Source organism: Hyperolius riggenbachi, chromosome 3, assembly GCF_040937935.1.
Source record: "Hyperolius riggenbachi isolate aHypRig1 chromosome 3, aHypRig1.pri, whole genome shotgun sequence".
In the NCBI taxonomy this organism is placed as follows: Eukaryota; Metazoa; Chordata; class Amphibia; order Anura; family Hyperoliidae; genus Hyperolius; species Hyperolius riggenbachi.
Genome location: NC_090648.1, coordinates 316,020,892 through 316,165,070, shown reverse-complemented (window position 1 = coordinate 316,165,070; position 144,179 = coordinate 316,020,892). Strand labels below are relative to the sequence as shown.

General features: G+C 43.9%; 2 protein-coding genes across 4 annotated transcripts in view; both read right to left on the bottom strand.

The window, feature by feature from the left end:
* RASSF3 (Ras association domain family member 3) overlaps nucleotides 1-49,390 on the bottom strand; it is a 218,750-nt gene extending 169,360 nt beyond the window's left edge. The window contains exon 1 of one of the 2 annotated variants that reach the window (XM_068276744.1): nucleotides 48,991-49,390. In XM_068276744.1, the coding sequence (XP_068132845.1) occupies nucleotides 48,991-49,273 (283 nt within the window). In that variant the 5' untranslated portion in view covers nucleotides 49,274-49,390. Of the gene's footprint in view, nucleotides 1-14,943; nucleotides 15,080-48,990 lie in introns of those variants that run through there. The other variant, XM_068276745.1, reaches the window with a different exon arrangement.
* Nucleotides 49,391-58,406: 9,016 nt separating this feature from the next.
* TBK1 (TANK binding kinase 1) lies at nucleotides 58,407-137,991 on the bottom strand. 2 transcript variants are annotated; one of them, XM_068276742.1, is made up of 21 exons: nucleotides 137,891-137,991; nucleotides 130,997-131,111; nucleotides 117,125-117,265; nucleotides 116,285-116,414; nucleotides 112,790-112,971; nucleotides 108,508-108,668; nucleotides 107,199-107,309; nucleotides 102,587-102,766; nucleotides 100,620-100,816; nucleotides 95,380-95,438; nucleotides 88,750-88,841; nucleotides 83,792-83,893; nucleotides 80,746-80,812; nucleotides 75,458-75,579; nucleotides 75,304-75,380; nucleotides 74,043-74,082; nucleotides 71,759-71,864; nucleotides 71,588-71,680; nucleotides 71,374-71,480; nucleotides 66,889-66,960; nucleotides 58,407-58,777 (listed from the first exon to the last, which is right to left on the bottom strand). In XM_068276742.1, the coding sequence occupies exons 2-21, from the start codon at nucleotides 131,081-131,083 to the stop codon at nucleotides 58,726-58,728; spliced, it is 2,178 nt and encodes a 725-aa protein (XP_068132843.1). In that variant the 5' UTR covers nucleotides 131,084-131,111; nucleotides 137,891-137,991; the 3' UTR covers nucleotides 58,407-58,725. The 2 variants fall into 2 exon arrangements, with proteins under 2 accessions (XP_068132843.1, XP_068132842.1); XM_068276741.1 differs by lacking the exons at nucleotides 58,407-58,777; nucleotides 66,889-66,960; nucleotides 71,374-71,480; nucleotides 71,588-71,680; nucleotides 137,891-137,991 and adding an exon at nucleotides 137,639-137,772 and having other exon boundaries at nucleotides 71,688-71,864.
* Nucleotides 137,992-144,179: the final 6,188 nt, after the last annotated feature.

The following is a 144,179-nucleotide window of genomic DNA, read 5'->3' as shown; positions in this document are numbered from 1 at the left end:
CAAATAAGGCAGTTGAATGCAACCGCAACTCTCCTGAAAAGCACACAGAAGTCAAAACACTTATCTAGATGAGAAAACAATCCTTATAACACTGGAGTGCTGAAAAACATACTCAAAGCTGATTACAGCCAGACCCTTACTTACAAATGATTCAAGTTACAATGTTTCAGAGATACAAGCAAACATGGTTTTCATTTACAAAATATAATGTTTCTTTATTACATATTTTTATTGTTAAATGTTACAGTATTTTATAGATTGTTAAATAGTTTAAAACACTTCAAAACAACCAAAAAAAAATTGGTAAACTACATTTTCAAATGCAGAGTTGTCCGAAAGTACATCATTTATCCATGCTTCACCATGTTTAACACAGGACTTAACTTACAAACAGGTTCTGTTCCTGGAGATTGTTTGTAAGTTGAATCTGTTTGTAAGTAGGGGACGGCCTGTACTTCTTTGTGTTGGAAGCAAACAGAGCCACTGATATGGTTGCTTTGCACACTTCAGAGATCATGTGTAATCCCTAAAAGTGAAAAGAACAATATAAAACACCAGGCAATCTCCACGTACCATCGTTACTACACATAACAATAATTACCTCAAGTTTATTTTCAGTTCAAGTTTGCTTTAAACCTTCTGTCACTTCTTGCTCTGTGCTCAAGTTAGGGAAGATGTCACATAATTTTGTTCTTCGGTAATAACCACAGCATTAGTGTCAGCAAGGGAGAATTCTCCCTAACAAACAAGAATAATAATATGTTTCCATGGGAACATGTGGAAAATTATAGCAAAGAGGGAAGTCATAACATCCATCTATAATGAGTGTACAGGAACATGAAGAAATTGAAGACAAGGCTATAGAAAATGGAAGGCTTAAAATCAGATCTATAACTAAATATTACACTTCAATGAAATCCAATGAAAACAAAAATGTCCTGTTAGAGATTAGAGAAAGCTGCAGGGACCTTATGTTCATATAACAGGTATGCAGCTGTAGTCTAAACCACAACTGGGGTGGAACTGTGAAAACAAAAACAAAAGAACAGTAGCACTCCCTGTGTAGTATCCTCAGAGCTGGAGCAGCAGGTGTAAGCTTTAAAGAGGAACTCCAGTAAAATAATGTGACAAAAAAGAGCTTAATTTTTACAATAATTATGTATAAATGATTTAATCAGTGTTTGCTCATTGTAAAATCTTTTAAATCCCTGATTCACATTCTGACATTTATCACATAGTGACATTTTTACTGTTGGCAGGTGATGTAGCTGCTGCATGCTTTTTTTTGGCAGTTGGAAACAGCTGTAAACAGCTATTTCCCACAATGCAACAAGGTTCAAAGACAGGAAACTGCCAGAAGTACCACGGTACTCAGAGCTTCTTATGGGAGGGGTTTCACCACAATATCAATCATATAGCGCCCCCTGATGGTCTGTTTGTGAAAAGGAATAGATTTCTCATGTAAAAGTGGGGTATCATCTACTGATTGGGATAAAGTTCAATTCTCGGTCGGAGTTTCTCTTTAAAGAAAACCTGTACTGAAAATAAAAGTGAAAATAAGCATACACAAGTCATACTTACCTTCCATGTAGTCTACTCCTCAGTGTCTTTCTCCTGTCCCGCGTCCTATTTGTTCACTATGATCAAGGGAATTTTCCGTCCTCCATTTTGAAAATAGCCATTACCCCATAACAGCTTTCTGGTCAGCACACAGTTAAACTGTAACATCGCCCACTTGAGCCATAGGGAAACATGGACATTACCTGGTACATCCGTTTTCCTCTCAGCTATAACTGACAGCAACTGATATTTTACCGACAGCAACTGACCTATTTCAGATGTGACAAAATATTGTCAGAACTGGATGGGATTATTGTCAGAAGAAAATGGTGAGCTTCTGAGAGGAACTGATGGCAAGGTAACTCTGTAATGTTCATTAGAAGTTACCTCATGTGTTTATTTTAAATATTTTTACTCAGTACAGGTTCTCTTTAAGTCACTCGCCTGATTATCAAGCTGAGATGCAGAACAGTTGGGGACAGGGGTGGAGGGGAAGGATAATGAGAGGAACACTCAAGCTAATGGCTGAAGTGGTTCAATCTTAGTCCAACATCCATACTGATCTATGGCCATAGTTTTTAAAGCAGACCTGAACCCAGAACTTCATCTCTGCTCTAAAAGTAACTCAACAGCATAATGACCTTTAAAGAAAAACATTTCTTTGTTACAGCTGATACAGTGCAGATTTATTGCAGGATTTGTATCTACTCCCTGCTTTAACCTGCTGGGCGGTCTGGACGAGCTCAGCTCGTCCAGTACCGCCGGAGCCTGCCGCTCAGGCCCTGCTGGGCCGATTTGGCTCAAATAAAAAGCAGCACACGCAGCCGGCACTTTGCCAGCCGCGTGTGCTGCCTGATCGCCGCCGCTCTGCGGCGATCCGCCGCGAGCAGCGGCGAAAGAGGGTCCTCCCAGCCGCCTGAAAAGTTCCGGCCAGCGCTAAGGGCTGGATCGGAGGCGGCTGACGTCAGGACGTCGGCTGACGTCGATGACGTCACTCCGCTCGTCGCTATGGCGACGATGTAAGCAAAACAAGGAAGGCTGCTCATTGCGGCCTTCCTTGTTTATTCTGGGCGCCGGAGGCGATCGGAAGAACGCCTCCGGAGCGCCCTATAGTGGGCTTTCATGCAGCCAACTTTCAGTTGGCTGCATGAAATAGTTTTTTTTTTTATTAAAAAAAAACCCTCCCGCAGCCTCCCTGGCGATCTTAATAGAACGCCAGGCAGGTTAATGGAAGCAGACATATTGTTAACATCCTGTATTTTCAAATTAGTCTCTCTGCTGTGATAGTCAGCTGACACAGCTAGGGATTTAATTACTGCTGTTATTAGTCACAGATGAGGGGGAATTAAACAGGCTAAACTCATTAAATACATACAGGGTTAATTTCTCTCTGTTTTCCTTCTGTCCTCTGCAAGAGTTCAGGTCCACTTTAAGATCAAAGCTAACCAACATCTATATTAACAATGTGAAAGCATAAATGCCTCTCATACATAACAGGTAGTACCAACTTTAGCTGCAATGGGTTCCCGACTAATGACTGTTTATATCCCTACCTACTGCCTGATGAAGCGGGTTATACCTGCAAAACGCGCTGCATCTTTTTTGGTTAGGCCTTCCTGCCAAGCAAGCCTATCCTGGCCTGATAGCTCAACGGTCTGCTCTGCTCTAAACCCCTCCTTATCCTGTCAGGTACCCTCTGTTCTTCCTGTCACTGGTGCGGTAGTCCTAGGGATTGTAACCTGGCAAGCACCGGGCAGCAAAAGTAGTTCGCCACCCACTAGGGGTGACGGTCCATCATTCCTTGCGGTGTGCACTGGTGAAGACCCGTGTGTGCTTAGATTCCGCGCCCTGGGGCTGCTCGCCCCTCGATACCAGTGATAGAATCAGAACCCAGCCAGTTCGCAAGAACGCTGACATGAGGCTTTGGATGTTCAAGTTTCTGCACTAGGTTTGTGGATGACCTATGGGTCAAAATCAAAACATAGATAGATCTATCTATAGATATATAGATCTATCTCTATCTATGTAACACACAATACTTGCTATAGTCTGTTATCAGTCTTTTAAATTGTGCTAAACTGTATGGGATCTTTGCACTAGATAACCTGTCAGGCAGCGATGGAAAAAGGTGAATATACTCAAACAACTCTAGTAGTAAAAAACAGAGGCGCCAGCAGGATAAAACTAGTCTAAAAACTTTAAAATGCTTGGGAGGCAGTGATGGACAGTCCGTAGTTGGGAACAAATGAAGCGCCTCTGGGAGACAGAGGCGCTTCATTTGTTCCCGACTAATGACTGTTTATATCCCTACCTACTGCCTGATGAAGCGGGTTTTACCTGCAAAACGCGTTGCATCTTTTTTGGGGAATATTGTAACGATTGGTGTAACACAGAGAGGATCTGATCATCGGTGATCTGCAGTATCACCGAAAATACAGATATATACCCGATTATTGATGATCTGCAGTATTACCGATAATCAGATATATTTCTAACCTCTGGACACCTGAGTAATATGAGTGTTTGGTGCAACAGTAATACTTTGATGAGAGCACCCGTATAGAGGGTGCAAGGCAGTAGGAGATACTGCTCAGAGAACAGGTTCTTTCCAATGGCCTGATGCTCCCCAAGGGGCGGAGCCAGGCTGAGAGTGGGAAGGACCAGAGAAATGACCAGCACCCAGTATATATACACAAGCGCTCTCCGGCACCACCCCTAAGTGCTGGACCAATGAAACCTGATAGAATTGTCAGCTGATCGGCTGGATCAGTTGACTCCCTTCGGACTGTCATAAAGGCTCTGCCTCTCAGCGCGCACGCGCGTCCTTCTGAACCTTTGTGGACTATCAGTCTCAGCCACACCAGACATGTGTTGTAATGTATCTGCTGGTTTGAACGCGGGGCCAGCCGCACCGCTGTCAGAGCATGCGGCGGTTTCCCCGCGTTCAGCCATACTGCTAGTGGTAGGCCCATGCGTGCAAACCGCCGCGTCGGACGCGGAATCCGCCGCCTTGTTCACTGGGCATGCGGCGGTTTCTCCGCGCTCCGTCAGACTAGTGGATGCAGGCCCATGCGCGCAAGCTGCCATGTTGGACGCGGAATTAGCCGCCTTACTCTGAGTACTCGCGATGGCTTTTCCGCGTTTTCTCACAAATATACAATAAATTTGTTTGTAGAAATTTACAGTTAATGTGTCTGCTCCTTGGCAGTAAGTCCATCACTGCCTCCCAAGCATTTTAAAGTTTTTAGACTAGTTTTATCCTGCTGGCGCCTCTGTTTTCTACTACTAGCATTGTGTCCACCCCTGGTGGAGGGGTGACCTACCCCCTTTTCCGATCTACAGAGAGCGACTTCTTAAACCATGAGTGAGGACAGGTCTAATCTCCTTACCTGCATATACAGTGGTTTGTGAGTATCTTATTCTTACATTTAACTTATCTCCCTTATTTAAGTACATACTACACTATATTGGGCTCTTGGTGTTGTTCTTTTTATTATCAAACAACTATTCAACACCACAGCTTAATTTAGCTGTTTGGATTTCTGCTTTAAATGCTAAAAATTCTGGTGAATTTATTTTTCTGAAATGGTTCAGGATACTTGCGCCCAGATGAATATTTGAATCAGCAGCAGTTCAAAAGAGTTGAGGGTGGCCCCTCCATCAACTAATAATATAACAAATGGGGAATAATACCTGACCGGCGCAGGTCAGGTATTATTCCTCATAATTTATTTTTAGATCTCATTATTAAATACCTGCTAAGGTTAAAAGTTAACCAGAAGGTTCTCCTTCTCCTGGGTCAGCTGGATAGCATTCTGGTAAGTCGGTTGATGTAGGATTTGAGCCCTTGACCAGGGATCAAATCCCGGCTCAAGCCAGTACATAAAACAGTAAGGAGTCTTTAGGCAAGGCTCCCCAATGATCCTGGTCATCCGCGGAGCGCGCCCCAAGTGGCTATAGTTCTTGCGCTTTAAGTCCGCCAGGAGAAAACCTTGATATAAATGTTGTGTGTCTTGTCTTCTCTTGAAAATATGCATTATCCAAAAGCAAGTCTGGCTTATGTTCTACAGAGTCAGCACATGTGTGTAAATTGGCAGTGACCACATGAATAATAATCACGTCCATTGTTTAAAATATTATGGAGTGCCATACCTGAGGAATAATTAAACAGCCTTCATATTCAATCATTATAGTAAAGTGAGATGACTGCTCAGTTACCGCTAAGGGCTATTGCATTGTACTCATTGATCTCAGCTTCAAAGAATAAAATGTGTAATGATGCCATGCCATATACTTTACAACAAAGGTTACACAAGATACCAGACATTTCAGTTCTGTCCCATTTAGTGGTGGAATGAGTAATAATTTATGAAGACTCTATTAAGTCCTGTGAGTGAGCTGCCCTATCTCACCAGCGTCCTTCTGGGCAGAGACAGCCAGCATGACCGTACAGTATGCACTTATTGGCCTGTCTGTTAACAGTCCTGTCTATTTGTAATTAATGCACCTGCATCATCTGTATATTAGTTCACATTTCAGGAGAAAAAACAGGTAATTTCTGTTGAAAAATCCAGTCTATTTAATTGAAAGATGCACACGTTTGACCTAAATGGTTAAAATTCAGTGATTTGAAGGAGCCCATTTTCGTAGACCTGTAACACAGCCCACTCAGCCTACACATTCCTGCAACCTTACAGATATCTGAATTTTACCTTCCCCACACTACAGAAAATTACATTTAGTATACATTTGATAAAGCTTTAGAATTATATTTAATAGGAAATACAAATGGAGTGCCAGATGAGTCACTGAAAGAAGAAAAGGTTCAGGGCAAGGAGTGGGAGAATAAGCAAACGACCCAAGAGATGGAGTGAAAGAGATATTGAGAGACCCAAGAGATGGAGTGAGAGTGGATGAGGGGCCCAAGAGATGGAGTAAGAGAGTAAGTGAGACACCCAAGAGATGGAGTAAGAGAGTGAGGGACCCAAGAGATGGAGGCGCACCAGGCAAAAGCCTGCTCTGCCCGAAACCCCTCCTATCCTGTCAGGTACCCTCTGTTCTTCCAATCACTGGTGCGGTAGTCCTGGGGGTCGTGACCCTCCTGGGATCCCCCTAGTCTACTCCTTTCTCTGCTTTTCCCTGCATGTCCGTTCCCCTCCTGGGAACTCCTCCTGTCAGTACCCTTCCTGGGATTCCTATAGGTTATGCCTTGATGCCAAGCAAGCCTATCCTGGCCTGATAGCTCAACGGTCTGCTCTGCTCTAAACCCCTCCTTATCCTATCAGGTACCCTCTGTTCTTCCTGTCACTGGTGCGGTAGTCCTAGGGATCGTTACCTGGCAAGCACCGGGCAGCAAAAGTAGTTCGCCACCCACTAGGGGCGACGGCCCATCATTCCTTGCGGTGTGCACTGGTGAAGACCCGTGTGTGCTTAGATTCTGCGCCCTGGGGCTGCTCACCCCTCAATACCAGTGACAGAATCAGAACCCAGTCTGACATGAGGCTTTGGATGTTCAAGTTTCTGCACTAGGCTTGTGGATGACCTATGGGATCGAAATCAAAACATGCCTTTTACGAACAACATAAGCACAGTATGTGTGTATATATATATATATATATATATATATATATATATATATATATATATATATATATATATTCTCTATGTGAAGTCCAGTTAAGAAGATACATAAATCAATAACAAAGCCTTTCTATACTGTAAGATACATGTCTAAGAGGAGATACACATGGACAGAAAAGTCTACGGATAAACCACCCAAACAAATGAGTAACTACTGACTCACACTACATACTTAAAGTTATTAAAATTCCCTTATATCAGGCTGGGGTAATAATTATTTCCACAAAAGTGAAGAATATGGTCACGATTTAGGAGTCTAAGCATCCATATGCAAAGCACATGACAGCAGCAATAGCTGTACCTGACAAACAGGATGTCCAGAAAGTGGTTACACAACAGTGGCCCGAGATTTCAACAACAGATGAGCAACAAGTGCCAACTAATTAAACAGAAGTCCCAAAAGTCCAAGAATAGTTACCATTTTCTGCAGCACTCCAGGAGGCTACTGTATGAACAACCAATCCCAGCAACAAACTTGCAAGTCGCCACAATAAAACAGACATTCTCCTCAGCACAGAAGGCAAGCTACAAGTACTAATAGAAGTTACGGCCTCACCAGGATGTTGGATGAACATGTTCCAGCAGTCCTATAAAAAGCTTTAAAGCCTTCACAACCAGCTGGTAGAAGAGTAGAGAGTTGAGCAGTCAGACCAAGGAACTTGGACTTTTTTAGTCTTTAGCAGGTTAAATAGACACTCTTTAAGACTGTGGTTACCTGGCCTGAACAGAGTAGTTCCCAAATGCTCTCTGGTCTATAGGGCAGGGTACCTGGACTAATCTTAGGACTGCCCAAATACTCTTACGGGTAGCTACTTGCAGATTTCCCCAGAACACAAACTTTTTTAACACTTTATACTCCTCTTGATAAGCATGTAATAAATTTAGTAAACAGGCAATCCTTTTTTCCAAGCGAACAGGTAACTTCACACCATCTCACCCTGCTGAATGGGTTATTTTTTTGGGGAAAGAAATAAACACTTAGCTGAACATTTTTTTTTACTACTCTCCATTCCTCTTCATAACAGACAGGTGGCTCTGCTAGATCTGTCCCTCTGACTAGGTATCACATACCATATATACACTGAAGAGGAGAGCTAAAGAGGACTTAGTTGTTAAAATTGCAGAAAACACACTTATTGGCTATCCTATTGAAATTTTAATTGTGAGCGGCTAAAAGGTGTAAATGTTTGTGGTTACTAAAGTAAACACAAGATCAGGAGCAAGGTCAAGAGAAAACACCAGAAGTATCTTTAACAATATAATCCTTAGTTCCTCATACCCAGCAGCACAATGAGATCTATAGAGAGGGGAGAACAAGCAACCCCTATGGCAGGACATAGGAGGCCAAACCTCTGCCGTCTACATAAACCTGAAGGGAAAAGGACCCTCTTGGGCATAATGAAGTGCACATAATAGACAGAGAAGATAACCATTTGTAAGAGTAGTGAAAGAGACCATCTGCATCAATCTGTAACAACCACCTGTAGATGAGAGAAGCTTTGGCCCCATTAGTCAATAACACAATTGTGTTTTATCATGCCTGCCTACACAGTGTAGAGTAAGTTCACAGCTTCAGCCAGCCAGGCACTGCTGGGTAATACAAGTGGTTTACCTGTACATATAAAATACTTGGAAACCACCTTCATTCCCTATAACTTAAAAGTCACTCTAAAGAAGTGATAAAAGGTCTTCTACAGCAGAAAAGGTGAAGCTTTATTTTTCTCCAAATGTACCAAAACCCGGAAAAATACACACACACACACACACACACACACACACACACACACACACACACACACACACACACACACGGTTGCAAAAGTATTCGGCCCCCTTGAAGTTTTCCACATTTTGTCATATTACTGCCACAAACATAAATCAATTTTATTGGAATTCCACATGAAAGACCAATACAAAGTGCTGTACACACGAGAAGTGGAACGAAAATCATACATCACTCCAAATTTTTTTTACAAATAAATAACTGCAAAGTGGTGTGTGCATAATTATTCGGCCCCCTTTGATCTGAGTGCAGTCAGTTGCCTATAGACATTGCCTGATGATGCTAATGACTAAATAGAGTGCACCTGTGTGTAATATAATGTCAGTACAAATACAGCTGCTCTGTGAGGGCCTCAGAGGTTGTCTAAGAGAATATTGGGAGCAACAACACCATGAAGTCCAAAGAACACACAAGACAGGTCAGGGATCAAGTTATTGAGAAATTTAAAGCAGGCTTAGGCTACAAAAAGATTTCCAAAGCCTTGAACATCCCACGGAGCACTGTTCAAGCAATCATTCAGAAATGGAAGGAGTATGCCACAACTGTAAACCTACCAAGACAAGGCCATCCACCTAAACTCACAGGCCGAAGAAGGAGAGCACTGATCAGAAATGCAGTCAAGAGGCCCATGGTGACTCTGGACGAGCTGCAGAGATCTACAGCAGGTGGGAGACTCTGTCCATAGGACAACTATTAGTCATGCACTGTACAAAGTTAACCTTTATGGAAGAGTGGCAAGAAGGAAGGCATTGTTAACAGAAAGCATAAGAAGTCCCGTTTGCAGTTTGCCACAAGCCTTGTGGGGGACACAGCAACCATGTGGAAGAAGGTGCTCTGGTCAGATGAGACCAAAATGGAACTTTTTGGCCAAAATGCAAAACGCTATGTGTGGCGGAAAACTAACACTGCACATCACTCTGAACACACCATCCTCACTGTCAAATATGGGGGTGGCAGCATCATGCTCGGTGGGTGCATCTCTTCAGCAGGGACAGGGAAGCTGGTCAGAGTTGATGGGAAAATGGATGGAGCCAAATACAGGGCAAACTTGGAAGAAAACCTCTTGGAGTCTGCAAAAGACTTGACTGGGGCGGAGGTTCACCTTCCAGCAGGACAATGACCCTAAACATAAAGCTAGGGCACCAATGGAATGGTTTAAAACACAACATATCTATGTGTTAGAATGGCCCAGTCAAAGTCCAGATCTAAATCCAATCGAGAATCTGGGGCAAGATCTGAAAACTGCTGTTCACAAACGCTGTCCATCTAATCTGACTGAGGTTGACCTGTTTTGCAAAGAAGAATGGGCAAGAATTTCAGTCTCTAGATGTGCAAAGCTGGTAGAGACATACCCTAAAAGACTGTAGCTGTAATTGTAGCAAAAGGTGGTTCTACAAAGTATTGACTCAGGGGGCCAAATAATTACGCACACCCCACTTTGCAGTTATTTGTAAAAAATGTTTGGAATGATATATGATTTTCGATTCACTTCTCACCTGTACACCACTCTGTATTGGTCTTTCACGTGGAATTCCAATAAAATTGATGCATGTTTGTGGCAGTAATGTGACAAAATGTGGAAAACTTCAAGGGGGCCAAATAATTTTGCAACACACTGTATGTATGTATGTATGTATGTATGTATGTATGTATGTATGTATGTATGTATGTGTATATATATATATATATATATATATATATATATATATATATATATATTTACAATACCTTCTGATGCTGATAGACACTTCAAATTATTATTATTTTATTATTTATATAGCACCGACATCTTCCACAGCCCTGTACAGAGTATATTGTCTTGTCACTTAACTGTCCCTCTGAGGGGCTCACAATCTAATCCCTACCATAGTCCTATGTCTATGTATTTGTTGTGTAGTGTATGTATTGTGTAGTGTATGTATTGTAGGGGAAGCCAATTAACTTATCTGTATGTTTTTTGTATGTGGGAGGAAACCGGAGTGCCCGGAGGAAACCCATGCAGACACAGGGAGAACATACAAACTCCTTGAAGATGTTGACCTGGCTGCGATTCAAACCGGCGACCCAGCATTGCAAGGCGAGAGCACTAACCACTACGCCACCGTGCTGCCCATATCTGCATGGATGCTATAATGCCCCACAAGCAATGCATGGAGCAGTCTGAGTCCCCTTTATTACTGGCACGTTTTTACTGTGTTGCAATACCCATTTTTAGCGCTGGCTGACACTAAAGTAATGAAAGTCTATGGGTCATTTCCAATCGGATACGATGCCCCGGAAGCATCCTATCTGATGCTAGGTCATCAGCGCGTTATGGCACAGCATCTGTGGTAACTCACACTGACCAAAAGTTATGCAAGTCAACGGTGCCACAGATATTTTAAACTGTTTCACGTTAGCGTTGCACATGCATGGAAGCAAATTCTTTCAATACACTTGCTTGCAATGCATATTTCCACCACAGAAAGTGAGCGCTAGAGAGCCCCATTTATGGTGTGTTTCGGAGCAAAGATTTACCTCAATGCTGATTACCGCAGGTAACTACAAAGCTTTTTTTGTGGTGCGGTGCAATGCGATCATCCGATTGCACAGCACTGAAAAGGCTGGTTGCCGATGTGAAACAAGCCTTAGGGCAACACTGTCAGTACACTAACATGTTGCAGCCTCCGGCTGTAGGCTGCGCATCAGAGAACTTGGCTTTACGTTAAAAAAAACATAAAACACAAACAAAAGTTGTAGAGAGCCCTTTAATCTGAAGTAATTTTTTTTTTACTATTGCAGAGGTTTTTTTTGAGTACTGGGAATGCTTGCAGACTGTAGCTTCCTGTACATAATTATTATTATTATTATTATTATTTTTGACCAAGTAATGGTTTCTCCTTTTTTTTTTTTTTTAAAGGCTAAGAGGTTTGGTAAAACCTCATTTTAGTCACCCGGACACTGAATGCCACATCACATCTCATGGATTGACTGCCTGAGCACATACTGTATAACAATCGATGATATCCTGGCTGATTCATAGCTATGATACATTGTCATGCATAAGAGATTACATTTACAATTCTTAAGTTGATATTAATTTACTACCTAGTAAAATTCACTTCTACTTATTTAAAGTCGCCTATGTGTTTATACGCTAGTTACTAATCTAAAATTGCCTTCCTAAGACCTTCCAATCTTTGTTACCCTATAATCCTCTTCCTTTGCAATAAAGATCATTAAGAATACAGGAGCAATTTTCAGTAGGGCTTAGTCATGGAATCACACTACTAAAAGAGTATGGTCGTGAATGATTGCGGAAAGATGAAACAGTTGGCTTTCTGTAGTGTGAGGGACTCAGTAGCATGTTCCTGTATGTATTGTCGCATGATTGCACAATTCCCCAATTGTGTGGAAATAATTACAGCTACATTTTGCTCTAAGCCTTTCTCCATAGGGATCTCACTCTTCCATTGTGATTAATAACATGGTGCAGTAATGTGAATAAGCAATTCAATGCCACTGCAATTCACCCACTTATTTTAGGCCTAACAGCTGGAGAGGAGACTATAGGAAACTTGCATAAAAATTTACCTCAAACTAATGAAATGGCCCAGGAGGGAAAAATGGTTGATAAGCCAGAGCCATCTACACCCAAAACCAATTCTTTGTGGATGTCAGTCTATGTAATCACTATAACCAAGTTATTAACTGGTGGTGAGATCTCCGTTATATTCAACTCAAGCAGACCACTGAAGTTCCAGAGGGGAGGTCAACCTGGGTCTTCCATCTGGATCATCATTCGTTTCTGGAGGTGGACGCCAAGGTCATCACAGTGGCCTGGTCTCTCACTTCTGGGAGGAAGCAATCTCCCTATTTATGTCTCCACTTTCAGTTAAAGGGAGTGCGGCACTTATAGCCATTAACCTCCCTCTCCTAGTTTATTGATTGGCTGGGGGTCTGACTACCTGTGGAGGATTGTAGACATTGGGGCAGTGCAGTCAGTAGTGGAGTGGTCAGAAGGATCCAGGATCTCCAACTGGAGGGTGGGGTGATGTGTGTTAAACTGGGACTCTTCTCACCAATGTATTTTAGTCCACATTTTTAATACTGGCATGTCACCTGACCTACATTGCGTACAGTTCCAGCTATGCCTATATTAAACTAGTTACAGTGTACTGTATGCTGGTATCTGTATATAACACAAAAAAAGTGCCTCTTCTACCTTTCAGCCCTGAAATGTTTCCTCCTCTTTTGCTGTAACTCCTTATCATCCTCATGCAGATTTTATCAGTGAATAAAGTCAGTAACATGTTGCTATTTTATATTAGAGCTCAAATCAGAGAGTCAAGTATATACTGCATTATTAGTGGAGATCCCATTTAAAGCCATTTTAACCATGCTTATATAAGAGTACACTGACACTTTAAAGATCGCTGTGCAGAGGCTTACATAGGAACTGGGGAAAGGTAATCTTCCATCTACTCATATCGACATTACATGTAAAGTGCATTTGGTATATTTAAAGCAGAGCTATACAGAGCAACATCTATTAAACTGCAAAGAAAGTGTAAATAAATAGACAAGGCACTGTGGCTAAGTGGCTAGCATTCTCTCCTTGTACTACTAAAGTTGCAGGTCCTGCCAGTGACACTATGTGCATAGAGGTAGTATGTCCTCCCCATTTGTGTGTGGGCTTTCTCTGGGCACCCCAGTTTCCTCCATAATCCTAAAAACATACTGTTAAGTGGTTTTCCATCATACTAGGACTATGGTAGGCATTAGACACTTAGTTCCTCTGAGGGACAGTTAGTGACATGACTTGATCAGTGTACGGTGTCGCAGAAAATATCAGCACTATATAAAATGTATAATAACATAATAGAAATGCATCTCGGCAAACACATGCGATTGCAAGCTAAACACATGCATTAAAACGAGACACAGAATTTAACAGTTCTGCCCTGATTAAGATGGCATTTTACAAGAATAATAAGTTATAGTAAGGGGATAGCAATCTATAGTGGTAACAGACAGTATGTGTCTTGTCACATTATGGAAGGCAAGCAGTGCCAGCACTGTCATTACAGTAAATATAGGAGGCCAGATCTCTGCTTCCCTGAAGAGGAGAGCTCTGCACAGCAACACAAAATGCAGCTATAAAAAGAACACATTACATTATGCCAATCAATACAGCATTTATTTCACAAGGAAGCCCATGCAAATGGAGAAAGGATGTGGGGATAAAATAACAGGAAAAAGACTGATTCTGTAACAGATCATTCCAATCATGAGAACGCTGAGCACCCAGCAACCGACAACATGGATTTCATTTTTACATACCTCTTCACCTGCCCTTTGCCCAAACAGCATGGAACACTCCATTCAAAGATATCTGTATTCAGTGTATAGCAAGAAGGTGCAATGAATGACATGAATGCTTGATCTAGCCCTGCTGAAGCCTGCTGTATATTTTATAGCCTACAATGTCTAATCCAGGCTACAGGCAGAAGGGAGAATGCAGCATCTGGGAGAAAAGCATGGCTCTGTGAAATAAATGCTGAGTGTGCTGCCCATCGGTGTTCTAGCATGCATTATGGCAGGCAATCACCTTTCCTGTTCAGAGTGCTGCACAGTGTGTTGCAGACATGATTCTGACCATCATCAGCAGTGATAGGCTGAAAAGAATCCATTCCAGCTCTAGCAGTCACACAGCCAGTGCAGAAATATCTTCTCTCCATTGTGTGTGCATGTCTCTGCAATGCACTGTGCTGCAGACCCACATCACACTACAGGCAGGATAACCCTTTCACTGCCTATAGCATTACATAGGCAAGCATGGAAGAACAGCTACATATAGAAAAGCTTCATAGGTAGAACACCCAAAATGCTTAAGAAAATCTAGTCATCTGAAAATAGCTAAATGGTTTGTGAAAAAATACAATAATGAAAGGATGGCTAATGTGATCAAATAAACCTACCGGCAGCTCTCCAGAGAAGCTTTAATTTCCTACCCCTGGCGATTCTTAGAGATTTGGGAAACCAGAAGAAGAGACTGGCTATCCTCCGGATTGTTTTGCCAAGCTCATGCCGGACAGCCATGACTGGTCATCGCTATGGGCGCACAATGCTGGTGTCAAAGATCAGCTGAACATGTACACAACTGGAGCAAGTGCACCCCTGCACAGTGACATGTTTTCTGGGAGCAGTGTCTCGGTCAGCATGTCTCAAGACCACCTGTTGCCCGACATCCTCATCTCTATCTCTGCCAGTCAGCTGGTTCCTCCCAGACCTCCCCTCTTTTGTAGCAGTGAGATGTATTAATAGAGCACCAAAGAACCGCAGACAGGCTTCTGTAATCCTAGTCTGGGATCATTGGCTCTCATGTCACATAAAAAGAACACGCATAAAAATGCACTATGCCACTTACTATTGGGTTTCCCAATCCTATATAGCAGTAAAAACAATAAGCAAATACTAATGAATACCTATTGTTTTAAAAAGACCAGTAACATTAAAAAATATTCACCTGACAGAATTGTGACTACAGAACATCTGCCTAACAGCTGATGGATGGCATTGCTTAATGCATGTGGTCTCATGTACTTGCTAAGGACTTGTAATTCCAGTCAACCAGTTTTTGCGATTCACACAGCCTTGCAGCACTGCTTAGAATTTACAGCAAGTGATTGAATGCTGAACTAGGAAATGGTCATCTCCTGTCAGTGGTGTCTAAACAGGTATAGTTCACAACATAGGGACCATTCCTATTTTGAAACTTAAAGAGAAACTGTAACCAAGAATTTAACTTCATCCCAATCAGTAGCGGATACCCCCTTTCCCATGAGAAATCTTTTCCTTTTCACAAACAGATCAATCGGGGTGCTCTGTATGGCTGATATTGAGGTGATCCCCCCCCCCCCCCCCCCGCACACACACAGTGTGATGTCAGGACCATGGTTCTGATATCACACTGTGGGAGCCTTGTTGCATTGTGGGAAATAACAGCTGTTCACAGTTGTTTCCAACTGCCAAAAAGAGCAAGCAGCACCTGCTTCCACTGACATCACCTGCCAGCAGTAAAAATGTCCCCATGTGATAAATGTCAGAATGTAAATCTGGGAGAGGAAAGATTTTACAATGGGAAAACACTGACTAAATCATTTATACATAATTATTGTAAAAATGAAGCACTTTTTTATTACATTATTTTCACTGGAGTTCCTCTTTAACTCCATTGTCCAGACATGAATGTGAGTTCATATTAATTTCCGAGTTTTATTACAAGGGATCTAATCAGTGGATCTTTTTAACCCTCAAGAAGCAACAAAGTAGTCAAAATAAGTTTTCACAGATTCATTTAAAGCAAACCTGAAGTGAGGAGAGCAAGAACAAATCCCTCCCACATCTGCAGTCCTGTCTGGCCATGGAAAACCCGTGACACCTAACTTGTCCCCATTTTCAGCAAAACTTCAGACTAAGATGTAAATGGTGCATGCAGCAAGCAATGTGCAGTGCTCACAAGCTGCAAGTGAAGTGAAGCCTACAGAGATGTGCACAGACCCCCTGAGGCTAAATACACACCTTGCCTACAAATCAAATGCAAAATTATGTGCTGAACACTATTCTATTCTCTATTTTGTAGAATAGTGTTCAGCAGCACATAATGAGCGCCGCCCATTGCTTGCTGTCTTTTGAACAAATGTGTATACCATTCATGGTTAGCTGCACCAGGTAAGGATTAGGTTTTTAATTTTAGATTAGCTATGGTTCACTGTTGGCATATGCTTCACTATTAGACTAGTTTTTGTAGGTTTTAACTTTTGATTAATTGTTTCACTGTTTGAACATGTTTCACTGTTGGATATGCTTCACTGTTAGACTAGTGGGCAGGTCTCTCCCGTGGGGACCCGTCATCGTCGTGGGAGAGTCTATTAGGGATAATTTGTGCACAACTTATGCTGAAGCTAACACCCTCCTTTTACTGTACCTGTTTTGAATGCAAGGTGTGTAATCTGCCCGTTATTCAAGCTCTGCATACTTGTGCAGGTAGTCAATTCAGGTGCAGTATATCTGTTTGGAAGCGCTGCCAGTTCCTTCTGCTGTACAAAAAACTTAAATGGTGCGTGCCCATCCACCTCGCTAAGCAGCTCCTATTAGATCCTGTTACAATCCTCCAACAAGGCATAACATTTGAAATCGGCGCTGGGAGACTTGGGCGCAGGATACAGCCGTTATATGGCTGATCCTGCTGCTGCACAAGTCCTGGCCGTGCTAAATACTATTCCCCCTCCAGGCTGCCATGGATGGTGGGGAATGATATAATTTGGCTTCCAGCTATTGCTGGAGGCCGAATTATTGTGTTTTAAAAGCAACTTCAGCTCCGTCTTCTGACAGCGCCGACGTTACTCACTGAGCGCCGCTATAGATGTAATTCCTATTATAGTCTATGGTGTCGCCGGCTGCGCCCAAATCTTGCTGCGCTGAAAAGCACTGCTCCGCCAACAAGATCCATCACAGCCAATGTAAATTATTCCAGTGGCTCTAAAGTTAGATTTTAGATCTATATTGATATGGCAAGCCATGCCTAGGCCAGCTGACACTTATTAAATAAATATAATCACACACATCATACAATTTTTCAAGTATCTTTCCAATTCAAAAATTGCAATCAATTTTTCTGACTGATTGTAACATTTCAAAAATCTGACCAATCTTTCTCTTCTTGTTGTGTATGTGTATAGTTTTTATTTTCTTTTTTTCCCCTTATGTTCTTTGTAATCTGACTCTTTTGTCAATGTAAATTTCTAAATGTCTTGAAAAACTTTAATAAAAAGATAATATATCAAAACAAAACTGGCCAATGAAGCACACACGTGTTCAATTCTTCATCAATTATGAAAAAAATAATTGAAAACATGCTTGGGTCTGTACATCAAGAAATTGTCAATCTACCCTACACCATTACATTTTCATATAAATTGATCAGAAAAATCCAATACTCCCAATCTTTTATCGAATAAAAACGATTTCTCGAACAAATGAAAAAAACAACTAATTTTCCTGTACAACCGATCGTTTTATCGAATTGGCGTAAAAGTGGATCATTTTATTGTATGGTGTTGCCACTTTAACCACTTGCCGACCGCACGCTTATACCGTGCGTCGGCAAAGTGGCAGCTGCAGGACCAGCGACGCAGTACTGCGTCGCCAGCTGCAGGCTGATTAATCAGGAAGCAGCCGCTCGCGCGAGCGGCTGCTTCCTGTCAATTCACGGCGGGGGGCTCCGTGAATAGCCTGCGGGCCGCCAATGGCGGCTCGCAGGCTAAATGTAAACAAGCGGAAATAATCCGCTTTGTTTACATTGTACGGCGCCGTAAGGCAGATCGGCGATCCCCGGCCAATCAGCGGCCGGGGATCGCTGCCATGTGACAGAGGACGTCCTGTCACTGGCTGCACAGGACGGATAGCGTCCTGTGCAGCCCGGATCACTGGGGGGACAGGTAGGAGAGGGAGGGGGAGGGAATGTCGCCGCGGAGGGGGGCTTTGAGGTGCCCCCCCCGCAACATGCCACCAGCAGGAGCGATCAGACCCCCCCAGCACATCATCCCCATAGGGGGGAAAAAGGGGGGGCGATCTGATCGCTCTGCGTGCACCCTGATCTGTGCTGGGGGCTGCAGAGCCCACCCAGCACAGATCCCATCAAACAGCGCTGGTCCTTAAGGGGGGGGTAAAGGGTGGGTCCTCAAGTGGTTAAAGGGAACCAAAGGTGAGAGGAATATGGAGGCTGTCATATTTACAGGTATTTCCTTTTAAACAATGCCAGTTGCCTGGCAGCCCTGTTGAACTTCTGTCATAAGCAGATTCGGAGTCAAAACCCTGGAACAAGCATATGGCTAATCCAGGAGAACCTGAGTAGGCTGAGTCAGAGTACCTGATCTGCTGCATGCTTGTTCAGGGTCTATGGCCAAATGTATTAGAGGCAACTGGTATTGTTTAAAAGGAAATAAATATGGCAGCCTCTATTTCCCTCTCACCTCAGGTTCCATTTAAGGGTTTGTATACTGCTGTGGTCTGTAAAGTGTACTGGTTACAAAGTAAGAAACTGACATGTAAGAATACCTTGCATTACCAGCAGCACAGGGAGACTCAGGAGACCAAGTGACAGTTTTAGCACATCTCTGTCTCATAACTAAACCCAGGCAGCAAAGAAGAAAGAGTCCCTTTTAACTTTGCCTGTCTACCCTTAGGCAACTGGAAGTTTGTTTCTATTTAAACTTTCAAAAGCTATAATTTGCCTGTAAAACTGCTGTCAAGTGATGGGAAGTATTTTGGGATTTAGACAATGCTTGATCACAGGTTAGACTGTAGTTGTAGCAGAAAATTCACATTCAGGAAGCCAGAGGGTAAATGTACTGATGGGAAACTGTATCCATCACCTCGGAGACTTTGTAAATAAGCTGGATCATATCTTGTAAACAGGTCAAACATGTTCAGTACGTAACTTCTCCTGGATACACGCCATTGAAATCTATGCCCTGGTTGCAGCCTATTATCTCTGCCAGGGCGTAGATTTTAATATCCCAGCTCCACGCAATCCTGCCATGATCGCACTTCCTACGTACACCAGTCTGGAGCCAATTCAACTGGCTCCTGACCCTGAGATCACTGTGAACCAATCACAATGATCACTAAGAGAAAAAAAAACAAAAAGGCTCTGGTCCAGAAAATGTCAACGCAGATCTGAATTAATATGTGGCATAAGCTAAACATGTGTACATCTAGCACCAAGCCTACTTAGACTTTGTCAGTGTTCCTTTAGTTTATTTTATTTCAAACTATTTTATTTTTTAAAAAAAATATTTTCATTGCAAGAGTTAAACCAGTGTTTCTTTTTTCAGTCAGAGCAGTTGAACTGCAGAATTAGCTCTAATGAAAACTACATAGAGACCATAGAACTTCTGTGTAGGGATGATCATCGAGATGCAAATGTTTCCAAGTTCATGTAGAATCATGCAGACAAGGCAAAAACTCCAGACCTTGGGTGATGAACCAGAAAATTTCCGGTCAGCCGGTGCCCAGTGTCCGATAGGTACACCACTCCTGCCAATCAAATGGCCAAACAACAAAGAAGGGGGCGGCACTCAGCAGGCTGTGACAGCAACAAGTTGTATTGAAGCTTAGTGAATACATTACATGTTTTGGGCGGAGCCCTTTCTGTTTTGTAGGATTATGTACATTTTTATGCAAATATATGCAGCTTGAACATGGACCGATCAAGTCCCAACCAAGTTTAATTTCATTGGTCCATTTTCAAGCTGCATATATTTGCATAAAAAATTACATAATTCTGCATGAACTCAGAAATATTTGCATCTCATTGATCATCCCTACTTCTGTGTGGCTTTGATCTGTAACTCTGGATTATCTTTAACTCTGGATAATCTGTATATCTGGGTGTTTCAAGTCCTACCCCGCAGAGCCATATTAATCCATGCCATGCACGGATGAGGATCAACCAATCTAAAACAGTCTGTATGCAAACTGGATTATTGTGGCTCTGGAATGTTAACAAGCTGACACATCATTGCATTCCAGTGATTCTGGAGGTCTGTTTAGCTTTCGGGGAACAACAAAAGAGATTATTTGCATATTTAGCAGTGATGCACTATGGGAGACGTATGCTCACTCCCACCTGAATAATCTCGAATACCTTCTATTTTAAGAAAGCAAACTTCTGTTTCTCATAGAATTTTAGTAAATGGCTTTTTGGTCTCTTTCAGCCCCTTACACACTCCTAGGAGTTCCGATTCACCAGGAGCTTCCTGGGCAATCTGTAAGTCTATAGAGTGTATTCTATAAAGGAGAATGCAGAGGTTTGTAACCAAACTCATCTAGGACCTAGTAAAGACCGTTCTCATTCATAAAGAACAGTGAAAAAGGTTAGCATTATAGAAAAAAAAAAGTAACCACATCATGCTTGAAACTGTAGATTTGCCCAGCCCTTCTGAGTGACCTTAGTGATCCTCAGGCTTTAGAGAAAGAAATCCCCATCTTCTAAGTATACAAGAGTGAGTGTGCCATGCAGAAATGCAGCAGAACAGGCCTAACTTGTAGCCAGGAACAGATCACTATCTGTCGCATGCTCCTGAAATCTTCACAGAAATGTAACCTGTCATTTCCTACATATTTCACGTTCCAAAGTGTAGCACCACACTGATGTACATAACATTATTAACATAAGGCACGTGCTTGCACTAATTGCCTTTGTAATACTAAATTAGACACTTAGAAAAACAGATTTGACATTTCCTAGTTCAGCATTTCTCAACATTACTACAGTATACATCCCTTAAAGAGAACCCGAGGTGGGTTTGAAGAATATTATCTGCATACAGGGGCTGGATTGCCTATACAGCCCAGCCTCTGTTGCTATCCCAAACCCCCCTAAGGTCCCCCTGCACTCTGCAATCCCTCATAAATCACAGCCACGCTGCTGACAAACAGCTTGTCAGAGCTGGCTGTGTTTATTTCTATAGTGTCAGTCTTCTGCTCTCCCCGCCTCCTGCAGAACTCCAGTCCCCGCCTGCATCCCTTCCCTCCCTGCTGATTGGAGGGAAGGGACAGGGGCAGGGACCGGAGCTATGCAGGAGGCGGGGAGCAGCTGAGACTGACACTACAGATGTAAACACAGTCTCACAGCATGGCTGTGATTTATGAGGGATTGCAGAGTGCAGGGGGACCTTAGTGGGGTTTGGGATAGCAACAGAGGCTGGGCTGTATAGGCAGATCCAGCCTCTGTATGCAGATAACATTATTTAAACACACCTCGGGTTCTCTTTAAGAAAACCTGAGCTGAAGATAAACTTATGAGATAATTGTATGCATGGTAGAAATGATAAACAAAAAAAACTTTCCTAGTCTCATATTTTTACTTTTCATTTAAGGGGTTACATTTAAGTGTAAAGTGTATACCTCAGTCATGTCAGTGAAAAGAAACTAATAATGTTGCCTATTAAAAAGAGCGCTCTATTCACATAAACGAAAATTTTTCCTCTATTGGCACCAACTATATAAAAAGGGCACCGTGTAAATACAAAACAACTATGTTGCTTGTTCACTTTACCTTTCATCTCCATAGAAACTTTATAAATTACAATAACCTATTATTTAACAAATACTAAATTTCTAAAACTAGCAATTATGTAAATCACTTCCTGACATCAGTCAGAAGTGATTGCTTTGCCCCCGGGAATGAATAAATACAATGTATTTATTCATTAAAGTGCTGGGGAAATCGCTATACAAAGCGCTTTTTCAAGCGCTTTGCGATTTCCCTATACCTTCTATTCAGGGCAAATCACCCTGAAAATGGTACATGCAACGCTTTTGTCAGCGGCAAGCAAACGGAATGCCCCAATGAGAACTATCTCATTGGGAAGCATAGTGTAAGTGCTTTTAGGACGATTTGTACAAATCGCCTGCGCTTAAGAAAATCCAAAAGTGCCTATAGTGTGAATGAGCGTGTGCGTGTGTGTGCGTGTGCGTGTGTGGTGTGTGTGTGTGTGTGTGTACACTTATACAAACAGGGGATTAAGGTTAGTGGGGATGGAGATTGTTTTTAAAAGGTTAGGCACCACCAGGGCGAGCCAAGATTAGGCACAACCTTGTAGGTTTGTGGTTAAGTACAACCGGGGCGGGGGGGGGATGAGGGAGCGGGTTGCAAGGTTAGACACATCCGGGGGGATTAGTTAGGCACGACCAGGGAACCAGGGAGTTTAAGTTTAGGCACAAACAGAGGAGGGTAAAAGGTAGGCACAACCAGGAGATGTAGTTAGGGTTAGAAACAGTTAGGAACCCCTGGGTGGGTTAAGGTTAGGCACCACCAGGGGAGGTTCTGTGTGAGGGTAGGGAGAGGTTAGTAAAATTTCGTACATATTGCTATATGAATGAAGTAGTACAATATCAGTAAACTAGCGTAGTATGGATGTAGAGGCGTCAAAAGGATAAAAGTATCTAAAAAGTTTAAAACATGAGGAGGCTGTGGTGGGCTTACCTCTTCCAAGCAGACACAAATATTGCCAATGTGTTTGTCAAATAGAATAAGTTCATTTACATAGTCACAGAGGTGCCTGGCTCTTCTACTGACCACATATGCTATTACTCCGTTGTTATTGCCTGATGAAGTGAGATCAAACCTGCCAAATGCGTTGCATTGTCCCCTGGAGTATGTAAATAAACTTGTTCCATTTGATAAATACATTGGCAATTTTTGTGTCTGCTTGGAGGAGGCAAGTATACATACTACGCTATATCAAGTCCACCCGTGGTGGAAAGGTGTTACCCTTTTTTTCCCTCATCTACGGAAAGCGACTTCTTAATACTGAGTGGGGTCAGGTCTAAGCTCCCCATCTGCCTATACAGTGGTTGCCTTTGAGGTAACCATGTTTTGTGAGTATAGCTTATCACTCCAGTGTTCTCCCCAGGCTCTTTTAGCCGGGTGCTCCACCCGGCTAGATTTGGTGACCACCCGGCTGTCATCGGCTCACCTCTTTACCTCCTCCTATGCTGTAAGCAGAGTTGCCCTGCATTTTCATCTCGACCCACCCGGCTACTTTTTCATGCCACCCGGCTACTATTTCATGCCACCCGGCTGGAAAAAATGTCTGGGGAGAACACTGCACTCTATTACTCATACTTCATTTCAACTACCTGAACGTACTACACTATATTTGGCTCTCTGTGTCTCTACTCAATATCAGTAAATTAACCAATATTTTATCACTTTTCATGGTGCCCATTTTACTAGATGTAAAAATAGGGGTTACAGTGGGGAATAGTAGAATATCAGTGTTGTAAACTATATTTTACGGCATATCCTGGCACCCATTTTAATAAACTATAAGTTTAATACAGTTTATATTTGGCTCTCTTTAACAGGAGCCATTATTATATGCACGCTGTCAGTGTGGTGTAAAATCTGCATCATTCAGGTATAACAACAGAAGAGTAATCAAGTTTGGGAACTTTCATAAAAAATCTGTTCATAGTATTCTCAGTCTGCTAGCTCTTATACTAGATAGAACAGACAGCACAATCAATATAGTCTACTTAAAGAGAACCAGAGATGAAGCACCCTCATGTATTTTATTACATTTATCAGTGGGAACATGACAGTAAACACCTACCCTGCTTTTAGTTTCATTGTTATCTGCTTAATTAGTCTATTAGCAACTGTGATAAGAATCCACCGACTATTCAGTCGAGGTTTGACCTGGAATCATTATAGCTGAGTCACTCTTCTGTGAAGTCCTTTCAAGCCCAAGCCTTCCCCCTCCTGGCTTAGATCTTCTGCTTTGCATACTGAGAGCTGTGATGACATGGGAGGGGGCTGCTCCTGAGAGAGAAGCTCTGTGGCTGTAATATGATCCCTGTGTGCTCTGTGTGCACTAGATTCTCATAGGAATGAAAATGCAGTTATTATCAGTGACACTTCCTACAGGCAGATCATACCAATATGAAAGCACATAGATGAAAGGCTGCATTTAGCCTAGATAGCAGCCTAGTCTCTTATAGCCTAGACAGCACATCCAGAACACCTCATAACCTGGAAGCAGAAGTGATATGAGCCGGCGGCCATATTTGATGTTTCCTGGAGCAATAATGGATAAAAAACACTAAAAAAGGCACACCAGAGCGGCAAAATTATCAGGTAGAGCATTTATTCTTTACAAGCTATCAACTGATATGTTTATTTTGTGTGAAACGTTCATCTCTGGTTCCCTTTAAGGCTATTTTATTAACCATTTTTCTATTAAACATTTGCACAGAGAAGAGAGAAAAATGGGTTGTAATCATATAGCAGGAGGAACACATTTATCACACACCTGGTTATAGGGATCTTGGGCATCCGGAGATGATTGTGTAATGATCTATAGGATCAGCACTGGACAGCTCCTAAAATATCAATACTTTGCACTGACCATATGCTTACTTTAAAGGGGAACTGAAGAGAGAGGTATATGGAGGCTGTCATGTTTATTTCCTTTTAATCAATACCAGTTGCCTGGCAGCCCTGCTGGTCTATTTCTCTGCAGTAGTATCTGATTAAAACCAGAAACAAGCATGCAGCTAGTCTTGTCAGATCAGACTTATAAGTCTGAACCACTTAAACACCTGATCTGCTGCATGCTTGTTGAGGGGCTATGGCTAATAGTATTAGAGGCAGAGGATCAGCAGGGCTGCCAGGCAACTGGTATTGTCTAAAAGGAAATAAACATGACAGCCTCCATATACCTCTCTCTTCAGTTCCCCTTTAAGTGGACCTCCACTGTAAATTCCAAAGTGGAAAAGAGCCAGAATGACACGTACTAAAACGGTTCCCACTTTTCTTTTACTCAATGCAGCAAATGCCAACTTCATTGTTAAGCAGCAGAGAAGTATGGTAGCAGCTTTGGAAATGAACATATCATGACTGGCACTGCACTACTTCTCTCTTCACCTCCACTCTCTGCGATAGGCTGGCTCAATCGCACAGGTAGAAGCAAATGTGCACAATCATACTGAGCTTGTGTAAGTATGGTCTGTGCATGCTGAGCAGGACAAATACGCTCGTGTATGGCTTCTTCCCTCTGTGCAGGAGCACTTTATTATGCTGGGCATGCTCGGACCATACTCACATGTCCAGTATGGAAGCACTCCTACACAGCGAGGACAGCGGCCAGAAGAAGGAGAGTGTCCTGGGCAGCAATGGTGGACACAGATGATCTGGGAAGCCTCTAGACCAGCCAGAGGCTTCCAACATTTAGGTAACTATTCAAATGTTACCCCATTCCTTGTCACCGGTTAGCTTTAAGTTTTGTATACACGTGTGAGGACAACCGCCCACAGGGAATGGGAGCAGATCCAACAGCTGACAGTTTGGGGCCAGGTTATGTCATTAGGTGGGAGAGCAAAGCGACAACATTTGATGCATAAAGAAGCAGGAGGGGGTAAGGACCAGAACAATGGCCCTCCAGATCTCTGTCCAACACATTGGAGCCGCCGTACATATGCTAGATTCTCAGCAGATGCGGCCTAACCAGCTGCCTCGACCGAGAACCACCTTGCGTGTGTACGAAGCCCAAGTTTGGAATGGTTAGCGTATGAATGGAAAGGGGAGCGACCGCTAATGCTCGACTAATGATTGCTTAGCATTCATAACATTTGCCATTTTGACAAACAGACGAACAGTAATAAAATATTGCTGAGGTTACCAATTTTCAGTGAGAGAAAATGACAAAGACTCTGCTTGTTACTTGCAAACTGCTAAACCTGTACTGAGGAAAGAGTTAAAGGATACCACAACTGACATGTGGCATAATGAGATAGACATGGGTATGTACAGTGCCTAGCACACAAATAACTATGCTGTGTTCCTTTTTTTCTTTCTCTGCCTGAAAGAGGTAAATATCAGGTATGTAAGTGGCTGACTCAGTCCTGACTCAGACAGGAAGTGACTACAGTGTGACCTTCACTGATAAGAAATTCCAACTATAAAACACTTTCCTAGAAGAAAATGGCTTCTGAGAGCAAGAAATAGATAAAAAAGGGGGAAATTCTTATCAGTGAGGGTCACACTGTAGTCACTTCCTGTCTGAGTCAGGACTGAGTCAGCCACTTACATACCTGATATTTACCTCTTTCAGGCAGAGAAAGAAAAAAAGGAACACAGCATAGTTATTTGTGTGCTAGGCACTGTACATACCCATGTCTATCTCATTATGCCACATGTCAGTTGTGGTATCCTTTAAATAAATGTATCACAAATATTACAATAATGAAAGGGGTACTGTATATACTAAACAAATACAGCATCAAAATAGGTTACAAAAGTTCTGCATTCAGTTTTGTGTGTCTTTTACGAGTGTGTGTGTAGCAATGTATTAGGTGTGTGAGACTGTTGAGTCTTATCCAGACCTAGCAAAATGTGCACCTGAACTTCAGTGGTTACATTAAACTTACATATGTTGCCTTCCAATTTCATATATGCCCTTCAAATTAGAAATATATAGGAATGGAGAACATAGAGGTATGCAGCATAAAGGACATGAATCAGTTTGCTTGAAACTCACTGAAAGTGGTATATGCTAATTAGAAGTATATTGTGAGGGATTAGGTACAAGTGGAGACCTTATGCAGAACCACAGACCAGCTCAGAGGCTCGACTTCACAAAACTTTCACCTAAACTCAGGAACTCTTTTACAAACCCACACCTAAACTCACACACAGGGAGAATCCCCCACATGGCTTTGTTGGCACAGGAAAAGTACCTTTTCAGGAAAAATGTATTATTTTTCACTGATGGCACTGCCTGACATTTTTACCCCGCTTTTAAATCCTGTATAAACAAACTCCGTTCCGGAGAGCTGCAGGGTTAGAGATAGCCCTTTATTGCTTGCAGTAGCTGTCATTTCATCCGCAGAACCTCCATTTACATTCGGGAAAAAAAAAACAAGACGGTTGCCCCATGGTACAGAGACAGCAGATTCTGCAGCTCTGATTGGCAAGGTGAGAGTACCCTGTGCACAAGCAAAAATATATTCAGGTATGCCGACCATAGCAGAGATAAGATCTTCTGGAGAATAGTTTGGTTCATGTTTCCTGTAAAATCTCTGGAGGCAGTCTGGAGAGAAAACTAACAGTGCGTACAGGCCACTCTATATATTGTATTCCTGCTAGAAAGAGCAGCATTTTAAAAAGATTTCACATACCAGAACTTACAAATGATTAACTCACTTGGCTCCATACCCAAAAATGAAGGGGGGGAAGCTATTGTAACAGCTCAGCTAAACTGCCCTGCATTTTACTTCATGCTACTGTTACTGCTGTGTCCTTGGAGCAGTCAGCAGCAGTACAAGTCCAGACAATCAGACAATAGGGCTGGGATGATATATTCAGCCTTGTCATTGAACAGCACAATAATAAATATGGCCTATTCTGCCAGCATTGTGTCTACTGATAAAGAACCACAAATCAAGCAATGCAGCCAGCCTTCAACCAATGGCACAAAAACGATCAAAATATGAAACCCGTAACTCAGGGACCCATGAAACCTGCTGCACCCTGTTTCAATAACAACCTCTGTTTACAGACAACACAAGAGCCATGTGTTATGTATAAACTTCACATCATAAGCACATTAGTGAGGCATAATTCTGTGACCTGTATCCATGCTCCTAATTTTGCCTCTTTTAAAAGGACAGTCCCTATTCTGGAAACAATCTTGCACAGACCCCATTCTTTAATGAGGAGAAAAGGTTTCTTGTTGTTTTTTAATAGCTATACATATGCACAGAGGGAGATGCTGGTTATTTGGCAGTTGGAAACAGCTGTTACAATGCAACAAGGTTCACAGACAGGAAATGGTCAGGACCTAGGTCCTGACATCACTACTGATTGAGATGAAGTTCAATCCTTGATTACGGTTGCTCTTTAACTAATTAAGAACTAATTGAAATCTACGCCCTGTTTTGATGGATAACAAGCTGCCAGGGCCTAGATTTCAATACACCAACGCCTCGTGTTTTCGCCGCTTTTGTTGCTCCCGACGATCTCGCCGCCGTCTCCCCGCTGCAGGTCACTCGCTCTGGCGTCTCTATAACGGCAGAGGCCTGTGAGCAGGTCAGGAGCCGATTTAATTGGCTCCTGACTCTGTCTATCAAAGTAAGTAGCTCCCATTGGCTTACATTGATAGCCGGGGTCAGGAGTCAATAAAAGCAGCTCCTGACCGGCTCACAGGAACTCTGCCGTCCTAGAGATGGCAGAGTGGGTGGCTGAGGTTTCCAGCATTCAGTGTGGACGGCGATTTGTGGCTGGTAGGCGTGGCGATTCGTCTGTAATCGTCATTATTCCACCATTTCTTGTACCAGTGGTCTCTGGTCCTTAAGTGGTTAACTGTTCTTCACTTAGGTTTGTACAAATACAGGTCCACATAAACTAATGTGCTTATCTACTTCAACTGTTTATACTGCACTACAGTTTATACTTCACTAAATTACTGTACTGATGTTATGATAACAATAATGTTAGAAAGGAGCAGTGCATGAATATAACAGAGAGCTTTCCTTTTGCCTAAATATTAAAGTTTAAACCATAACACTAAATGTAGCCCTGACTCCTAACTTCTTTTGAACCAATAACTATTTCCACCCCCTTCTTTACTGCTATCTCTAATAACCTTAAAGGGAACCTGAACTGAGTAAAATTATCTAAGATAAACACATGATGTAGCTGCAAATAATTATTACATACTTACCTCGCTGTCAGTACCTCTCAGAGGCTCACCATTGTCTTCTTACAGTGATCCCATTCAGTTCTGACAATATTTTGTCAGAACTGAAATATACCAGTTGCTGTCAGCTATATATCAGCTGCTGTCAGTAACAACTAAATGTGCAAGGTAATGTCCATGTTTCCCTATGGCTCAAGTGGGTGATATTACAGTTTAACAGTGTGCTGACCAGGAAGCTGTAATGGGGTAATGGCCATTTTCAAAATGGAGGACAGAGAAATCCATTGATCACAATGGACAGACAGACCGCGGGAGAAAAGAAAGAGACTGATGAGTGGACTACACAGGAGGTATGACCTGTGTATGTTTATTTTGACTTTTAATTTTCAGTTCAGGTTCTCTTTAACTGTAGCGGAACACATAAAAAGAACCAATTCCCTGCATGATGTCTAACACCATCTCTCACCTTTCATATAACCCATCTCCCAGTCTCTTGTTAACACAACCCTAAATGATTCCTTTTCCATGATCTCCAACACTAACAGACTGACTCTACTACCCTCAAATTCCCCTACATTCCTAACCCTTAAAACATTTGATCCGTAGCAATTGACATCAGGACTGCTGATAACAGAAGTACAGGATGCCCAAAACAAGAGGCACTCAGATTATCAGCCCCAAGATTACCTGCTTGGCCTCTCTTTACCCTTTTTTTAGAGAGTTCAGGGCCGGTTTAAAGAGAACCAGAGAGGAAGCACCCTCATGTATTTTATTACATTTATCAGTGGGAACATGACAGTAAACACCTACCCTGCTTTTAGTTTCATTCCTATCTGCTTAATTAGTCTATTATCAGCTGTGATAAGAATCTTCGACTGGCTCAGTCTAGGTTTGACCTGGAATCATTATAGCTGAGTCACTCTTCTGTGGAGTCTTTTCAAGCCCAAGCCTGCCCCCTCCTGGCTCAGATTTCCTGCTTTGCATACTGAGAGCTGTGATGACATGGGAGGGGCTGCTCCTGCTGAGAGAGAATCTCTGAAACAGACAAGTGTGGCTGCAATATGATCTGTGTGCTCTGTGTGCACTCTGTCTGCATAGATAATGATGATGACTGCAGTTTCATTCCTATGAGAGACACTTCCTACAGGCAGCTGCACATCATACCAAAATGAAAGCACACAGATGAAAGGCTGCAGCAGCCTTTCTCATATAGCCTAGATAGCAGCATAGTCTCATATAGCCTAGACAGCACATCCAGAACAACTCATAACCCGGAAGCAGAAGGGATATGAGCCGGCGGCCATATTTGATTTTCCCTGGAGCAATAATGGATAAAAAAAAACACTAAAAAAGGCACACCAGAGCAGCGAAATTATCAGGTAGAGCATTTATTCTTTACAAGCTATCGACTGATATGTTTATTTTGTGTGAAACGTTCATCTCTGGTTCCCTTTAAGCAACAATGGGGCCCCAGGGCAAAATAAACCTAGGGGGCCCCCCAACAGATACCTCGGAACAAAAATCAGCATTAAAGCCAATGGTTACCAGTTCAAAAATAAAAAAAAGTCAGATACTCACCTAAGGAGAGGGAAGGCCCGGTCCTAATGAGCCTTCCCTCTCCTCTCCCGGTGCCCTCGGTGCTGCGCTGGCTCCCTCGTTCGCATCTGCCGCCGCAGGGACTTCGGAGGTCTTCGGGAGCACTCGGGCTTCCGAAGACGGGCAGCTCTATACTACGCATGTGCGAGTGCGTCATAGAGGGCGCTCGCGCATTCGTAGTATGGAGCGGCCCGTCTTCGGGAGCCCGAGTGCTCCCGAAGGCTTCCGAAACCTCCCTTCGGTGGCGGAAGTTGCAGTATTTGACCGAACTGGTCGAATACTGCTACGGGTGACCCTGCGCGGGACCGGGCACCGGGAGAGGAGAGGGAAGGCTCATTAGGACTGAGCCTTCCCTCTCCTTAGGTGAGTATCTGACTTTTTTATTTTTGAACTGGTAAACATTCACTTTAAGGGACCTTTTTTTGCAGCTGGTATAGTCCGGGTGTGAAGCCCCAGTCGGAGCTCCATATTCTGGCTATCCCAGCCTGCATGGGGGACAAGGGGTTAAAAAGTTTGAGGAGGGGGGACTCCACATAATTAAAAAAAAAAATAATTCCCACACTCTAAACATAAAAAAAAAAAAATTGGGAAAATAGGAAAAAATGCCAGGGATCTTCATACAGCCATATTGCGGATGTATAGCGATCCCTGGCCAAAGCGATGTGGCTGCGTATGGACCCCCTGGAAACCCCGTCAGGAAATACATTGCTCTTCCTTTTGATACATGTAAAATTACACTACCGTTTGCTACTAAAAGTGACATATACTGCATTTAAAAGTATACTTTTTTCCTTTGAAATTTTGAAAAATTGTTTTTTTCCTCTTATTCCCGATGATCTCCTTAACATATCCTGCAAATTTAGGGTTTCTAGCATTTAAGGTGGATTTGCTATTAACCGTTAAAGTCGGCGAGTTTTTAAATGTGTATTTTTTTTCCTTTGAAACTTTAAAATCGATTTTCTCAAAAACTATAAGGTCTTTTTGAAACAAATGTTTCCTCTTGTAGCCACTGGGGGCCCCTACAGGCTCTGGGGCCCTGTGGCAATTGCCTCCTTTGCCTCTATGGTAGCGCCGGCCCTGAGAGTTGGGAGATATGCGAATGCCCTACAAGCAATAAGGGAAAGCAATGAAGGAAAGTGAAAATGGATGTGCTATATTTGCACAAATTTTGGTTAGTGCTCCACTGTAATGGGTGCTGTAATATTGTGCTGACAGCACTGCTATATATGTACAGTTAGTAACCAGCTGTATTATGAGTCCCACAAGGGCACTTTGGCTGGGGTGGTTAATGAGGTATACTTTTAGATTTGGCATGGCTGGGTTTGGCTACGCTGCCCTCCCTCTTTTCCTGTCTCACCAATACAATGCTATTTTCATAAGTTGCTTCAAAGCCCCCCACCACTGATGAGAACATCCTTCTTCATACTGAATATGCACATTCCTCCTAGATCCAACACTGTTACCGATCTCTACCATTAATTCCCTCTTTAACAATTCATAACCTGAATTGATCCCTTTAAAATACCACCCACATCTAGCATTCTCACCAATAAAAATAATCTTCTCCTATACTATTGCAGACCCTTCTCATAGATATCTATCCTCAACCAGTACTAAAAACTTTCATTACCTTTGTTTCATATTCTATATCAGCACCCAAGCATCATTCTTCCATCCATAGCCTTCTCTGGTCAAGTGCAGCGCCACTGCCGGCATCAGCCCACTTCTGTACTGCTCATGACAGCACTGTAGTTGATTGCCTGCACATAAACCATTGCCTATAATAAACTGATCCAGTCTGAGACCATTTATCCAATGTGAAAAGTAAAAGATTGCAGTTTAAATTAACTGACTAATGATATGTCAAGAAGAAGAGGTTTTTCTCCCTGTATCTCAATTTACCATCAAGAATTTTACTCAAATGTTTCGTGTGAGGTCCAGAGCCTGCTGGTGAGCCAGCGATTCCTATTCTGGATCTCTCAGGTTAGTAGACTTTAGACTTTCTCATGAAACATATGTCTAGACTTCTTATCAGCTCGGCGGACAATGCAATAAATAGCACATGAGGCAAAAGCTTTTTTTACTGTAATTTCTCCACAGTAAACAAATGAATGGTGCTTGACTGTAAGGTAATGTACATTGCTTGTTTTTCCCAAGATATGCATTTCCACCCCCAGGCTCGAGTCACATAATGTTTTCTATGTGATCACATCAGATGAGAGTTTCTTCCAAAGATCTTTACATGTCTAATGAGAGGAGAATGTTTTCCACTGAACTTCACATCAAATACAATAAGGGATTAAAGGTTTGGTGGATTTTCGAAAGCTGTAATATTAAAGAAAAAAATTAACATTATAGTAAGTGCTCAGATATATGTCTACAGACTACAGTATAGTGCCAATGTCTCCAGTCACAGCAAGCCTGAGTCCTAGTTTGTCAGCCTCTTGTGTGATCTAGTGTAGCTCTGTGCCATTATACTCTGTGCCTCATAACTCTGCCTCTGACCTCTCTCACCTCAACCCCAATAAATGTACAAGTTCTGAGTGAGTTCCTGCCTTTTGCTGTTGGAAACAAAATGCTGGAAGCATGATATTCCTTGGATGCTGCTGACATCACTGGTGGGTCCCTAATTTGGAAGCACACATAGAGCACTGTACAAATGCCTAAGCATGAGTTTTAATGGTTTCTTCATGTTGGCTCTCCTGCCGGAAGCATGCGAAGTCCTCGGCAGTAACATAGGCTGTTATGTTAATGGTGGCTATGCTGTGCCAAGGTGCTTATTATTACTCTTGGCAAGCCGTGGCATAGCAATATTACAGCAAACTGCGGCGTAACAGTATGACGATCAGCAAACAGCTGCGCAATGCTATAACATTCGGCTTTACTACAGGTATAGGGGTAGGAAGTTTTGTTAGGTGTAAGGGTAGGAAGGTTATGGTTAGGTGTAGCAACAGTGAGGTTACTGTTAGGTGTAGAAAGGTTAGTGTTAGGTGTAATGACAGTGAGGTTAATGTTAAGTGGAGCGACAGCGAGGTCAGTGTTAGGTGTAGGTGCAGGAAGGTTGAGGTTAGGTGTAATGACAGTGAGGTTAGTGTTAAGTGTAGCGATAATGAAGTCAGTGTATCGACTAGCGCTGTGGAGGAGTCGGTACAAAAATCATCCAACACCTCAGTTTATGAAACCATTGATTCCAGGTACCCAAAAATTGCTCCAACTCCTCATTCCTGGTAGCAACAGTGAGACTAGTGTTAGGTGTAGTGACAGTGAGGTTAGTGTTGGGGTAAGAAGGTTAGTGTAAGGCCTCTTTCACATTAGACTACGCGTGCAGGAGCCAATTCCTGCGCGCGTTGAATAGGCTGCGGCGTGTCGTCGGGAATCTGCAGTTCGACGCTGAGTAGCGGCGGTAGTAACTAACTAACCCAGTGGGAAAACGCCGATTTCCGACGATAAAATGCTCCTGGGTGTGTCATACCGCAACGCATTGAAACGCAGCATAGTGACAGTAAGGTTAGTGTTAGGTGTAGTGGTAGGAAACTAAGTGTTAGATGTTAAGAATAGGAGTGTTAGTGTGAGAGCTAAAGAATAGGATATATTAGTATTATCGTTTGAGACAAGCTAAGAGTTTTATGGTGTAGAATATTGGTAATGAAAAATTACCAATATGGTATTACTACTAGCAGCTCACACCAAACTCATTAGCGTCTATACTGTAATGATTGGTGTCAGCACACAGAGAATTCTGATTATTGGTGATCTGCAGTATCAACAATAATACAGATGCTATACCTGATTATGCAGTGATCTGCAGAATCACCAATAATACTAGTTTAGCCTGACACTGGACAACAGAAGAGGAATAGTGTTTATTGTAACAGTAATACGGATGAGAGGGTTCACCCGAGGAGCGGGTGACTCAGACTGTACTGCAGCCGGTGCTCACCTTATGAGTGGATGAGACAGACCGTGCTACAGCCGATAGGCATATGAAAACTACAACAAAGAGAAGGAACACAATAATGCTGTACAGCTGACCACCTGTGGAGCAAGTGATTCAGACTGTACTGCAACCAGGTAGTGTTTGGTGCACAGTATAAGGGGAAGCAGTCCTAATGATGCTTGACTAAGGATCCCCTAAGGAACAGATGGTACAGATTTTTTTGCAGCCTAGGAGTAGTTGATACAGTTGGTGCTGCAACCTAAGTGACACATGCAGTACTGCCGCCTAAGAGCGAGTGATACAGACAGTACTGCAGCCTATGAATACCTGTAAGCAGGTATCACAACTAAGTATCAGTATCCTACACCTGAGAGGTAGGTGTAAGCAACTAATTTCCCTCACCAGTGTCAGGGCCCACTGATGCGGTTAGCGAGGTCAGACAGACAGAGTTTGGCAACGAGCGGACAGATGCAGTACAGAAACGGAAGACTGATTCAACGTCAAGGACAAGCAGGGTTGGCAACGTGAATCAGATAGGCTGAGGTACAGAATCGACAAACGGAAGAATAGTCAGAGCAAGCAAAAGGTCATAACAGATAAACAATGCAATAGTACTTTAAAGCTATCAACAGAATCTGACTAAGTGTGGATCCCGGCTTCAGCTGGTTCTAGCACACTTTGGGATCTGACTAGGGTCTGAGCGCTAACACACTATAGCATTCGCAACAACAGACGCGGAGCTACTGACAGACCTGCTCTATATATAGTCAGCATGCTCCATAGCGCCGCCCCAGTCACTCAGCCAATCCAGATGCTAGCTGGAGTCAGCTGACCGCATGATCAGCTGACTCCCCTCTTAGCTGCATAAAGGTCCTGTCGATCTGCTCGCGCGCGCATAGCCCTTAACCTGTGAACAATGGAAGGACCCTGAGCACATACCTGCGCGGCAGAGGCCGCCGGTTGACACGCGGAAATAGCCGCCATGCCGCTTGACTCAGCGGCGGCATCTCCGCTATTCCTTACATATACTAAATGTGCGCATTCCTGAAAGACAATTTTTACTGTATTCTGATTTTCAGCTTCAGCTTGTTCCTAATAAACTGCCCACTGCCTGCTGTCATGGTTCACATGTTCTTTGACTATGTCAGCTTGCTGCTTACCCTAATCTTTAGCATATTTTCAACAATGCTGCTGGTCTGTCTCTGATAAGACTTAGGGTCCTTTCACACTATACACTTTATGTTGGTGAAAAGTTGCAACAGAGGTATGATGCGACACATATAGTGAAGCATATTCTACAATGAAAGTATGCTGCACTGCCACTGTAAACGCTCCTATTTGGTAAATGCACAGCACAGGGCTGTGGAGTTGGAATTGAGGACTCGGAGCATTTCTGGGTACCTGGAGTCGGAGGTTTCATAAACTGAGGAGTCGGAGTCAAATGATTTTTGTACCGACTCCACAGCCACAGAAACCTCAGGAGGAAAGTTAACTGAATAAGGCCCCAAGTTTAAAAAAAACACTCATGCATATCATTGACTGCTTATGTCTACGGGCCCTTGTCCACTGCAAAATGCGCTGCAATTTGGTCACAGTTTGCTAGGAATTACCAATGCGATTTCCATGCATTGCAACGCAATTTTTCATGTGGCCATCGTTTATCTAAGTTGCAATTGCACTTGCAAGGGGTGGAGCTTCATGCCGCAAAGGGCAATTGTAAGAAAAATCGCTATGCGCTTTTGTGTGCTTCCATAGACAAACAGGAAACGAATGCATGCAGTGCACTTGCATTGAAGCATTGCAGTGGGAACAGGGCACCATGATTACTTTGATAATCATGATGTCAATGCGATTTCTGAACTGCGGAAAAATCTTTGTTTTGGGGGGTTCATAATAATAGACTTATAGTTCTACAGTTAGGTGTTTAAAGATGGCAGCACTAGTTTCTCTGCACAACAGGAACTTACTATAAAATAAATGACAAAAGCGCAACTCCTATTTCAGAAGATGTACATCTTCCAAAGTGACTGGACCGGTTTTAAGCAAACATATGCTTACATACTTTACATGCTTTAAATACCAGAGTCAGAGACAATGGCTGTAAAAGACTATTCTAGGCTGATTCATCTGTGAATAAATATGATAATTCTTTAAGCTGACCTTTGTCCACTAACCTCAGCAATGAATAAACTATATGAAGTGGCACAATAATGTTTCTAATAACAGAAAAGTAGCTGAACAGCCATGAAATGGCCATCTCCTTAGAAAGATACAGCAGTTAAAGCACAGTCCAGACAAAACAATATTTTCTTTAAATAAACACACTACTTACATAGACTACTTTTCCATCCAGGAATTATTGTTCAAAATCTGGGAACCCCTCTTTTGAACCACCTGTGCAAAGTGTTCCCCGAGTTAGGGTGCTTACACACATTCAAATTTGATTGGCCAATCACTGGCCAATTTTACCATTTCCATGAAGTATGAGAGCATACCTTCACAATCGGTTTATAGTATTCAAAAAATCTGTGGCCCCAGAATACTTGGACTCATATCCCTAAAAGCTCTTTATGTTCCAATGTAGTTGAAATAAATTATAAGATCCTATTCTGATGGCATCTCACCCCAGCTTGACTAGTCAAATTTAACCCACAGCGCTCGGATAAATGCTTCAGAGGCTGTGGGTGTAAGTGTACGGCTCTTCACATTTGGTGGGAATGTCCCAAAGCTAGAAAACTTTGGCATAGAGTGTATCAGATGATCTACGTACACAGTAATTGATTCCCAGATCCCAAAGTCCCGAGATTGCTCTCCTCAATCTGAAACCTCCTCAACGCACTAACTCACAATTTCTATTAACTTCACACATATATACAGCCACCAAACACGCTATGGCCTGTGCCTGGGGTTCTCCTTCTCTGAGCTTTGAGTCGGTTAAACACAAACTGGGGCAATATATGTTTTACGATAAGATGAAAGCCATCTTGGAAGACAAAAGGACACTTTTTGAAAAGAGGTGGTCCCCACTATACGAAAATTATTACCATATGCTGCCCCCCCCCCCCCTATTATAATAACTTATCCAAAACTGGTCTCCTCCTTGAATAGACTCACACCAAAGTAAAATCCAAAGTCAATAAAGGATTCCTGTCATGATCTCCAGTACTTTCTTCACTGCTCTCTCAGGTGAACCTCTCTCTCATCTTATTTTCCCCTTGTTTCCATTCTCTTCCTCTTTACCTGCTCTTTCCTTTTCTTTTCTTACTTAACCATGGCCACACGGAAAGTCCTACTCTCAAACATTTTGTTGCTTATAAGTTAGATTGTTGTTTTACGTATATACCTAACCTTTTCACCTGGTCCAATCACACTTATAAAGTCTTTTCACCCAAGTATCACTTATTTACTTGGGCTCCTTACACATTTTTCACGAAAACCCTGTGGGCATTGACCAGCTTTTACCAGGTGCTAGGGTGGAGACTCATGAAGTCTCTCCGCACTACCCCTGGCCTCTCATCTGATGATATATATCAACCCCCCACTAAGGTTTTTACTCCGCTGGGCTGTACCTCCATCATATAGCCCATGTTATAGGAGTGTTTGATAAATTGCTAAATGTTCATAAGATTTATCATATTCAGGTTTCTGCTAATTTCATGTTAGTTTATGTCGACATTGCTGCTTGTTTATGATGTATTATATATTGGACCATAGTGATGGTTGTTTTATGAAAATGTAATGTTGCTTTACCTTTTCTGAAAAATTACAATAAAAATATTGATACCAAAATCTGTGGCCCTCATTGTACATGGAAGTGGTTAAATTGGCCAATCAAAATGGGATGTTTGTATGCACTCTCAGCCCCCCTCCCTAACTCTGCTTGTATTGTGAGGCCACACCCCAGAATCCTCTGCTCAAGTTGTACTGCAAACACCAAGGCCTCCTTCAAACTTAGTAACGTGTTCACATTTTTAGGGCTGCTTCTAATATATTAAACAATACAATGTAATACATAATACTGTACATTAAATATTACACGGTCTTTTGAAAAAAAAATGAATTGGTGGACATTTTTTTTGCTGCAAACCAAAAAGCCCATTAGATGGCAATGAGTTCACTGATTAGCATAGACTCATTTGTGACGTATTTCCACATTATGGAATGCAGACAGAGCAACAAACGTTGATTCAGGTAATACCTTTAATGACTAACTGTATATGGTTAATTGCAAGCATTCTAAACGTTAAGTTTCTTCTTAAAGGACACATCCTAGCTACATACAAAAACAAAAATCTACTTACCCGGGGCTTCCTCCAGACCCTTGCAGCCGTCCTTTGCCCTCGCTGCAGCTCCGCACCCCGCCAGTGGCCTGTGGTCAGTATACTGCGCAGGTGCAGAATTTCTATGCAGTACATAAATTAAAAACAATGGTGCATGAGCCAGCCTGGGGCCCCGGGAACTCTCACTGCCCGGGGCCCCAGAACCAGCATCTAACACCATATGTGAGCGCAGCCAAAACCTTGGAGCTGCCACCTCCAAGGCCTGTCTCCTACTGCTCTAAAACTTACTGCAAGCTTATCACTGCAAGCTAGGTGTATTATGTGTGCACTTCTCATTGGCTTATAAGCAGCCTGCAGGCTTTATAAAGCAGCAGAGAACTGTTTGGGAGTGAGGTTCTCCAATTGTGTGTTTGGTAAGTTTTAGAGCAGTAGGAGACAGGCCTTGGAGGTGGCAGCTCCAAGGTTTTGGCTGCGCTCACATATGGTGTTAGATGCTGGTTCTGGGGCCCCGGGCAGTGAGAGTTCCCGGGGCCCCAGGCTGGCTCATGCACCATTGTTTTTAATTATTGTAGTATCCCATGCAGTTTAGTTAGGAGGGGGGCAGATGAGAGGGAATATCCTGCACGCTGGTGCCCCCTGCTGGTCATATAGCCATTGTCTATATGCAACTGAAGCCCTCTCCTACTAATTGGCTGACTTGCTCAGCTTTTGCTTGATTATCACTGCAAGCTAGGTGTATTATGTGTGCACTTCTCATTGGCTTATAAGCAGCCTGCAGGCTTTATAAAGCAGCAGAAAACTGTTTGGGAGTGAGGTTCTCCAATTGTGTGTTTGGTAAGTTTCTATGCAGTACAGTCTAGATCCTAGGTTCTCAACGTGCGGTACACGTACCCCAGGGGGTACTTCTGATGGTTCCTGGGGGTACTCTGACTTGATATACTTAACCAAGAATAACAAATTTAGAGTTTTAGAAAATGATAAATCTTATTTAAACTGCACCAAATTAGTATTTTAGCTAATTAAAAGCAATAATAAATGCTTGGAAATAGTTTACAACCAATTATCATGTACTACGAATAAATATATATTTGTCAAGGGGTACTTGTAATAATGTTTACTATGCTAGGGGGTACTTGGTGAGCACAAGGTTTTAAAAGGGGTACTTAGCAATAAAATGTTGAGAAACACTGGTCTAGATGACGTCAGCAGGACTCCGAGAGCCGCAGTAGATGCTGACCTGGCGAGGTCGGCATCTGCACCGGTGGGGACTGGGAGCCACTGGAGCTGTGGCGAGGGCACAAGACGGCTGCAAGAGGCTGGAGGAAGCCCCAAGTAGATTTTTGTGAGTTTTTTTCCTTGGACCTTCCCTTTAAGGCTATTTATTGGTTAAAAAAGTAGTAATATTACTCACAAGCATAGATAAAAATAGTCGAGGGAGGCATATTGTTCATTGATGAGGATCCAATTGGCGATGGTGTTCTCCAGATCTTGTTTTTGTGCGTGAGGTATATCTAATGAGGTATCAACAAATCTAGCAAGCAGATTGCCAATAGAATCTATTATAGTTTGGGTTGCTGGCTGTGGGTCAGGGCAGCTCCCACATAAGGTGAGCACATTTCCTGATGGTGGTGGGCTCACATACATAGAATTGTGGTGGTCCAAGTATGCTGACACTGGTCAAATCCCCCTTTTTTGTGGTTGGATTCTTACCAATAAGGTTATACAGTATACCCTATGAATTTTTTCCTTTCCTGTTTTTTTGAAGCACAAGCCAGCTGGAGACAACAAAGGAACATTCATGGACTGCATAATAACCAAAGACGTAGTTTTATCATATGTTTTATGTGTTATATTTTTTTTTATTTTATTATTGAACTATGAGATAGGTTATGTTGAAAGCCAGCACATACAAAACCTGAACACGTAAATTATTTGGTGTTGCAGAAGTAGAAGATTTCAAATTCTCCCTTTCTTTGTGAAATGACTCCCATGCTGTATGCATAAAACCTGCTATAACAGCAATGCATGAATATCTAGGCTTCTGTGGAAAATATCTTTAGGCTGCATCTCTCACACACTGTTTTTATCCTCAGTTAGCATAAAAAACCAAAGGCCTCTATTTCTTTACTAGATAACACAAGTTTCTTACTTCTCAGCAAAAAAGAAACCCTCTAGTTATTACGTATTAACAAATAAGGATCTGCCTTTCTGCATCCCCACCCAGTGGCTCTGCCTCTGTAAGATGAATGGAAACACATGCTGACAAACGGCACAATGTACTCTGAGGCTATTCAGTTAGGTTATAATGTTCGGTTTACTCATTGCAAAGAGGTTTATCTAAGCAAACCAAACAATGGACTGGAATGGATTACTATAGTATATGTAGCTGTCCACTGCAAATCTTAAAGGGAATGTGTCACTGATAGGTTGCTCGATAGTTTTTCAGTTTTTGTGAAAGGAAAAAGTTTCTGTTCTGCTATAAGTGAACTAGTTTCTATACCGTACCAGCTCCTGTCACTGATTGAAAGGAGGCAGTGATGCGTAAAGCTACCGTAATTACATTAGCTGTATAAAATATTTCTTCTGCTGCTAGCAGTTCATGCATGCATGCATACACATTTGGCTCCAGTTCTGCCCATATTGGTGCCCAGGCAAGGCACATTTTGTCTCCCTACCTTAATATCGTAAACAGGAAGATCATAACCTACGTCAAGTCATTTTCTGGGCACCAATAAGAAATTGATAGTTTACATAGTAATAATGTTCAGGGCCGAGCCGAGGCGAGAGAGGCTCCAGCCTCAGGGCGCAGTGTGGGAGGGGGCGCACAACTCACTCAGCTACCATTCCCTATTGTGTTTGAAGCAGAGAAATAAGAAAAGGAGATACATAGCAGTGACTACAAGCCAGATAACTAGAGATTAAGGCTTAGTCTAATAGCAATCAGTGTGTGATGACTGGAGTTGGGAAGGATGGGGGCGCACTTTGGTGTCTCAGCCTTGGGTGCTGGAGGACCTTGTCCCTGCTCTGATAATGTTGTTTCTCAAAATAAGTTTGTAAAGGATACACAAATTATTAACAGGCCATAGACATCTCAATGGCTAAAACTCACTGAACCCATATAACTAAACCCTTCCATAAATCATTTTGAGGGCCGTGTACAGTTGCAACAATCAACACAGAAGTGCCTGTTGAGGTGTTAAAGTTAGCATCTTATAGGTGTGCAAAGTACCATCTTTTCTTAATGGAACTAGCAGTTGGCTACAAGAATTCCATGAAGTGCAATGTGTTAAGAGTAGCTCTGTGGTGCTCATGGCCGGATTTCTGGCAAGGCCACATAGGCCATGGCCTAGGGCACCAGATAAACAAGGGGTGGCCTGCACACAGTGGGCATTATTTGCAGGGCATTATTTGCAAGTGTCCAAACAAATGAAAGTGGTCAGGATAACTGCACTATTAGTACCAGCTGGCATCTGCCTGTGCTGTGCTACAGGCAGCTGCAGTCCGTTAACCAAACGTTTGTGAACAGTGTGTGACTAGCAAAAAGCCAGACCTTGTCCAATAACATAGCAGCAGCTCCAGGCAGTTACAGAAGGCCGGGTCTCACACACTTGGTGTGGGGGATGAAAGGACCAGGGGCAGCACCAGCAAATAGTACAGAATACAGAAGGCAGCCTCTCACAGTACCCATTTCTTAATTGATTGGCAAGCGCTGTTATCCTGGAGACAGCAGTGGGGACAGGACTCACTTTTACGTGTTGCTGACCCCACCCAATGTCCAATTGTGAGCCACTTTTGACTATGTGTGTGTGGTGGACGGCTCCCACCACGCCCATCACCTGTAGATCGCTTGATTGACCAGTTCCCCCGTGTGACATGATTGATTCACTTCATGTTGCCATGGAGACCTCGGCACTAGCCCCAATAGTGGACACCATCGGCCCAAAATTTTTTGGATGGGTGTGTGTGGAGAGAGGTGGTAGGATACGGTTTCGGTTGGGGCGGCTGGTAATAGTCGGCCTTGGGCGGTAAAAAGTACAAATCCGGCCCTGGTGGTGCTCCCACTCACAGTTGACACCCCATGCATCTGCCTGGGTTGCCTATGCCTATAAACAGCCCTGAGTCTCACGCACTATACTAAAAAAGGGGAACCAGAAGGCCTCTCTGCAGTGCCTGGGAACAAAGTATGTTAAAAAATACCCACCATGGTCAACTGGCTGCTGATGTGCTTTGGCAGGCACAGAAAATGCACTCTCGGACATTAACATTTTGATGGTGTTTCCACCAGCAGTTTTAGGTCTATCGTTACTCAAGTGAGTACTTATCGCAGCAGTTAGGCAATCAGTTGCTAGTGTTAAGCGCCTTTCGGTTGCAAAATAATGAAACCGAATGAGAGCTTTTGTAACCACAAACGTGTCAGCCATTAACAAGCGGTGCATTTACTGCCCAGAACAAAACAAAACAAAACACAGCATGTGGCATCCTGGGCTGGCTGCCACCAGCAGAGATGCTGCAAGTGCTGGACACTTACAGCGGGTTGCAAGCAATCTGCACAGAAACACAAGCGGCTGACTAGCAGTTAAAGGACAACTGTAGCAAGAGGAGTATGGAGGCTGCCATATTTATTTCCTTTTAAGCAAAACCACTTGCCTGGCTATCCTGCTGATCCTCTGCCTCTAATACTTTTAGCCATAGATCCTGAACAAGCATGCAGCAGATCAGGTGTTTCTGACATTGTCAGATCTGATAACATTGGCTGCATGCTTGTGTCTGGTGTGATTCAGACACTACTGCAGCCACATAGATCAGCAGGGCTGGCAGGCAACTGGTATTGTTTAAAAGGAAATACACATGGCAGCCTCCATTTTCTTCTCACTTCAGTTATGCTGCCGGCTGTTCATCTGAAAGAGCCCTTAATTTAGTCCTTACCTAAGATATTTGCAGAAGCCTGGTGTCCTTCCTGGAAGTTCATGAGTGTTTGGCTAAGATGAGTGCTATGTGCTGTCCTATGGCAAGGGGTGGGGAGGAGAACCACATGGGCACAAAGCATTTAGCTGGGAAAAATAGTCCACCAATAAGTTGTTGCTTGTGCTTTGGCAGCCACAGAAAACAGGGACTATATATGTAGACCTGGAGATATATTATATATATATATCCTGGTCTGATGCATGTATTTTCTTTGGAATTGAAATTCCTGAAATAATAATCCAATGATGCATCTGTGGCAAGTGCAGCAAACACATGACAATTTACAGGAACTGAAAGATCTGATGTTAAGGTCTTTGCGTCACAAACTACTGGGCACCTTTGTAGATCCATGCCTGATGGGTCAGAGCCGATTCAGGGAGCAAGCAGGATTTACACAATATTAGGCAGATGGATAAACTTCTTTACATGTATATATACATGCACACAAACATACACATTAAATAAGAAAAAGTAAAAAAAAAAAAAAATATATATATATATATATATATATATATATATATATATATATATATACACAAAATACTCTATGCTGTGCTGCCACTCAGAACAAGCCCCATTGGATAATTGATGGCACCATTCTACACTGCAGTACAATCCTGGGAACAGCAATTTACAGGAAGCTGAGGTCCTGACTCCAGGACTGCAATCATCTCTAGCTGATACCACAGGAGCTTCAATTTCTTCTGTGATGAGGCACAAATGAAGCAGCCTCTCCTCTACTGCTGTAAGCATTGCCAAGTAGAGAAAACCCAAAGTACCATGAAGGTCACACCGACTAGTGACTTTCATGCTGCTGTACATGTACACCAGCCTTGCCTTGAGTCAGCAAACAAGCCCAACACTCACTTCAAATACATTTTCCTTTCTGATCTCCCTACATTAGACAACACTTCACAGAAATTGTATCAAAGGGTTACAACAGTAGCCAATAGGTACGTTCAAAAAAAACAGGTCTGGCAAACAGTCTATTATTTATAATCAGAAACCCATCAGAGTTTCTCTGATAAAGAAGATAATGCATTATACTCCGCACACATTTTTCCCCCTGAAGGGGAGGGTTCAGAGATGGGGCCCAATAGATCTCAGGGTGGATCTTAGTGCAGGTGTCAGAGGTGTGCCAGTAAGTGGGGACACTGGCACTTGCCTAGTGGAAGTTTGTGGCACTTACCTGCCATTATTGAGTTACACAGGTGACATGTTTTTCATGCTGCTACAGTTATAGCTAGAGATGTCTAACGGGGAATTGCCTTTGAACTTGAATTCAGTTTTAATGATTTTTTGGTATGGGTGGAATTTGTTATAGACTATAATTCACATTAAAATGATATGAATTTTAGGTTGCATAAAAGCTTTGCTTCACACTAGTGAAACAATTATGCGCTGGGCATTATTTTTACACCAGGGGAGTCATTTACTATGACTGTTCTCTGTGAAAGAGGACATCTGGACTCTAACTGTGTGTAATTTTTTTTCACTACAATTAAAAACTTAAAAGGCCAGGTTCATACTAAGCAGAAAAGCATGTGTTTTCCCTATAGCACATAATAGAAAACGCATGCGATTCTGCTATGTGTGACCCTGGCCTAAGGGAGTCGGAGTTGGTACATTATTGCCAGGTAACCAATAATTACTCCTGAACAGGGATGGTAAATAATTTGCAGTTCATGTTATACAGCTTGAAAATTGACCATTCAAATCCCACTGCGTGGTCCATTTTCAAGCTACATAGAATTTGCACACAACATTTTAATTCTGCATCAACTCAAAATGTTTTGAATTTCATTGGCCATCTCTACTCCCAAATCTGACTTCACAACTCAAACTCCACAGCCCTTCTTACTTTCCTCCAGCATATAAACAGTTGTTGAAGCATGCAAAGGACAGACCGGGCGCCGACGTCATTATATAATGCAGTAAGGCTACACTATGCTATGTCAGGCTGTACCACAACATGGACACATATAAAATGCTCTGTATGATACTTACAGCTCTAATAAGGCATTTAACATCTAAGCAGAATGACAGTTGGAGACATCTATATTCTCATTCTTATGTTGTTGTTGTTGTTATGTAAGGCCCCATTTCTACTGGCAAGAGGGGTCTTAACATGCAGTATGGGTACAATATGAATATGCCTTTTGAAGGCAAATTTTCGAATGCGTCTTTTGTTGTAGGTAGTGTTTGCCATGTTTCAGCTTGTTTCTTGGACATAAACAGAAAGTAGCATGGTTGATGGGAAACGTTAAAACATATGCGATATTTAACAACAAAAATGCAAAGAAATGCATGTGTACAGGACCATTAACTTTCATCATATGCAATTCGCATGCAGAAGACAACTCCATGCAAAAAAATGCACCAAGCTATCATTTTCCCCCCAGATCGGATCTGCATGAAACAACTGCAGTGAATGGAAACCTGTCCCAATAGATAGACACCATTATCATGCAGATTTCCACAATACAAAACCGCATGCAGAGGAAACGGGGCCTTAGACACAATCCCTATCAAATCCTTAGCCCTCCTGGCGGTTCATTTCTTCTGCCAAATAGGCAGAAATACATTTTTTTTTTTTGGTTTCATGTAAAGCTACCAGAGTGGTAGCTACATGAAACAACACTAGAGGGCGCATGTGTCCCTTTAGTGCGATAGTCGGCGGCATCAATAGCAAACAGGGGAACGCGTATACAACGCGTTCCCGTTTGGCTTCTCCTGTCGCCATGGCGACGATCGGAATGACGTCATTGACGTCAGACTCCTCCGATCCAGCCCTTAGCGCTGCCTGGAACTCATTGGTGCGGGCAGCGCAGGGCTCTGGCGGGGTGGGGCCCTCTTCCGCCGCTGCGTGCGATCGACGCAGAGCGGCGGCGATAAAGCTGTACGCGCGGCTAGCAAAGTGCTAGCTGCGCGTACAGCACTTTAAATGGTGCAAATCACCCCACCAGGGGCTGAGATATCCTCCTGCGCGGCATAGCCCGAGCTCAGCTCGGGCTTACCGCCAGGAAGGTTAAAAACAAAAAAAGGATCGTAAAAGACAACATTTTGAAACATAAGCAGAGCAAGTATACATCTCCTGAGCAGTGGATATAGGGAAGGGAATGTACATTTAGCACTGAAAAGAGCAAAATGGAAATCTGAATTGAAATTATTACTCAAAAAAGACAGGAAAAAATGTTGATGCAAACAAAAAATCTCTTTGGTATTTGAAACCTCCCCATGACAGAACTTGAGAGTAAGGCCTCGTTCACATCATTTAGTTTTAGAGCACCAGATGAGTTGCAAATCACACCACTTTATTTCATCCCACCAAATAAATACATAGACCAGCCGTGCTATGTATTTGTTTGGTGGGATGAAATAAAGTGGTGTGATTTGCAACTCGTCTGGTGCCCGGAACTTGCCTTTCTTCAGTTTTAAGTGTAATCGTTTAACCGGAGGCACAGTGAGCTGCTCACCAGTACCCCACCATAGGCTGCCAGGTGCATCTAGTGCCGATTTTTGTCTCTTTTAAGCTGCAATCACATCATTTAGTGCAGATGGCTGTGCGATCGGAACGCAACACACAGCCAACTACTATGCGCTGCAGATCCTATTCATTACATGGAATCTGCGCTGCGATTCCCAAAAGTGCATGCAGCACACCATAGCGCAATCGCGCTGCTGCGCAGCGCATATGATCGGTACGGTAGAAGGACTGTCTATGCCGTCTACCATTCTTGCGTGTCGCACACTATACACACTGCCAAAATGTGCACGGCAGCGCATATAGTCTGAACGAGCCCTAAAGTGGCAGGTCATGTGATCTGATGTAACATCACACATCCATCTAGCAGGGATGTACCTATCACAAACCTCTGAATGAGAATGGAGTACAGAAGAATCAGGAACTAGGGAGACTAGCTGTCCAGAAGTAAATGGTACCAGTTCGCACACTCCATAGTTCTGCTGGGTATAACAAAGTAGAGAGGAATACCAGCTATTCACTAATGCTAGATACACACCATGCAATTTTCTGACAGATTTACTGTCAGATCGATTATTTCCAACATGTCCGATCTGATATCTGAACGATTTTCCGTTCAAGCCTACGGAAAATAAAACAGAAATCAGATCAGACCTGATGGAAATAATCGATCTGACAGTAATTCTTTTTTACTGTGTTTGCCTAGCATAAGCTTCTACATTTCCCCCAAAAGAACAAAGTCAGGACTGTGCATACAGAAGGCAGATAGAGTCAAAAAAGTAGTTTACAGTACAAATGATTACAAGTCCCCAAATCCTAAAGCAACACAGACAAGACAGCAGTCCGCACTTGAGAATTTATCAATGTTCAGATAATAAGATGCTGGTTAATATTCTTTTACTATCAATAAAGTTTAACACCTTGACACTTTATTTGTGCTAACAAGAATTGTCATAGACGAGTAGTGATTTCCAGTGATCTTACCAAGGAAGCAAGTTTTCTGAAAGCGAATTGTACAGAGCTCCAACTTTTATAATGTTCAGATCATATAATTCTGGGGCTGCTTACTTGCATTGGGCAATTTTCTGCCTCACTGAATAATCTCCTGAGTTTTTAGAACAATGCTAAACAGATGCATCACATCATATAAATTAGAGTTTGGCTCCATGGTTAGGAGGAGCTTTCATACTGCAACTGGTATTTATTCAAGACAGACGTTGCAGGCAAACTATATGTCAATACACAGCGTGCAGAGGAGCTGGGCAGAATCATTTAAAAGTGCCATGTAAACAGCAGTAGTAGTGGTGAAAGCGTGTTGAGGACTGTGCTGCACCCCCCCCCCCCCCCTCACCTGTAGAACTATACACGTGACAGTAATAGGCTTAGCTGGGTCAGTGAGGGTCACTGTCTATGGGATGCCAGCTGGACCGATCTGCACACATTAGCACATAACACTAGACGAGAGATCCCTGCTGTATGGAGGGGTGTCCTACCTGCACAGCGCCGAGCCCCGGCGAAGATGAAGCAGCAGCAGAGGTCGCACCAGGCGGTCAGAGCAGCCGCGGCCTGAAACTTGTGACCGCCCCCCGGCTTCTGTGGCTGGAAGATGTAGCGGACATCGGGGGGCGGCCGGTGCACCCGAACCCTCCGCCTCACCCCCGGGGGCGCACCTGCAACTGCCGTCACTCTGTTAGGGCTGAAGAAGGCAGTTTCCATTCGGCCACCCAGTGGGGACAGCGGTGACCGGGCTGCGGGGACGCGGGTTACAGCAGACATGGAGATCGCTGCTGGATAAAGTGACAGCAGTGTCGCTCCGGAGTCACTTCCACTGAGGTGATCATCAGCAGCATCGCATACCGAGATCAGGATGACAGAAGCTCACGCCTCCCGCTGAGCCCGCCCTCACACACTACTCTGCCCCGCCCCATCATCCTCCGTATACTCTGCTAGGATCACTTCTCTCTAGTCTTCTGCAAACTCCGACCGCCCCTGTTACCGCCCACAAACACAACTGGATTACTGTACCCGCCTCGTTATCTATTCTCCACATCTACTTTTAAAATGCTACAGCCCGCTACTCTCCTACTAACATCATCTGTTCAAGGAGACATCTTCAGAACTGCATTAGTGTAAAAACTTTACACAATGCTTTCACCACTGAGATGGCTATGTCCATAATGGTAATGAACTGCATGTATCTTTCCTCTGCGACATAAAGATTCGACAAAAGCAACTTGACAAACAAAAAGTTAATTGTGTTGTGGTTGTGGATAGTACTCACACTTTGCAGCATAGGTATTCCAGGATGGAATTACTGCTAGGGCATCATCAGTGTGTAAAGGGAAACCTAGATGGACCAGACGCTTCCCAGGTCCTCTTAGGGCTGGTGCACACCAAGAGAGCTTCAGAGCGCTTTTTAAAACGCTTGCGCTTCAAAAAGTGATTGGCTAATGTATTTGAATGGGATGGAGCACACCAGAGCGATGTGCTTTTTTTCCCAAACATGTTTTTTGGTCAGCATGCACACAGCTTATGCTGGTGTATGTGCATGGTGCGCAGGGATACATTACGTTAGCTCCCTCGTGCGATTGGTAAGATGCGCTATCTGTCCCAGGAGAGGACGTCAGGATGTGTGCTCCTAATCCCTACATAGGTTTGATGCAATGAATGTTTGCATGTCTGCACTATGCATGTTACAGGGCCAGAGTTAGGACACCTATGTTTACCTGGGTACTTCTGCGCAGTATAGGTGACTAAGCATAAGAATGCATTCTTCTGTGAACTAAGACCCCGGCTTTTTTTTTTGTTGAGCACTGGGCCTCACAGCTCACCGTTCCAGTGAAGAGTCCTTTTAAACTTGACTTGCACCCTTTGAATACGTTTCTTTTCGTGCATGCCAGTAGAAAGAAGAAGCTTGTGCACAGCTTTATTTCACTGAGCATGAACATACCTTGCTCAGCATGCCCAGTTGAGATGAGTCTGTCTACGGCTGGCAGTGGGGCCAAAATAAACTTGATTGGCACTTTAGGCGTACTTTAATGTGCATGCTAGGGATGAGCACTGAGACTCCTTTCTATGTTATATGTTATATTTAACTTAAGTATTTACACATACAATGAATCATTTTATAACTTTATATTTGTCAGCAGGTTGCTTGGATAATCCAGAGACTTCCCCCATACCCTTGCATTTGCCGTTTCAGTGCTTGGACTTGCTGAACCTATTCGACGTCAGTGCACCTGCACTCGCTCACAGACGAGCACTCAAACACGAAGAAGAGTCCAAGCAAAGATTGGGGCGATTAAGGATCAGAGAAGCGTCTGGAGAATCCAGAGGTTTCACTCTACCAAGGTATCTGACTTAAAAAAAAAAAAAAAAAAAAAAAAAAAAAAATCTAACCAAGGATTGAACTTCATCCCAATCAGGAGCTGATACCCCCCTTTCCCATGAGCAATCTTTTATTTTTCTTAAACGGATCATGAGAGGGGACTGTATGGGTGATAGTGTGGTGAAACCACTCTCACAGTGTGATGTCAGCACCAGGAGCCTTGTTGCATTGTGGGAAATAACAGCTGTTTCCAACTGCCAAAAATGCATTATCTCCTTCCACGGCCATCACCTGCCAGCAGTAAAAATGTCACCATGTTATAAATGTCAGAATGTGAAGCAGGGAGATAAACAATTTTACAATGGGCAAACACCAACTAAATCATTTATATATAATTCTTGTAAAAATGTAACACTTTTTTCATTACATTTTCACTACAGTTCCCCTTTAAAGAGACTCCGTAACAAAAATTGCATCCTGTTTTTTATCATCCTACAAGTTCCAAAAGCTATTGTAATGTGTTCTGGCTTACTGCAGCACTTTATACTATCACTGTCTCTGTAATAAATCAATGTATCTTTCCCCTGTCAGACTTGTCGGCCTGTGTCTGGAAGGCTGCCAAGTTCTTCAGCGTTGTGGTTCTGCTATGAACTCACCCTTCCAGGCCCCTCTCTGCACACTGCCTGTGTGTTATTTAGATTAGAGCAGCTTTTCTCTTCTCTCTTATCTTTTACAAGCTGGATAAATCGTCCTCTGAGCTGGCTGGGCTTTCACATACTGAGGAATTACAAACAAGAGCAAAGCTGTTTGCAGGAAGAAATGAGCAGCCTGAAACTTCAGTGCATGGGGGAAAGAAACACACAAATGATCTCTTGAGATTCAAAAGGAATGCTGTATACAGCCTGCTTATGTATGGATGTATTTTTCTATGTGTGGACATACTGTACATCAACCTACTTCCTGTTTTGGTGTCCATTTTGTTTGTTTACAAACAAACTTTTTAAAACTGTTTTTAACCACTTTTAAAGAGAATCTGTATTGTTAAAATCGCACAAAAGTAAACATACCAGTGCGTTAGGGGACATCTCCTATTACCCTCTGTCACAATTTCGCCGCTCCTCGCCGCATTAAAAGTGGTTAAAAACAGTTTTAAAAAGTTTGTTTATAAACAAACAAAATGGCCACCAAAACAGGAAGTAGGTTGATGTACAGTATGTCCACACATAGAAAATACATCCATACACAAGCAGGCTGTATACACCCTTCCTTTTGTATCTCAAGAGATCATTATACACAGGCAGTGTGCATAGAGGGGCCAGGAGGGGGGAGATGCATCACAGAACCACAACACTGAAGAACTTGGCAGCCTTCCAGACACAGGCTGACAAGTCTGACAAGAGAGAGATACGTTGATTTATTACAGAGATGGTGATAGTAGAACGTGCTGCAGTAAGCCAGAACACATTAGAATAGCTTTTGGAACTTGTAGGATGACAAAAAACAGGATGCAATTTTTGTTACGGAGTCTCTTTAATGCGGCGAGGAGCGGCAAAATTGTGACAGAGGGTAATAGGAGATGTCCCCTAACGCACTGGTATGTTTACTTTTGAGCGATTTTAACAATACAGATTCTCTTTAAGCGATTCAGAAAGTACTACAGTCAACCCAGAGAAAAAGCATTGCAGCTAGAAAACTGTACTTTTTTAGAACATTAGCAATAGCCACTTCTATAGTCTTCTCATGGCAGGTAAACTTTCAAGAAAACCTGTAATGGAAAAAAACCCCTCTGGGGAAAACTCACCTCGGGAGGGGAAGGCTTCACCTGTCATCCTCCTTTCAAGTGCCAGGGTCCCCCGAGGTGTGGCAAGGTAAATATTTACCTACCACGATCCTGCGCAGGGGCACTAGCCGTTCTTCCTTCGGGTTAAGGCGGAAATAGCCAGGCTCGATCCCTGCACAGTAGAGCAGATACGATCAGGTTCAGCTATTTCTGCCTAGCCTGAACAAAGAGCCGCTGTTGCACCTGCACTGGATCCCGGCGAGGTAAATATATTAGTATTCAGGGGAGCCACGGCTGGATTCCCTGAACCTACAGGGCAGGGGGGAGCCTCATTGGGACCCTGAGGCTTCCCCCTCCCAAGGTAAGTATCCACTAGGGTTTTGTTTTTTTTAAATTACAGAGTCTCTTTAAAGTAAACCTGAGAATTTATTTTTTTTGTTAATACTTACCACCACAAGCTGTAGGCTCTTCAGACCCTTCCAGGCTCCTTGTTACAACCAGCCTCCCCTCTGTCTTGCTGCAGTATGCACCGTTCAGAGCTCCATTCTGATCTCCACAGAGCAATCGCTGTCCATACACATACCCTCACTGTACTTGTTTCCACATGACTGTGTGTGAGCCAACTGTCGCCAGTTCTGATTATTTCCAAACTGCGCATGCCCAGGATGCTCTTCGCCATGGCTGCCGTGCAGGACCACGTTCCACAGGGGTGCGCAGAATTGACTGCACATGCACTAGACTCCAACTGGTCCCAGGTGCAGCTACGAATGGGGCATACAGCTGCAAGACAAAGGGGCAGCCGGATGCAGTAAGGAACCTGGAGGGGTCTGAAGAACCTATAATATAGATAATAAAGGTGATTATGTATATATTTTCTTTTTTCCCACCTTTAAAGGGGTATCTGGAAATATCATAGTCTTTCATTAACTATGGTTGTTTTAGTCCAAGAGACACTTAAACCGCTAGCCTTAACAAAAAAAACCAAAATGTTCCAGCAACCGGAACAAGCAAGGTATTAACTAAATACACAAAGAATTCAAAGTTATTACAATACAGCCCGTCGAACTAGTAAATGAAGACCAAATGTCAGGAAAAAAAGCTGAGCCGATCCAGCACAAAACAAGAAAACCAGAGGAGCAAGATATACAAGTCTTTATAAATGATAGTGTGTACACATACAAGATTTGTCTCCTGAGCTGCCATGTTAGGAAATGTACTTATTTGGTCAGTCCAAGCAGTCCTGCTCTATGGTAACCAAAGCTTTCACTCTACATAGGAAAGTATATTACAATTTTTTCCTGGCTTGTTTAAGATACTTTCCTATGTAGAGGAAAGGCTCTGGTTCACATAGAGCCTTCCTGTGCCCTCGTTCCGCTGCTGTCCCCCATTGAAATTAGTCGACCAGCAAGTTGAATCTCTCTTCAGCCCTCCTTAGGCTGCCTTTGGAAGTACTTGCGTCCCCAAGACAAGCAGATCCATACTACACACATGCAAATCTGGGTTTACGCATGCAAAGTACATGTGTCCACCATCACGGGCGCTTCAGAAGCCTGCTGAAGTCTGCATAAATTCAATGAGGAACAACGGTGGAACAAGGGCACGGATAGAGGACCGGGAGGGCTTTATGGTATCCAGATCCTTCCCTTTACACGGGTAAGTATCTAACCTGAAGCGAGTTTCCTCACTTTAGGTTTGCTTTAAGTTATAGTTGCTTATCTAGTGGCAAAATTTGTGTTTGCATTTGTTTCCTTGTATATAGTGTAAATCACCTATACAGCACTTATTAAGTTTTGATCTTGATGAGGTCGTCAGTCTTGCTTTGCACTGTGCCAGTCCCAGAAGGCTAAAAGTACCTGCTAGCAATCCCCACTTTACAGTATTCATGCATGCACATACACATACGTTTTCCTTTTTTACTGGTAAAGTTTCTGTGAACAGAAAGAGAGTCCCCATTACATCTCATAATTTTAAAAATAGGCTCTGACGTTCCAATCGCAGGCTCTTGACTTAGATTATAGGCTATATTGTTTTCTATGGCATTCATCTTAGACAAAAAGCATAACATTAATGTTCGTTTACTTCTACTTAACTGTACCAGTTAAGCTTGGCAATCAATAAGGATTCAATATCAAGAAAAGGACCTCTATTTTATCAGAAATAGTTGTAAATACCTGCTTGAAGATGTCAGACTACTGATCCTTTCGGTTCATTCACATGATCTTTAGCATGTGAATGAACCATGTAGACATCCAGCAACATTTGTTGGGGAGAGCAGTTGCTTTCTCCTTGCTACCCTGATATACACAATTACTATTGCGTTTTCCTGATGGCAGACTCCTGAGCACAGCATTTGCCAATGTGAGACAGGTAATCAGCTGCTTACAAGTTACCATGGGTTACTTTGTAACCTCGCTAACTATTATACACCTTGTGGTTGGAGTTTCCTTTGATAGTCAACCACTTCTGGGTAGGGAAACGATAATTACTTGGCTTTCCCTAAATTTGACCTTAGTGATGGACATATGACCATGGTAGGGACTAGATTGTGAGCTTGCTCTGAGGGGACAGTTAGTGACAAGACTATAAACAATAATGTAAAAAGAACTGCAGAAGATGTCAAAACCAAATTATCTACTCCTACGGACTCACTTTTGCCACATGCAGATGTTATTGGATCATTTTAATAAATACATGACCACATATAGTAATTTTTGTTTCATTCAATTAGGTTTTCTACATCTACTTTTAGGACTGGTATGAAAATAATATGTTTTTGGTCACATTCATAAAAAATATAGAAAATGTTAAAGCGTTCACAAACTTTCATCATGGGGTGATAAAAGATGCAGGGCAGTGTTTAACTAAAATACACGTAATACGTGGTCTATTTTTAGATTCATTAGGACTTTTTTTTTTTTTTTTTTTTTGAGCCTTTGCATTTGGGCATTACAAAGCATACGTCGGATTGTGATTCTTCCACCCTGAATATAATAAAAATAACAGGAGAAAAGGTAATTCAAGGCTAGTAAATGTATTCTTACATCAGTTTTCAAAGTGCAGATCAAGTTTACTACAAGTAAACATTTCTTACTAGTTCTTTTTAATGATAAATTTAAGGATGAAGTGGACTACCAACTGTAGTGGTAGTCAGCACATAGTCAGTGCAAGTGGTTCACTGACTATTAGTAGACCGCCGGTGGTTGAAAAACAAAACAAAACAAAAAAACAAACTTCGGGATCAACGCTGAGCTCTGGGCACATCTTAGCCTGGAACACCTTTAACCTACCATACACTTGCAAAGGAAAACTTTCACCATTTGTATAATAAATGTAAAGATCAATATTGGAGAAAGTATAAAAAAAAGATTGACAAGATGACAAACCCTAAACAGTCCATACTCACAGCCCTCTGTTTACAAGAACCAGGAACAACAGGCATTTCACTCACCAATAGAGGGCATTGCTCATTACTTACTGCAAGCTGTATGCAACAGAACCGATGTACCTAACAATAGTCATGTAAACAGAAGATGAGACTATATGGTCTGAAGGCATGGATGTACACATGAATAAAGCCTACTTATTTATTTGTCCTGCACCTACAAATAGTTGAACTTATTAAATGAATCATTAAAAATAAATGTATTCCATAACTACTTATACAGTATTATCTTTATACAGTATGGCAAATGTGAAACCAAGCTTATTGCTACTTTGGCAAAATAGGGAAATGGACAGAAAAGTCCTAATAACAAGTGGACCAGAATAAATTACTTAAAGGGGAACTGAAGAGAGAGGTATATGGATGCTGCCATGTTTATTTCCTTTTAAAGGACTTACGAGGCCAAGTCCATCAAAAAAAATAAAAAAAAAAGTTAGCTACCTTGCTCAGCTTGTAAGGCACGGAGGACGCCGTCCGCGCCCTCCGTGCCGTTCCGCCTGGTCCCCGCCACTGCACAGCCCCACGAACGGTCCCCGACCGCGCGGCCCGAGTCGGGCTCCCCAGCCCTTACCAAGATGGCCGGCGGAGCTGGCCGCGGCTGCGCAGTCCGCATAGCCGCCAGTGCGGCTGCGCAGCTCTAAGGCCAACCCCCCGATCCACGCAACAGTAGCGTGGATCGGGGGGTTGGCCTTAGAGCTGCGCAGCCGCACTCGCGGCTATGCGGACTGCGCAGCCGCGGCCAGCTCCGCCGGCCATCTTGGTACAGGCTGGGGAGCCCGACCCGGGCCGCGCGGTCGGGGACCGTTCGGGGGGCTGTGCAGCGGCGGGGACCAGGCGGAACGGCACGGAGGGCGTGGACGGCGTCCTCCGTGCCTTACAAGCTGAGCAAGGTAGCTAACTTTTTTTTTATTTTTTTTGATGGACTTGGCCTCGTAAGTCCTTTAAGCAATACCAGTTGCCTGGCAGCCCTGCTGATCCTCTGCCTCTAATACTAGTAGCCATAGCCCCTGAACAAGCATGCAGCAGATCAGGTGTTTCAGACTTTAAAGTCAGATCTGACAAGACTAGATGCATGCTTGTTTCTGGTGTTATTCAGGTACTACTGCAGAGAAATAGACCAGCAGGGCTGCCAGGCAACTGGTATTGATTAAAAGGAAATAAATATGGCAGCCTCCGTATACCTCTTACTTCAGTTCCCCTTTAATAGAGCCCCATTGCAATCAATCACCCATGCAGCACAACCCAGCATATGAATACATGCATCTTTAGTGTGTTATACATTTTTAAATACAGGATTCTACCTGATAAGAGAACCCTTTGATAGTGACCTTTCTTGGGAAGGTTAAGCAAATACCCCAACTCAGGCTTTAGGGCTTGTCATAGGTCTAATGCGATTCAGCCAGTGCTTGTAAGAGAACAGTACATCAATACATCTAGTCATACAAACTCTTTATGATAGTATGTAAGGGGTAAAAAGAACAAATCCTCATACTATAGTATCTCATTTAGCAAGTTTGTGGTTATACAGGGCTCCTAAAGTGCATGAAATAAGATTGAAGTGGGCTTGAACTCTCGCACAAGACAGAAGGAAAAAATAGAGAAATGCACCTTGTATGCATGTAGAGAGTTTAGCCTAAGTCCCCCTCATCTGTGACTAATCACAGGTTTTAATTTGATCTCTCAGCTGCGACAGCTGCCTGGCTCGGCAGAGCAGCTAATTTGCAACTGCAGGATATTAACCCCATGTCTGCTTCCATGAAAGCAGGAAGTAGACTCACTGCAGGATTTGTATCAGCTGTTAACAAGAAATGTTTTCCTTTAAAGTATATTATGCTGCTGCTTATCTTTTAGAGCAGAAAGAAAGTTCTGGGTTCAGGTCCGCTTTAAGGGCAAGTAGACATTCAGCTGCTTTTTGTTATCCCAGTGGGGGAGATGCAATGGGTTATCATTTGAGCTAGACTGGTTTACTATACCAAAGTTTACTATAGCGAGATTCTACTGTAGCAGGCTCCTATGGAGAAGAACAAAGGAGAATCTTAGGTCAAGGAAAAGAAAATGCCAGAGGCAGAGCAAGTGAAAGAATAGGCTGAGTACCCACTGGAGAATCCAATGGTGCAAACTCACCTTTAATCCCTACAGAGCAGTGTCACAGCACATCTAATTTGCAGAGAATTGGTCCTCTGCTGATTCTTCTGAGCCATCAGTACAGGGCTATGTAAAGATCAGCCCTGTTCCCTACCATATAAACTGCTACTTACTTTCCTAAGGCACAGATATCATCATAACTGGATTCCTGAAATAGACAGCATTCTGATTCAATTAGATTCATACAAAATAAATACTGATAGAACCATGAAAATAGATGGAATAAACTGTACTGTATTTTGTCTTCAACAGTCACTCAGTTCAGGTGCATCATTTATACAGTGTCTGTACACAAATCACTCGAAAATTACAGTGCTTTATGTGTGATATTACCTAGACAATCTTGTTTAACAGTAATAGCAACAAAGTAAGAGATTAAACTCAAGTATATCAACGTATTCACAGTTTTGTACAAATATATACATCAAACTCTGGCACTAAAATAAAAGATGAGGAGACAGACAAGAGTTAAGGTCCACTGAAATGCCCCATGAGGCAGGATGCATAGCCACAGTTGGTTACGGGCAATTGTACTATATGCAGTCCACATTCCTAAAGCCGCCATCCATTGTCAGGGCCCCGAATCTAGAGAGAGCAAAACACAATGCAATAGGATTTAACTAAGCAATACAGTGTACACTTTAGTGTTTCATGACTTAAAAGATGACATTTCTTTTAAATTAAAATTGTAGTAATACAAAAAAAATGTTAAAACCATCCTCTGGAGGAGACTGTATGATTGTGCTCCTACAGTGGGAATTCATAAGCCAGCAACTGCCCAAAAAAAATGTTTTAATAGTACAGCAACCTTTAAGTGTTGCAAAATTTTCCAAATTCAACCAGTGCTTTACTATTTGTTACAAATGAATAACCACTCTAAATTACAATGTAGTAATAATACTAGGCATGGTACAACAACCAATAAAATAACTTGGTGGATTGCGCACTCAGGTGTATATACTGTACACACAACTTCAAATCAAATGCAAACAAAGTCAATTAGAGTCACACTCATTGCAAACAGAGTAAAGCCTGGAACCCACTAGGAGTGCTTTTCTGAGCTCTTTGCAATTTAAAAAAAAAGCTCTTGCTAATGTAATGCTATCTGTGTGATCCCACTTGAGCAATGTGATTTTATAAAAATCCCCCACAGCATTGCATTAGCAAGAGCTTTTTCAAATCACTAGCAATTAGAAAAGGCTGAGCCCTAGAAACACACTAAGGGCCCTTTTCCACTTGCAATCGCTAGCGTTCACGCTGAACGCTAGCGATTGCTGAATCGCAATTACCGGCGATTCCCCGACGTTCGCCGCCGCGATTTTGCTATGCTATGCACTGCATAGCAAAATCGCGGCAAATATCGCTCCGCCGCGCGTTCGCGTTCCTAACAAAAACGAATCGCGGTAGTGGAAATGACCTACCGCGGATCCTATGTTAAAAAGCAAACCGTAGCGATTGTAAAATCGCTAGCGGTTTGCGTTTTTGCGATTCAGCCAGCGCAAACGCGCTGGTGGAAAAGGGCCCGAACTGACATTCATGTTTGAACCACCACCGGTTAAAGGGAACCAGAGACGTTGGGGGGAAGGTTTTATACATACCTGGGGCTTCTTCCAGCCCCATACGCACGGATCGCTCCCACGCCGCCGTCCTCTGCTGCCTGGATCCGCCGGTACCGGGTCCCGTCATTGCCGCCAGTCGGCTGGCAGACGCGGCCAAATGTCCGCATCACACGGGGCTCCCTCCATACACATACGCATGAGGCTGCCTACTGCGCAGCATCATGCGTACGAGTATGGAGGGAGCCCCTGTGATATGGACAATTGTCCGTGTCTGCCGGAAGTGACGGGACCCGGTACCGCCGATCCAGGAAGCGGAGGATGGCGGCGATCCAGGCTTATGGGTCTGGAAGAAGCCCCAGGTATGTATAAAATCTTGTTCTATTTTTTCATGCCGTTCCTCTCTGGTTCCCTTTAAACTAGAGATGCACCCTTCTGTTGTGCCTCACCCCCCCTCCCCCAAATCAGTTAGCGGCTCACTGCTGCAGTAGCCACAATTGGCTGTAAACCGCTTTTGAGATGTAGGCCACCCCTTGCCTCTATGGCAATCCACAGCTCTTCCATATCTCTCGTCTTTTGCTGCCACACCTCCAGAATATTCTGGAGAGCTATACCCAATTGCTCTAGATTAGTGGTCCTCAAACTAAGGCCCGCAGGCCGAATGCGGCCCCCTGAGGCTTTTTTACTGTCCCCACACACACAAAATGTATTACTTATACAGTGGAGGAAATAATTATTTGACCCCTCACTGATTTTGTAAGTTTGTCCAATGACAAAGAAATGAAAAGTCTCAGAACAGTATCATTTCAATGGTAGGTTTATTTTAACAGTGGCAGATAGCACATCAAAAGGAAAATCGAAAAAATAACCTTAAATAAAAGATAGCAACTGACTTGCATTTCATTGAGTGAAATAAGTTTTTGAACCCCTACCAACCATTAAGAGTTCTGGCTCCCACAGAGTGGTTAGACACTTCTACTCAATTAGTCACCCCCATTAAGGACACCTGTCTCAACTAGTCACCTGTATAAAAGACACCTGTCCACAGAATCAATCAATCAAGCAGACTCCAAACTCTCCAACATGGGAAAGACCAAAGAGCTGTCCAAGGATGTCAGAGACAAAATTGTAGACCTGCACAAGGCTGGAATGGGCTACAAAACCATTAGCAAGAAGCTGGGAGAGAAGGTGACAACTGTTGGTACAATTGTTCGAAAATGGAAGGAGCACAAAATGACCATCAATCGACCTCGCTCTGGGGCTCCACGCAAGATCTCACCTCGTGGGGTGTCAATGGTTCTGAGAAAGGTGAAAAAGCATCCTAGAACTACACGGGAGGAGTTAGTGAATGACCTCAAATTAGCAGGGACCACAGGCACCAAGAAAACCATTGGAAACACATTACACTGCAATGGATTAAAATCCTGCAGGGCCCGCAAGGTCCCCCTGCTCAAGAAGGCACATGTGCAGGCTCGTCTGAAGTTTGCCAATGAACACCTGAATGATTCTGTGAGTGACTGGGAGAAGGTGCTGTGGTCTGATGAGACCAAAATAGAGCTCTTTGGCATTAACTCAACTCGCTGTGTTTGGAGGAAGAAACATGCTGCCTATGACCCCCAAAACACCGTCCCCACCGTCAAGCATGGGGGTGGAAACATTTTGCTTTGGGGGTGTTTTTCTGCTAAGGGCACAGGACAACTTAATCGCATTAACGGGAAAATGGACGGAGCCATGTATCGTGAAATCCTGAACGACAACCTCCTTCCCTCTGCCAGGAAACTGAAAATGGGTCGTGGATGGGTGTTCCAGCACGACAATGACCCAAAACATACAGCAAAGGCAACAAAGGAGTGGCTCAAGAAGAAGCACATTAAGGTCATGGAGTGGCCTAGTCAGTCTCCGGACCTTAATCCAATAGAAAACCTATAGAGGGAGCTCAAGCTCAGAGTTGCACAGAGACAGCCTCGAAACCTTAGGGATTTAGAGATGATCTGCAAAGAGGAGTGGACCAACATTCCTCCTAAAATGTGTGCAAATTACATCAATTACAAGAAACGTTTGACCTCTGTGCTTGCAAACAAGGGTTTTTCCACTAAGTATTAAGTCTTTTATTGTTAGAGGGTTCAAAAACGTATTTCACTCAATGAAATGCAAATCAGTTGCTATCTTTTATTTAAGGTTATTTTTTCGATTTTCCTTTTGATGTGCTATCTGCCACTGTTAAAATAAACCTACCATTGAAATGATACTGTTCTGAGACTTTTCATTTCTTTGTCATTGGACAAACTTACAAAATCAGTGCGGGGTCAAATAATTATTTCCTCCACTGTAGATGCAGTCTGCTGCATCTTTAAATATTGGTGGCCCGCATATAGAATAGCAGTTTTGCCACCACCCTTCCATATGGAAACCAGAAATTAGTAATTCACTGGATTATGGGTTACTGGGTGGAGGGGATGACTTGTAGCAAGCATAATCACATATATTTTGGTCAGTGCTGTGCCGGAATGTTATAGTTTCTTTGCGAAGGGGAAATGGAGGATTGCACAGCATATGTTTCTACAGAGATTGTGTGTGTATGAGTGAGATTGTGCTGATTGTCAGGCCATTGGGTGACATTATGGCTCACATATGACTTGCTATGTTAGGGTCACGATATCTGCACTGTGTTGGTGGCATAATAGCTGCACATGCTGTGGTGGAGTGCATACTACCTGCACATACTATGTTGCAGGCCATACTTTCTGCACATACTGTGTTGCAGGCCATACTATCTGCACATACTGCGTTGGAAGGCATACTTTCTGCCCAGTCTGAAGTATGTTGACCCGGCCCTTAGCCAAAGAAGTTTGGGGACCCCTGCTCTAGATGTTATTCCTCTGTTTAACTATATTACCATTTTTTTTTCAGTAGTTATGTTCAAATGGGCAATTCAATCACTATACTTCAGGCACCAAAATATCCAAGATTCAGCCAGAGGTCAGATGTCCAAGGTACATAAATAATTCCATGAAACAAATGCAGGTGAGGTTTGATTTACATGGCTGAAGGTGTACATTGTTTAACGTCTGCAGACCATGGACAGCTCTCCTGGATTTGCAATGCTATGTTTACCCAGCAATTACAAATCAATTCACACAATGGAACTGATACTATAAAGAAAGACATTCTGACTTTACTGGCTTAAAACCCCATACACACGCTCAACAGCAGTCTTTTATGCAGCACAATTATCAAGTTGAAACAACCAAAAAAAGTTGCTTGCTATTGTTCACACAATTGAGAAGACTGATAAGACGTCAATCCAACAGTTGGATTGACGTCTAAAGATCCGTACACACGCCGGACTTTAGGCAACGACGGGTCCGTCGTTGCCTCCCGCTGGGTGGGCGTGCCAGCGACAGTCCGGCGTGTGTACGCTCTGTCGTCAGACTGATACGGCTGTTTCTGAGCGATCCGCCGGGCGGATCGCTCAGAAACAGCCGTATCAGTCTGACGACAGAGCGTACACACGCCGGACTGTCGCTGGCACGCCCACCCAGCGGGAGGCAACGACGGACCCGTCGTTGCCTAAAGTCCGGCGTGTGTACGGACCTTTACCAGTTATGTGAACAATAGCAAGCAACTTTTTTTTGGTTGTTTCAACTTGTTGTTTGATAATTGTGCTGCATAAAGGACTGCTGTTAAGCGTGTGAATGGGGCTTAAGGTGGCCACACGTCTGGCGATTTTGCAGCTGATCGACCATCCCATTCGGTAATTATCAAATTAAATCAAAATCGGCGCCGCAACAAGCATGCCCAATTATCGATTCTCAGGCTGATGTGGTTGATCAGGCTGAAGTCGATCGTGACTCGGCCTGCGGTGTATGGGCAGGATATAGAGCTTTCTCTGATCAGATACGATCAGACAGAGATCTGTCTCTTGGTCAATCCCCTATACATCGCTAGATGTATGGGCACCTTTAATCTTCTAACGCTATTCCAATAACCATGTTCAAACAATGAGCCATGATGTTTATACCCAACAGGAAGAGCGCACCGATGAAGTGTATACTTCTTGTTGACAATGTACAAAAATAGCTTGCACATCATAGGCTACAAAAATTGCTTTTTAAAAAGGGCACTATGGCAAAAACACGATAACTCTAACATGTACAGTGGGGTGCAAGAGTTTGGGCAACCTTGTTAATGGTTATGATTTTCCTATATAAATCGTTGGTTGCTGTAATAAAAAAATTGTCAGTTAAACATACCATATTGGAGACACACACAGTGATATTTGAGAAGTGAAATTAAGTTTATTGGATTTACAGAAAGTGTGCAATAATTGCTTAACCACCCTGGCGTTCAATTTCCCCAGGATTTCCGTGCAAAAAGTGTTTCAATTAATTTCCAATAATTTTCAACCATTTTTTTTTAGCAATCAATTTTTTTTATATTGAATTCAATACAGGTTATTGTACTGAATTCAATTTAAAAAAAAAAATTCTGCAAGATGTTGATGAGGCTGTGTGACCCTGGTGTCATCAACGCCGATCAACGGGGGACGTGATCGCCGAGGGAGAAGCAAAATCCACCAAGGGACATGGAAGAAGATACTGGGGAAGCTATCAGAGGTACACGACGAGGGATCAGCATGCCAATGGTGAGTATAAGACCCAGATGTATAGCCAGATGTATAGTTAGCCAGATGTGCAGCCAGGTATAGTTAGCCAGATGTATAGGTAGCCAGATGTGCAGCTAGGTATAGTTAGCCAGATGTGCAGCCAAGTATATTGTGAGCCAGGTGTTTAGCCAGGTATATAGTGAGCCAGGTGTTTAGCCAGATTTATAGGTAGCCAGATGTCCCTCCCCTCCCCCCTCCCTTCCTAGCACGCTGTGGGTAGCGTTCTGTGCTACCCACAGCGTGCAGAAAATCTGTGGTGTGAGTTAAAGAGAGCTGTCCATGCTCAGAAGCCATCAAACCTGAATGAACTAGAGATGTTTTGTAAAGAGGAATGGTCCAAAATACATTCAACCAGAATCCAGACTCTCATTGCAACCTACAGAAAGCGTTTAGAGGCTGTAATTTCTGCAAAAGGAGAATCTACTAAATATTGATTTCATATCTTTTTTGTGGTGCCCAAATGTATGCACCTGCCTAATTTTGTTTAAACAATTATTGCACACTTTCTGTAAATCCAATAAACTTAATGAGGCTACGTCTGACTAAAGTCAGTGGACACAGGGCTCGGGGAGTAGGTTAGAGAAAAAGACCCCCAAAGGTAATTAGAACTTAATCTTGGAAGAGAATGCACAGAATGTAATATTTAGACTGAATTTGCTCTTTACTATAAACATAAATGACTGGGTGATTTCCTCATCTCATTAAATCACAGGAAGTCGCGTGGATATTTAACAAGTCAATTTGAATTTTAAGTATTTGCATGAAATATCCGATATTTTTAAGTGTTTTAATTTGGTTCAACACAATGGCCTCAATTCACTAAGGTCATGCTGGAGATAATAAGGCAAGAGAAAACTTATCACCACACATCGATCTTTCCTTATTAAGGTGTAGAGATAAGTTTTCACAGTGAGAGAGTTATCTTATCTCTTCATTCCTTAAAGATGAACTCCAGTGAAAAAAATGTAATAAAAAGTGCTTCATTTTTACAATAATTATGTATAAATGATTTAGTCAGTGTTTGCCCATTGTAAAATATTTTAAATCCCTGATTTATATTCTGACATTTATCACATGGTGACCTTTTTACTGTTGGCAGGTGATGTACCTGCTGTTTGCTGTTTTGGCAGTTGGAAACAGCTGTAAACAGCTATTTCCCACAATGCAACAGGGTTTACAGACAGGACACTGGCAAGAGTATGTACTCAGAATTTTTTTTTGGGGGGGGGGGTGGTCAATTTGAATAGATTTCTCATGTAAAAGGGGGTATCAGCTACTGATTGGGATAAAGTTCAATTCTTGGTCGGAGTTTCTCTTTAAGTTACCTAGTTATTTTCACATGCAGTTAATTAACAGCCTGGAGTTATTTTAAGGATTGAAGAGTTAACTTTAGAGATCTCACCTTAACTTAACCTCCCTGGCGGTACGCAGTTTTAGAGGCTGCATCCGCGGGAGGACTTTTTAAAATAAACCTTGCGCTATATGCTTAAGCTAGCACTTCGCTAGCTAATTATGTCCCCCAAGACCCCCGTCACCCAACTAAACCCGCCGATTGCCGCCGGCAATATTTACATCTCCGCGATCCCGCGAGAGCCGCAGCTTCACGATTCAGCTTCACTCGTCGCCATGCGACGATCAGACATGACGTCATGGGCAGTCCCGATCCTCCCCATAGCGAAGCCTGGAGCTGATTGGGAGGCTGCGCCTTCGTGGGATCCTTGGGAGGTACGTATTACGGCAGTGATCGGGGGCGATCGGAGGGGACCGGAGGGACTTGGGGGCCATAATTAGCTATCAAAGTGCTAGCTTAAGCATTTAGCGCAAGTTTTATTTATAAAAAATCCTCCCGGGGCCATGTGATCCCCTGCGGTGGCTAGCTCGACCCTAGGTCGAGCTTACCGCCAGGGAGGTTAAAGACAGAAGAAAAAAACTTTAGGTTTGCCTGAGGTAAAATGTTTCCTGAATACTACGTGCCTTATCATCATGGTGATAACTCTAGAAACAATATTAAAGACAGGAGATAAGCTTAGTGAATTGAGGCCAATGTAACAAATAAAATGATTCAATCAAACTATACCTCAGATATGTTTGCCACTGCGTCTCAATAAGGACCACTGTAGCTGCTTTTTTTTTGAGACAACATTCCTGTCTGGGACTTCCCCAACTGATGATTTTAGCATTGCCATTTTAGTCCTCATTGAGCTGTAGTTTTTACTAGGTTGCCATGGTATTATGAATGCATTTAGTAATGCTATAGATTTCAGTCTTACTATGGCATTAGATGACACACCTGGCAGTGCACTGGCTCTCTGGGTTTATCCCATGGAATACATTTTACAGCTTTCATCTACTTTGAAGTGCAATTTGGGGGATTAAAAGTTGCTTCCCATCCTCCAACACATAGAAGGCATATCTCACCACCAAATTTACATTGACATTGAAATATGTATAATGTATTGTCTATTGTACTTTACCTTTCCAAGATATGATTATTTTCAGCCAACTCTTTGACAACGCCTTCCATTTCTTCCTTCAGCTTGCGCATTCTGTCACATCAAGAGAGCAGATACAACAATCTTAATAAGCTTCATTTAACGATATATTTCCTTGATTAGTAACAACATTGGCCTCAATTAACTAAGCAGTTTAGACTAGTCTACTGATGGTTTTAAGTCTACTGATGGTTTGGTGTAATGTTTTAGACCAGTTTGTTTTAGACCTGGTCTAAAACATTCTGTAATTAGGGCGGTAAAGCAGGGGAAATGATCAAAAGATGCAATTCACAAAGGCAAACAAGGAGTAACCACACCCACTTTTTCTGACAGAGATTAGACCAGCTGATTCTGTCGGTAAAGTAATTCTCTGAGGTATTTTAGACATGATGATGCAACCATTTGAATGAATTATGCAGGGGTTTAATTGTACTCAGAGAAGAGCTCATCAGAGGATAAGGATGTCAGTCACAGCTACTCGTTTGCGAATTGCATCTTTTGATCATTTCCCCTGCTTTACCGACCTAATTACCGAATGTTTTAGACCAGGTCTAAAACGTTTGTTAATTATTAGTGAATTCCCTCTTGATGTAACTGATTTACAACAAACCATCAGTAGACTAAAAACCATCAGTAGACTAGTCTAAACTGCTTAGTGAATTGAGGCCAATATAGCTGTACATGATTTCAGTACTATCCAAAAGAAGAGGCAAACACTGCACAGTAAGTAACATAGGCCCTGTTTCACTATACAGTGTACAGACAGCAGATAGGTGACAGACTGTTACTAGCTATGGTTTTATTTTTTTAGGCCGTTAGGCTTTTCACTGGGGAAAAATGCCTCACAGGAGAAAAAAAAAAACATTCCTTTCTGACAGCAAAAATGGCAGTAATAACAAGGAAACAAGCACATGTACTATATTTGGCCATTGGCCTTATCACCCTTCATCACAGACAGAGTTCAATGTACTTTTAGCTTTGGTAAACCTGTCCCATTAAGCAAACAACACACACTCCTGCAGAGTTGCAAGGTACCAGCATACTCGCTGACAATAACTCTGAAGTCATAGCTTCTGGTATGCCACCTGCAATGTGTGTGCCTCAATATAGTACAGAATAGTTGCACATTACTGTATATGAGTTCCATGGATTATTGTAAATGTCCTAGGTATAGGACGCTCAGAATGCTATGGGGTGTTGGGAATGTGTTACAACATTTTATGCTGTTTTGCTGCCTCTATAAAGATAGCATAATAAGAGAATTATCACAGTACCAAGTACATCAGTCGGATAAACAAGAGATTTACTCAGTCAACAAAGACAAATGGAGCTTTCAAGACATTCACACAATGACTAGGCACCCCAGATTTCTGTAAAATGCATTTCACCTGTAGGACTCAAAAAGTCTATTAACAGCCAAGAAATGCCCTGCTGCCTAAGAATCTGCTTAATAAACTACCCAGGTCATGTGTGTTACCCTATCTATTTTTGCCATAGTCTAGGGTCAATTTCTTAGGGGGAAGACAACTTTGTTTTTGGGATGAATGAGGAAACTTGAATGCTGGAGAAAACCGATGGAAACACAGGGAGAACATACACATCCTCACAGACAATGTCCAGACCAGGAACCAAAACTGGGACTCCAGGGCTGTGAGGGCAAGAGTGTTTGCCATTATGCTGTTCTTGACCAATAAACTGGGCGGAGACAGAATTACTGTACCTCTTAATGCTCCACACTCTGCTCTAAAAGATAAACAGCTTAATAGCCTTTAAAGGAAAACATGTATTTGTTACAGCTAATAGAAATCCTGCAATAAATCTGCAGTGCATTTACTTCCTGCTTTAATGGAAGCAGACAAAGTTAACATCCTGTGTTTACAAATAAGCTGCTCTGCCAAGGACTGCTGAGATACTTGAGCTGACACAGATAAAAGATCAAATTAAACTTGTGCTAAGTCACAGATGAGGGGGGAATTAGACAGGCTAAACTCTCTAAATACATACAGGGTGGATTTTTCTGTTTTCCGTCTGTCCTGTGCAAGAGTTGAGGACCACTGTAACGAGCATTGCTCAGATTACGGTATGTATGGTAACTGATGGCCTTGGTGTTTGTTTACATTAAACAAGGTTTTATGCTGGGGATACATGGTACGTTTCTGTACCGTGTATCGAGCAGCTGATGCGGCCAGCTGGTCCGATCATGCTGCTCGACCCCCGCCCGCTCGATCCCTGCCGGCGGACAATGGCAGGGAATCAAGCAGCTGATAAGGAGCGCCGGTGGGGATGAGCGGTAATCGATCCGCACGGACGAGCGGGGACGCGGCGGGAGTCAATCCGGCAGCTAATCGGCCGCCGGATCGACCCGTGTATTCCCAGCATTACTCTTGTTCTGTTAAAAAAAAAAAAAAAAGATACAGCGCAGCTGCAGTAAAGGTCTGAGACATAAGATTTGTCTCACCAAACCAAGTGCTCTTCTACAATGCAATATGCAAGACACTGCAGTAAGCAATGTTCTATAAGAATTGTGAGCAGAAACCCAGTATCAAAGTATGAAGAGAGGCCAATGACATTTTACTCTTGTGCTATCATGAAAATGACATACAAGGACAACATTCTTGTTTTCATTCAAGACAAAGTTTCCTTTGAAGTAATTGCTAAAGTGATAAAATACAGTAAGTAAACAGAGATGCAGAACCACCCAAAGAACATGTAAAGTGAGCTAGCCAACACCAGAAAAGTACTGCATGGGCCAGTAAAGGTGAATATGAGCAGCTGTTCCCACATAACTCCACTCAGGCCTCTTATGTATAATGTGGTGGCTTTATGGCCTCCTCTCTCTTCTTCTATGACCCCTGGCTCCTCCACAATTACATCATGTGTGTCACATAGTAAAATGGCCTGGCATGTCAGGCTTTTCCAGCACTTTTGCAAAACAACCCTCCCACACTCGCTACAAGGCTTTTTTAAGATTTCAGGTTATTAAAACATTTATAGTGACTAACAAAACCACATCACTTTCTTTTACTCATTGCATAATTGTGTTACTTTCATATAGTTTATAGGGCATTTCTCAAGCCAACTACTTTTTTTGTTTTGTTTTAATACTCTTATTCCCTATAAACTAAACAGGCCTCGCCCACAGCTCCTTTTGTGCCTTGGCACTGTAGCAAGGGCTTATGGGAGCTCAGTCTGGGCAGGAGGAGGAGGATACTAGCCATTGATTTCAGAGGCAGAGGGGAGGAGGGAGGAGGAGGAGAGGGGACTGAATTTACACACAAGCAAGCTAATAGCATCTCCAGCCCTCAGCCTGTGACAATGTGACAGAACATGGCTGCTCTGATTGTATCACAGGAATAAATAATCAAACTTTTGAAGCTGTTTGCAGCTAGATATGCTGTGTAAACTATCTAAACTTTAGATAAGATATATAGACAAGTTACTTGTTATAGTTTTTCATCTCTGATCCGCTTTAAACTGACCCTTTACTGAGAGGGATATGGAAGCTGCCATATTTATTTCCTTTAAACAATGACTAATGTATTGCTGTCCTGCCAATCTTTGTGGCTTCAGTGGTTGTTTAAATCACACCTGAAATAAGCATGCAGTTAGTTTGGCTAAACTTTAGTTTGAGAGCCTACTTTGCAATGATAGTTCTGAGGTTTTGGCTTTAAATACTGGAGGTAAAGGATCAGCAGGATAATTAACTGGCATTATTTAATAAAATAAATGTGGCAACCATAATTTCACGTTTACTACATGGACCCTGGAACTTCTCCACTTTATATCCTGGATTTATTCTGTAGCTAACTTCCTGCACGGCAGGCAGAAGGAAAAACAATCAACCAGAACAATTTTAATATCCATTTTTTTCTCTTTCACTACTATAGTAATTATGATTGTCTTACATAATATTTACATAGCCTAACATTAGGGTGATTGAGGTTCATAAGGGTTATTAAGTTCAAAAGGACTGTATAATATTAAAGTGGAATAAACCTCTGATATAACATTCAATTAAAATGTGTTTTTCTACTTGTTATTATCCATGCAGTTACCATATTTGCTTTTGTACACAAGTAATATTGTCTGTTTACAAATTACAAGTTTCCAAAGTACAGTTTATCTGCTCTGAAAGCTGCCATAGCATTTTATTCAAGCTGCTGTATTTATATATTAAAATCTATCTAGTGATCACTTCTCAGCTCTCTCTGCTTATACTATGTGTGCAGCTCAATTTCAGCACTGCTGTTAATGTTTAATAATTGTAGCTGACAAAAAAATGTAAACAAATGTTGTTATCTTCGGACTCAGCAACACACTCTCCACTGAGAAGAAAGTGCTGTGTTTAATTGTCTGAATGCTGTTCTTCTAACTATTTTTGTGGTAGTAGATTAAAGATCGTAAATCTTTTAGAGCAAAGAAGAAATACTTAGTTTTTCATACCACTTTAGAAAATTCATCACTTACCCAACAGTCATTTCTACTAGGGTGTTGGGGCTTGTGTAAATTGGGTTTACAGGTGGCTTTATCCCTCCGGGATTGGCAAACATCTTCTGAGGTATGCTGTCTTGATACTGCAAGTACATTATTATTGAGAATTTGCAAGGTAAACTTGGAACCAAAAAAATAAAAGGATTAAGGCAATCCATCAAAGACACATTAATAACATAAGCTGGGATACCTCATTGATATAATTTTGGTATTTTGTCACTTCTTCTGCAATGTCAAAACACTGGTTTCTAAGTGTGAACAGCTGCTTCCTTGCCTGGATCGTCTTTCTGGAGAGGAGAAGGCATCATGTCAGGACCATCAGAGTGCTTATGAGAAAAAGAGTTATGAAAAAAAACTATACTTGCCTCATCCACTCGTGAGCTTTGCTGCGGAAAATCTCATACTTGCTAACACATTCTTCCTTGAACAGTGTGAAAGCTTTTGTAGCATGAATGGCCAGTTTCTGTCTGAACACAACATAAAAGTGCATCATGAAAAATACTACTGAAAAGGGCTTTGCAATACAACTTTATCATGTTATAAGGGGAGGTACTATTAGTTCAAGAAAACATGACAGGTATTGAACTGAACCAGGATCCAAATTCTTGAATAAAGGTTCAGTCTTGGAACTGCTCCATATCTTGCTTTAATGTTATTTTTTTTCCTTTACTCTGATAATTATGTTTTAAAGTACCCCTGAACCGAGGTCTGGGATTACATACTTTTAGTAATATTTTATGTGCGTCCAATGCCCCCTGTGGTCCCCACACTACACTGCCGTAATATTTAACAATGGAACATCAAATATAGGCAGGAAGAAAGTGACAGTACATCACCTGTGAGTCCATCCCTAGGAACGGCCCTTTCACTCCCAGTTTATCATTATGACATTACAGTCATGACTAACCGTGGGAAAAAGGGCTGCAACATGTGTGGACGTGGAAAGATTAAGCTTGGATTCTGTACACTATCGTTCCGAGGCTCCGAGCTCTATCTCCCTAAGCCCACACACGTCACAGCTCTCCTGCGCATTTTGAACTGTGACAAATGATAAACGGGGCGTGAAAGGGGTGTCCCTAGGGATGGGCTGAGAGGAGGGGAACTGCCACTTCCTCCCCACCCATCCTCTAAGTATAAGGCAGTGTTGTGCAGTAACCACAAGGGGTGCTGGACTGTGAGAATGGTGTTGCGACATGTCACAGCACCACACATAAAATATTATTAAAAGCATGTAATCCCAGACCTCAGTTCAGGGGTACTTTAAATACATAAGAAGTGAGAGTTAAACCTGAGTGATATACTATGCCTGCCTTTTCCTTCCTCACTGACCCACTCCAGTTGACCACATTTTATAATTGAGGATGTCCTCAATGAAAACAAAAAAAAGTGACAGGCAGTGGCATAGCTACATACTTCTAGGCCCCAATGCAAAATTGTTCGCCTACCCACTGCCCCAAGTATAACCCACCCTCCTTCCCCCACCAATGACTGTGAAGATGATGGATGGGGTGTCTAAAGGGTGTTTAACATTTGCTCTCTCTCACCATCTCCCTACGAAGGGTACTGGGGGGTAAAGAATGGGGCTTATTAGGAGTCTGGAGTGGAGAGACTGAGGGCTAGTGAGGGTGCTTGGGGTTGGAAAGGGGCTTATTGGGGGTCTGGAGAGGAGAGACTGAGGGGTGCTGAGGGTTAAAAAAAAAGTGGATGGAAGCGACTGAGGACTAGTGTGGGTGCTGGGTGTTAGAAAGGGGCTTATTGGGGGTCTGTAAGGGGGAGACTGAGGGTTAGCAAGAGTGCTGAAGGTTAGAAAGAGGCTTATTGGGGGTCTGGAGAGGAAAGACAGAGGGGTGCTGGGGGCTAGAAAGAGGGGGTCTGGAAGGAAGAGACTGAGGGCTACTAAGGGTGCTGAGGGCGAGCTGATGCGTTGCTTCTATTACTTTCTGAGTCAGTGACCCAGAACAAGAATGCAGATTGGGTGTGCTCTAATTTCACTCTGACAACTAGATGCATGCATATTGTAAGTCTGTGACTAAGACACTATGTAATCTGGCGCCACCGAAGATGCTGGTGCTATTTATACTTGAAATAACACCAAGCATGACAGTCAAGCAGCTAGCATATTCTTTACTTCAGCATTCTATCAGTTTGAAAAATGTAAATGCATTGTTGATTTCCCTTCGATATGCCTACTCCCTTACTTTGAATTGCTATGTGCAAAACGCCATACTCAACCACACATCCTATTACCAAATCCTTACCACACCCCCTCCAGATCTTCCCATTAATTATAGATATATGACTAAATGGTCACAATGCTTCTCCATCAATATTACGTTGCCTATGCGGCAGAAACTTTGAAGGGCATCCTCCTTGCTGCCTATATGCACTCCATATAAAGAAAATCCATCTAATTCTTCTTAATGTATACTGAGTTATTGGGATATGTGCATCTCACGCTTTTGGTTATTCTTCATGTAGTAGAATATGCCATACCTTTCCTTTTTTTTTTGTATGTTCGTACTTATTTTGAAAATGTAATACAAAAAATCTGCATGGCCTGTTTTACACTTCAGTTATCACTTTTTACATTTCCATAATCTGCATAAGACAGTTACAATCTATGTCAGCCTGGAAATGATGCTTACTTGTCAAACTTGTGTATTTGCTCTTCATTGTACGCAAGTCCTGAGGGAAAAAAAAACTTTTTAAAACGGTGTTCTTGAAATATACATGCAATACAAGTTTCATATAATTTAAAAAATCTAATAAATATGATATAGTGAAGCCTCATTGTGTGCAGTCTTACTACCTGACCAGTGTAGAGAAATAGACTCTTTACACTGCAGTGTTCCCCAACCCTATTCTCAAAGTCCACCATCAATCCATGTTTTGTGGAGATACACAGTGGAAGTATAAATATGCACTCATGAGACACCAATTGCAACTGTTAATATTTCCCATTTTCTGCAAAACATGCACTGTTAGTGGGCTTTGAGGACAGTGTCAGGAACACTACTCCACAGCATTACTTTAAGTCTACTTTAACATCACAACTGAGCATCTATTATTTTAAACATAGCACTCTTTAACCTTTTCCAGACTGACGTAGTTAAAATATATGTCCTGCTGGTGGCTGTGTGGCTCTGACAGGACGTAGATTCAACTATTCACTGCCGCACGCTCACGCTGTCCTCGCCATTTGCGTCGCTGTTCCATCCTGACCCTATGATTACTGTAAGATAATCACAGTAATCACAGTGCACAATAGGGAAAGGAAGGATCTGGTCCGGAGCCAGAACCATCTGGTCCTGAAAGGGTTAATGAAATGTCATCTTAACTTTTGTACCTAACTAATGCACACAGAACACAAACTACAGTATATTAATACAATGTGAAAGCATACATAACGCTTTTACCTAAATTAACCACCAGAGGGTGTTGTGATTGAGCCAACAGTGCTGATTTTTGATGTACTGTACTGTAAAGGTAGGGTTTTCAGATTGTAAAGGCACAATTCAGGAAAGCAATGTTAGAACACAAGCTAATGAAAACATGTAGGAAAGATGGAGAGGGGTGCCCCAGGGATATAAAAGATTAAAAACTATTTAAAATACCTCGGATGAGCATAGGGTTTTCAGTATATTTATTGGACACAAAAAAAAAAAAAAAGCGTGTTTCACGGGTCTTACCAATACCAACTTCCTCGGGTCAATTTAAAAAAGGGCCTTAAAGAGCAGATAGTGGGCAGATGGGACACAGAGGCATGTTCTCTGCCTCATGACATGCCTCTGCGTTCCCTCAGTTCCTGGAATTAATTTGTTGAAGTCAATAAACCAGACACACCTCTTATCTTTTCGATAACTTGCTGAAAAAGCAAACACAGGCACTTGAAATGGTCAGACTTACTGCGCTGTGCTTTGTCCTTTTTGAACTGATTGCAGATTTCTGCTACCAAGTTGAACAGCACCTGCAGCTTTTCCACACTACAGAAAGATAGAATAACCTGTCAGCCTTGCATCTTCCAAAATGAGAAACATTTAGCGTAAATCAATGCATGTACTTTCTGTCACTTGGGAGTGTGCCCTCTACCCTCGTCCAGGAGTCTGACAGACGGCCTCCGGGAGATAAATCTTCTTTTATTTCCCGCAGAGAGAGTTCCATGTTTTCATGTGAGCTCTGAATCTAAAATAAAATATAAATGCACTGATTACAGCCACATATACAACTATATCTAAAATATAAAACTACACAATTTGAGGTTATGCATCATTTTATACTTTGGTTCCATAGATGTACAGCAAGATAGATGTTCGATCATAGCGCTGGTCTGCTTGTCAGTGAGATACAATGAGATACCTGATCTACTGCCACTGTGACAGAAGAGATTGATTACTATATAGATGTATGTGACTGACAACACAGTAGCAGGAGAGTCAGGCAGGTTTTCCATCTCAGTGCTCCCTGCCACAGCTGATCACAGCACTTGACAGCTGAATTATAGAGTAAGACATTTATTCATACGCCAGTTAGAGTGGCAGTCATACTCTGATCTGCATCACAGGACATTCCAGCAATGGTTTTTATATTTTAAAATAGTTTATGGGGGCGTGACCGGAAGTCCATGGAGTGAAGACGCACTGAGGACCTGCTCCCGCCCGTATACCCGATAACTGCTATCTTACGCCTTACAATCTGCTGGCTTTGCACCGTAAATCTCTCTAGACACTTCAGTGCTCTGTTCTATCCCTGGGAAGCATGACGCAGCGTGGCTCAGAAGCAGCAGCTAAGCTGGAAAAGTTCTGCCACGAGACCCAAGATGGTGAGGATGCTATTGAAGAGGAAGCACCTTCGCCCTCACTTCAACAAATCATGGAAGGCATCTCCTCCTGTCAAGAGGCGCTTACGAACATAGCCACTAAGCTGGAAGAGGTGAGAGCAGATGTTTCTCTACCAAGAGCCGACATGCACACGATGCGCTCCCGAGTAACTGACACAGAAAACAGAATCAGCAGTGTTGAAGATCAGCTCCGGCCTATGCAGAAAGACCTCTCACACACCAAGCGAGAAGTTAAGTCGCTGCATGACAAACACGAAGATCTGGAAAATCGAAACCATTGATCTAATATCAGGTTGGTGGGCCTACCAGAGAAAGCTGAAGGGACTGCGCCTGAGGCCTTTGCTGAAAAGTTACTAATCCAGCTATTTGGCAGGAAGGCCTTCTCTACCGTGTTCGTAATTGAGCGCGCGCACCGTGTATCCCCTAAAGTTCCTCCTCCGGGCCTTCCTCCCAGAACATTCATTATGAAACTTTTAAACTACAGAGACCGTGACGCAGTACTTAGAGCAGCCCGCGCTAAAGGGGACATTGCCTACGAGAATACCCGCATTTCATTCTATCCAGACTACTCCATCGATCTCCAAAAAGCAAAGAGCATCCTTTATTAACGTGAAGAAAAAGCTACTAGATCAAGGTTTTGAATACGCTATGTTGTACCCCTCCAAACTAGGAGTCGTGGCTGACGACCGCACCCTTTTCAATAGAGGGAGGGGTTTCTATACGGTCGATGTTCTTGCACTCTAGGGTAATTTTTTCCGTTACCTTTCCCCTATGTACCATCTCTGTACCCCTTTCTACTACTCCCTCTCCCACGCTTCTCTCCATCTCCTTCCCTACGCCCTCCCTCTCCTTCCCGCATCCCTCTCTGCCTTTCCTCCTCTATCTGCTCCTTTTCTTATAGTGTCATATGTGTACGCATCCAATCCTGTGCAAAAGGTGGATTGCAGGTGTATTCCCTTACCAATGTTAGGGAAGGACGGGCCCTGAAATCGGAGCTGACTACTTAGTCATCTCCCTTTTCCCAGCCCATCCCTGCTCTGTGTTATAAGTATTCTAACTACCTAATCTCTGAAGTGTTTATTCCTGGATATGCTGTATTAGGTCCTGTTGGGACTTCTGTTGGGTTATCCGCTAGCAGCCTCAGTCGTGATTACGACCTGCTGCTGTTGGTTTAACTAGTTTTGGGTATAAGGGTCTACTGTGTTTTAGGTAGACTAGGGTGGGCATGGGTTGTTGGGTTTTACACAAGTACCAGACTATCTTCTACATACATCACTCGCTAATTTAATGATAGAGGTTCACCTCACTTTCACCCGGCGGGTCAATTATATACGTGCTATTCCTCAACCTTTAGTACCTCTTCATGCCTTAACCACTTTTTTTTGCCACTCCTGAGTCCCTAACATATGTGCATGCTGTAGGTGTGCTACCACGTCTGGTCTCTGACCATACTCCTATTCTTCTGACTTTGGATTGGGGTCTAAAACCCCCTTTCCAGTTTTGGAAGTTGAATCCCTTTTGGCTGGACTTGATGGCGAAGCCTGACCAGATACCTACGCACATAAATAATTTTCTTATGGATAACAGGGATGAGGATAATATACTACTGGTCTGAGAGACTATTAAGGCTTATCTGCGTGGAGAATTGATGGGAGCTATAGCTAAATGAAAGGGTGATACTAAAGGAAAAGAAAAGGATCTCATGCTCAAATTAGAGCAAGCCAAGAGGCAATATGTAGAATGCCTCTCTCCTACAACTAAGGCCACTTGGCAAGGATTAGAGAGGCAGCACACTTCTACTTTGGAGGAACTAACCAAAAGCAGGCTCTTCTTTAATAAACAGGCTTTTTATGAACAGGGGGAGAGAGCGGGTACCCTTCTAGCCAAAATTTTCTAAAGCATACGCCTCCCCTCCAGTTGTCACACACATTAGCAACTCTACTGGTGAGATAGTTACAGGATGCGCTGCCATTAATGACACTTTCCGGGAATTTTATTCATCCCATTACTCTAGTCAAACACATGCCACGCAGATGGACTCTGAGATTTTTCTTTCAGAGACCACCCTCCCGAGACTGTCACCTGAGCAAATGGAATCTATGGAGGCACCCATAACACAAGATGAGATATCTATGGCTACTGCTAGCTTCCCTAACAAAAAGGCCCCAGGGTTGGATGGTCTCCCAATAGAAGTATATAAAAAATATTTCAACAACGTAATTCCCTTGCTATTGCAAGTATTTGAAGCTGCCTTTGAATCTAGATCTCTCCCCGATTCCATGAAAGAGGCCTTGATTATAGTGATACCCACACCTGGCAAGGACCCCCTGCACTGTGAATCATATCGCCGAATCCCCCTATTAACAACCGACATCAAAATTCTTGCCAAAATACTTGCCAATTCAGTAATCTTATCATTAGTACATCCGGATCAAACTGGATTTATGCCCGGGAAAAATACAGCAATGAATATACGTTGTTTAACCACTTCAGGATCACAGGTTTTCTTCCCTTAAAACCAAAACAACTTTTACATTTCAGCGCTCCTCCCATTCATTCACTGATAACTTTATTGCTACTCATCACATGTGAATGATCTATAGCTTGTTTTTTTCGCCACAAATTAGGCTTTTCAAGGGTGATATTTTATTTTAGTAATAATGTTATTCTCTATGCATTTTAAAAAGAAAAAAGAGAAAAAAATGAAAAGATACACTATTTCTATATTTCCAACCATAAAAAAAAGCAAGGGAGGCTAGGATTAGATCAGGGTTGATCAGGGTTAATCAGGGTTGATCAGGGGTATACAGTCCTGGTATATTTATTTATAAGTCCTGGTATATTTATAAAATCCTCTAGGTGGCAGTCAGACTACAAGAAAAGAAGATCCAGTTACCTTGTAATCCTCTCAGGAGTGATTACAAGGTAACTGTATCTTCTCAAGTGCTGGCAACATTGTTTGTAAACCTCACAAATGAATGAGCACTGCTATTGGCTTATAGCAGTGCTCATTCATGGTTACAGGCATCTGATTGGTGATGGGAGTAATTACTCCCATTCATCAATCCCACCCAGAAATAAATGAAGCTGGTGCACGTGCACGTGCACGCACGGGGGCGCGCACTCGTGGGCGGGAGCGCGCGGGAGCGGGGGCGCGCGGGAGCGCGCGCGTGCACGCGCGCGATCGCGCCCGCACAGCACAATAGCGGCAGGGGCGTTTATAAACGCCCCTGATCCGCTAATTAAGTCAATAGGGGCGTAGTTATGCGTCTGGGAAATCCGAAAGTGGTTAAAGGGAATGTCCAAGCAAAATTAAAAAATGAGTTTCACTTACCTGGGGCTTCTACCAGCCCCATGCAGCCATCCTGTGCCCTCGTAGTCACTCACTGCTGCTCCAGTCCCCCCCGCTGGCAGCTTGCCGACCTCGGAGATCGGTGGGCCGCATTGCGTACATTTTTACGCATTCCCGCTAGTGCAGGAACATTAACACATACATGTTTACGCATTACTGGTTAAATGCGTAAAAACATTTTTTTGCAAACCTTTATCAGAGAGACGTTATTTGCCGCCAGGCAAGAAATCGCCCAGCACTGGCTATCGCCAAACTCACCCCACCTTGCTTGCTGGATCAAACGCCTTGACAATGGTATCGCCTTTAAAAAGCTTGTCTACAGTCACAGGGAACGGTCACAACAATTCCATTTAGTGTGGGATAATTGGGTTGATCGATAATGTGCCGGTTGCTGAGCGCACTGTTCTTTAGTGCGTTCTGCACTGGTCTATTCATACTTCTGTGCCCCCTTCTTAAAGGGAAGGTTCAGGGACTGTATAAAAAAAATAAAAATCCAAATCCACTTACCTGGGGCTTCCTCCAGCCCGTGGCAGGCAGGAGGTGCCCTCAGCGCCGCTCCGCAGGCTCCCGGTGGTCTCCGGTGGCGAGCCCGACCTGGCCAGGCCGGCTGCCAGGTCGGGCTTCTTCTGCGCTCCAAAGTGCGTGTCAGCGTGTCGGCCTGGCCAGGTCAGGCTCGCCACCGGAGATCACCGGGAGCCTGCGGAGCGGCGCCGAGGGAAACTCCTGCCTGCCGCGGGCTGGAGGAAGCCCCAGGTAAGTGGATTTGGATTTTTATTTTTTTTATACAGTCCCTGAACCTTCCATTTAATATTCTTAATTGTTGAATACCAGACCACGTAACTAATAATGGAGGCGCACTCTATATCTGTGTTAAATAACCTACTAATATTTACTCTTGTATGATATGATGTGAAGGATCTCTGATTGACACTAATGTTAAATGTCTCTCATATTTACTTGCAAAGATGAATATGGATATGTTTACTTAGCTATTTATTGCACTGTACAGTTGTTTTGTAACCCCTGACATGTTACCCTTTTCATGCTGTTTTGCTCAATGTAGTGCCTGTGTATACTTTTCTACTGCTTTTTCAAATAAACTTGTTTTGGTTAAAAAAAAAAAGTTTATCATGCAGTTAAGAGTGCGGGGAAGACTCACCCGTAACAGCTTGGAATGTATCTCATAGATTTCTGGCTCCACATTCATCTGCATCACATGTTCATAACTGGAATTACACAACACAAACAAGTCATCTGGAAGCGGGGTTATACTTACGCGAACAAGAACCAAGCAAAAATGCTTGTTACATAGTTACATAGTTATTTTGGCTGAAAAAAGACATACGTCCATCGAGTTCAACCAGTACAAAGTACAACTCCAGCCCGTCCCCCACATACCCCTGTTGATCCAGAGGAAGGCGAAAAAAATCCCACCAGGCATGGTCCAATTAGCCCCAAATGGGAAAAATTCCTTCCTGACTCCAGATGGCAATCAGATAAAATCCCTGGATCAACATCATTAGGCATAACCTAGTAATTGTAGCCATGGATGTCTTTCAACGCAAGGAAAGCATCTAAACCCCCTTTAAATGCAGGTATAGAGTTTGCCATAACGACTTCCTGTGGCAATGCATTCCACATCTTAACCACTCTTACTGTAAAGAACCCTTTCCTAAATAAATGGCTAAAACGTTTTTCCTCCATGCGCAGCTCATGTCCTCTAGTCCTTTGAGAAGGCCTAGGGACAAAAAGCTCATCCGCCAAGCTATTATATTGCCCTCTAATGTATTTATACATGTTAATTAGATCTCCTCTAAGGCGTCTTTTCTCTAGACTAAATAAACCCAGTTTATCTAACCTTTCTTGGTAAGCGAGACCTTCCATCCCACGTATCAATTTTGTAGCTCGTCTCTGCACCTGCTCTAAAACTGCAATATCTTTTTTGTAATGTGGTGCCCAGAACTGAATTCCATATTCCAAATGTGGCCTTACTAGAGAGTTAAACAGGGGCAATATTATGCTAGCATCTCGAGTTTTTATTTCCCTTTTAATGCATCCCAAAATTTTGTTCGCTTTAGCTGCAGCGGCTTGGCATTGAGTACGATTTTTTTAACTTGTTGTCGATGAGTACTCCTAAGTCCTTCTCCAAGTTTGATGTTCCCAACTGTATCCCATTTATTTTATATGGTGCTAGACCATTGGTACGACCAAAATGCATGACTTTACATTTGTCAACATTGAATTTCATCTGCCATGTATGTGCCCATATAGCCATCCTAACCAGATCCTGTTGCAATATGACACTATCTTCCTGAGAGTTGATGATTCTGCACAATTTTGTATCATCTGCAAAAATAGCAACATTGCTCACTACTGCATCTACTAGGTCATTAATAAATAAATTGAAGAGCACTGGACCCAGTACAGACCCCTGTGGGACCCCACTGCTAACAGTCTCCCATTTTGAGTACGATCCATTGACCACAACTCTTTGTTTTCTGTCCATTAGCCAGTTCCCTATCCATGCACACAAACTCTTCCCCAGTCCTTGCATCCTCAACTTTTGCACCAGACTTCTGTGGGGAACAGTGTCGAAGGCCTTTGCAAAGTCCAAGTATATCACATCTACAGCATTCCCAATATCCATATTAGCATTCACTACCTCATAAAAGCTGAGCATGTTAGTCAAACAGGACCTGTCTTTAGTAAACCCATGTTGATGCTGAGAAATAAGATTATTTTCTACTATGAAGTCATGTATAGTATCTCTTAGTAACCCCTCAAATAGTTTGCATACAACTGATGTTAAGCTTACAGGTCTATAATTTCCTGGATCAGATTTTTTGCCCTTCTTAAATAATGGGAAAACGTGGGCTCTACGCCAATCCACTGGGACTCTGCTAGTTGCAAGAGAGTCACAAAAGATAAGATAAAGGGGCTTAGCTATAACTGAACTTAATTCTCTTAGGACCCGAGGATGCATGCCATCCGGGCCAGGTGCCTTGTCTATTTTTAATTTATTTAGTCTTGCCTTTACTTCTTCCTGCGTTAAGTATTTAATATTACAGTTAGAAGATTGAGACTCTTCTGCCTCTGTAATTTGCAACAGTGCTGTTTCCTTTGTGAAGACAGAAGCAAAGAAAGCATTTAATAACTCTGCCTTACCTTGGTCGTCCACCATTGAGTTCCCACCCTCATCCTTTAGGATTCCTATACAGTCAACCTTTCTTTTTTTAGAGTTGATGTACTTGTAAAACTTTTTTGGGTTAGATTTGATATCCCTAGCGATTTGATTTTCAGCTTCGATCTTTGCCAGCCTAATTTCTTTTTTACAATTTTTATTGCACTCCTTATAATTGCTTAGTGCAGCCTCAGTCCCCTCCTGTTTTAGGACCTTATAGGCATTCTTTTTCCTCTTCATTTTATCCCTAACCTTTCTATTCATCCATAGAGGCCTTTTTTATTCCTAGACATTTTGTTTCCATATGGGATATACATACTACAATATTGATTGAGAATACGTTTAAAAGCTTGCCATTTCCCTTCAGTGTCGTCCCCTTGTAGTACATTATCCCAGTTCACCAAACTTAGTGCCTGCCTAATTTGATTGAACTTTGCTTTTCTAAAATTCATAGTTTTAGTGGTCCCGCTGCCCCGTGGCCTATCAGTCACCAGATCAAACGTTATCATGTTGTGATCACTATTTCCCAAATGTTCTTGAACCTGCACATTTGATACATTATCTGGTCTATTAGAAATGATCAGATCCAGTAACGCATTCCCCCTAGTTGGTTCCGTTACCATTTGAGTCAAGTAATTGTCCTGTAGTGCTGCAAGAAATCTGCTGCTTTTACCAGAATGGGTAGCCTCAATACCCCAGTCAATGTCTGGAAAGTTGAAGTCGCCCATAATTATGACCTCGTTTTTACTTGCAGCTTTTTCAATCTGCTGTAGTAATCGCAGTTCTGCAGCTTCAGAACTGTCCATTGGGGTTTTGGCCCATTATGAACAATCAGAGGATTTTTTTAGAATCCTAGTCCTGAAGAGTGTCTTAAAAAAAGAAGGGGAAGGGAGGTTGAGTTACTGAGGCCTTAAGATGAAAACTGGTAGTCAGGGGAACAGGAAATAAGGATTTATGCTATACCTTCCATAACTTATAAAGCAATAGGAGAGTCTAACTTTTAATACACGCTTGGAAGACTTACATCTTGAGGTCTTTTTCTCTGGCTCTGTTGCAGAAGCTAAATTTTAGAGAAACTTCAGTGTTCTTATGAATTGTCTCATTGTACTCATCCTTCACTATTTCACTAGAAAAACACAAAACATAATTACAGGGAGAAACTTGTTCAGTTTCAACAACAAACAAGAATGAGCAACGTTGCAAAATGACAAGTATTACTTGCAAAATGAAACCATTCAAGGGAATACAAGACAAATACCTTATATACTTGCATATATGTTGACCGGTGTATAAGCCAAGGTACCCACTTTTCCCAGCAGAAACCAGCAAAAAGTGATTGATTCGCGTATAAGCCCCCTCACCATAGCCAGATGTGCCCCAGGATCATGCAGCTGTGTCTCAAGAAGCCACTAGATGGCGTCATAGATCTGAGACACAGCGAATGCCACACAGGTAGAATCCCCGATCATTGCACTGCTGACACGTTGCTTGCACGCTCCGCTCCACAAGCCAGGGGACACAGGTAGTCTTGAGCAGCACACTCTGCACACCATACTGCAGGGGATGGAGGGCATGGACACAGCAGGGCGCAAGCTAGTAATTGCAGGATCACTAGTGTACAATCCTTATGCTCCTCTGTCATGAACAAAACCCGCTTAACAATCTGTTTTGCTCCACTGACTCGCATATAAGTCGAGGGGGTAACTTTTCAGCACATTTTTTTATGTTGAAAAATTAAGCTTATACGCAAGTATATATACAGCATTCTATCAGTTCATGACTAATACGAATTTTGGTTAAAGTGAAGTTAAGATACAGGCCTAAGGAGGCTACCATCTTCATATCCATAAAAAAAAAACCATCTCTTTTAAAAAAGGACTACTATAAAGATATTCATTATATTTAAAACATTTTAAGACCTAATACATTCACAATCCCTGCAATGATAAACTGCAAAATGTTTTGTGTTTGCACTTGCTATATGTTACAGCATTCTGACATTTTAAATGTGTTCTTACTGACACAGTTGGAGACAGCTAGAAAGGAGGGGGTGTGGCTGATGACTGTAGGTGGTCCAATGCGCTGATACTCAGGGGGCTGGAATGTCGGAAGATGGAGGAAAAGGTGTGGTTACAGAAAGGCAGTGCAGTGGATGGGAGTGTCAGCACAGGGAAGGTGTAGGTGGGACTGAAAGCTTGGAAGGAGCACGACTGTCAGAAAAAGTCCTGATACTCTTAGGTTAGTACCAAAAAATTTAATTACAATTTATCATTGTAAACAGATGTGAACATCTGCTCTCTCTTTAAGCCCTCTTTCACAATATGGAAAACAAGCTTCTGTCTTCAGCAGCATTCAGTAACCTACAGTACAATGTTTACATATGGCACATATTAAGGTATTAAAGAGCATATGTACACAAAAAATTACATTGCAAGCTTTAAAGGAGACCACAACCATGCTTTGTTAAACATCTGAAAAACTCTACCATTATGGTATGTCTGCCCTCTTCTTCCCCCCATCTCCCTGAGGATAACTGCTTGAAAAAAGTAAACTTTTTTTCACCTCTTTCAATGAACAGAGCTTCCAAACAGTGGAAAGTTGTGGCAGCTTCTAAATACTTATTATGTACATCAAATTATCAAGCAGTGTAGTATGGAAGTAACATTCCCATGTCGTCAACAGTCAGTGCCCACTCTGCAGACTTTTCAAGAAATAGGAACCAGGCTTTGCTGGGAATAACAGCATGATGGCCAAGTGGATAGCCCTCTTGGTTCTAATCTCACCCAGAGATCCTGCATGAAGTATGTACAGACATTTGTGTGGGTTACCGGCAAACACTCCAGTAGCCTTTCACATCTCAAAATTACACAGATAAGTTAACAGTTTCCCCACTAAATTGGCCTTATTGCTGGGAATACACGGCTCGTTTTTTGCCGCTCGATTCTCCCTCTCAATCGTTTCACCGCTCGATTCCGCAGTCAATTCTCTTATCTTCTGCTCGTTTTTGTTATCTTTTTCCATTCACTGCAATCCAGAATCGAGCAGCGAACTGATCAAGCAGGAGATCGGACATGTTTGAAATGATCTATCAAGCGATCTTAATGACTCAAAAACGAGCCGTGTATGCCCAGCATTAGACTATAGTAGATACTAGACTATGACAAGATAGGGATTAGATTGTGAGCTGATTAGATTGGGATTAGATTGTGTCTGAGGGACAGTTAGCTGGCTTGACTACGCAAAGCACTACGAAAGAGGTTGGCACTATATAAATGCTTTATAATCATAACAGATTATAGAATTCCCTTGGAGTTTTCTTGCTTTCACTCTGAGCCTCACAGTCCTTCAGAAAGTTTGAAAATAAGATGTACTTAAATTAGATTTTGACCATACCGGCCATAATTTCCATTTACAGAAAAAAGGAAACAGAGCTTTAAATACTTCTTCTTTATCAAGGATGGCAATTTAAAACATCAATATTTTATTTATAATGATTTCAAAATGTTGGATGTCTGCAGGTTGAAAGCAGAAAATAAGAATGTACGGACTTATTTCCAGATGTCTTCAGCACACCTCAGCTCTGCAAAACCCTCCAGGTCAAGTCTTAAAAGCATGATTATAATTATTATTTAGTATTTATATAGTGCCAACTCCTTTACAGAGTATATAGTCTTGCCACTAACTCTCCCTCAGAGGGTCTCCTGCCATAATCATATGTCTACCATAGTCTAGGGCTGGGATTCATCTATCCACTACGCCACCGTGCTATAGCTCAATTAAAGGACATATATCATGAAAAGGTCATTCTCCCCTTAAAGCGGATTCGAGATGAAAAACCAACTATAACAAGTAACTTGTCTATATATCTTATCTAAAGTTTAGATTAGTTTACACAGCAAATCTGGCTGCATACAGGTTCAACAGTTTATGATGATTTATTGCTGTGATACAATCAGAGCGGCCATGTTCTGTTTGTCATCATAAAGCCCTATCTACATGATATGATTGTTTGTACGATTCGATTACGATTCTATTTACGATCCGATTAAATCAGACATGTCCGATCGGGATTCGATTCGATTTAATTCGATTGGCAATTGTTTTGCAATGGCAAATCAAATCAATTCGATTTGCAATTGCAAATCGAATTGAATCGAATCTAATCCCGATCGGACATTTCGGATTTAATCGGGTCGTAAATAGAATCATGATTGAATCGTACAAAGAATCGTATCGTGTAGATTGGGCTTTACACAGGTAATCTGCAACTGCATCTCCACCCCTCAGCCTGTGAACAATTCACTCCCCTCTCCCCTCTGCAATCTCTGGCTAGTAACCTCCTCCTCCTCCTGGTGCAGTAGAATCACAGCCTGGGAAAACTTCACTTGAAGTCCCAGGGCTGTTAATACTTCACTTGAAGTCCCAGGGCTGTTAATACTCGTCTTCAGCGGCGGGCGTCCACCGCTCTCCCATCGCCGCCCGTTAGTGGGGAGATGAATGAATGGGAACGCAATTCCCATTCATTAATCAAAGTCCCTGTGTAAATGAACGCCAGCATCTATTAGATGCCTGCGTCACTATCTTCCTGGAGTTACAGTGCCACGCATTACTTCCGATTCACATACTTATCGGTACGCGATTTGGAAATAATGCGCAAGGACATCTTGTAGCCAAAAAGTAAAATTACATCTAAATGCATTTTTTTTAAAATAAAAATACCAACACTTACATCTAAAATTAACTATTTTCCTCCAATACTCTCCCATAGTACCCACGCTTTTTTGTATAGAAAATAAAAATTTACATAAAATAAATAGTTACCTTAGGCACCGAACTTTTTAATAGGTATGCCAAGAGGGTATATTACTGTTATTTTTTAATTTGCGGGTTTGTAATTAGTGATGGACGCAAAACTGAAAAAATGCAACTTTATCTCCCAAAAAAATATTGGTGCCATACAAAGTACTGGGGAAATATTTTAACCACTTGATGACCCACCCTTTACCCCCCCCTTAAGGACCAGCGCTGTTTTTACTGATCTGTGCTGGGTGGGCTCTGCAGCCCCCAGCACAGATCAGGTAGCAGGCAGAGAGATCAGATTGCCCCCCTTTTTTCCCCCCTATGGGGATGATGTGCTGGGGGGGTCTGATCTCTTCTGCCTGCTGGGTGATGCGGGGGGGGGGGGGGCACCTCAAAGACCCCCTCCGCGGCGAAATTCCCCCCTCCCTCTCCTACCTGCTGCCGTCCTGTGCAGCCAGTGACAGGACGTCCCCTGTCACATGGAGGCGATCCCCGGCCGCTGATTGGCCGGGGATCGCCGATCTGCCTTACGGCGCTGCTGAGCAGCGCCGTACAAATGTAAACAAAGCGGATTATTTCCGCTTGTGTTTACATTTAGCCTGCGAGCCGCCATCGGCGGCCCGCAGGCTATTCACGGAGCCCCCCGCCGTGAATTGACAGGAAGCAGCCGCTCGCGCGAGCGGCTGCTTCCTGATTAATTAGCCTGCAGCTGGCGACGCAGTACTGCGTCGCTGGTCCTGCAGCTGCCACTTTGCCGACGCACGGTATAAGCGTGCGGTCGGCAAGTGGTTAAACGTTGCAATAACCGGGACAAATGGGCAAATAAAATGTGTGGTTTTTATTCGCAATAGAACATTTTATTTTAACACTATAATGGCTAAAAAATGAGAAATAATTATTTTTTCCCCATTTTGTTCTTATTATTCCAATTAAAATGCATTTAGAATAAAATAATTCTTAGTATAATGTACCTCTCAAAGAAAGCCTAATTGGTGGCAAAAAAACAAGATATAGATCATTTTGTTGTGATTAGTAGTAATTAAGTTATTGGTGAAAGAATGGGAGGGGCGCTGACAGGTGAAAATTGCTCTGGTCCTAAAGGGGTAAAAAGCCCTCACTGGTCAAGTGGTTAAACAACATTATCGGTGAAATTGATGAAATGCAATCCGAAGTAACACTTACATAAGCCAAGAAATTCCTTTTCTCATAAGCTCCTGACCAAGAAGCAAAGATGCTGCAATTCTACAGTAGTAGTTAACAATAGCAGTTACTGCCTAATAAAAAAGAAAGTAAAGTTAAACTAAATTTGCTCAAACTCAGCAACAAAACCAAACCCTTAAATTCCTAGTTTCCTATACATTTAGGCTACTTGCACACCAAGTTGTTGCGTTAGGTGCTACGTTAAGGTCGCATAACGTGCACCTAACGCAAGGCCTGGTGCTCTTCGATGTGGACGTCAGAGTAAGCCGCGTTGTGCAGCTCACTCTGGCGTCCGTGATGCCGTGATGCGTACTCTTGGACGCATGCGGCATCACGTGGTCCCGCCGGCCAGTCGCCGCACAGAGCGGCCGCACCAGGAAGTAAACACTGCACGTCACAACGTGCAGTGAATATTAATTAGCCATGTGCCTGGCCGCTCTCCGCTCCTCCCCAACATGACTGAGCATGTGCAAACAGTCTAACGCGGCTTAAGCCGCTGTAACGCTAGAGTATGCTGCACTTTCGGAAGAACGTGCAGTGTTACATGTAACGCAACGTGGGCAGTGTGAACAGCCCACTTGTGTTACATTGCGTTGGGGGAGCGTTACAGGCTGCACTAACGTGCGCCTGTAACGTCCCTGTGTGTAAGCAGCCTTAGTGTACATCTATGCAGCCTAGTGATCCTGTAAAGAATAACAGAGTTGCCATTGCTGAATCATTTTATTACGGGAAGAAAATATTGTAGTTTCAGATATTGGCCTCAATTCACTAAGCTTTATCAAACACTTTATCGAACGTTTGATAATTTACTTCATGGGTAAAATCTAATTTTGAATTCACTAAGGTGTTATATATTTATTGAATGTTTTATCGATAAAACATTCATAAAATCTATTGTATAACACTATAGTGAATTTAAAATTAGATTTTACCCATGCGGTAAAATTTCTAACGTTCAATAAAGTGTTTGATAAAGCTTAGTGAATTGAGGCCATTGTGCTAAGAGGTTAAATCTCAAGGGATGACCCAGGTTTCACTTATTGGTGAGTAACATTCAACCAGTGAAAGCTAAAATGCTTGAACTGTGACCCAGAATGCCTGTTCCAGGTATATGGCATCATATGGGGAGGGGGGCTGTAATATTAAATCTGCGAAAATACAGCATCAAAAGTAATGCAACCTACAGAGGTCATGTGAATGTAGTTGTAGCAAAAGGGGACAGGGAAAGAATTGATCTGCCTGGAGTTTTTTAAAGCATGCACATGAATGAAATACAGTGAGTCCTCGCTTAAAGAGGAGCTGTTAGGTATAAGGTCTCAGAGAAAATAAACACATATATCAGTAGCTAAAGATTGGCTGTACTTACATTACATATGCATTTCACTGTCCACGTTTGGATTTCACATAATTTGTATATAGTATATGCAGAGATAGATGCTCCTGACAGCTCATGGCAGGCTCCATGTTTTTCTGTCAAATGTGTCAGCATGTCCTGCCTGCTTCCTGATCACAGATAAGCTTGTACTTGAACAACACAGTGTGCAGTGAATATTAATGAGCCATGTGGCTAGGAACAATAGCTGACTCCTGCAGTGTACTCTGCCCGAGATTTATCAGTGCTACGCGATTACAAGCTGCTGTAACGTCTCATTAGCAGCCGAGGGGAGAGCCCCAGAATGCTTTGCAGTATGGTATGCGGCTTGCGTCTTCTTAAGAATAACAGCCTTGCTGATAAGCACACATCAAAGGTAACTGAGATTTTTATCTTCACTAATTGCTTTTGGGCTTCCTTCTAAACTGTTTAACACAGGAGAATAGAGGTTTAAATTAGCTTCTGCAGCCTGACAGTTACTCTTTAACGAACAAGATAGGAACTGTAGGTTTGCTCTTAACCTGAATCTATTCTTATGTGGGAAGGTAGGCAAGATGTAGCCAGCACTGCGCTTCAAATGATTGTTTATTGAGATAAAAAGTACACTTACAGTTGATTGAGGTTGATTCAGGCGAGATGCGATGCGGATGTGGTGGGTGCCAGGTCTAGATCCCCCTGCGGACGTCCGTTTCGCGCGTCTAGCGCTTGTTCACCGCAGTGGGGGAAAGGATGGGGGCGGGCCGTCTCAGCGCGAGTTTCATACTCGCGTCCCGGCGGCACTTCCGCCTACGTCGACCAGCCACGCCCCCAATTTCCATGGCAACCCGCGACGCCCGCCCGCCTCGTATAGAGGACGGAGAGCGTCCCAATACCTACGCAGAGCGTGACGTATCAGCCGGGGGCAGCCAGTTGGAGGAAGCTAAAGATAGGGCCCTCCTGAGACCTAGAGGCGACTTGATTAAGAGGAAACGCCAGCGTGGAACCCCTCAAAATTACCCTGATAATCACACCAGACAGGTGTTTGTATTTGAATACTCACCAATGGCAATGAGCATAAAAGAGACCATCCAGAAGAACTGGCATCTCCTACAGGGCGACCCACTTCTCGCCGACGCTGTATCAATGCCCCCTTTGATCACCTTCAGAAGGGCCCCCACTTTGGGTGATATACTCACCAGCAGTGAATACACGAAGCCAGGGCCGGCCTTAGGTTTCACAGCGCCCTGAGCGAACCAGATTTTGGTGCCCCCCCCCCCATTCATCCTCTTCGCGTGTGAGCGCACCACACACATACACTAATGGGGGGGGGGGCTTAGTAGTGTGTAGGTAGATAGGTAGGTGCCCCCAGTACAGGTTAGATAGGTAGGTACCTGCAACATAGGTTAGATAGGTAGCTGCCCCAGTATAGATTAGATAGGTAGATGCCCCCAGTATAGATTAGATAGGTAGCTGCCCCCAGTATAGGTTAGATAGGTAGGTGCCCCCAGTATAGGTTAGATAAGTAGCTGCCCCCCAGTATAGATTAGATAGGTAGGTGCCCCCCGTATAGATTAGATAGGTAACTGCCCCCCAGTGTAGATTAGATAGGTAGCTGCCCCCCAGTATAGGTTAGATAGGTAGCTGCCCCCCAGTATAGGTTAGATAGGTAGCTGCCCCCCAGTATAGGTAAGTGCCCGTAGTATTGGCTATATAGGTAGCCACCCCCAGTATAGGTTAGATAGGTAGCTGCCCCCCAGTATAGGTTAGATAGGTAGGTGCCCTCCAGTATAGGTTAGATAGGTAGCTGCCCCCAGTATATATTAGATAGCTGCCCCCAGTATAGGTTAGATAGGTAGCTGCCCCCAGTATAGGTTAGATAGGTAGGTGCCCCCCCAGTATAGGTTAGATAGGTAGCTGCCCCCAGTATAGGTTAGATAGGTAGCTGCCCCCCAGTATAGGTTAGGTAGGTAGGTGCCCCCCAGTATAGGTAGGTGCCCCCAGTATTGGCTATATAGGTAGCCGCCCCCAGTATAGGTTAGATAGGTAGCTGCCCCCCAGCGTAGGTTAGATTAGGTAGGTGCCCCCCAGTATAGGTTAGATAGGTAGCTGCCCCCAGTATAGGTTAGATAGGTAGCTGCCCCCAGTATAAGGTAGGTAGGTGCCCCCCCGCATAGTGGAGGGGGGAGCCGCGGGGAGGGCAGCCCGACCTCTCCCTCCCTTCCTCTCCGGGCCACCCTCTGTGCTCAGTGCTCCCCCCTCCGATGCAGACTGCAGCAGAAAGAACTCACCTCCCTGGTTCCGATCGCCGGCGCCTCTCACTTGCCGCTGGTCTACTCTCTTCTACATAGTTTACCGATACACACTAAACTTCCTGTTAAGCAGGAAGTTTAGTGTGCATCAGTAACTAATGTAGAAGATACCAGCGGCAAGTGAGAGGCGCCGGCGATCGGAACCAGGGAGGTGAGTTCTTTCTGCTGCAGTCTGCATCGGAGGGGGGAGCACTGAGCACAGAGGGTGGCCCGGAGAGGAAGGGAGGGAGAGGTCGGGCTGCCCTCCCCGCGGCTCCCCCCTCCATCACGGCGCACGCACATCACCCCCAGCAGCGGCACCAGGGGGCGGAGAGGGAGTACCCAGCCGGGGCCGCAAAAACACGCAGCCAGGGGAGAGGAGCGCCCCCTGGAAGCCGGCGCCCTGAGCGATCGCACCGGTCGCTCAGGTCAAAGGCCGGCCCTGCACGAAGCCCCAGTCCACCAACTGGTTGAACACCCTCAAACAACCGGGTAACTACCGTTGCGGCTCATGCGGGATCTGTGATCAGATCCTCAGACATGGGCCGCAAACGTTGGGGACCATCCCTGTGAAGATCAGGGATGTCCTGTCTTGTAGATCCAAATTCGTGGTCTATTGCCTAATATGCCCATGCAAGAAATTCTACATTGGGCAAACGACTAGAGAAATGCAAGTTAGGATCAAGGAACACTTCCGCTCTTTGAAGTCCAAAGATAAATGTACGAGACTGATAGAACACATGGCCCAGCATCATGGAAGAGACCCTGACTGTCTGAGATTCTGTGCCCTTGAAACCATATCTTTTACTAACCGAGGTGGAGACCGGGAGCGTACTTTATTACAACATGAAGCCCGTTGGATAATACGTACTAACGCCCTCGGGCCCCTCGGGTTTAATGATAAAAACGAACTGGCCTGTTTTCTAGAAAAATGACAACTGTACAATATTCCTTGTTCCATCTCTTGACCTTTAGCCTCTGCCCTAATGCACGTCTTCTCTCACTGGTGTCCTCTTATACACCTTTTGTGGTGATGTCGGTGTATTCTTCTGTGGCACTCTGAGCTGCACATGCATGTGCGGCTTTTGAGAATACAAGTACTCCCTCTGCACATGCATGTGCGGCCACCTCTGGCCTCTGGGCTTTGTGTTCTTTCCTCCCCTTCCTCTTCCTTAGGTGCACTTTCCATAGGGGCTTCCTTTTTGGTCTTTTTATCTCTATACTCATTTTGGCCCTGACAGTGTCCTTTTTATATTACTGTACCCGGCTCTGCCCTTCTTCTGTTCTCGTCCCCCCTCCCAAGCCTCATTTTATCTCTTTTTAAATGTTTTCATGTGTAACCACACGTACAGCTGTGGCGTTCAGCCGCCGGTATGCACGACCGCGCCGTGACTGCCCTTGCTGCCATATGGCTACGCCTCTAATACAGCAGGCTTTTTAGACGCTGTTCAGCGTCTACGCCGTCTGACAGCTGGGCGTGGATTGGCTCGACTGGCTGCCCCCGGCTGATACGTCACGCTCTGCGTAGGTATTGGGACGCTCTCCGTCCTCTATACGAGGCGGGCGGGCGTCGCGGGTTGCCATGGAAATTGGGGGCGTGGCTGGTCGACGTAGGCGGAAGTGCCGCCGGGACGCGAGTATGAAACTCGCGCTGAGACGGCCCGCCCCCATCCTTTCCCCCACTGCGGTGAACAAGCGCTAGACGCGCGAAACGGACGTCCGCAGGGGGATCTAGACCTGGCACCCACCACATCCGCATCCGCATCTCGCCTGAATCAACCTCAATCAACTGTAAGTGTACTTTTTATCTCAATAAACAATCATTTGAAGCGCAGTGCTGGCTACATCTTGCCTCCCTTCCCACATCGATTTGCTGTTTCTCATCTAGTCCGTGCACGCCCTTCAACGAGCCTACACTCACGTATTCCATGGTTGACCAGGCCTAAGTCCCATCTCCTACCGCAGTTCAGAGAGTGCTGGAGTTTTCTTCTTTTCCCTTATCCATTGAATCTATTCTTAAGTCGGAACACTGTTCCACCTCTATCTCCTGTGCTAACTATATGTCCCCTTTGCCTCCAGTGTCTCCCCCCCCCCCATGCCTCTTTCCCCCTCTGTACCGTTCTGTGCGCCTCTGTTCCCCTTTATGCCCGTTTGTCCCCTTCAGTGCCTCTCTGCCCCCCCTCTGCGCCTCATAATCCCCTCTGACTCTCTTTCTCACCTCTGTGCCTCTCTGCCCCCCGACCCCTCTGTGCCTCTTTGTCCCCCATCCTTGAGGAGCTCCCCCCGCAGCAACAGCAATGCTGCACTCCCCTTCCAGCCCGAGGCAACGCTGCCCATCTAGCCACTCCGCTTCCTGCACCGTTTAGTGCAGTGTTCCCCAACCCTGTCCTCAAGGTCCACCAACAGCACAAGTTTTGTGGAAATCCACAGAAGTAGTTAATCAACTCTGCTAAGACACTAATTACCCCACCTGTGAAAGTTTGTGGTTTCCTGCAAAACATGTACTGTTGGTGGGCCTTGAAAACAGGGTTGGGGAGCTCTGGTCTAGTGTACAGCACCGCTTTCTGTATGTTATGTGACATACAAGTAGCAATGCCGTGCACAAGAGCCAGCAGATGGCAGAGAGAGGACGACGGACAGCGCTGGACTCAGTTCGGAGGTAAGCCCAGCACTGTTGTGGGTGACACGCCAGGACTTATGGGAAGTTTAAAGTTGCTTCTTCAAACTTCTGCCCACACGGAAATGTCATTGCGATGGAATCAGGCTATTTGTATCGGCGGGTCATTTATAATTACCTGTACTAGAAACAATGACCACTCGTGCAGAAGCATGGTGTCATCGAGCTCGGTACTAGCAATTTATGTTACACATCGTTAACTAATTTTATCAACAAGTTCAGTCAAGTAACGCACTAATGCAAAGTCTTTTAAACCATTTTGTGGAGTTTTAATAAGAGGTGAAATACAAACTAACCTTTGCCATATTCGAATCTATATCCAGGTCATAATGTCCAATAACTTTTGGTATGTTTACTAGAAAAAAAAAATAAAAACCAAAGCTTGAAAAATAATCACTTGGAAGAAAGGAAGAAAGATATCTTATAAAATATATAACATTTATTTATCACAAATTATAAAAATAGTAGCTTAATTCTCTATAAAAACCAGAGCACTAGCTCCAATAACCTGGGGGACATAATCATCGACCTGGGGGCCCAACATATGATTGTAAATATCACAAATAGGTCAAATAATTTAGAAGCTGGAGCTCACAGCAAAAAAAATATATATAGGCCTAAATAGTGTGGACCACAAAAAAAAACAGTACCGGTTCAAGAAAAAGGTAATATCTGAGTGCACAGAGGTGGAGAAGTCCTGAGCAATCCAAGATAATATCATAGATTCAAACAAGACACCTTCCTAGTGTTGCAGTACACATAGATAGCAGTAGGTATTCCTCATCATCAAAGTAGCAATGTAGTAATGTTCCTGAGTAGACAATATATTCAGTGCAAACGCCCACTCTGGTGCCCCCTCTTTGTTCTTCAATCAGAGCACATGAACGAATTACATCAAGGCATCAAGACATCCATCAAACATACTGTTTACGTGACCATTAACCTCAAAATCAGTTATGATGTAGAATATATTTTTAGGAGATCACTGTATTTGTTAATCAACAGGTGAGTAGACATGCAGTGCAAAAGTCCGCCAGGGATTAATCCCTTATGCAGTTCTCCATTGATCTCAGGATCAGTCGTTTTGTGAGATGTAGTATAGAAGATCACTGTGTTGTGGATCAATGGATAGATAGGTGGGTCTACAGTGAAAAAGTCCGCCAGGGGTTATTCCCTTATGCAGCTCTCCAATCCATATAAGGTCACGTGATGGTGGATATGGCGTAAAGGTAATGTAGACTCAAAGTGTAGGGGTCCCGTGGTGGGCTAGATTACTGCCTATGTACATTTGCCCACAATTGAATTGGTGAAAGAGAGGAAATGTCCATCCATGTGCATAGCGTCACAGAAAAATGCATAAAGTGCAAGAGGATACTCATCCGCTCTGTTCAGGTCGGTGTTAGTGGTCCCCCAGGTGGAGCGATGCTACTGGTGGGCGATGAGCCCTGGTTTGCCGACCGGTTTCCCTGGCAAAGTCGCCAGCATCATCAGGGCAGGCTCATTCAACAATCCCGTCTGCACAGATGCCGGCCTAATAATGGCGCCCGGCGGCCCGAGGACGCCACGCCGTACGCGGGTCCGCCCCACGTCCGCGCGTCATATGGTTGCGCGCGCAGGTAGGAGGATACAAGCCGCGTCGGCATAGAGGAGCTGCGCGCTTCCACACCCCGCCGAGGGTGCCTTCTTGTGGAATAATCCAAAGCTTGAAAAAGTTACTATTTCTGTCTCATAGAAACTACTTACTACTAATTCTGAGACAACTAAGGTATGTGTTTTACTAATGGTAAATAGATCAGTAACATAGAAAAGATTAATATTTTCATTTTCAGTTTAAGTTCTTCATTTTTAAAAATTAATTCTAATCAGCAGCCACGAGAGTCTGATGTAAAATTTGGTTCATTAAGCAACAAAACAAACAGAAATAATGGCACTTAAAGCTTTTCAGCACTAAAACCTAATCAACAGTGTTTTCTCAGTTAGATAAAGGGCTTTGCCTTTTAATTTATTTACTTTTCAGGACACCAAATTCATCAAGCTGTTCAACAAGCTATTTGCACAGATAACAACTCTAGTTTTTTAACACTTGCTTTGCAGGAAAACAGAAAGAGGCTTCAGACAATTTGTAAGTAGGACTAGTACTTTATGCATGCGCCTATATTTAGCTCATCATGCTACATCAGTTATGCTTAACCTACCCCACCTTGCTGCTGCCCCAAATCTCTCTGCCAAGAACCTCTCAAAGCAGCCCCCCACTTCCTTTAGATTGCAAGCCTTTGGCAGGGCCCTCCCTCCTTGTCTTTAATGCTTGATCTTGCACTCTGCCCACAGAAAAGTGTGAACTAGTATTGTTGGGACTACTTCTCCAGTGTATGATTTGGCATTGTGTGTCTTGCTGAATATTACCTGTATTGTGTTGTCTGTTACTCCCTATCATTGTCTGTAACCTTAAATTATTGTCCAGCGCTGTATTATATGTTGGCATTATATAAATCCAATAAATTAATAATAAGTTCTGTGCATGCCACTGCTGCCAAATGCACATATTTTGCTAGTTTGAACTGCAACAGTCTCAAAAACATTGGACTGGCCCTTGGTCGAAAAAAACTTTAAAGAGAACCTAAAGTCACAAAAAAAAAAAAACGAGATGAACTCACCTGGGGCTTCCCTCAGCCCCCTGCAGAGGATCGGTGCCCTCACAGCCCCGCTCCGATGGCCCAGGACCCGCCGGCGAACACTTCCAGTTTGGCCGTCACCGGCCGACAGGCACGGGAACGCGAGTGATTGTTCGCGTTCCCAGCCTGTATATCGCCCCTATGCTGCTATTGCGACCTCCTGGCCGCAATAACAGCATAGGGGGCGATATACAGGCTGGGAACGCGAACAATCACTCGCGTTCCCATGCCTGTCGGCCAGTGACGGCCAAACCGGAAGTGTTCGCCGGCGGGTCCTGGGCCATCGGAGTGGGGCTGCGAGGGCACCGATCGTCTGCAGGGGGCTGAGGGAAGCCCCAGGTGAGTTCATCTTGGTTTTTTTTTTGTGACTTTAGGTTTACTTTAAGGGACCCTGATCTAAATAAACATGGCCAATGGAGTGAGGAGACACTTTTAGGTGGAGGAGTGCTGAAGTACTACAAAATGAGCTTAGATATCATGGACTGTATTGATTTTTTTTACTTTTTATGAAGTAGGTTATTACGTCTTGGGAAGTGAAGGTGACAGCAAAGAGAGGGGACATAGCAAAGAGGTAGAATAGGTTGGATGCTTGGTAAGATATGCTAATTCTATATGGCATTGAGTGCAATTACACATGAAGATGAAAGTAAGCACAGTTACTCTAGATCACAGGTTTTGTTTGCTTTTCACAGCCTAAAGCCGCATCTACACACGTAGATGCGGCCGCGATGTTCCTTATCAATCGAGCCACTGATGCGGCTCGATTGATAAGATCCGACAGGACGGATCTTGCTTCCGCCGATTCCCTGCTCGCTCCCAGCGAGGGGACAATGGCAGTGAATCGAGCGGAAGATAAGCGGCGCCGGTGGGGACGAGCGTGGAATCGAATCCGGCTCACACGCGCTGAGTGGGCACGCGGAAGAGGCGATCCGGCGGCTAATCGAGCCGCCGGATCGGAGCCGCATCTACGCGTGTAGATGCGGCTTTAGCTCTGATAAGCACATTGACATATGGCATACATCCAGAATAGCTATTATTGCTCAGTTTAAAGCTTTAAAATGTAATGGAAATGTAATGTCATGTGACTAAATCCCCCTGTAATATACATTTTATTTTCTCATAGTTGTAAAAAAATAAGTCCGGCTTTCTTTTGGTGATGGGCAAGACAGAATTTACAAATAGGTTTTGGGTGGTTGGCTAAATTTCAGCATGCTGAAACTTGTAACAGTTCAATGCAAACCGTAAATAATCTGTTTAGCATACTATGCATGCCTGTCCCTCTGTTCCAGTGACGGTATTGAGTGCTTGTCTTTTGGCATACATCTGGTTAAGGTAAATACATTGGGAAGCAGCAAGAGTCTGGGAACTGCAGGAATGTCCTTACTTTTCCTCTGAACTAACTACCCACTTCAATGTCAGACAAACTCTAATGGGACGGGGCTTATGCTGAACTAATGTCATATTAAAAGACTAAGATGTCATCCATCATTGCTCCTAATCTAACAGGACCTTAGTGGCGGGGCGAGATAATCACTGTCACTTGAAGAATGCAGGGATAGTTAATGCCATGGCAATTAGATGGCCACACATGCATCAGGCGGCCACAATGGAACTCTCCAGCTGAGCAATTTCATTCTTTAATAACATCTTACAACTGCAAGTGCTTCTTCCTGTATCTGTTCGGTTTCATTTAACAACCTATTTTATCTCTATAATAAATATCGTATGAATTCCTCTGAGTAACTCATTTTCTGGTCAGTGCACTGTTAAACCACAAATCATGTAAGTATTAAATAACACGATTTATACAGCTTTGTGGGTAAAAACTCCTAAGCTTCTACATGTACTGTATCTGTTTTCAAAAAGGGCTTAAACTGCTGAACAAAAATGAGTTATATTTTGCGCAGTCTAGATTTCTGGAACCTTTAAGGTAGGATATACAGAAAATGTTGAATTTTACTTTTCATTTTTCCCTAAATATGTTTATGAAAGCAAAGAGACACATCATTTTACTCCTAACAGAAAGCCCAATTTACGTTGAGACAAACTGCAACTAGAGTGCAATAAAAAATTAGAGCATTATTTAGGATCCTTTCACACCAAGTCTGTTGCAATGCAGAATAATTATGCATGCCAACTCACTGCCCATACAATTCCATGGGGCTTTTTACAGTTCTGTTGTTGTAACAGATTGCATTACTCTAACTCACTTCATGCAGGCTTTGTATGTCTATGTCTAACGCATGTGTTATGCAACTGAGCACGGTGTGAATACAGCCTAAGGCCCCATTTACACGTAATCAGTTGGTACGTTTTTTTTTTCTTCTCCATAGCAGAGCATTGTGAAAAAGATGTAAGTTAATGCGCGTTAAGTGTGAACTGTGCCATAGTAAAACACGGGCTTTACTTTGAAAACCAGTTGTCCTTTCAGTTATAACTGAAAACAACTGATAAACTGTAAATGGGGCCTAAAGGTTACACTGATGCAGTACTACCACTGCTGAGATACTGGATGGTGGTAAATACAGTGTTACACAGGTGGACATAGCGCTATGGAAGATGTTGGTGCTATATAAATAAAAATAATAAATACTCCTACTAGACTATGCTGCTCAGCTGAGCAAAGTAGTAAAGTGAGGACACAAAGCTAATTACCCTATTGTGCCCTCAAAATCGCAATACTAGCTGGATAAAAACTGTTTTCACATGTAAAGTATTGAATTTAACATTGGATTTAGCTATATGCCTGGAATTCAGCTTTAAAAGACTTCAGAGAGGTTTCTAGTATGTGTGACACTGCGCAATGTAATCCCAGGTAAGGCTTTCCCTGTCTACTACAACGCTGAGCTATTTATTCAACTTACATTCATCATATCGAAGCCCAATAATGGATACCATCTCTCTGGTCACCACAAAGATAGGGTTTTCTTCTGTGGTGGCAGGAAAGTGCTGTGCCTGCCTGCCTGGCTCTAGCACCAGCCTCCTCCCTTCATATAGCAGCTCCTGGTTTTGGGAAGGAATTTTTGTCTGCTTATAGATCAGATCCTGGAAATCTGTAGTCCTGTAAAACAGTAAAAGACTCAATAAAAAGAAAAAAAAAGAGAACACTTGTCAAACAAAACAGAAATTAGGTCTACGTTTTATTATGTTTGTTTAGATAACTTGCAGAGGCCCACCACAGAAAGTGACAGATCTACTGACAGATATATGTGCAGGCCCAATCTGAATACTCTTTTGAGGCACATGGCCAACACAAAATTAGTAAACGGTCCTGGTTTGTTGAGAAAGTTGTAGATATGTGGAGAGGGCCTTTTAAAGGAAGACACTACAATAATTTCCAGAGCTCAAATGAAGAAAACAAACCCAAAAGAGAATAGGGAAGGGCATGGTGTAGTATAGTAATACTTGGGTTCCTGCATTTACCGGGTATCAGGAGAACAAGAGTAAATGCTAGCATCCAAATACCAGTCCCTCCATTACCTTCCCCCAGCTCCTCTTCTGGGTCATGTTTCCTCATCTGGGTTCTGCAATATTTGCAGTTCATTCTAGTGTCTACCATGTTACTCCATGTCTACCATATTACTCAGTTTCAACTCTCTGTCTACCATCTTATACTGGGAATACACTATTCGTTTCTGCCGCAGATAGATGGTTTGATAGAAAATTTCCAACATGTCTGATCTCCCGTTCGATCATTTTGCCGCTCAATTTCTGATAGAAGTGAATGGAAAAAGATAAGAAAAACGAGCGGAAGATAAGAGAATCGACTGCAGAATCGGGCGGAGAATCAAGCGTCAGAAACGCATTGTGTATTCCCAGCATTACTCAGTTTCAACTCTGTATGCTAGAATGAAACTACAATTACTGCCACACTGCTGATACTGTTGGGATTGCACTATAGGAGAAAATTATTTATTAGTGAAATTTTGATACAGGCAAAAGCCAAGAGATGCATTCTGCGTCTATGAAGAAGGGACTGGAAAGAATGGAGAAACTTCTGCAAGCAGAGTAAGGAGGGGGAACAGTGAACTCATCCACTGTCACAGAAAAATCCAGCGTGTCAGATCATTAAAGGACAACTGAAGTGAGAGGGTTATGGATGCTGCCATATTTATTTCCAGTGTGTCTGAATCACACACCTGAAATAGGCATGCGGCAAATACAGTCAAACCTAAAGGATACTCGAGGTGAACAAAGTGTTCTTTTGCTTACCTGGGGCTCCATGTAGCTCGTGTAGGTTCTCGCTGTCCTCTTGGTCCTCTTCCTCAACCTGCTGTCTGGGCTGGTACAGTGCACAACTTAGCTAAGTCGCACACTACTGTGCATGCGCTGGCTCTGCAGCGCAACTCTTGATCACGCTCCTGTGGCCGGGAATGTTCTGTGCATGTGCGGCTACAAGTCTTAATGTAGTGTGCATGCGAGGAGCACTCCTGGCCACAGGAGTGCAATCAAGGAGGTGCATTGCCAGGCCGGGGCATGCACAGTAGTGCGCAACTTGGCTACTGTGCCAGGCCAAACAGCAGATCGAGGAAGAGGAGTGGGAGGACAGCAAGGGCCATACAAGCCTAGGATGGCTGGAAGAAGCCCCAGGTAAGTAAAAGAACACTTATTCTTACCTTGGGTATCCTTTAAGTAAAACACCTGATCTGCATGCCTGTTCATGGTCTATGGCTAAAGTATTAGAGGCTAAAGATCAGCAGGACAGCAAGGCAATTTGCATTGCTTAAAAGGAAACAAACTATGGCAGCCTCCATATCACTCACACTTCAGTTTTTTTTTCAATCTACTATATTCATCTATTAAGAAATATATTTCATCTTATTATACTTACGTATTATCTGTGTGAATATAGATCTTGTGAAGAGCCATTTGCTGAAGGGAGAATACATGAATTACAATTCGATCGAATATGTCATTTGTTTCTGCAAAGAACTGGTCAAAGCTCCAACATTTCTCCTGGTCAGCTTCTAGAATATTTGCCAATACTGGGCAAAACAGAGTCTGCAGGCCACTAAAACAAAGAACACGACAAAATAAGAATTGCTTACAGAAAATCATATACATTTGAACAAAAAAATACCATGGTACCAAATATATTGTCATATATAATGTGATCTTTGCAAACAACTGCATTGTTCTGGGAATTGCATAGGATATTTGTAGGAGGCTTAGGCCCCGTTCACACTTGCGTTTTGGCAAATAAACGGACCGGATCCTGATCGGATCCTGACCTGATCCTGATCAGAACTGTACGGTTCCGATCCGGACCGTTTGTATCAGGCATGCATCAGGCTGCCATCCGGATCCGTGGGCAAAAAATAGCGAATTTTGAAAAAAAAAATGTTGGGGTCAGCAGAAGGTGCACCTGGTGCACGTGTAGAATCAGGTTCCTCCGCTGTAGGCCTTACCTCCACCTCCGACATTCTGCCAAACAGCTCCAGCACGTCTGTCACTGCTGCTCCACTCCAGACATGCTTGGCCCATGTGTCCCCATCCGAAATGGCCGCTTGCATACGCATAGGAAGTGGGGTAGAACGTCAGGTTTTTGTAGGCAGTGTGTTCTGTGCCTTCCGTTCCCCATTGGTTCCTGTGTTCCTGATGGTGCTGTCAGGCTCAGGTCCGGCTCCGGTCCGGGTGCGTGGGCCGGAGATCCAGGCCCAAAAAATAGCGCATGTTGGAAAAGAGTCCGGATCCGATCCGGCTCCGTACTGTACGGAACGGACGCGTGTGAACGTCCGCATAGACTTTACATTGCTATGCGGAACGTACGTTCCGTTTGTACAGTATGCGGTCCGGATCAGATCCGGAAAATCCGGATAGCGAACGCTAATGTGAACCGGGCCTTAAACAATATTTACACATAATTATTTGGCACAGATATAAAGTGGACGAAAATGAAGCATAATCTAACAATCATTCTCAAAGATCAACGTATGAACAATTCTTTTGTCATATATTTAAGAAGAGGGAGGGAGGGAGAGAGGATGATGAGATCTCACAGGAAGATGCAATGGCAATCAGCTGCTAATACTTATTTTAGTGGATTACTAAGCTGAGTCGATTCCAATGGAATTTAATGTAAAGTTAGCTGCTTGCATCTTGCAAGAGCGGGATTTTTTTTCTGGTTGCTTGAGAGTTCTGAACAACTCAGATTTTCCTGCAATTAATAATAATGGTACAAATACCACTAGAAAATTATAACTTAAAGCAGACCTAAACTCTGAATATGTCTGTGCCCCTTTAAAGAACAAGTGACACCCTTGCTTACCTAGAAATAAAAAACACATATATAAGTAGACATAACAGATGTATTGTGCTATCCACGTAATGATTCCTGTGAATTTTATAAAGGAAGAGCAGAAAATCCTATTCAAGGCAGTGGCCATCTTGCCAAGCTAATGCTGCCATCATATCCTTCCTGACTCTTGTTTTCCCCCCTCCCTTCTCTTGCTCATTGTGTATTCATTAGCTGCCCTCCTCCCAGAGTCTTCAGACACTCCCACTGAGGTGTATACTAGGATCTGCACTGTCTTATCCTCCAATCGCTGAGTCACCTCAGCCTTGCTTGTAAACGCAAGTAATCAGAGGGTGTGTCAGATAAGAAGCTGGCAGGGAAATAAATGGAAGAGGAGGAATATATTATAGATAAAAAGAACTCCTAGCATTCAACTGTTTGGCACTAGAGCCAGTGCTCAAAGTATGTGATAACTCCAAATCATAACAGCAGAAAAAGTTTTGCAAGTTTTGAATGCAGGATTAGCATCTTTATCACTTAATACACTCAGACCAGTTGCTGTTGAAATTTGATTTTTATGGTGACAATACCACTTTAACCAGTTCACCACTGAGGGGGTTTTCCTCAAAAAGAGACTGAAGCCTTTGAAAATACCTATTTTTATGTTGCAGACTCCTTCATCAATATAACCCAAGCTGATTCGTTGCGAGGATGCTGCAGAACAAGGGCTTTATACCATCCCCATCCCAGGGCAAAATTCCACGACTTTCCAGGTTGTGGATTTTGCTGCCCAGGGAGGCTAAGCTTTGTGCTGTAGCTCTGCCTCCAGTACAGTCAATCTGCGCCGATCACTTCCTCTCCCTGCCCCTCTCAGTGAAAGAAGACAGAGGGGCGGGGAGCGGCAGCGATCAGTGCAGATTGACACGAGTAGAGGCAGAGCTACTGCCCAAAGCTCTGCCTCTTCCCGGAAGGAGCCCCAAATCTTCCCCCGGGGATTTCGGGGGGATTAAGACCTCGTTCTGCCGCGTCCCCACAGCAAATCAGCTTGGGTTATATTGATGAAGAAGCTTGCAGCTTGGGTTATAAGAATGAAGAAGCCTGCAGCATAGAAATAGGTATTTTGAAAGGCTTCAGACTCTCTTTAAGGACCAGAGAAATTTTCACCTTTCAGCGCTCCATTCATTCCCCAATAATTTTATACCTACTAATCTCAACAAATTGATCTATATCTTGTTTTTTTCACCACCAATTAGGCTTTCTCTGGTTTGTACATTATATAAGAAATATTTTATTCTAAATTCATTTTAACAGGAATAACGGAATGAAAAAAATCCATTATTTCTCAGTTTTCTGCGATTATAATTTTAAAATAAAACCCACAAATTTTATTATTAATATTTTATTCGGAAATAAAGGTGTATATTTTTCAGTTTTGCGTCCGTCACTAATTACAAGCCGCTATTTGCAAAGATAACAGTAACATACAGCCATGACATACATTTGAAAAAAGTTGAATCCTTAAAGGACTTATGAGGCCAAATTCGTTAAAAAAAAGTGAAGTACCTGCAGGATGTTTAAATGCACGGAGGGCGCGGACGGCGTCCTCCGTGCATTTAAACATCTTGCAGGTACTTCACTTTTTTTAACGAATTTAGCCTCGTAAGTCCTTTAAGGATTCCGCCGGGTCCCCTTCCTGAAAGCACCCCCCGTGCTGCTGGCGACCCCACAGGCCGGGTCGGGCTCTCATGCCGCTCCTAAGATGGCCGCCGGAGCTGGCAGTCCGCATTGCCGCCAGTGCGGCTGCGCAGCTCTAGGGCCAACCCCTCCGATCCATGCTACAGTGCGTGGTTCGGAGGGTTGGCCCTAGAGCTGCGGACTGCGCAGCCGCGCCCAGCTCCGTCGACCATCTTAGGAGCGGCATGAGAGCCCGACCTGGCCTGTGGGGTCGCCAGTGGCACGGGGAGCGCTTTCAGGAAGGGGACCCGGCGAAACTGCACGGAGGGCGCGGACGGCGTCCTCTGTGCATTTAAACATCTTGCAGGTACTTCACTTTAACGAATTTGGCCTTGTAAGTCCTTTAAAGGAATACTGTAGGGGGGGGGGGGGGGCAGGGGAAAATGAGTTGAACTTTCCCAGGGCTTCTAATGGCCCCCCGCAGACATCCTGTGCCCGCGCAGCCACTCACCGATGCTCCTGCCCCACCTACGGTTCACTTCTGGAATTTCAGACTTTAAAGTCTGAAAACCACTGCGCCTGTGTTGCCATGTCCTCGCTCCCACTGATGTCACCAGGAGCGTACTGCGCAGGCCCAGCATGGTAGTGAGTAATGAAACGCGGCTTTCAGCACGCCTATGCCACATAATGAAATGCAGACATCCCCAGGACTTCTGGGTAAGTTAACCCCCCCCCCCCCATTCTGCAGTCACACTTGAAGTCATTAGACTTCATTAGAATTCCAAATTCCGTCTGGACTCAAAAGCCCATGGCTGTCTGTACGTACTGTTAGTACACAAACAGGAAGTATAAGACAAGACAAATAACATTTATATCACGCTTTCCTCTTGGCGGACTCAAAGCACCAGAGCTGCAGCCACCAGGGCGCACTCTATAGGCAGTAGCAGTGTTGGGGAAATTTGCCTAAGGTCTCCCTACTGAATAGGTGCTGGCTTACTGAACAGGCAGAGCCGAGATTCGAACCCTGGTCTCCTGTGTCAGAGGCAGAGCCCTTAACCATTACGCCATTCCAGCCAATGCATGTATGTCTTACTGTTTGTTTTTTTTTGTTTTTTTTACAATGACTGCAGGCATCTCATTGACACGGGGGCCTTAGATCAATGAATGGGAACTATGTTCCCATTCACTGATTTCCCCACTAAGGGGCAGGGCCGAGAACACGCAGAGGAGTGTGCAGTGGCAGTAGATGAATATCTACGTCCCTGGGATTCCAGATGAAGGTATACTGCACTTGGTGCAGTAACTAGTTAAAAACAAAATGTATCCCTCTAACAACTGTGAGTACCTAATTTACTCAGATTTCATCCACCCCCGTCTCTGTCGGTGCCCAATTCTGCCTGAAACCTTGCCCCACACTGAAAAAGCTTTCTGTGTGAAGTAGTAAGGGACCCAAGACTTCATATCTGTAAGTAAAGGACTATTACAGCAATAATGTTTTGGTAAAATGAACCTTTCGCAGTACAAAAATACTTACAGGGACAAATTACAGTACAGGGGCAAATCCCACATCCAATCTATGGGACCATTTTCTGTTCTCTGAACACCAGATATTGCACCAGATGGCTTTCCAGTAATTATTTTATACCTGCATAAAAGTAAATGCAATACATTGAGAAATTTCACAGCCATACACATGTTCATAAGCAACTTGCATAACACTTGATCTCGTGACTGCCATCCTACATTTATAAGTGCCTTTAGAAATCCTGTTTGTGGATTATGGTCTCAGTGGTCACACCTTATATCCAAAGATAGTCAATGAGATGCTAATAATTTCAAGTTCAAGCAATTTTTTTTTATTAATTTCAAAGGTTCTAATATTGAGTCAAATATACCATATGTTCCCCTGAATTGGTAGGTTAATATGAATACTGGTAAAATGAAGAGGACTAGGTTGTTTCCCTTTCAAAACTATGCACTTTTTGGCAAAGGATGCTTTTTGGCAAAGGATACAAGCATAAGAGTTTCCTCTCTAGATGGATGTGGCCAGAGAGAGGAAAAGCAGAGTTGCTTAATTGGTAAAGGGTGTAAAGTTTAAAGAAGTGAATGTCAAGAGTGTGCCCAATGAGTACAGTGGAACATTTTATGCTTTGACATGCTGGAAGAACTGAAAAATAGACATAAGCTTAACTAAAGTGTTAATGCTGGGCTCGTCTACTGAAATGTTAAAGTTGTCAAATACTGGGAGTAAATCAGAGGCAACAATCTGCAGAAGCCAGGTGTTAAATTTGACTAAAAATCAGAAGGTCAGGCTAGGTGGTTGGCAGAGAACAGTAACTTTAAGAAAAAAGGGGAAAAAAAAGATGAATTACATATACCTAAAGTACAGAGCAATGGTGCTAGGTCTGCCATAGTGCCTTATAGGCAGTACATTTAGATGCTTCCCTACTAGCAGTTATGTTGCCAAAGTAGATGTAGATGAGGTCTTGCACCCCCCCCCCCCCCCCCCTATGTTTATGTGCCGATTGGTTAATCACAAAAGTGTACATTTACACAAGGTAACGACTGTTCCAGTATTCAATCTCTGAGGCTCAATACAACAGGCAATTGCCAGAGAAGGTAGCTATATTTATCATCATCAATCAGCATACTGCAGTTCCAATGGGCTCACATTTTCACAGGTTCTACATGCTTCAGAAATTAGGTTACACAGAGGAGGAAGCTAGTACACTGGCGTAGCAGCCTCATCATTAATCATCCTTAAATGTTATGGAAGTATGTGCAAGAAGTTAAAGGTATTTGGAGGCATAAGAATGTGCAAGTAGTTAAAGGGAAAAACATACATAACTTCCTTGTTCCTGCGTGGCCCTTCAAAAGGCCTGAAGGGAAGACTTCCTGTAGCTGCATGGTAGAATGTCACTCCAATGCTCCACAAATCCACATTAGCACCATACTTCTTCTGATGATCCTTCCTGAGCACAGCACGCTCATACATGTCTGGGTGCTTCAAAGAAACAAACCACACGTTACTCAGCAATATACTTAAATAAATGATTTCTGCTTCACAGATTCAGATCACACAACATGATATCCTTACTTAGAGTGGTACTGTCATCAAATTTTATCTACAGTCTAAAGCCTAATCTACACGATACGATTATTTGTGCGATTTGTTTACGATTCTATTCACGAACCGATTAAATCCGACATGTCCGATCGGGATTCGATTCAATTCGATTTGCCATTGTTTTGCAAGTTTAAAAAATGGTATTTTTTCCCTTTTTATTGCAAAAGGTATGCTTTTATATATTTTGTAGACTATACAGAATAATTTCTGTGAAAGTATAAATCTTGGGAGTAGTAGCTTGAGTACACTTTTGCAAGCTCACATACTCTAGTACTCTACCCCCCTTGCTGTACCTATGTGTGTGTGTCAATTGGGTGTCAGCTTTTTAGATAAGCAGCAATTTTCCAATTCAAAGATTATTTGGGGTAGCGGTTATTCTGTTTTTGGTTTGATACCCACCTCTGCCTTGGCACAGAAAGAGCTACCAGATCCCCTGTCACATGGAACCTAGTTTACTCTACACTGCTGACAGTTGCTGGCTCTCTGTGGTGTACCCTACATAGATCATGACACTGTGGCCTGTTCTTTCAGCCATTACTCCATTTACTCTTTCTCAGTATGCAGGGTCACACAGCACTGGAGGCAGTGCCTTTCAGTGGTGAAGGGAAAATTAGGGTTAGTGCAGTGTACCTGTCAGCTGCCACATTCCTAGGAAGGAGGCAAGTATGTCTGTATTGGAGCTAAGTAGACACTAAAAACAGATGTCATTCACCTGAGACAGTCAAAACTTTAAATGTAAGATTTTTAACCTGTTCTCTCAAAATATGACTGAGATTACAGGAAAGGCCCAAGTAGTAATAGGGCTATAGATATAATTGTATATTTCATTAGTTTATTTTCACTTCAGATTTGCTTTAACCTTCCTGGCGGTAAGCCCGAGCTGAGCTCGGGCTATGCTGCCGGAAGGCACCGCTCAGGCCCGGCTGGGCCGATTTGCATAATTTTTTTTTTGCTACACGCAGCTAGCACTTTGCTATCCGATCTGTGCAATCCGATCACCGCCGCTACCCGCCGATCCGCCGCTATCCGTCGCGCAGCAGCCGCGCCCCCCCTCCCCCAGACCCCGTGCGCTGTCTGGCCAATCAGTGCCAGGCAGCGCTGTGGGGTAGATCGGAGTCCCCTTTGATGTCACGACGTCGGTGACGTCATCTCGCCCGTCGCCATGATGGGGGAAGTCCTCCAGGAGATCCCGTTCTTCGAACGGGATCTCCTGATCTCCGATGGCGAACGGAGGGGCTGGGGGGATGCCGCTGAGCAGCGGCTATCATGTAGCGAGACAAAAAAAAATTTTTTAAATGGCTTTGCTGCCCCCTGGCGGATATTGATAAACTGCCAGGAGGGTTAACCACTTTTGTACTGTAACCGGTGGGAGGGGTTTGTGGTGAAGCCCCTCCCACCGAAAACTGTGAGGACCATGGTCCTGGCAGTTTCCTGTCTGTGAACAGAGTTGCATTGTGGGAAATAGCCGTTTACAGCCATTACCAATGGTCAAAAAAGCAAGCAGCATCTCCTGCCAGTGACATCACCTGCCAGCAGTAAAATAAATTCACCATGTGATAAATGTCAGAATGTAAATCAAAGAGAGAAAGCTTTTACAATGGGCAAACACTGACAATCATTTATACATAATTATAGTAAAAAATGAAGCACTTTTTTATTAGATTATTTTCACTGGAGTACCTCTTTAAAGTACATGTTACGTCTAACAACCAGGAAACAGAAATTCCCTTCAATAAACATACAAATCACAAAGTCTCTTCTGAATTTTTTCTTCCTTGGCTGGAACACACTGTTGTCTAATGTAAGCATAATGTTTTCTGTTGCACTGTGTTCTTGTGTTTGCAAACATTTCATGTTTACTTGTGCATGTTTACTTGTTGTGTGGGTTAAGTGTACAGCCACATTAGAAAAATGTTCCAAGCCTTTTATCCTCTAGTCAGCCAGATGCCGATATGGTAGTTATATGAGGTAATGGTAACTACAGCTGGAATTGACATGAAGTCACTTTAAAGAGAATCTGTATTGTTAAAATCGCACAAAAGTAAACATACCAGTGCGTTAGGGGACATCTCCTATTACCCTCTGTCACATTTTCGCCGCTCCTCGCCGCATTAAAAGTGGTTAAAAACAGTTTTTAAAAGTTTGTTTATAAACAAACAAAATGGCCACCAAAACAGGAAGTAGGTTGATGTACAGTATGTCCACACATAGAAAATACATTCATACACAAGCAGGCTGTATACACCCTTCCTTTTGAATCTCAAGAGATCATTTGTGTGTTTCTTTCCCCCTGCAGCTATCTTCCACTGAAGTGTCAGGCTGTTTCTTACTGCAGAGTGCAGACAGCTCTGCCCATATGTAATTCATCAGTATGTGAAATCCCAGCCAGCTCAGAGGAGGATTTATCCAGCTTGTAAAAGATAAGAGAGAAGAGAGAAGCTGCCCTAATCTAAATAATACACAGGCAGTGTGCAGAGAGGGGCCTGGAGGGGGGAGATGCATCACAGAACCACAACACTGAAGAACTTGGCAGCCTTCCAGACACAGGCTGACAAGTCTGACAAGAGAGAGATAAGTTGATTTATTACAGAGATGGTGATAGTAGAACGTGCTGCAGTAAGCCAGAACACATTAAAAGAGCTTTTGGAAATTGTAGGATGATAAAAAACAGGATGCAATTTTTGTTACGGAGTCTCTTTAAATATATAGCAGCTCAAACATCATCCATTATCCCGTTAGGTAGCGATTGAATGATGAAATCGGCTCCTGACTGGCCATCATATAGACGGCAGGGAGAGTGATCTGCGGCGGGGAGAGAGAGAGATGCGATCCTCGGTAGCGACAAGAATGCACGACGGGATGATTGCGTCCTGGCAGTGGTAAGAGGATCAATACAGGGCGCAGATTTCAATCAGCGTGGTCCGAAACTAGTTAAACCCCATAGCTTATGTTTTTAACTATCTTTTGTCACAAATCTATAAACTTGCAAAACTGTGCCTCTGAAGAAGCAACCATGTTTAGGGCCATGAAACATGCGTTGGGAGATCAATGTTAAACAAAACGTGTCCAAGGACCTTTTATTATGTCATGTTGCGCCTGATCACTAACAATAGTGTAATTAAAAGTTAGGCTTTATATTGGATTGTCCTGACTGGGCCGATAAACCCTCACTTTGTTTTTAGATCTCTAACTTTTGTGATTTGATTAGAGGGGTGGCTAATCCTTGAGACTATTTCATTGTTTAATGTATTAAAGCTGGCCATACACTAGGCCGATTCCCCACCGATCGACAGCAGATTCCATCACTGGGATCGAATCTGCTGTCACATCGTTTACGCTACATGCTAAATTTCGATCTATTTCGTCCCGAAATAGATCGATCCCGTCGATCGCTCCGTGCGGGAAATTACCGTCGATCGCCCGCGGGTAGGGAGCGCGTCGCTAGCGGCGTTCGAGTGCCCGACGACCGACGCAATACAGCTGCAATACATTACCTGCTCCGCCGGCGCGACTCCCCAGGTCTCCGATGTCCAACGAAAGCTCTACTTTCTTGGGGCTTCCTCCAGCCCCTTGCAGTAGTCCTGTGCCATTGCAGCAGCTTCGGTGGCTCCCAGTCCCCTCCGATGTAGATGCCCTCACCAGGTCGGCATCTACTGCACATGTTCAAAAACTGCTCGCTGTTGCGCAGACGTCATCTGGAGCGTTCTCTGCTGGTGCAGAACTACTGTGCCTGCGCATTACACTCCAGATGTCATCGCGACACCAAGGTGTTCTCGCGCAGGTTCAGTGGATACCACCCAGGCGAGGTCGGCATCTACACCAGAGGGGACCCCGGGCCACCGGCTGGAAGCGGAGCTGCGGTGAGGGCATAGCACGGCTGCAAGGGGCTGGAGGAAGCCCCAAGTAAGTTGATCTTTTAGTTTTACATTTTCTCGGATGTTTCCTTTAACAGCAGTAATTGAGGGCTTCCAATACAAAACTTCAACAAATTTAATTACCAAATATTCTTCAGTGCCATAAAGAGAGACAAACTGCTCATCATCCTCCAATTCTCTGGCTGCACCGAAGTCTGTCAGTTTGTACACAGATTGTCCATCTTCACCAATCACTCTCATGATGTTTCCTGGTTTGATATCTCGATGAATTATTCCATTTTCTCTAAGGTGATTCATTCCTGCAACTAAAGAAAGGATATTCCAGTCACTTAGTGCGCATGCATATAAAACATAAGGCCTACAAAAAGGCCCTTCCCATGCAAACAAGCGAGGGCACTGAAACCAGGAACACATAACTTTGGGAAATACAGTAGCAATTGGTAGACAAAATTCCCCTTGGCCATGTGGAGGAAAAAAGCTCTAGGATGACTATAAATTATATATATATATATATATATATATATATATATATATATATATATGAGCTGGGCAAGATAATTCAGATATCTTTGTTCAACATGCGGCATATTCTGGCATATAAGACGACTGGTCGTATAAGATGACCCCCCAACTTTTTCAGTTAAAATATAGAGTTTGGGATATACTTGCTGCATAAGACTACCCCTCTTCCAACGCACACCAAATAAAAAAAAATAAAAAAATCATATACTGGTGCTATGTATGAACAGATACTGGTGCTGTACTGTATGTGGTGCCCAGTATATAGGCGACTGACTGGTTGGATTGGTCAACTCTCCCTCTAAATGGATTGGTCAGCTCTCCTTGTCTACCTGTTTATCAGAGCGGTATGGAAGAATAGATCACGCTGTGCCCATAAAACACGCCTCTTTCACCCTTTCTGGCCCACCCTTGTATCCTATTTACCTCCTTCTCTGCCTCTCAGATCTTGCACATGTGCGCCTGTGCTGCTTCACTACTGTCCTCCGCAGTGAGATCTGAGAGGCAGTAACAGGATAGGACATATCACCTGGCATCAATGACACCCGGTGTATAACACGACCCCTGACTTTTCAGATGATTTTCAAGGGTTAAAAAGTAGTTTTATACGCCAGAATATACAGTAAATTGTATTCTTCTCTAGCAGCCTCCAAGTAATAAATGAAAGACAGATCAACAGACTATTTATACTTTATAGACTGCAGTAAAATGGCAGAGCTCGTTAACAAAATCCCTTCTGAAAACTTTTTTTTTTTTGTCATTTCCTTCAAAGTCGACTTTCATTTGAAAATATTAGAATACAGAATATACTTGCATGACTTGCTGAAACAAGAGCATTAAGTAAACATGAAGTAAGATGAATATACGGCCGGCAATAGTTGGCTTTCTTTTAATGAGGAAATGTAGTGAAAGTCACGGAGTGAATAATTTTTTTTCCAGAATATTAATTTATAAAATGTAGTAAGTGTCTGTCCATTGTTAAACCTTTCCTCACCCTGACCGATTTACATTTTGAAAATGTTCACAGGTGGAAATATCTTTAGTTGTCAGGTGAAACTCTGCGGAATGTTTGTTTCTGTCAGTGTAAATAATACCCGGTCTCCCAGAATGCTTTGGGAAGAGAATAGTGTGTGCGTGTGCCTCTACGGTGCCTCTTAAACATGTACCATGCCTGGATGTTGTGCTGATCCTTGGCTCAGATAAAAAGTATAGTGGTAAGAATATAGAAGGTGCTATTGTATGATTGTCATGTTGGTGTTTTGTCTCTAATACTTTGAGTCACTCGCACAGAGTCAGGATTGCCAAATCATCCCTTGATATACTGACAGATCTAAGTCATGCAGGTTCTGGGGCTACTTACAAAGAATCAGTGCCTAAACTTCATCTAACTAGCCCCAAGACCTGTGTAATTCATGTCAGTAATTAAAGGTGTGAGTTGCAACACTGACCAAAACAATAATGTTAACATTTGTATAGTGCTTTTCTCCCGTCAGACTCAAAGTGCATGAGTGACTAAGGGCACGCTCAGTAAGACACCCTGGAGCATTGCCTAAGGAATGACTTCTTGCTGCCTAGTTAACTGGCTGCACCCAGGATTTGAACTCTGGATTTTTTGTGTCATCGGAGGGGGTCTATAAAGGAATCAGCAGGGAAATAAAAAAATGAGCTTTACTTACCAAGGGCTTCCTCCAGCCCTGGCAGCCGATATGTCCCTCTCCGCAGCTCAGGTGTCCCGAGATCCCCTCTGTTTCAGATGCCGACCTCGCCAGGTCAGCATCTACTGCAGAACGTGTAGAACGCTCCCGTCGCCAAGAGTGTTGCCGGTCCGTGCATGCACAGTTGACCCTGGACCAGAGGACTTTCCTGGTGCCAACTGTAGAAGAACTAGGTGGCCGAGGAGGATAGCGAGGGAAGCGATAAGCCTGGAGCAGTCTGGAGGAAGCCCCAGGTTTACTTTTAACTTTATGTATAGTGGGGATCGATATAATACCTCCATCAAAAAGCTTGAGGCAATACATCCTTTATTATTATTTCCAGGTTTACTTTAAGGCAGATGGGATAAAACTGGTGCCTTTTAGAAAGTCACATCAGTTCTATTTTGTACATTTTAAAAGAAAAGAACATCCTATCTACTAGTTATAAATCATGAAGGAGGCTCATTTGGAGCTGCTTAGTTACATTTGGCACAGGATGCCTCAAGTCTGTGGGGCAATAATGACTTTCCAACTAGCAAGGCATTCTAAAGTGGTTACTAAAGCACACTATTTGTACTGAGAATGAATCCAGGCATACCTATTACATATCCGTATACAGTATTAGGGTAGAACCTCTGTTTCCAGGTGTTGCTATACTAATCAATAAAATAAAAGTTAATGCTGCATCTTCAAATTGGCAGGAATTATATTTGGAGTACTGTAACATTTATTCAACTGTAAAACATTTATTTTTAATATAAAAACATTAATTTGATGTGTTTTAGCAATCATTTAAGAACAGCAATTGTTTGGGGATGACTCCATATAAGTTGGGTAAATTCCATAAGAATGGAATTTATTTCAACGCCAGACATAGATACAGTAAGGTTGTCAGCCATGCAGCAAAATCCTAACAGTACAAAGGCCTTCAGTCGAGTACCTGGCACAAAAGTGCAAATACAAACCAGCCTTTACAGCAGTGAGGCAAAACAGGCGTTGCCACTGATCTTGGGAGCAAACAGAAGTGACAGTGAAACATTTCAGACTTATATTACTTCATTGTACAGCAGACATCTAGTACCCATCCATCTGCTGATCCCATGGATATAAAAGGTGCCCACTAATGACACAATCGTGAGTTTACAATTTTACCAAATATACAGTATGTAGTAGAAAAATAAACGGAGTGAATATACTTTTAATGGATACACTAGGTAGACACTCATAATAATTAAAAGAGGGAAGGATTGTACAATAAAGAATGTATCATTAGTGGGCACCTTTAAACTATTCTCTAATGAGGATGGAAATGTTCACATTGAGAATCCATCATCTTGTTTTCTTGGTTGCCCAACTTGAAAGCTGGTGAGCGACGTCACAGACCTAATGAGAATTGATGACATACCCACATCACGTGACACAATGAGAAACTCCAACTCTGGTAAACCAAATGAATTTGAATGTTCTTCCAGCACGGAGTACAAACTGGCACACGGACAGTATTCCATAACCAGCACTTTATGGCGACTTGACATCTGGAAGACATTGACAGAGCAGTTATAACAATGGCAAAAAAAGCAATATAGTTCAGCGCAAAGTATCTGAGAAGAATGTATAGTATTTGGATTTCAATCTTTTATTTAATTGTAACAATATACACTATAAATCCCATATAAACTGACAATTTCAGCCTATAAGAAATGCTACATACCATATCTTTACATGTTACAGTACCGTAAGTAGTGGATGAAAAATACCTGGGTCTTGAGTAAGGCTGGTCAGCGAGATGCAAATAATGCATTATTATGCAAATACATGCAGCTAGAAAATGAACCAAATTCCACCTTGGCGTGATTTGATTAGTCCATTTCAAAACTGCACACATTTCTATAATCCCGCATCAACTCAGAACTTTTTGCATCTCAATGACTATCCCTAGTTCTGAGAGCTCCAGGCACTCATTACTTCAACAAATCTAGGCATCATGATCCAAATTCTTACTCATAACTTCGTTTTATTAATCGAGCAAATACTCTGTATAACCAAGGACCGATAATTCTTACTGATACAGAGACTTTGATTTATAAAGGATGGAGAGCAGTGCAGGACCTGTGCTATCCAGCAAACCTTGCCAGGATATTTTAAGTGCCTTAAAAATCATAAACAGGACTTTTAAGAGCACAAAAATAAATTACCTAAAAGCACTGCTGAACACTGTTTCGTCTTATATTCAAAACAATTTTACCTCTTCCTCGATTGCAAAGAGTTTGACAATGTTCTTGTGGTTAAGCTTTTTTAGGACTTCAAATTCTCTTGTTTGGACATCCGCAGGGCGAAGGAAGCTCAGGTTATTGAACACTTTGACAGCATACAAGTCTCCTGTTTTCTTTAACAACAAAGAAAAGATGTAAATCTTACAGACTATGCAGCATATATATTTCAGAACTATAAACAAAGTGTTTTCATTATGGTAATCCATTTTGGCCATTTAACTCAACTTTCCTAAATTATATGAACAAAATAATACAAGTCTTGACATAAAACAGAAATAGGCCATAGAAAAGAATCTTCTCCTTTAAAATACTCAATGTTTGATGCTTCACATCTTTACCTCAGGCTGCAAAACAAAAGGTGTTAATATTTTGAAAGGGGTGATTCTTTTCCATGGCTGCAGTATGTATCATTGCCCGTCTATTGCACAAAACTGCATGTTAGACCTCTCTGATCGAAAACAGCAGCCATACTGAATGTTCCATAATCCCAGAAATGCTCTCTATTGGTTCAGGGACTACAGGGTACTGACATTATTCAGTAGGTCTGTGGGTGCTATAAAGTGAACAGGGAAGTGACAATCAAGCACTTTGCACCTAATTGTTATCCAAATTAAAAAGCAAGTCTTTTTAAAGAGACTCTGTAACAAAAATTGCATCCTGTTTTTTATCATCCTACAAGTTCAAAAAGCTATTCTAATGTGTTCTGGCTTACTGCAGCACTTTATACTATCACTGTCTCTGTAATAAATCAATGTATCTTTCCCCTGTCAGACTTGTCGGCCTGTGTCTGGAAGGCTGCCAAGTTCTTCAGTGTTGTGGTTCTGCTATGAACTCCCCCTTCCAGGCCCCTCTATGCACACTGCCTGTGTGTTATTTAGGATTAGAGCAGCTTCTCTGTTCTCTCTTATCTTTTACAAGCTGGATAAATCGTCCTGAGCTGGCTGGGCTTTCACATACTGAAGAATTACAGACAAGGGCAAAGCTGTTTGCAGGAAGAAACAAGCAGCCTGAAACTTCAGTGCATGAGAACAGGGGGAAAGAAACACACAAATGATCTCTTGAGATTCAAAAGGAAGGCTGTATACAGCCTGCTTGTGTATGGATGTATTTTCTATGTGTGGACATACTGTACATCAACCTACTTCCTGTTTTGGTGGCCATTTTGTTTGTTTATAAACAAACTTTTTAAAACTGTTTTTAACCACTTTTAATGCGGCGAGGAGCGGCGAAATTGTGTCAGAGGGTAATAGGAGATGTCCCCTAACGCACTGGTATGTTTACTTTTGTGCGATTTTAACAATACAGATTCTCTTTAAACAACTTATCACTTATCCACCTTCAGTCCTTCATTAAAAATACCATGGCTTACTATGCGTTTCTGGCAAGATGAGACGATAGAGGCTTTAAAGCAGAGGTCTCAAACAATTTACCTGGGGGCCGCAGGAGGCAAAGTCAGGATGAGGCTGGGCCGCATAAGGAATTTCACAATCGCGGCGCATCGCCGCCTCTGCCCGCCCCTTTCAAGAAATGCCGGGGGATTGCCCCCCGGGCGATTTGGGGGCTCTGCAGCCCTCGTTTATCGGCGGGGATGCGGCAGATTACTTGGGAGCACTGAAGCGAACTATAAGGAAGCTTTTGCCGGCGAGGGCCACAAAATATTGTATCGAGGGCCGCAAATGGCCTGCGAGTTTGAGACCCCTGCTTTAAAGGATATCCAGGGTGGCAGCCTATCAGGTCCCTTGCTGTAGTTCTGCTGCTCCACTGGCCCCTCCGAAAAATTCCAGATCACTGCTGTAGTTGCTGACTATTGCACATGTGAGGGCCCATCTGCGCGCCTCCCTCGATCCCACCCCATAACCGGGAGTGTTCTGCCTTTGCGCAGTTTAAGCCTTTGTAAACTGCTCAAGAGCAGAACTCTCCCAGCTGTGGAAGCACAATCGAGAGAGGCACACAGATGTGCCATGCATACAGAGTAGCCTGCAACACCAGCTGTGGTTTGGGATCTTTTGGACGGGACAGTGGCACCCTGGAGGGCAGTGGAACTATAGCTAGGAACCTGATAAGGGGCTTGAAGAAGTCCCAAGTAAGTAAAGGTACCGATACAGACAATGTATGGGCAGATCAACCAAGAAACAGATCTCTCTCCGATCAGAGAGAGATCTGTTGCTTACCCATACACCACAGGCCGATTCCCAATCAATTTCATGCCGAAAAATGATCCGGAATCGGCCTTGCGACACCGCATCCGCCACCTTGCCGCTGTCCCCCCAAATGGTCAATGTGCCCCCCAGTGCCTTATACATTGCCTGTCCGTGTCTGCCGCTGGTCCTGGGTTCCTCCGTCCACATACGCGCCCCACGTTGTTTCCGGAGTAATGTGGGTGCATGCGTGACGTCAAACATGCACCCACATATATGCCGGCAACCACATGGGGCACCTGTACTGACTGAGGACGACTGGAGCCACCGGCGGCCCTGGACAGGTGCTGTAGAATGCACTTGGCACCGAGAGGAGCACATTTAACATTAGGGGGCACAGCTTCTGGGGTTTTTGTCATGTGCGTCATTCATCCCGATAATGCTCACGGTTACGGCCACACCCCCAACCAACCACAATGGCCCAAAATCTTGCAGCATGTCCACCCGATGTTAAAAAATTTGTTGGGAAGTAGTAATTAACATACAATTTTGCACTACTTTACTTCAATCAGATTTAAACAGAAATCAAATTGAGAACTGATTGAACCATTCACTGCTAGTATTGTACTTCACAACACAGTACCAAGTTAAGCAGCTATCAATCATTGGCCACTCCTTAAAAATATATTGTTATGTCCAACTACTCTTTCAATACAAAAAAAAACTGCCTGAGACTGGAATTTAATTGATGAGCCATGTGAGGGTAAAGGTCAATAGTAAATTTGCTCAAAGTCATTGAATCAAAAAATGTGTCCAATGTAAGGGGCTAGTTTACACTGCATTAGCTGCGTTGCAGAATAATTCTGCATGTCAACTTACTGCCCATACAATTCTATGGGGCTGCTCACTGTACTGCATTGTAACACATCCTGTTAGGGCCCGTTTCCACTAGAGCGAATCCGCATGCGTTGTCTGCATGCGGATTCGCATAACCAATACAAGTGGATGAGACTGTTTCCACTTGTCAGTTTTTTGGTGCGTTTTTCTGTGAAGGATTTTTCTGCACGGTAGGGCCTGCAGAATTCGCCTGCGTGTGGAATGCAGGCGATTAGCAGGCAATGTATTTAATAGGGGAAATCGCACATGCGTTTTTTGCCGCGAATTCGCACTAAAACTAATGTACATTGAGCCAGGCAGTGACATGGTTAAAATCGCTGATAGCCTGCCTATGCGAAATCGCATGCGAAATCGCGGCAAAAATCGCATGCGAAATCGCATCCGCATGCGATTTTGTCAGCGGTGGAATCCCAGCGATTCGCACCGCACTAGTGGAAACGGGCCCTTATTCTTAAGGTGCATACACACATGCAATTATGATTGGCCAATTACTGATTCATTTTTCCCCTCCAAGTAGTATAAGGGTCAGCAGATTTCGACTATCAACATATTTTTTAGGTAAGCTCTCATATACTACATGGAAGTAGTAAAATTGGAAAATCAAAGTTGGATGTGTGTACCAGGCTTAACTTGCTGCATTCAGGCTTTGCATTAATGTCTATATGTAGTCTCCATTGCAGTTCCCACACATTAAAGCGAACCTGAAATACGTTTTTTTTAAAAAGATTTACTTACCAGAGGCTTCTCACAGCCCCCTACAGCCAGTCCCACACCGGTACACAATGTTCCTCCGGGTTCACCGCCGCGGTTGAGTTTCTCTTTGTTCAGTCGCTGTCCACTGTGCCTGTGCGGCCCTGGTCACACATGTTCTTGTTAGCGCTCCCGTTACTAGGAGTGTCCTGCACAGTGGAGATTTTCTCATACTGCATCTTGCTATGGGAGCGTGAACAATGATGCACGCGGCCAGGGCCGCACTGGCGCAGTGGACGTCAACTTGTAAGACGGTGGTTAAGAAATGGAGTCACAGTGGGAGACCGGAGGATCCTTGAGGACCGGCGTGGGACAAGATGGCTGCAGGGGGCTAGGAGACGCCCCAGGTATGTGAATCTTTTTTAAAAACGTATTTCAGGTACGCTTTAAAACGCATCACTGTGAATCTAGCCTAAGGGCCCATTCACACCTGAGCGGGAATCGCATGATTCCTGCTCATGGCAAACCGCTAGCGGTTTTGTAAAAACCGCTACACATTGTAGCAAGTGGCAGTGTTCTCACTGCCGCGTTTGCGGTTAGCGATAACCGCAAACGTGCTGCATGCAGCGGTTTGACTGCGATTTGCGTTTTGCTATTGTGATTAGCATGCAAAGCTAATCGCGATCGCTCCAAAAGCGCCGCAGTGTCCAGTTCTCGCAAAACGCTGGCGGTAACCGTCGGCGTTTTGCGATTATAGGTGTGAACGGGCCCTCAGACCACATTTAGGCTGGGTATAGACACATTATGATTATCAGATAAGCAGACATAACACGACAACTCTCAGGGCAGTAGGGCACTGCTGGCAAATCCCCTATGAAAGGGCATGCCCAGCTCTGCCAAATGTACTCATTCATTTCTGTGGTAGGATGTGGGCAGCCAGTATAATTGCAAAGAATACAATTAGGATCAGTAAAAAAAAAAAGTCAACACGCCCAATCAAAGAGGTCAGGGGAGGCCAGTGCAGACAAACAGTCCGAATGGGCAACTGTTATGTAATGTGCATATCATGTTTAGGTTTTCTACTAAAACTGCACTTATGCTTTAGTAACCAAGGATTAATGAGAGAAAATTGTATGTTCTAGCAATGCAGCTTGCTTTAATATTAAGGCTGCTTTCACAGTGGGACGTTACAGGCGCACGTTAGAGCAGCCTGTAACGCAGCCCAACTCACAGTAATCAAAAATACATGGGCTGTTCACAGTGCCCACGTTGCGTTAGGCTGGTTTCACACCAGGACGTTGCGTTTTAGGGGACGTTATGGTCGTATAACGTGCCCCTAACGCAACGCCTGGTGCTCTCTGCTATGGACGTCAGAGTGAGCCGCGTTGTGCAGCTCACTCTGGCGTCCGTGATGCCGTGATGCGTTCTCTTGGATGCATGCGACCATCACGTGGTCCCGCCCGACCAATCGACGCACAGAGCGGCCGCTCCAGGAAGTAAACACTGCACGTCACTGAGTACAGTGAATATTAATTAGCCATGTGCCTGGCCGCTCTCCGCTCCTCCCCAACGTTACTGAGCATGTGCAAGCAGTCTAACTTATAAAGTACTGCATGCAGTACGTTGTCTTGTGGCGCAGTGTTACTAAGTAACGCAACGTGGGCACTGTGAACAGCCCATAGATTTTTCATTACTGTGCAGTGGGCTGCGTTACAGGCTGCTCTAACGTGCGCCTGTAACGTCCCACTGTGAAACCAGCCTTACAGTGTAACGCTGCACGTTCAATAAAAGTGCAGCATGCTGTGCGTTATAGGTGGTTTTAGTCGTGTTAGACTGTTTGCACATGCTCAGTAAGGGGAGAGTCCGCTATTGTTCCTAGCCACATGGCTAATTAATATTGACTGCACTGTAGTGTTGTCCAGATCATGAACAATTCGGATCTTTGATCCGGATCTTTTTTGTGAGTCGAATCATCCGAATTGCCACAATCAACATCTCCAGTCCCATTATATTTACTTCAATATAATAAGCAAATCACAACTGCACAGGCTAGTTAGAATTATGAAATAACAGTATTCAATATATATACATATTTGTAAAATGGTTGACAGGGGTATCAATGTAACTCCACATCAAAATATAAAGTGTCAATACCGGAAAATCGAAGTCTAGAATCCCAGTCGGCACCGCCTTAATAAAAATAGCTCTTTGTGATGAAGAGCGGAAAAGCCGCCGCATGTTCTGGCGGCTGATTCCGCGTCTGATGCGGCGGTTTGTCCGCGTCAGCATGCGTCTGGGTTGTCTGGAACTGGTGGTGCACATGGGAGGAATGGCGTGGGGGCCGCCGCGTGTTCTGGCGGTAAGGCGGCGGATTCCGCGTCCAGTGCGGCAGTTTCCCCGCAGCAACTTGTGTCTGGGGTGTCTGGACCTAGTAGTGCACACAGATGGAGAGCTGCGCGCGCGCTGCAAGACAAGCTCTTTATACCAATAGCAGGAAGATCAGCTGATCAGGGCGGTCAGCTGATCCCTGCTCAGTCAATGATTGGTTGATGGGAGCTGGGCGGGGCTGTGGAGCGCTTTACTATATATATCTCCTGCTGTTCAGTTGCTGGTTGTCTGGCGTTGCGAATGCCTATGTGTTAGCACTCAGACCTTAGTCAGATCCTTCAGTGTGGTGGAACCAGGAGGACCTGGGAATCCACACTTAGCCAGTTACTGTATATCATCTGTGTTATTCTCTAGCATAGTTCCAGGGTGTTGAGATCACGGCCCTCACACCCCAGACTAGGAATACTGTATATCATCTGTGTTATTCTCTAGCATAGTTCCAGGGTGTTGAGATCACGCACCTCACACCTCAGACTAGGCCTTGTTCTGATATCTGTTATGACCTGTAGCTTTCCTGACTATTCTTCTGTTCTCTGATTTGGTACTTTGCATTTCTGATACTCTGTTGCCAACCCAGCCTGTCTGACCTTCTGGCTGTCACCCCCCGCAGGGTGTCCAGCCTTTCCGCAGGGGTCCCCTGCTCTTCAGAGGGGACACTGCTCCTTATCAGTCAGGGACTCCCTCTCCAGGTGTCCTTGACTGCAGTAGAGTCTTCTCTACTTATTGGACCACCTGCTACCCCGGTGGTCCAAAGGTTACTGTTGCACCAAAACACTTACACACTCAGGTGTCTAGAGGTTAGACATATTTGATTATTGGCGATTCTGCAGATCCCCAATAATCAGGTATATCTGTATTCTTGGGGATACTGCAGATCGCCAAGAATCAGATTCTCTCTCTGGTTGCTGACACCTATCGTTACAGAACGCCAGACCAAAACAATATGGACGCACTTAGCACTCGTCTGGACACACTGACCACCTCGGTGGAAAATCTCATCAGAGTGATGGACGGTCAGCAGGCCCAGATCTCTGCTTTATCCGGGTGACTACAAGTCCTACAGACGACTGTCAATTCAGTGCGATCCCCTCCAGTCACAGACTTGAGAATGTCTGTACCGGAAAAGTTTTCTGGCCATAGATCTGACTTTCAGAATTTTAAGAATCGTGTGATGTCATATTTTGAATTGAGGCCTAATCTGTCAGGGACAGAAGCACAGAGAATTACCTTTAACAAAACCTTACTCTCAGGGGATGCTCAAACCTGGGCGAATAATTTACCAACAGGGCATGAAGCACTTAGGTCAGTTGAAGAATTCTTCAAGTCTATGGCCATAATTTATGACGACCCAGACATTGCGTCTACCTCTGAGCAGAAGCTAAAAACCTTGCGTCAAGGCAAGGATCCAGTGGAGGTCTATGTGGCTGAGTTCAGGAAGTGGTCAGTGTCGGCTAGGTGGGGGGCTTTTGCACTACTAGATTGTTTTTTATCAGGGTTGTCAGACGCAGTTTCTGGACTAATGTTGGGATACCCTGAACCTAAGACACTTGAGGAAGCAATCTCTCTGGCAGTGCGTGTGGATCGTCGGTTACGATACCAAAAGCAAACCCGTGGTAAAGACAGGGTTAGATATGTCTCTTATGCCACGTCTCCACCTACCTCACCACCACCTGAGCCAATGCAAATTGGTCACTCCAAATTAACTCGTTCAGAGAAGAATCGTAGGAAGACAGAGCAGCTTTGTCTATACTGTGCAGAGGAGGGTCATATAGTGCGGAACTGTCCCAAGAAGTCGGGAAACGCTGCCGACCTAGGTGTAGTCAGAGGTAATACCATGGGCGTGCAGTCTTTACCTCTACATAATGATCGTCTGTTACTCCCTTGTTTGGTCACATGGGAGGGTCAGACTGCTTCTACGGAAGCCTTTATTGATTCTGGTTCAGCAGCTAATTTTATCGATTACGAGTTTGCAAAAAGATTGCGTATACCCAGGCTTCCCTTGAATCAACCAATCTTGGTCACTGCGGTAGATGACTCTCCTCTGCAGAGTAACCGCCCCTTGTCCCAGACTCCTAATGTGCATCTTAAGGTGGGGGTTTTACATGGGGAGAGTCTGCAATTTCTGGTCTTGCATATGGCAACCTCTACCATCATTCTAGGCATGCCCTGGTTACAAATCCACCCACCTCAGATAGACTGGGTTACGGGTCAGCTAACGAGTTGGTCGTCCCACTGTGATCATCATTGTTTAGCGAAAGTAACCCTAGGTAATACCAACGTTCAGGTTGAAGGTGTACCAAGACAATACGCAGAATTTGCTGATGTCTTTTGCCCAAAGTCAGCAGACAAACTTCCCCCCCATCATGCCTTTGATTGTCCTATCGATCTGAGATCTGGTTGTATGCCGCCCAGAGGTCATCTTTATAATCTATCTGGGCCAGAGAAACTAGCTATGCAGGAATACATCAGGGAAAACTTGGCGAAAGGGTTCATATGTCCCTCTCAGTCACCAGCAGGGGCAGGGTTTTTTTTCGTGAAGAAAAAAGACGGAGGTCTCCGCCCCTGTACTGATTACAGAGGACTGAATAAGATCACTGTGAAAAATCACTACCCTTTACCATTGATTGACGATTTATTCACACAGGTGACCAACGCCAAGATTTTTTCTAAGCTAGATCTCAGGGGTGCATACAATCTGGTTCGCATCAGAGATGGGGACGAATGGAAGACGGCCTTTAACACACCCGATGGGCATTACGAATACCTGGTGATGCCCTTCGGGTTGTGCAATGCGCCAGCCGTCTTACAGGAGTTAATCAATGAAGTTTTCAGGGAAGTATTGGGGAAGTTTGTTCTGGTCTATTTGGACGATATACTAATGTTTTCGTCCAACCTCGCTGAACATCGCAAGCATGTCAGATGGGTATTAGAGAGGTTACGACAGAATCAGCTGTATGCCAAACTAGAGAAATGCCTCTTTGAGGTAGAGTCGGTAGCCTTCCTAGGTTACATCATTTCCACTTCTGGTCTCTCGATTGACCCAGGGAAGGTTTCTGCTGTCCTGGACTGGCCTCAGCCCGTGGGGCTGAAGGCACTCCAGAGGTTCCTGGGGTTTGCCAATTACTACAGAAGGTTTATTAAGGGGTACTCTACCATCATCTCTCCTCTCACCAGTCTCACCAAGAAGGGGGCTGATACTCATCATTGGTCACCTGAGGCTCATACGGCCTTCTCAACTTTAAAGAAGCTGTTCTGTTCTGCCCCAATACTGAGGCATGTTGACGTCACCTTTCCCTTCATTGTGGAGGTTGATGCCTCAGAGGTGGGGGTAGGAGCGGTGTTGTCACAGAGGTCAGGATTGCAGGGCAAGCTACATCCATGCGCTTACTTTTCTCGCAGATCTTCACCTGCCGAGAAAAATTATGACATCGGCAACCGGGAGCTCCTAGCCATTAAATTAGCTTTTGAGGAATTGCGACACTGGCTGGAGGGTGCAGAACATGTTATCACAGTTTACACAGACTATAAGAATTTGGAGTATATCGAGGGGGCTAAGAGACTTAGCCCCCGTCAGGCCCGGTGGTCTCTGTTTTTTGCTAGATTTAGATTTATAATCACGTATACTCCCGGAAGTAAGAATATCAAGGCCGATGCACTCTCTAGGTGTTTTGAGCCCGAGTCAGTGCAGTCTACTGATCCGGAGACTATCCTGCCTCCAAAGGTAGTCCTGGCAGCCACTGAGACTTTGAGAGATTGGTCAACCACTTTGAGTCCCTATCAACAGGATGTTCCAGAGGGGAAGCCAGAGGGGGTCATGTTTGTGCCACTGCCCTTTCGGTTACAAATTCTACAGTTTTTACACTCTCACAAGAATGCCGGTCATCCTGGAGCCACCAGAACTCAGGATCTACTGGCTAGATGTGCCTGGTGGCCTAGTTTGGCGTCTGATTGTAAGGAATTTGTAAGGGAGTGCACGATCTGTGCGATGAGTAGGCCCTCTCGTCAGGCCCCCGTAGGCACGTTACAGTCTTTGCCAGTCCCCAATGAACCTTGGGTTCATATTTCCATGGATTTTGTGGGTGAACTCCCTCGGTCTGAAGGCAAGTCAGTCCTTTGGGTGGTAGTAGATCATTTCAGTAAGATGGCGCACTTTGTCCCACTGAAAGGACTCCCCTCGGCCCAGGAACTGGCTGATCTCTTCATCCAGCACATCTTCCGGCTGCATGGCATTCTGGAAAATGTAGTGTCAGATCGGGGAGTCCAATTTGTTTCGAAATTTTGGAGGGCCTTTTGCCATCAATTAGACATGGAACTCGCATTCTCATCAGGCTACCACTCTCAGACCAACGGCCAGACCGAGAGAGTTAACCAATCCCTGGAACAATTTCTCAGGTGCTATGTTGCTGATGCGCAAACAGATTGGGTAAAGTTTTTGCCGTTTGCAGAGTTTGCGCACAACAATCTGAAAAGCTCTTCTTCTGGGTATTCCCCTTTTCACGTGGTGTCAGGTAGATCACCTAAGTTTGCTCCTTTGCCAGTCGCATCAACTCCTTTTCCAGCTCTGGAGGACTGGCAGAGGGCCTTGAAAGAGATTTGGGGAATGGTTAAGAGGAACCTAGGGAAAGCTTTCCAAACCCAGAAGAAGCAGGCACATAAACATCGGTCGGTAGAGTTTCTCCCCTGGAGATCTGGTGTGGGTATCCACTCGTCATTTCGCCTTGAAACAATTGTCACCCAAGCTAGGTCCTAAATTTATAGGACCATTTCCAGTGGCCAAGAAGATTAATAATGTCACATATGCTGTTGATCTCCCACCCAGCATGTTGATCTCCCCCCCCCCCCCCCCCCCCCCGTGTTGGTGACCAACCAGAGTATGAGATTGAAAAAATTCTGGATTCTCGCCTGGTGCAGAATTCCGTGCAGTATCTGGTCCACTGGAAAGGATATGGCATAGAGGAGAGATCTTGGGTGCCAGATTGCCGCATGCATGCGGAGGATTTGAAGAATGAGTTCCATGATTTACATCCTGGAAAGCCTGGTGGAAAGTGTCCTGATGCGGCGGTTTGTCCGCGTCAGCATGCGTCTGGGGGGGGGGGGGGGGGAGCGGGTACTGTGATGAATAGCGGAAAAGCCGCCGCATGTTCTGACAGTAAGGCGGCTGATTCTGCGTCTGATGCTGCGGTTTGTCCGCGTCAGCATGCGTCTGGAACTGGTGGTGCGAGGAATGGCGTGGGGGCCGCCGCGTGTTCTGACAGTAAGGCGGCGGATTCCGCATCCAGTGTGGCGGTTTCCCCGCAGCAACATGTGTCTGGGCTGTCTGGACCTAGTAGTGCACACAGATGGAGAGCTACGTGCGCGCGCGCGCTGCAAGACAAGCTCTTTATACCAATAGGAGGAAGATCAGCTGATCAGGGCGGTCAGCTGATCCCTGCTCAGTCAGTGATTGGTTGATGGGAGCTGGGCGGTGCTGTGGAGCGCTTTACTATATATATCTCCTGCTGTTCAGTTGCTGGTTGTCTGGCGTTGCGAATGCCTATGTGTTAGCACTCAGACCTTAGTCAGATCCTTCAGTGTGGTGGAACCAGGAGGACCTGGGAATCCACACTTAGCCAGTTACTGTATATCATCTGTTATTCTCTAGCATAGTTCCAGGGTGTTGAGATCACGGTCCTCACACCCCAGACTAGGAATACTGTATATCATCTGTGTTATTCTCTAGCATAGTTCCAGGGTGTTGAGATCACACACCTCACACCTCAGACTAGGCCTTGTTCTGATATCTGTTATGACCTGTAGCTTTCCTGACTATTCTTCTGTTCTCTGATTTGGTACTTTGCATTTCTGATACTCTGTTGCCGACCTGGCCTGTCTGACCTTCTGGCTGGCACCCCCCGCAGGGTGTCCAGCCTTTCCGCAGGGGTCCCCTGCTCTTCAGAGGGGACACTGCTCCTTATCAGTCAGGGACTCCCTCTCCAGGTGTCCTTGACTGCAGTAGAGTCTTCTCTACTTATTGGACCACCTGCTACCCCGGTGGTCCAAAGGTTACTGTTGCACCAAAACACACACTCAGGTGTCTAGAGGTTAGACATATTTGATTATTGGCGATTCTGCAGATCCCCAATAATCAGGTATATCTGTATTCTTGGGGATACTGCAGATCGCCAAGAATCAGATTCTCTCTCTGGTTGCTGACACCTATCGTTACACTCTTTCAATAAAACATTCGGTAGCTCTATTTGGAACTTATTAAAGGGAAGCTTCAGGGACAATAAAAAAAAAAAATCCAAATCCACTTACCTGGGGCTTCCACCAGCCCGTGGCAGGCAGGAGGTGCCCTCGGCGCTGCTCCGCAGGCTCCCGGTGGCCGACCCGACCTGGCCAGGCCGGCGGCCAGGTCAGGCTTCTTCTGCGCTCCATTATGCGTTTCACGCCAGCACGCTGACGTCATCGGACGTTCTCCGGGCTGTACTGCGCAGGCTCTGAACTACTGGAGCGCAGAAGAAGCCCAACCTGGCCGCCGGCCTGGCCAGGTCGGCCACCGGAGACCACCGAGAGCCTGCGGAGCGGCGCCGAGGGCACCTCCTGCCTGCCACCGGTGGTCTCCGGTGGCCGACCCGACCTGGCCAGGCCGGGCTTCTTCTGTGCTCCAGTAGTTCAGAGCCTGCGCAGTACAGCCCGGAGGACGTCCGATGACGTCAGCGTGCTGGCGTGAAACGCATAATGGAGCGCAGAAGAAGCCCGACCTGGCTGCCGGCCTGGCCAGGTCGAGTCGGCCACCGGGAGCCTGCGGAGTGGTGCCGAGGGCACCTCCTGCCTGCCACGGGCTGGAGGAAGCCCCAGGTAAGTGGATTTGGATTTTTTTTTTTTTTAATTGTCCCAGAACCTTACCTTTAAATACGGAATACAAAAGGGAGCTGCATGTCAGGACAGCCTGCTGTTTCAGGCAGCCTGTCTTCACACTGAACAGCCCCAAAGGATGTCTGCCTGAAACAGCGGCCTGTCCTGACATGCAGCTGTCTTTTCTGTGCCGACTGTAATTTTTTTTTTTTTTTACAAATAAAGAACTATGATTTCTTGAAAGAGCTTTATTTATTAAGGAGGTGTCGACTGGGATTCTGGACTCCTACTTGCTATTACTGCCCTAGTGCTATCAAGCGCAGCATATGCTGAAGCACTCCTCTACTTCTTTCCCTTTTCTCTTCACACACGGGTGCTGGTCTCAGTCACTGAATACTGGCAAATCAGCACTTACTTTTTTTGACCTGACAGCTGATTCTTTAGTAGCCTCACCACCTCAGTCCAGATAGGCAACAGTGATGGTCATAAATCTTATTGACTATTATCCTGTAAGCATTATCAATAAGGCTTCAGGAAAAAAAAAACTGCTAGTCAATCAGATGACAATATATTGGCATTCATCACCATATATTCTAGCATTTATTTTTATTTTTTTTAATTATTCACTGAATCAGTCCCATAACCCAATTGCTTGGCTCTACAGTCCAAATCAGTCTGTATGAATGGGTGGCTCTGTACAATTAACAAGTTTACACATCATCGCATTTCAGCGGTTCTGGAGGTGTGTTTAGCTTACAGGGACAACAAAGGGGCAATTTGCATATTCAACAATGATGCATTGTGAGAGACCTCAAATGCTCACTCTAACCTGAATAATAGCAGACACCCTAAACACCTGAGGTAATGATGCTCAGATGTACCAACATATTTTACCTTGTTACGTCCACGGAAAACATTTGCAGTCGCGCCTTGACCTAGGATATCGGAGAGCAGCCAGAGATAATTTGCCGTGCTCTGCATCTTGCCTGGTCTGTACGACCTTTACAGCCTGTGAAGGAATAAACAATATGCGTTTTAACGGACATTCCATGAGGTGGTCTGGCAGACATTAAAAAAATGAAACCAGTTTTAGACTCTTTGTTCTCAGCAGCAGGGAGATGTATGCAATATACACATCATGTGTGTGAGACGTGAAATTAGGGTGTGCTTGTAGTAATAAGACTGAAATATTTTTTGAGGGGGGGGGGAAGAGTGATAAGCAATGTAAAGGCAACATATGCTTCTAATGCAAGCTTCAGTTTGTCTTTACACCTTATATTACATCTTTGCGCACCTATTTATATTAACCAACAATCTGAAGACTAAAGGGTTGATTTATTAAAGGGACACTTTAGCATAACCCCAAAAATCACTTTTACTCACCTGGGGCTTCTACCAGCCCCCTGCAGCCGTCCCGTGCCCTCGCAGTCACTTTAGGATCCTCCTGTCCCCCGCCACCAGCTACTTTCGATTCGCCGACAGGCCTGGCGACACGTAGTCTTCTTCACATCGACCACAATATCGCAATTGCAGACAGAAACGCGAAGGAGACGCGTGGCCAGGCCTGCGCAGGCGCAGTGAGCCTTTCGGATGAAGTCAAAAGTAGCTGGCAGTGGGGGACAGGAGGATCCGAGAGTGACTGCGAGGGCATGGGACGGCTGCTGGAGGCTGGTAGAAGCCCCAGGTGAGTAACGTACTCAACGTACGTTATGTTGCTTACCGCACTTCAGATAATATATCCCATAGTTGGAACCAAGCCTTAGGGCTGGTTCACACAAAGAGCGCTTTTAAAGAGACACTGAAGGCACTTAAACAACGTTTTACCTTTTATTTATGTTAGCATGTTTGCCCCTGTTAAAACACCGCTATCCCGCGGCAGAACGAGGATTTTTTTACCCCCCAAATCCCCTGTGCAAAATCCACGACTTTCTTGGTCGTGGATTTTGCTTCCCAGGGAGGCAGAGCTTTCGGCTGTGGCTCTGCCTCCATGCGCGTCAATCAGCGCTGATCGCCGCCTTTCCCCTGCCCCTCTCAGTGAAGGAAGACTGAGAGGAACGGGTAGAGGCGGTGATCCGCGCTGATGGACGCGAGTAGATGCAGAGCTGCAGCCAAAAGCTCTGCCTCTCACGGAAGCGCTCCCCATTATGTGCCCCAGGGATTTGGGGAGTGAAAAACCCTAATTCTGTCGCAGGATAGCAGCGTTTTAACAGGAGCAAACATGCCTAACAAATAAAAGGTAAAAAGCAGTTTTTAAATTGGCTTCAGAGTCTCTTTAAAGAGAACCTGAGGTGAGTTCTAACAATGCTAACAGCACACAGATGCTGGGTCTGCATATACTGCCCAGCCTCTGTTGCTATACTGTTTCCCCCCTAAGTTCCCCCTTCGCTCTGCTATGCCCAATAAATCATCAGCGGAGCTGTGCCGGCTGTTTACTTCTGTAAGTGTCAGTCTCGGCTGCTCCCTCGCCTCCTCCATAGCTCCGGTCCCTGCCTGCGTCCCTTCCCTCCAATCAGCGGGGAGGGAAGGGACGCAGGCAGGGACCAGAGCTATGGAGGAGGTGGAGGAGGTGGGGGAGCGGCGAGACTGACACTTACAGAGGTAAACAGCCGGCTGTGACACGCTGTGCTGTTAGCATTGTTAGAACTCACCTCGGGTTCTCTTTAAGCGCTTCTCAAAGCGCCCACATTTTATAAAAGTGCTTGGCTAATGCTGCCCTATGAAGGTGTTCCCACAGCAGCATTGTGATTTCGTTAAAATCACAAACATGCTTAGCGTAACAGCGCACATTCATTCAAAAATCGCTTTGCAAAATCGCTAAGCGCTTTGATGTATACTGAGCCTTAAAGTACACCTGAAGTCAGACGCACATGGTGGCAATTTTAAAGGACACCTGAAGTGAAAGCAATATGGAGGCTGACATTTTTTTCCCTTTTAAACAATGCAAATTGCCTGGCTGTCCTGCTTATCCTCTTCCTCTAATGCTTTTAGCCATAGACCCTAAGGGCCCTTTTACATTTAATGTGTTTGATGCGTAGAGATGGCCCAAACTGTTCGTAACAAACAGGCCATGGGGAATGACCTCGGGTCATTTCCGTATTCATCATACTACGCATTACTGCGCAGACACATTCCCGGTGGCCGAGCGTCCTTGATTGCGCGTCTGCAGGCGGCAGTGCTCTGCATAACGTCGAGCACATGCGCAGAGCACTCCCGGCTGCAGGAGCGCAATTAAGGACGCGTGGCTGCAGGGAAAGAGTTTGCGCAGTAATGCGTAGTATAATGAATGCGGAAATGACCCAAGGTCATTCCCCATGGCCTGTTCGCTGCGAACAGTTCGCGACATCACTATTAATGCGGTCTCTAATTCTCTATAGTAGTGCAATGTGAAAAGCTCCAGTTTTTCAGCATATAGTATAAAAGAGGCCATAGGGAAACATGGACACTGAACTGCACATCAGTTGTCCTTTCAGTTACAACTGACAGCAACTAATATAGTGTAAAAGGACCCTAAACAAGTATGGAAATCAGATGCTTCTGACTAGACTAGCTGCATGCTTGTTTCAGGTATGCGATTCAGGCACCACTGATACATAAAAGATCAGCAGGACTGCTGTGCAACTGGTATTGTTTATAAGGAAATATGTGTGGCAGCCTTCATATCTCTCACTTAAGGTGTCTTTTCTGTGTACACATGCTGAACAGAACTCAGCCAAGTGCTCTATCCTCCTCCCTTCTTCATCGCAACAGCCAAAGAAATTGGCATGGAATTCAGCTGTCAGCAGTGCATGGGAGCAAGCATGGTGGGAGTGCGAAAAGCTGGTGTAGTCAAATCTACACTGTGTCAGAACTAAACGTCCATAAACAAGGAGTAGATTTAACTACAAACAGTCCCATACCAGTTAAAGAGTACCTAAAGTTAAACTTGACAGAGCCTCTGTCTGAATGGGGTTAGATGGGGGGAGTCGCAGGGTTAAATACGTACCTGTCCTGACGTCTTTGGAGCTCAGGTGATGCTCCACTCCCCCCATCCACAGTGCGGTGGCAGCCGTGTTTACGAAGATTGACAAAGGTCTTTGGAAACGTCCACCTGCGTGGCTGTGACCTGCCCCCAGCTCGGCAAGCACCAATCAGGCCACAGCTGCCGAGCGGGTCACAGCAACGCAGGTGGGCTTAGCAAAAGCCTCAGTGGTGTTTTTCTTCAAACTCGCCATGGTCCATTCTGAGAGGGAGGCAGAGCACTCACTTGCCTGATGGACAGGTGAGTATTTAACCCCACCCACAATCCCCCCAATACTCCATCATTCAGAAAGAGCCTGTCATTACAGGACCTGTCAATTTGGCTTTAAAGAGACTCTGTAACAAATTGTTTATCTTTATTTCTTCTATGCTATAAGTTCCTATGCCTTTTCTAATGTGGTCTGGCTTACTGCAGCTTTTCCTAATTGCACAGTAGCTGTGTTATCTCTGTTATATGATCTAATCTTCTCTCTATAGTCGGCACAGTCAGGCTGAGGCAGTCAGACTGGAATGTGCAGGGCTGCTTGTGATTAGCTAGAAGCTGTACACACCCCCTGCAGGCTCTGTGTGACTAACACACTCTGCTTAGCTGAGCCTATTAGAAGCTGGTTAGTTTGTTTGTAAACACTGCCTAAAACTGGCAATTACAAGCCAGGTTTGCAGCAGAGAATGGCAGAAACAGCACAGAGGGGACCAGGAGCACATAATGAATAGAATGGTATGCTTTTTATTGTAAGAATTTCAGAGTACAGATTCTCTTTAAGTACACTTTGAGGCCTCTTGCACACTACATGTAGTGTGGAAGAGGCCTAATGCTGGGAATACACGGTTCGTTTCTGGCGCTCAATTCTCCTCTCGACCGTTTTTGCCGCTCGATTCTGCAGTCGATTCTCTTATCTTTTGCTTGTTTTTCTTATCTTTTTCCATTCACTTCTATCAGAAATCGAGGGGCGAAAGGATCGAAAGGGAAATCGGACATGTTGTAAATTATCAATCGAACCATCTAATCACCTAGAAAATGAATCGTGTATTCCCAGCATAAAGCATACCTGAAGTCAAGTTTGGAGAAAAAAGTTAGATACTTACCTCAGTAGAAAGAAACTCTTAATAGTGATGGTCATGTCTAGAAAAACTCATGGACAAGCACATGATCAGTTTGGTAAGGAGATACATATGCAAGTCTCTGATAATCTCTTTGCAAGTCTATCAGCTTATCAAACATATCACGATTGAGATGACCATCACTACCTCTGGGTAATCCAGAGGAATGTGTGTGTGTAGATGCCGCATACCAGTGCAGTAGCACAGAGCTGCTTGTGCGTGGCTTTTTCCTCCATGCTACTGTGCAGGCAGTCAGTGCACATGCGTAGTGTGGCCGCTCTAGTACACAGACAGGACTGTGGCACAAAGAAGAAGGGCATCCCAGTGAGCAGTAGTGCGCTCAAGGAGTATCAGAAAAACCTCTAGAGCCTATTCTAGGCAATAATTTCTGACTATATCCCCTGGGTAAAACCAGTCATATACTGTATTCCAGGGGTTCTCAAACTGGGTGCCGCGGCACCCTGGTGAGCCTCGGGCACCTTTTAGGGGTGCCTCAGCATTCATCTCGATCCTTTATGCAATACCATCAGGTAATGCAACCGCGCACTGACATACAATGTTGATGCATTACCTGCTAGTTAACCTTCAGTCCCCGCAACTATGGTTAAAGTTGAACATGAGAGGAATTGCGGTGTCTAATAAGCATCACTAGCTACTTGGAGTGGGTCGTCGCCTGATAAAGGTCATAATGGCATTTCGGTAGTTGTTTTTGCCGAGGGATGCCTTGAAAAAAATTTCAAAGCCATCAAGGGTGCCCTAACCCAAAAAAAAGTTTGGCAAACACTGCAGTGTATTCTGTCTTGTTGACTCCACGGGCTTTATTTGAGCTTATGGTGTCACAATTTATAGGAAGTGAGAGACAGCAACGTACAGCCAAAAGATGCTCTTGTACTTACCACTCAACAACAAAAACATTTAATTGTGGCCTATGTCAAAGACATGTCAACAACTTCCCGTTTCAACGGGAAATTAACATTCTTCACACTAGGAAGGAACACGGAGAAACAGACAACAAGGAAGCATAAAATTATAATCTTCTTCTCATCAGTCTAAATAAAGTTTTCCCTGATGTTAGAGCCCGTACACACGCCCAACTGATGTAGACCGTCAGAGATCAGGAGCTGATCCACTTGGGCAACATCGCCGGGCCGGCCTGCACGAACACACGCTGATTGCATGCTTTGTTGCTATGCGGCGGAGGAAGGGGGACAAGCAGGGCAACCGTGACTTCACGCGCAGGCGGAGACTGGCGTGAACAATGGAATCGGCATAACTGGGGTTGGATAGATCCGTCCAGCAGATCACTTGCGTCAGGGGTCATCGGGTGCCTTACACACACGATTGTCATCTGATGCGGTCTTTATTGACCGCCTTAAATCAGATGTGTGTACGAGGCTTTAGACTTCTGACTATTCTGAAGGTGCCTATTTATTCCTATACTAATAATATGCCAGCATTTTATGCTTTGTAGTGAAAGGTACATGAAGGCAGTCATATTTACTTCCTGTTAAACAATACCAGTTGCCCGGGAGCCCTGCTGACCAATTTGGCTGCAGTAGTGAGTAAATCACACCGAAAACAAGCATGCAGCTAATCTTGTCAGGCCCCGTTCACACTGCACGCGTTTCCAGCCACGTTTTGGAAACGCGTGCAGGTGGCCGACACGCACGACATCAGACAGTGCATAGAGTGCACTGTCTGATGTTCACACTGCATGCGTTCCGGTCCAGGAACGCATGCTGCACGCATTTTTTGCCAAAACGCGTGGCTGTCCTATTCACTTTTCAGTGATGGGATCAGCCATGCAACGCATACAAACGCGGATGGTGTGCGTTCGTACGCGTTGCGTTCCGCATGCGTGGCCGTCTGCGTTTGTAATGTGAACGAGGCCTCAGATCTGACAATGTCAGAAACACTGGATTTGAATATGCTTGCTCAGGGTCTGTGGAGGCAGAAGATCTGCAGGATAGCCAGGTGTCCTACAGTTGTACAGATTTGGATGCTAGTCTTTGCCCATCTAAAAAAAAAAAAAAAGGTTTGAGATCTATTTTGGTGACTAAAGGGAACGTTTTCTGAGATAAGACACCAGGGGTAATCTCCTGCTCCTCTCCCTACCCATAGAAATTCACACACATGATCAACCAAGTGTACATGTGTGTAGCACAATCATTGTGGATAGGGAAAGGTAGTAATCAGGATAAAAATCAATGGGTAAGTCAAATTATTTTCTCCCTTCTATTCCCTATTGCTAAAATAAAGATGATCAGAAGCTAAACAGATTTCCTGATTGCAGTTTCATACTTTTACAATGTAGAGCTAGTAGTCCATCACACAGCTTTATGCGATGCATAAGTACCAACAGAAGCTTCCAGCTTTATTTGCGGACTCCGTCACTAACCAAAACGCTTTGCTACACACCACATACAGACAGTCTTTATTGAAGGCATTATTTCTTCCTCTTATTATCTATAAGCGCTGATCAGTGAACTTCACTAGAGCAGCAGCACAGGCCACGGACCGAGGCATCTTGCCTAGCTGTACACAGTCATTGCGGTATGCATACGCCACACTCCATGCAGCTCATTACAGCAGACCTGCTGAAGTAATGGGCTGCCTCTGTCACGTGTAGGGGCTCCAGTTAGCGGACACACCGTACGCAGCCCCTCTTACCTGCACGCGCTGACACCAAGCCTCCCTTCGCTCTTTTGGTTTCCGTGTCATGACGTCAGACCACCACAGCTCACGGGATGACTGGGCCGAAATTCTAACATAGCAGCTGAAAAATCTTTTCCGCCATCTTTGATGTGGGACGCCTGGGCATAGATACATTTTATTGTAAAAAAAAGAATAGAGAAATTTTATTTAAAAAAAAAGAATACGTTAGAAGTTTCCGATTTTTATTTTACAAAGCATTGCATTAAATACAACAGCATAGTATTACTACTTCTCTAGGACTATAAGTTATAGGGACTTTCAATTGAAAGTGAAAGTGCAGTACTGTACTGTATATAATCAATAGGCACACCCATTGCATAGCTCACAGCTGTCCTATGTGTACAGTTCCTCTCTCAGAAACAAATCCCTTTGTCCCTCTTTTTACAGTTGCAAAGTTAACCTGGGGGTCCCCCTGACACAAGAGACATTGCCGCTGAGACGTTAATTACTATTTCCCCTCCAGTACCCTGACCAGATGTCCTGTTTTACCTGCGACATGTCCCAGGTTCAGGGTCTCCTGACACAGGCTGCAATGTGTCCCAGGTTATGTCCCACTTTTTGCCGCTGGGTGTCTCAGGCGTGAGATTCTGTGGCCGCATGGGTAATGTTTGCCTTATTTACCGTTTGCGGAGTCAGAGTAATCGTTTTCTGCTCTGTGTCATAGGTAAAGGTAGTTGCATTTCATTTGTCGGAGGTAACGGTTATTGCAATTCATGAGTCAGAGGTAACGGTTGCTGCAGTTATTATTTGATGAGACTGCAATTGAAACTTTGGGGTTATTGATGCAGCCAGGACCGAGGCAGAGGCGAGAGAGGCTCCAGCCTCAGGGCACAAAGTAGGAGGGGGCGCACAACTCACTCAGCTATCATTCCCCTATTGTGTTTGAAGAAGAGAGAAATGGGAAAAGGGGATACATACATGACAGTGACTGCAAGCCAGATAACTAGAGATTAATATGTTAGGGGGGGTGGGGGGTTGGGGCCCTGGGGCGCCTCTTACTCTAATAGCAATCTTTGTGTGACAGCTGGGGTAGTAGGGATGGAGGGGCACACTTTGGTATCGCAGCCTTGGGTGCTTCAGGACCCTGTCCCAGCTCTGGTTGCAGCATTTGGCATTTTGGGAGCTCATGATTATTAAATGGTATGCTAATACTGTAGCATCAACAGTTTCTGCAGATTTAGCAGACAATCTAATCCCACCATAGTCATAGTCTAATGTCCTACAATATTATGTATTTATATAGCACTTGCATCTAAGGCAGCATTTTACAGATAATGTAGTCATGTCCTTGGCAGAGCTCACAATCTAACCCCGGCCATAATCAAAGTCTAATATCCCGCCATATCATTATTATGTATTTATGTAACACTTGCATTTTTTACAGCATTTTACAGAGTACATAGTCATGTCATAGACTGACATCCATGATGCAAATCTCCCATTTCACCACATCATTGTGGGAACACTGCTTTTTTGTGTGTTTGGGGAACATTGCCTAATTACCTTTAGGGTCACATTGCCTATCTGTGTTTTGAGAGGAAACTCTGGCCCACTGCTCCAGAGTTACATTACAGTTCGCTCCACCCACACCATGTCATGGACACACCCATTTTTCCACCATGGTCATGGACGCCTATTTTTTGGTGCACCCCCCCAGCAACTATTAAACCCCCCCCCCCCCCAGAGGGTAATAATCACAGGCGGTTGCAAAATCTTACAGCCGGGATGTGTGTAAGACGGCACGCATGCACAGTTAAGAACAGTCCGTACAGTGCACATGCACTGTTCGGCGAGTTTCAAAATCTTATGGGTGGCAATATTTTTCATCACACCGGGAGATATACACACATACACACACACGCACAGTATTCCTTGGCGGCCCCTAGTGGTCCCCACCTCAATGGCAGGCACCTTATGGCTCTTCCCCCAACCCTGTCCCCCTCCCTCCCACTCCACGAAAATTCATGTCTAGTAGAGTCATCCCCCCAATGATGCCTACGCGATCCCCGAGAAAACCGCAAATGCGTAATTTGAGTCACAAGCGCACATTCCATTGCAATACAAAATTACATTTTAAATCAACCTTGTTTCTTTTCCCCCTGCCTCCACTAAATGGCTTTCCATGCAGAGGTAATTAGGAATCCCTTAGCAGAAGTTCTGAGAATCCTCCAAGTGCCCAGCTTTGTCAATGGGCCCCATAAATCACAGGGACTCACACTTCCAAGATGACAGAACCAATTTAGCCATCGCTTTCTAGACAGACTTGCTCCAATCCCAGTAGGTTTTGTCACCTAACTGTACAGTTCAGGGGATCAGAAGGAAACCAATCTCCCTGGCTGCTCCCAGAGAGCAGATGACCTTAAAAAAAGAGAGATTGTTGCCGGTCCTCCGTTCCCCCACAGCCAGCTAGTTTCGTTTTCGCCGACTCGGAGTTGGCGGGCCACTGCTCTTCGCGGCCCTGGTCACGTGTATCCTTTTTAGTGTTCCCCTCTGCAATAGCAGGGGGACACAAAGAAGGATACGCTTTACCAGGGCTGCGCAGGCACGGTGGCCTGCCGACTCCAATTCGCCAAAAATGAAACTAGCTGGCGGCGGGGAAACGGAGGATCATTGTGGACCGGCGTGGGCACAGGATGACTGCAGGGGACTGGTTGAGGCCCCAGGTAAGTAAATCTCTTTTTTGGGGGGGTGACTTAAATAGAACCCAAGGAAGGTATTTTAAATTTAAATCTTAAAGAGGACACAGAGGCATGTACTGTGCATAATCACATGCCTCTATGTCTCTCTATTGTCGCCTGTAGTCCCCCTGGAAGTCTGTAGGCCCCCCCCCCCCCCTGTAAAAAGCGACAGGCTAGAGACAATCTCCTTGCCACTTGCCTTCTTTTTAACCTGTGGCATGTCATTCAATCTGCGCTCCCCGCCTCTGTCCCTGCCGCTGCCCTCCTCGGTGAGCTTCCTTTAATCGGAAGCTAAGCCGCGACCTGGGAGTCACAAAGGCAGAGGAGCACGGATTGAATGACATGCCACAGGTAAATAGAAGGCTAGTGACAAGGAGATTGTCGCTAGCCTGGCGCTTTTTACAGGGGGGCACAGCAGACCCCAGGGGGACTAGAGGCGGCAATGGAGAGACACAGAGGCATGTGATTATGCACAAAACATGCCTCTGTGTCATCTTAAGATTTAAAATACCCACTTCGGGTTCTTTTTAAGTTTCCCTTTAATGAGTACCCTTTACCCTTCCAGATGTCAATCACCTGCTCCCCCTGCCTCCGTCAACTCGCTCCGTGCCTCTCTCAGCTTACTCCCTCGCCTCTGCCAGATTCCTCCAATCAGCAGCTAATCTGTGACCCAGGAGTATTTCTGGGTCACGGACATCTTTGATTTCTTCTGCCGGTCATCAGAGGATAAACGGCCTTTGGAGGATGAATGCAGATTCATCTGGGAGGCAGTGTGGAGCAGGTAGTACATATGTTTGGTTGTTTTTTTTTACTTTTTTGATGCTGCCTCGGGTTCTCTTAAACTTCTATATTTGTCATATTTCCTGTGTTGCAGAGCTGCCAGGTTCATCACATTCGCAGAGTGGGTTAGACTGTAGATGGCACTGGTCCTGAGAGACTTCCAAGACCCTGGGTTTCCCAGAACTAGCGCTACAGAGTTTTGAAGTAAAAAAAAACTGTGTTATGAGTCATCCATGGGCCTCATATTTAGTATCAGAAGATTCCTAAATTTATGCTGAGGATGAATATCAATCTTATATCTCCATCGGACCTATGGGTGCCAGGAAATTGGCAGAACACGGATTCTGGCAGATTTTTGCATCTGGGGCAGGAACTGCCCCCTATTCAAGTTACACCAGGCTGGACTTGGGTGTGACATCACTCCTTCCAACTACAATGATGGTTAAAACACAATGACACGCTGAGCTCAGCGTCCTTTAATCTGACATTAAAATACCACCAATCGACGGCCCACTGGACACGGTCAAATCGCCTTCTTGGATTACTTCTTACAAAGACTCCATTTATTTTTTTAATTTATTTTGAATATTTATATAGCGCAGACATATTATGCAGTTCTATACAGAGTATATTGTCTTGTCAGAGGGGCTCACAATCTAGTCCCTACCATAATCATATGTCTATGTATATATCGTGTAGTTAATGTATCATAGACTAGGGCCAATTTGTTTAATGGGAAGCCAATTAACTTATCTGTATGTTTTTGGGATGTGGGAGGAAACCCACGCAGACACGGGGAGAACATACAAACTCCGTGCAGATGTTGACCTGGCTGGGATTAATCGGGGAACAAGTACTGCAAGGCAAGAGCGCTAACTGCTACACCATCGTGCTGCCTCTATGGCTTAAATGGACTCCCATATGGTAATTGAACTTTTCTATCCAATTTTCATTTCTTACCTATTTTTCTCCAACCAATCTGTTCGGCTGGAAGGTATATTTATCTGGCAGCTTTAATATATATTGTTGTGTATAGTTTAACTATAAACTAACGATTTAATCGTTCCTGTGTTGCCCTGTTCTGGTATCTGTTCCTACAAAGTTTTTGCCCTCAGAAAAGACATAATACTGCTTTGTTTTTATTCTTATAATTTGTTGATTGGCTAGTTAGGTTGCAAATAACTATTTTCTTCCTTCTAGGTATACCTAGTGGGAGACTCTTCGCACCCTTCAAAATTGAGAGTGGTGGCAGTGAAATTACCCGATTTCCAGCGTGAAATTGATAAGTTTGTTTTACCAATTGTACATACAGTCAAGATTGTTCATGTATGGGCACCATCAACCAATCTTCACCATTTACTGCCTCCAGAAATCTCTAGTGCATGAGACCTGTATGGCAGCTGGGGCATCATACGGTGGGTTTGGCGGGTGGCAGTCTGTTCACCATATTTAAAGCCTTCGGATGGCACCATAGCAGCAGCTCTCCCACCCATAACCCCCCCCCCCTTCCCTTCAAAATGAGTTATTGATATCCAACTGTCTTTCACCCCCAGGGTTTTAATGGCAGCCTGTGTTCATACATCTAGCCTGTACATGGCACTTTTCTACTTGCCTTGCTGCGTAAGATTATCTAGGCTCTTTTGGGTTGTTGGTTCCTGTTCTGCCTACACCTGAGGAATGGGGTAACCACGAAACCACGAAAACCACGAATATGTTGAATGTACTGCTGCTAACTCAGTTGTCTAATGACAGCTGAGTTGTATATACCAAACAGGTATATGTTTTCGGGTTTGTGCATCTCCACTGGCATCAAGTGGTTGGTGGCCCTTCGTGCACCCTACCTTTGGGAATACCTTATTTCTTTACCATACTTTGCTCCATATTGTGGCATGTTGTGCTATTTGGGCTCCCTTTGTCTCTGTGTTTTCTTTTTAAGGTGTCCAGTCACCCCATCTTTCTTATACTAAACAGAAGCCAATTTAATTCGACTTTAATTCATCAGCACCTGACCCACAGGTTAAGAATGTTTTACAAGAAAAGTTCTGGTCCTTAAAGAGAACCCGAGGTGGGGTTCTGACAATGCTAGCTGCACACAGAGGCTGGGTCTGCCTATACAGCCCAGCCTCTGTTGCTATCCCAATCCCCCCTAAGCCATCCCCTGCGCTCTGCTTTCCCCCATAAATCACAGTCGCGTTGTCGACATGCAGCGTGTTTACCTCTATAGGGTCAGTCTGCTGCTCCCTCCGCCTCCTGCATAGCTCCGGTCCCCACCCGCGTCAATTCCCTCCCCACTGATTGGAGGGAAGGGATGCGGGCGGGGACCGGAGCCATGCAGGAGGCGGAGGGAGCAGCAGACTGACAGTTCAGATGTAAACACAGCCCGCACAGCGCGGCTGTGATTTATGAGGTATAGCAGAGTGCAGGGGGAACTTAGGGGGGATCTGGATAGCAACAGAGGCTGGGCTGTATAGGCAGACCCAGCCTCTGTGTGTAGATAGCATTGTCAGAACCCCACCTCGGGTTCTCTTTAAAGAGTCTCTGAAGGGAAAAAATTAAAATGAAATCATTACGGTATCTCAGTGTTCCAGAGGCATCCTCCATCCTGCCTGATGCCACAGATCTAGCGCTGGGACCAGAGGCGCTTCTAGAGACCAGCTGACCAGCTAATTGCCTAGAGCGCCAGATTTATTGCAGGCGCTTTGAGGGAAAAAAAGTTTATTTTTCCTGTCCTTAGAGACTGAAAACGTAGGGACCGGGGATAAAAAGTTCTAATGAAAGCCTCTACT

What these genes read in the sequence shown, in the direction of transcription:
- TBK1 (XM_068276742.1), bottom strand. Translation starts at nt 131,083, where the DNA reads ATGCAGAGCACGGCAAATTATCTCTGGCTGCTCTCCGATATCCTAGGT. An exon ending in ATGGCACTGAAGAATATTTG is followed by an intron (nt 108,669 to 112,789) that starts GTAATTAAATTT and finishes GTTTCTTTGAAG; the next exon opens with CACCCAGACATGTATGAGCG. An exon ending in TATATTCACACAGATAATAC is followed by an intron (nt 100,817 to 102,586) that starts GTAAGTATAATA and finishes ACTGTTTTACAG; the next exon opens with GACTACAGATTTCCAGGATC.